General features: G+C 42.4%; 3 protein-coding genes across 19 annotated transcripts in view; 1 reads left to right on the top strand and 2 right to left on the bottom strand.

The window, feature by feature from the left end:
* The window catches only part of ankrd26 (ankyrin repeat domain containing 26), a 162850-nt gene extending 133350 nt beyond the window's left edge, over nt 1–29500 (bottom strand). For 14 of the 17 annotated variants that reach the window (XM_045688039.1, XM_045688040.1, XM_045688036.1 and 11 more), the window contains exons 1-5: nt 29403–29500; nt 27784–28098; nt 24822–24936; nt 5792–5965; nt 5093–5199 (exon numbers count right to left, since the gene is read on the bottom strand). In XM_045688039.1, coding sequence (XP_045543995.1) covers nt 5093–5199; nt 5792–5965; nt 24822–24936; nt 27784–27986 — 599 coding nt within the window. In that variant the 5' untranslated portion in view covers nt 27987–28098; nt 29403–29500. The other 3 variants (XM_045688029.1, XM_045688030.1, XM_014123892.2) reach the window with 3 other exon arrangements.
* A 33379-nt stretch (nt 29501–62879) lies between these two features.
* Nucleotides 62880–91779, top strand: tsg101a (tumor susceptibility 101a). The gene is made up of 10 exons (XM_014123883.2): nt 62880–63233; nt 63571–63658; nt 63752–63817; nt 64081–64244; nt 68353–68479; nt 70290–70347; nt 70629–70723; nt 88196–88398; nt 88719–88958; nt 89153–91779. The coding sequence occupies exons 1-10, from the start codon at nt 63192–63194 to the stop codon at nt 89240–89242; spliced, it is 1173 nt and encodes a 390-aa protein (XP_013979358.1). The 5' UTR covers nt 62880–63191; the 3' UTR covers nt 89243–91779.
* A 337-nt stretch (nt 91780–92116) lies between these two features.
* ldha (lactate dehydrogenase A4) lies at nt 92117–113497 on the bottom strand. Its single transcript, NM_001139642.1, is given in 8 exon segments — nt 92117–92602; nt 93205–93328; nt 95006–95123; nt 95257–95430; nt 95787–95960; nt 96249–96366; nt 98243–98368; nt 113403–113497. Coding segments are annotated over 7 exon segments (999 nt in total). The 5' UTR covers nt 113403–113497; the 3' UTR covers nt 92117–92437.
* Nucleotides 113498–144179: the final 30682 nt, after the last annotated feature.

The raw sequence follows: 144179 nt of genomic DNA, 5'->3' as shown, positions 1-144179 counted from the left end.
CCCTCATTACCATCCTCATGGAGTCTGTTTCTGACCAAAACATCAGCCAGGAAGCATAGGAACTGAGAAGTGGTATGTGGTCACCACCTGCAGAACCACTCCTTTATTGGGGGTGTCTTGCTAATTGCCTATAATTTCCACCTGTTGTCTATTCCATTTGCACAACAGCATGTGACAATACATTTCAATCAGTGTTGCTTCCTAAGTGGACAGTTTGATTTCACAGAAGTGTGATTGACTTGGAGTTACATTGTGTTGTTTAAGTGTTCCCTTTATTTTTTTTAGCAGTGTATATACCATTTGGGTCCTGTTTCAGGAATAATGATATCAGACCTTCTTGTTGCGTGTCTGATAATCTGCCATTTATATAGGAGTGGTTAAAACATGCTAATAATGGTCCTTTGAATATATCAAAAAACTTTTTGTATACTTCCACTGGTATGCCATCCAGCCCTGGAGTTTTCCCATCCTTAAAGGCCCAATTGCATCATGCAGCTCCTCCTCTGTAATTTGGCCTTCACATGAGTCTTTCTGTACAGATGTTAATTTTACATTATTATTAGGGAAAAAATCCATACAATTAGTTTCAGTTAGTGGAGATGGAGGAGCCTGAAACGAAAACATATTCTTAAAGTACTTTACTTCCTCTTTCAAAATATAATTTGGTGAATCATGCGTGACTCCATCATTTGTAACAAGTTTTAATATATTTGTTTGGTAGCATTTCTATATTGAAGATTGAAAAAGAATTTGGTGCATTTTTCCCCATATTCCATCCAGTTCGCTTTATTTTTATAATATATTACACTGGATCTTTCTTGAATAAGTTCCTCCATTTCTTTTTGTTTTTCCTTCAACTTATTCTGTGCCTCTATGGTACCTTTTTTATTGCTATCTAACTGTACTGTTAGTCCTTCAATTTCTTGTGTTAATATGGACTCTTTTGATCTAAATTGCTTTTGTTTTATAGATGAGTACTGAATTGCATGGCCTCTAAAGGCACACTTAAAAGTGTCCCATACAATAAGGGGACCTGCTGTACCTATGTTATGTCTGAAAATGTCAGATATTCTTCTGTAATGGTTCTAAACTATTTATTATCTAGTGGACTTTGATTAAATTTCCAATATCCTCACCCATGTGGAAATTCTGTAAGAGTAATATATATGCGAATTATGTGATGATCCGACCACATTCTGTCCCCTATCAACACTTAACTTTTGGTGCCAGAGAGAACGGCATAAGAAAGTAGTCAAGATGACTAGCTTGATTAAGCCCCTGCCATGTATATCTCACTAGGTCAGGGTATTTAAGTCTCCATATATCCACTAATTCCAATATATCCATGACATTCATGATTTCCTTAAGTGCCTGAGGGTGATAGTTTGTAGTGTGATTTCCTTTTCCGGTCCATAGAGGTATTTAAGACCGTATTAAAATCTCCCACCATAATAATAGAGTCTAGTGTTGCTTGAAAAGTTAATAAATTCTTATATATATTTTCAAAGAAGCTTGGATCATCATTATTCGGACCGTATAGGTTAATAAGCCATATCTGTTTATTGTCCAATAACATACTTAAAATAATCCATCTACCTTGATAATCTGTTTGGACAATTTGCACATTTGGATCAAAATTACTGTTAATTAAAACCATCACCCCTTTTGAATTTCTTTGCCCATGGGAGAAATATATTTCGCCACCCCAGTTCTTTTTCCACAAAACGTAATCTAAAATTGTTGAATGAGTTTCCTGTAAACAATAGATATTATATTCCTTCTCTTTTAACCAGGTAAATACTGATTGTCTTTTCTTATTATCTGCTAGGCCATTACAATTGTAACTGGCTATACTTATTTCACCACTTACCATAATGACACAACTTTAAATTCTATTTATCAAAAGATGTTTGTAAACGTACCATTAAAAAGTAACATGATGATTGAGTGTCTATATAGCTGTACCATGATATTTGCATTGCTACTAAGTAAACCTCCAATTGGTCCCTACTATTCCACCCGCTAAAAGCCTTCCTCATCCCTAGTTGGGTTGTCATCCCAATGCCCGGCAGACCACCCCCGATCCCCCGTATACCATAGCCCTGAACAGACTGGGATCCATCCTTCGAAAAGAGCACACAGTGCCATTTACCGAATTGAAGTAAATCAATTGCCAAATGCATTTCCATCGCCCTCACCTCGATTTGTATTATATATAGCTGTGGATCATCCTCTATTGTCCCTAACATCTTTTACTCCTTCGCAACAGTTGTGGGATACACACATACACCCACACTCACACACACTCAACCCTTTCCCCCCACACAACCATAAGCTCACATTCTCAACAGTTGCACCATCCCAGAGCCCAGAGCTCAAGAAAGAGCTTGATTTACAAATGCATTTACAGTTGCAGCTGCATTAAAAGGCCTGCAAGACCGTGCAAAAAATGGGCAGAAATTGAGAGATTTTATTATCCATTGTCATGTCCTAGATGATGGAGGTCAATGTACACCTTTTCCCTGAAACACCCACAACACGGTCCCCCGTATTGACCATATTTCCAAGCATCTCCATGCAGTCAGACTTTGATTTTGTGCCACCAGGGTCACAATAATATACCCCCTCTCTGAATGTCCGAGTGTGACCCCATCCCCATGGGTTACTGCAGCTGGTGTTGCCAGCACTGCCACTGCCTGGGTGGGGGCACCCCACCGGCTAGGTACAAGGTCGTCAAGGTTCTCATTAGCAGCTTTGAGAATTTCCTTGTGTAGTATGCTCTCCCTTTAGGGAGCTTTGGCTTTGCAGGACCAACCCTGCCAAGCGGGCTCAGAATCTTGAGGGGGCAGTGCTGCTCTTGGTCTCTGACCGCATTTTAGCTGCATAGAGACCGCTTACAGCAGCCACATAAAACAGTTAGGGACTTCTCCTTAGTATCTGGGTCATTCAGGTGGGTGTCTAGGGTTGCTGACCGTACCATTAAATTAGGATCATAAATAAATAGATAATTTATTAAAAAAATGTAGTTCCCCATAAGACAATAAATAAATCAAATGTATAATTTATTTTAAACTGTTCCACCATGATAGGACAATAAATAAATAAGACGTATAATTCATTATAAAAGTATATCCATCATCTGAACAACATGGAAAGCCCTCTCATACCCAGGCTCACAGCAATACATTGGTTCTGGGATATGCAACCATTTCATTACTCACTCACTCAACTTTCCCAAACATAACAAATAAAATCACACCCACCATCCACACATACTGTGCCTTCTGTTTACTTCGTTTTTATCTTCACCATGTTGAATTAGTGCTTGTGTGTTCCAATTAGTTATATGTGAAGATGTATACAAAAGCTTCTTATTTTTTTATTGTATTGCTAGAATAGTGTTTCATTATTTTCCTCATCTATGAGAACGTTGTAATTTTTTTAAATAACCATAGAGTAGTCTTTGTGTCTCTGAACAACTGTTATCAATATATACGAGCTACTCGTTTCCCTTTTAATCTATTTTCTTTGAAAATTGGATACAGAACTTTTACGCCATTCTGCAATTTCCTTCAGAAACTGATCATTCATGCCAATTTTGGTCCCAGCAATTCTTTTACCCAGGCTTTTAACCATTATTTTATCTTTAAATGATGCACCTTTGGCCTCTGTCCGAAGCGGTGTACACGTTCAAGTTGGATTTTGTCGATAGCTTCATGTGGGATTTGAAGCGCTGTAAGGAGGAACTCTAACTACAGATTCAGGAACTTCCCCTTCTTTCTCCTGGATACCTGTAAGTACCAGATTCTCTCTCATGGTTCTAGTTTGTATGTCCAGTAAGGCTTCTCTCAGAACGGTGTTCTCCTTTTTAATTTCATTCACTTCGGTTTCAATCTTGTTCACTGTCCCTTTTAGCTTGTGTGTTTCCTTCTCCAATGTCACAGATTTTTCATCACTCATCTCGAGGCTTGCATTCAACTCTTTTATATCCTTACTAAGTAATTCAAGTATACCCAGTTGGTCATTTATTGATTTTAACAGATCGGTTTCGACCTTTACCATTCCCGGTGGTGAAAATATTAAATTGTCTGTGTCTGTAGAAGAGTCACGTTTAAATTTAGAAATCGGTTCCCCTGTCTTACTCTCCGTCATGTTTGGGTGTTGCTTGTTTTCATAATATTTGTCGATAACTGTCTCAAGTCTTAAGATTTGTTTTGTGTTACTATCCAGATTGAAGGTTATCACCCACCAGATTGTCAAGTGCTAATATTTTAGTCTAACTTACTGATATTGAATATTATGTTTTTATCTTGAGGTGCTCTACATAACTTCGTTCAGTCCGCCATCTTCCTCCTGCTTTAGATTCGACAGACGAATCTTGGTTTGGCGGATGTCAGGAGAAAGCTACCTGCCCGAATGCATAATGCCAACAGTAAAGATTGGTGGAGGAGGAATAATGGTCTGGGGCTGTTTTTCATAGTGCCAGTGAAGGGGAATCTTAACGTTACAGCATACAATGACATTCTAGACAAATCTGTGCTTCCAACTTTTTGGCAACAGTTTGGGGAAGGCCCTTTCCTGTTTCACAAGCGAGGTCCATACAGAAATGGTTTGTTGAGATCAGTGACTGGCCTGCACAAAGCCCTAACATCAACCCCATCGAACCCCTTTGGGATGAATTGTAACGGCGACTGCGAGCCAGGCCTAATCGCCCAACATCAGTGCCAGACCTCACTAATGCTCCTGGCTGAATGGAAGCAAGGAACCGCAGCAATGTTCCAACATCTAGTGGAAAGCCTTCCCAGAAGAGAGGAGGCTGTTATAGCAGCAAAAGGGGGGACCAACTCCATATTAATGACCATGATTTTGGAATGAGATGTTCGACGAGCAGGTGTCCACCTACTTTTACATTTAACTTCTTTGGGTCATCCTCGACAAATGGTTAAATGCATTGTATCCACATTTGTGGTTGTGTTTTTAAAAATTGTCACATAAATTATATCAAAGAAATTAATAATTTGTTTACTATTCAACCAGATCTCTCCATCTCAGGAAAATCGATTTGATCTTTAAAAGCATCACACAAACCCACCTGTGTCCCTGGTCCTTAGTGTTGACGTCGGCCCCCTCCTTGAGGAGAAACTCGGCCATCTCGGCATGATTCTCCTTCACTGCCATAGTCAGAGGGGAGTATCCCTCCTGCAAGATCATCCAAACATGCATTGTCAAATATATTGTATATACACATAGCTTAGTCATGTTTGGATCACCACAGTAACATATCTCCTACCCTTAGCTTCATCCTCTTTCTCTATCAACCTATGGGTCAGGATTACTCTCCAGCAATCTGGAACCTTGTTAATATCTCTCTCTCGAACCAATGCCTGAGCTGTGACAGTCCTGAGTGGTGCTAGAGGATCTGTGAGCAACAAATTGACTCATCTGTAGCGCAGAGGATTGGGTTGGTGTAAGCCAGGGGTGTCAAACTCAACTTCTGCAGGGCCGTGTCCTGTGTGTTTTCTGGTTTTTGTTATTTCCTTTAAAATGTGAGTCCAATTAAGATCTAGACAACCAGATGAGGGGAATTCCTAACTAGTAAATTAAGTACAAGGGAGGCGCGAAAACCCGCAGATGCTCAGCCCTAAAATAATTGAGTTTGGCACTTCTGGTGTAACCAATAGGGAGATAATTCAACCTGGCCTATCAGAGTGCAAGATGGAGCTACCACCATATTGCTCCTACTACAAGTTGGCGCTACCACCATATTGTCACTTATGGCCCCACGGCTCACCTTGTTCTGGGCGTTGACATTGGCCTCGTGCTCCAGCAGGAGCATAGCGGTGGAGAAGGCAGGGATGCAGGAGGCCAGGTGCAGGGCCGTGTTGCCATTGACGTCCACCAGATTAGGTTCAGCATCATGCTCCAGCAGCGTGGCCACGCAGCGTTCCTGCTGGCACTGCACTGCCTGCCATGGGTACGGAGGAGAGGAACATTAAGATGTTATGCACAAAAACCATCACTCTGACATTTAGAATTAGGAATCACATCAGTTCCATTCATGACATTTCTATCTGCAACAATCCACAAAGTTTGCCATTGCAAGAATTTCGCAAAGGTTAAAGGTTCTAGATTATAGTGATACTAATTTATCAAATTGCAGCTGCCACTACCACTCTTCGAGGGAAGCAGAAATTAAAGAGAAAACTTTACAGACGTCAACTATATTGTTGACGATGCATTCACTCTATGGATACATGACATCATTCTGGTGAGCAAGGCTTTGTCAGTATTGTAGAGCATCAAGTAAGGACAGAAGAGAAGCTGCATGTATCTAATTATAGACAAGTTGACAAACAAATTGCCTACCAAATAGTGCTGCTCAGTATACCGAAACGTTGGTACTTTTTCGATACCAGGACATTAAAAACTGTTCGGTACTAGAATTTGGTACTTCAGTCAAATGTGTCTCACAGATCAAGCCTGTCTATCAGCTCAGCCGACCCCTTATTATAGTAAGCACCGTGCCTGCTCCACTTAACCATTGCTAGCTTGCAATGGGAGTCTTGGCTGCATCATGTTAACTTCTTTGTAGCGTAGAATGTAGAAACGCGTAGAGTGTAGAAACTATTACTGTTCAAAAAACAACATCCATACAGGCTAGAACACTTTACAATGGAAGAAGATACATAGCTTCCAGCTAACTTTCCTTGCTAGTTCAAATAACATTTTATTTGTCACATGCTCCGAATACAACAGGTGTAATGCAAGCCCTTAACCAACAATGCAGTTAAGAAAAATACCCCAAAAATAAGAAATAAAAAAGTAATAAATAATTAAAGAGCAGCAGTAAAATAACAAAAGCGAGGCTATATACACGGGGTACTGGTACAGAGTCAATGTGCGGGGGCACCGGTTAGTCAAGGTAATATATAGTTATTAAAGTGACTTACGCATAGATAATAACAGAGAGTAGCGGCAGCGTAAAGGGGGGAGGAGCAATGCAAATAGTCTAGGTAGCCATTTGATTAGCTGTTCAGGAGTCTTATGGCATGGGGTTAGAAGCCGTTTAGAAACCTCTTGGACCTAGACTTGGCGCTCTGGTACTGCTTGCCGTGCAGTAGCAGTGTTGAGACTTCTAGCTCACTCAGGAAAATAAAAATATATAAATAGATAAAAGAGAATTAAATGGGGAACGAGTGATTTCTTTAAGTTTCTTAGATGCTCAGATATGTTACGTTATGTGCGCATGCGCAGCTTCACTAGGACTTAAATTACAGCACCTGGTCATCACTTCACCGCAGACAATCATCAGGAGCACACAGCCCGTTGGTATGTAACTGCGAACTACTCAGTCTAGCATTAATGTTTAAGTCACTTATATGTTTGTGCACTGAACGTTTACCTCACTGTGTCGGTGTTAGTTGGCCGGGAGTAACTTGTAGCTCGCTGGGTGCGGTAGCTCAGCGACCCAGATGCTATAGAGCATTAGGCTATTATTATCATCCATTTGCATTGTGCTGATTGTTCGGAGCACTCTGCTGGTTTCTGGTGGCGGTGGTGATAGCGGTGGTTTGGTTCGGTGATCCATGGTGGAGTGCCGCATTATGTTGCGTTTGTGCGTGTGTAAATCCTTTGGACGAGGCATGGGTTCTGTGTCCTGTGACAGCATCCATAACAACCTGTGACGGCAGAGTCACTGTGCCCATGCTCCTCTGGCGCTGGGCATTCTGGGTGCTGTTTAAGCCAGATTTGCCACATCTTTGATGGTGTTGCAGGCTTATTTGATTTTCATGATTTACATTATTATTATATTACTTGAATAATATATTATTATAATATATCTGAATAATATATTGTCATTATTTGTTGTATTTCAGGTTTATGACCTGTGGTCATTTGATTTAAAATAAAATTAAGGACAAAACACGAGTCATGACATTGTGTGCTTCCTGGTGAGCATTTTCGGAGGGCTAAATAACTAAAAATCCGAACAAGCAGAGAGAACAGTCTATGACTAGGGTGGCTGGAGTCTTTGGCAATTTTTAGGGCCTTCCTCTGACACCGCTTGGTATAGAGGTCCTGGATGGCGGTTAGCTTGGCCCCAGTGATGTACTGGGCAGTACGCACTACCCTCTGTAGTGCCTTGCGGTCAGAGGCCGAGCAGGTGACATAGCAGGCAGTGATGCAACCAGTCAGGATGCTCTCGATGGTGCAGCTGTAGAACCTTTTGAGGATCTGAGGACCCATGCCAAATATTTTCAGTCTCCTGAGGGCGAATAGGAGTTGTCGTGCCCTTTTCAACTGTCTTGGTGTGTTTGGACCATGATAGTTTGTTAGTTATGCAGACGGCAAGGAACTTGAAGCTCTCGACCCGTTACACTACAGCCCCGTCGATGTGAATGGGGGCGTGCTCGGCCCCCCTTTTCCTGTAGTCCACGATAAGCTCTTTAGCCTTGCTCACGTTGTTGGAGAGGTTGTAGTCCTGGCACCACACTGAAATCTCTGACCACCTCCCTGTAGACCGTTTCATTATTGTTGGTGATTAGGCCTACCACCATTGTGTTGTCGTCAAACTTAATGATGGTGTTGGAGTCGTGCCTGGCCATGCAGTCATGGGTGAAAGGGGAGTACAAGAGGGGACAAAGCACTCTTATTTCAGCTCACGAAACATGTGGCCAACACTTTACATGTTGCGTTTACATTTTTGTTAAGTACATTTATTTGCTATGTCGTAGCTAGGTACTAAAGATAAATATTACTTTACTGAACAAAAATATAAACTTGGTCCCAAGTTTCGTGAGCTGAAATAAAAGATCCAAGAAAATGTTCAAAAAGCACAAAAGCTTATTTCATCCCTGTCAGAAAGTGAGTCTTTCTTCTTTGCCAAGATAATGCATCCACCTAGCAGGTGTGAGATATCAAGAAGCTGATTAAACAGCATAATTTCACAGGTGCACCTTGTGCTGAGGACAATTAAAGGCCACTCTAAAATGTGCAGTTTTGCCACACAACGCCGCCACAGATGTCTCAAGTTCATGGAGCGTGCAATTGGCATACTGACTTCAGTTATGTCCACCAAAACTGTTGCCATAGAATTGAATGTTAATTTCTTTACCAATAAGATGCCTCCAACGTCCAGACATATCACCCATTGAGCATGTCGGGGATGCTTTGGATCGATGGGTACGAGAGCGTGTTCCAGTTCCCGTCAATATCCAGCAACTTCACACAGCCATTGAAGAGGAGTGGGACACCATTCCACAATCAACAGCCTGATCAACTCTATGCGAAGGAGATTTCACGCTGCATGAGGCAAAATGGTGGTCGCACCAGATCCTAACTGGTTTTCTGTTCCACGCCCCTACATTTTTTTAAGGTATCTGTGACCAACAGATGCATATCTGTATTCCCATTCATGTAAAATCCATATAGTCGATCCTAATGAATTTATTTCAACTGACTGATTTCCTTATATGAACCATAACACAGTAAAACCTTTGAAATTGTTACATGTTGCGTTTATATTCTTGCTCAGTATAAAAGTATTGTTCCTGTATAGTATCGGAGCCCATGTACAGCGCCTTTTCTCTCACCCATCTACACACAATACCCCATAATGACAAAGTGAAAACAGATTTTTTGAAATATGTCAGCTCTGCTTCTAGCTCCTAAGCAACTTTGCAGTATTAGTTTTTTGTGCATCATTTCTTACATTATTAGCCCAGAACGTTTTTTCTGTTATTACATACAGTCGGAAATAACTTGTGGACAACAGAGCGGCGAAAACTCACCAGCATTACAAATTTCCCCGAATTGGATTCTTTGTTCTTACCCGCCAGGGAAATTGCACTTATCCCAGAGGCTGCTCCAAGTCGCCACCGGCGGAGAAAAGGTATTCGGAGTGGACTTCTAGTCTGACTCAGGAGGCGTGCACACCATCCACCACTTCCGAGTATATTACTCGTTAATGTTCAGTTTCCGGACAATAAAGAAGATGAGCTCATACTATCCCCGTCTATACAGCCAGCTGGGTTCTCAGTTCATCACGCAGACAGGAATAAAGAACTCTCCGGGAAGAAGAAATGCGGGGGTGTATGCTTCATGATTAACTACTCATGATGTTGATGGGTTCTGACTTCTAAACTTGAAAATATTAAATATCCTTATTCATGTCACTGCGGGAGAGAGTGAGGAACGTTTACATTCTATCAGAACATATTGTTGTTCGACATTGGTCTATGGAAAGGAAAAGGGCCACAGTCTGGTACAAGTCAACAGCACAGCCGTAAGTTGGGGAGGAGTGAGGAATTCGGGCTGAGGTCAGGTCAGATGAAGAACAGATAACACTAAAGTCCTGTATAGCAACAGAGGTGTATTGGCTGTTCAGATGTGTAAGGAGGAGACTTCACAAAGGAGGAAGGGTTAAATACCAGAGCTTCTGTGAATATGTCTTTGTTTCTTCAGCTGTTTGACCCATTGGGTGAATAAACTTGGTTTGAGCGTTTCATAGTTGTCTGTGAATTTTTACTCCATTTACTTTAGAACCAAACAGTGTGATTGTGATAACATACAGAAACTCAAGTCATTTTGTTCACCCGACCTAGAATACCTCACAATCAAAATGCCGAACGTATTACCTCCAAAGAGAATTCTCTTTCGTTTTAGTCACAGCCGTGTATATTTCCCCTCAAGCTGATACCACGACGTACCTCAAAAAACTACACTGGACTGTGCGCAAATTGGCAACTATATATCCTGAGGACGCATTTATTGCAAATGGGGATTTTAACCTCTCTAGGGTATGTGGGACGAAATCGTCCCACCTACTCAACAGCCAGTGGATTCCCGTGGCGCGATACTCAAATACCTTAGAAATGCTATTACTTCAATTTCTCAAACATATGACTATTTTACACCATTTTAAAGACAAGACTCTCGTTAATCTAACCACACTGTCCAATTTCAAAAAGGCTTTACAACGAAAGCAAAACATTAGATTATGTCAGCAGAGTACCCAGCCAGAAATAATCAGACACCAATTTTTCAAGCTAGCATATAATGTCTCATAAACCCAAACCACAGCTAAATGCAGCACTAACCTTTGATGATCTTCATCAGATGACACTTCTAGGACATTATGTTATACAATACATGCATGTTTTATTCAATCAAGTTCATATTTATATCAAAAACCAGCTTTTTACGCAAACTTCCGGTGAATTTACTAAATTACTCACGATAAACGTTCACAAAAAACATAATTATTTTAAGAATTATAGATACAGGACTCCTTTATGCAATCGCTATGTCAGATTTTAAAATAGCTTTTCGGCAAAAGCACATTTTGCATTATTCTGAGTAGATAGCTCGCCATTACGGGCTAGCTATTTTGACACCCACCAAGTTTAGCCCTCACCAAACTCAAATTTACTATAAGAAAAATTGGATTACCTTTGCTGTTCTTCGTCAGAATGCACTCCCAGGACTTCTACTTAAATAACAAATGTTGGTTTGGTTCAAAATAATTCATAGTTATGTTCAAATATCCTCTGTTTGTTCATGCGTTCAAGACACTATCCGAAGGGTGACGCACCCGACGCGTTTCGTGACAAAAAAAATCTAAATATTCCATTACCGTACTTCGAAGCATGTCAACCGCTGTTTAAAATCAATTTTTATGCGATTTTTCTCGTAAAAAAGCGATAATATTCCGACCGGGAAACCTTGTTTTCGTTCAAAGACGAAAAAATAAAAACATGGTGTCGGCTCGTGCACGCGCCCCCAGTCTCATTGTTCTCTGATCGACCACTATCCAAATGCGCTACTGTTTTTCAGCCTGGGCCTGCAAAGGCATCATTCCCCGTTCTGCCGCCTTCTGAGAGCCTATGGGAGCCATAGGAAGTGTCACGTTACAGCAGAGATCCTCAGTTTTCAATAAAGAGAGTGTAGAAGGCCAAGAAATGGTCAGAGAGGGCTCTTCCTGTAAGGAATCTTCTCAGGTTTTTGCCTGCCATATGAGTTCTGTTATACTCACAGATACCATTCAAACAGTTCTAGAAACTTTAGGGTGTTTTCTATCCAAATCAAACAATTCTATGCATATTCTAGTTTCTGGGCAGTAGTAATAACCAGATTAAATCGTACGTTTCTTACCCGGCCGTGCAAATACTGCCCCCTACCCTAGAGAGGTTAACAAAGCAAATGTGTAAAACGCTACCGAAGTTCTTTCAAAAAATGTAAAGAAAGCAATCCAATGTCATTTGTTGCCCAGACTTTTCTGCAAAGGACACTCAAGTCTTGAGAAAACAATACACTAATATTGCAGTTAGCCATGACAGCCTTTATAATAGAACGCTTGTGACCACATACATCTACAGTTGAAGTAGGAAGTTTACATACACCTTAGCCAAATACATTTCAACTCAGTTTTTCACAATTCTTCACATTTAATCCCAGTAAAAATGCCCCGTCTTAGGTCATTTAGGATCACCACTTTATTTTAAGAATGTGAAATGTCAGAATAATAGTAGAGAGAATGATCTATTTCAGCTTTTATTTCTTTCATCACATTCCCAGTGGGTGAGAAGTTTACATACACTCAATTAGTATTTGGTAGCATTGCCTTTAAATGGTTTAACTTGGGTCAAACGTTTCAGGTAGCCTTCCACAAACTTCCCACACTAAGTTGGGTGAATTTTGGCCCATTCCTCCTGACAGAGCTGGTGTAACGGAGTCAGGTGTGTAGGCCTCCTTGCTCACACACACTTTTTCAGTTCTGCCCACAAATGTTCTATGGGATTGAGGTCAGGGCTTTGTGATGGCCACTCCAATACCTTGGCTTTGTTGTTCTTAACCTCTATGGGCTAGCGTCCCACCCGTGGTGCACTCCATCAACAGCAGGTGCATTTCAAGAGCGGCAAATTTGAATCCAAATAAATGTCAAAATTCAAATTTTTCAAACATACAACTATTTTACACCCTTTGAAAGAAACATCTCCTTAATCTAACCACGTTTTACGATTTCAAAAAGGTTTTACGGCGAAAGCATACATTTAGAGTATGTTAGGACAGTACATTTACAAGAGTTGTGTGTAATGTTTTGTCAATTCAAAGACAGGGTCACCAAAACCATAAAACCAGCTAAAATGATGCACTAACCTTTTACAATCTCCATCAGATGACACTCCTAGGACATTATGTTAGACAATGCATGCATTTTTAGTTCTATCAAGTTCATATTTATATCCAAAAACAGCGTTTTACTATGGCATTGATTTTGAGGAAATCGTTTCCCTCCAATAACCGGCAGTCAAGTCAGCGCCACAAATTAAATAATTAAAATTAGAAAACATTGGTAAAATATTATATTGTCATTTAAAGAATTATAGATTTACATCTCTTGAACGCAATCAACTTGCCAGATTTAAAAATAACCTTACTGGGAAATCACACTTTGCAATAATCTGAGCACTGCGCCCAGAAAAATACGCGTTGTGATACAGACTAGACGTCATGTTGGGGAGATCTAAAATCGAAAATACTATGTAAATAATCCATTACCTTTGATTCTCTTCATCAGATGTCACTTCCAGGTATCACAGGTCCATAACGAATGTAGTTTTGTTCAAAAAAGCTCATCATTTATGTCCAAAAATCTCCGTCTTGTTAGCACATGATCTAAGCCCGCCGGACTTCACTTCATGAACGAGGGGAAAAAATATATTTACGTTCGTTCAAACATGTCAAACGTTGTATAGCATAAATCATTAGGGCCTTTTTTAACCAGAACATGAATAATATTCAAGGTGGACGAATGCATTCTCTTTTATAACGTATTGGAACGAGGGTACCCAACATGAACTCGCGCGCCAGGTGTCTAATGGGCCATCATCGTTCCATGGCTCTTGTTCGGTCAGATCTCCCTCCAGAAGACTCAAAACACTTTGTAAAGGCTGGTGACATCTAGTGGAAGCAATAGGAAGTGCCAAAATATTCCTCAGCCCCTGTGTTTTTCAATGGCATAGGTTTAAAGGTAATACAACACATCAGGTATCCACTTCCTGTCAGAAAATGTCTCAGGGTTTTGCCTGCCAAATGAGTTCTGTTATACTCACAGACACCATTCAAACAGTTTTAGAAACTTTATAGAGTGTTTTCTATCCATATATAATAAGTATATGCATATTCTAGTTACTGGGTAGGATTAGTAACCAGATTAAATCGGGTCCATTTTTTTATCCAGCCGTGCAAATACTGCCCCCTAGCCCCAACAGGTTATAGCCATTTTGACACAACTTTGGAAGTATGCTTGGGGTCGTTGTCCATTTGGAAGACCCATTTACGACCAAGCTTTAACTTCCTGACTGATGTCTTGAGATGTTACTTCAATATATCCACGTAATTTTCCTGCCTCATGATGCCATCTATTTTGTGAAGTGCACCAGTCCCTCCTGCAGAAAAGCACCCCCATCACATGATGCTGCCACCCCCAAATCAAATCAAAGTTAATTTGTCACGTGCACTGAATACAACAGGTGTAGACCTTACAGTGAAATGCTTACTTACAGGCCCTAACCAATAGTGCAAAAAGGGTATTAGGTGAACAATAGGTAAATAAAGAAATAAAAAACAGTAAAAAGACCAGTAGTGAGGCTATATACAGTAGAGAGCCTACATACAGGCACCGGTTAGCCGGGCTGATTGAGGTAGTATGTACATATGGTTAAAGTGACTATGCATATATGATAAATAGAGAGTAGCAGCAGCATAAAAGAGGGGTTGGGGGGGACCCATGCCAAATCATGTCAGTCTCCTGAAGTGGAATAGGAGTTGTAGTGCCCTTTTCAACTGTCTTGGTGTGTTTGGACCATGATAGTTTGTTAATGAAAATAGCCCGGGAAGCCATTTGACTACCTGTTCAGGAGTCTTATGGCTTGGGGGTAAAAACTGTTGAGAAGCCTTTTTGTCCAAGACTTGTCACTCCGGTACCGCTTGCCATGTGGTAGTAGAGAGAACAGTCTATGACTGGGATGGCTGAGGTCTTTGACAATTTTTTAGGGCCTTCCACTGACACCTCCTGGTGTAGAGGTCCTGGGTGGCAGGCAGCTTAGCCCCAGTGACTGGGCCGTACACACTACCCTCAGCAGTGCCTTGCGGTCGGAGGTTGTTATTCTGGCACCACCCGGCCAGGTCTCTGACCTCCTCCCTGTAGGCCTCTGACCTCCTCCCTGTAGGCGGTCTCGTCATTGTCGGTGATCAGGCCTACCACTGTTGTGTCGTCTGCAAACTTGATGATGTTGGAGTCGTGCCTGGCCATGCAGTCATGGGTGAACAGGGAGTACAGGAGGGGACTGAGCACGCACCCCTGGGGGCTCCAGTGTTGAGGATCAGTGTGGCAGATGTGTTGTTGCCTACCCTTACCACCTGGGGGCAGCCCATCAGGAAGTCCAGGATCCAGTTGCAGAGGGAGGTGTTAAGTCCCAGGATCCTTAGCTAGGTGATGAGCTATGAGGGTACTATGGTGTTGAACGCTGAGCTGTAGTCAATGAATACCACTCTCACATAGGTGTTCCTTTTGTCCAGGTGGGAAAGGGCAGTGTGGAGTGCAATAGAGATTGCATCATCTGTGGATCTGTTTGGGCGGTATGCAAATTGGAGTGGGTCTAGGGTTTCTGGGAAAATGTGTTACCAGCCTTTCAAAACACTTAATGTCTACGGACGTGAGTGCTACGGGTCTGTAGTCATTTAGGCAGGTTGCCTTTGTGTTCTTGGGCACAGGGACTATGGTGGTCTGCTTGAAACATGTTGGTAGGGACAGGTTGAAAATGTCAATGAAGACAACTGCCAGTTGGTCAGCACATGCCCGGAGCACACGTCATGGTAATCTGTCTGGCTCCGCAGCCTTGTGTATGTTGACCTGTTTATAGGTCTTACACACGTCGGCTACGAAGAGCGTGATCACACAGTCATCCGGAACAGCTGATGCTCTCATGCACACCTCAATATTGCTTGCCTTGAAGAGAGCATAGAAGTGATTTAGCTCATCTGGGAGGCTCGTGTCACTGGGCAGCTTCCGGCTGTGCTTCCCTTTGTAGTCTGTAATAGTTAGCAAGCCCTGCCCTATAAGACGAGTGTCGGAGCTGGTGTAATACGATTCAATTGAAGCCCTGTATTGATGCTTTGCCTGTTTGATGGTTCGTCGAAGGGCATAGCAGGATTTCTTATAAGCTTCCGGGTCAGAGTCCCAAACCTTGAAAGTGGCAGCTCTACCCTTCAACACAATGCGAATGTTGCCTGTAATCCATGGCTTCTGGTTGGGGTATGTACCTACAGTCGCTGTGGGGACGACGTCCTCAATACACTTATTGATAAAGCCAGTGACTGATGTGGCGTACTCCTCAATGCCATCGGAAGAATCCCGGAACATGTTCCAGTCTGTGCTAGCAAAACAGTCCTGCAGTTTAGCATCCACTTCACCTGACCACTTTTTTTATAGACTAGTGCTTCTCACAAATCACTGGTGCTTCCATACATGAAGGGAACATTTCGGCATTTGCTGTATGGTTAGTGAGAAAGTCCATATTGCAAATGTACGGTCCCTTACTAGACGTCCACGAACGTTTGTAAAATTCGCGGACGGCGTCGGGCCGTGCACCGGGGCCGGATCTTCCGGAAAGTCATCGAACGGAGTCTCTTGGACATCTGCTTTCCGTTTTATAAAACTTTCAAATGTTGGTCATTTCTCACCTGTCCCGGATTATACCACAGGAGGGCGAATGGAATCATATTGCAAATGTAACAAACATCACCAATCACGACGTGGCCTTTGCTCCTAAACGGAAAAGACTTCGAAGACGAAACTTGGTGAGCATTAGTTTGGCATAATGGGCAGTTGGCCCCGAACAAGATGGAGTCGAGGCCTCAACGCTTTTTGAGTTAAGGCCATTTTTCTGGGATTAAAGGTCAAAAATTAAAATAGAGCGCTAATTTGACCGCTTCACGTCAAAGTACATGAGCCTACGGTGTCAGGAAAAAAAGAACCAGACATTTATCATTTAAGAGAAATCGTACAATGTACAATTGGTGATATTCAAAAAAATGATTTTTTTTTTTTTTAACGATACAGATCCAGTTGCAGCGTGTTCAGATGAATCCGTTAAGGCAGGTTTCGGAGCTCTGTGAGATTTCTGTGATTTTCTGAAACAACACGCACTCGTTCAACCCTCTGTAAATAAGTCAGAGGGTTTAACGTAAAGACTTAAAACTCAATATTCTATAAGAGCCTAACCCAAGGAGGATATGTGTTCACTTTCATCTTCCTGTGTCAACCAGAAGTGCCTTAAAATGGTGTCATAGGGACTGTTTCGAAGGGTTAAAAAAAGTCAGATCTTTCCACAACTTCATGTGTGTGATCAGGCAACCCTCATGAACTGTAAATCAGTCATTTATCCCATCAGATGTCAAAGAAAGGCTCTCACACACACACACAGCAAGGATGGAGTGACACAGTGCGGTGCTTAAAGACACACAGAGCCTGCAATGGCATTACCATTATCTCTAGGCTGTGCCGAGTTCAACGAGATGCCCCGCTTGACCGTAGCTCGCTCGGTCTGAGCGCAGCGACCGTGAGAAAAAGTAGGCCCAAAAATGAAGCCTGGCCCTAAATTTCAAGTGCTTTTGGGTGACAGCGAGAGAACCGATAGGGTTAGAAGCACAATTCGACCTCAGGAATGTTCCTGAGGTCCTCCCGGGCTGTGCAAGCCTAACCTTGACCATGTGGCATTAACCATTAACAGTTAAAAGAAGGTGTTTACATCAAAAGGTTTGCAATGACTTCTCTCCCCATAGGAATACATTGCCTATTCCCCTTAATTCAACCTGAAGCCTATGTGAGTTATGAATGCCTTATGAACCTGTCTTCCATGACATACCATCAGGCCACTATGAGGTCTACCTGTGTCGATTCTAAGCTTCCTGGAGCACCCGGAAGTGGTTAAAAACACCCTAAAAGTGTTTTTCTATAACCAGCCTGCAGTTTGTGAAAATCACTGCATTCAACCCTATGTAGATCAGTCAATTCTTAACGTAAAGACTTTAAACTCAGGATTCTGTAATAGCATACCCCAATCAGGATATGTGTTTACTTTCAGCTTCCTGTGCCAACCGGAAGTGCCTTCAATATGGGTCACAGGGGCTGTTTCGAAGGGTTAACCTCTCTGGGCTAGGCGGGACGAATTCGTCCCACCTACTCAACAGCCAGTTGAATCCCGTGGCGCGTTATTCAAATACCTTAGAAATGTTACTACTTCAATTTCTCAAACATATGACTATTTTACAGCATTTTAAAGACAAGACTCTCGTTAATCTAACCACACTGTCCGATTTCAAAAAGGCTTTACAACGAAAGCAAAACATTAGATTATGTCAGCAGAGTACCCAGCCAGAAATAATCAGACACCCATTTTTCAAGCTAGCATATAATGTCACATAAACCCAGAAGACAGCTAAATGCAGCACTCACCTTTGATGATCTTCATCAGATGACAACCCTCCGGTGAATTTACTAAATTACTCACGATAAACGTTCACAAAAAGCATAACAATTATTTTAAGAATTATAGATACAGAACTCCTTTGTGCAATCGAGGTGTCCGATTTTAAAATAGCTTTTCGGTGAAAGCACATTTTGCAATATTCTCAGTAGATAGCCCAGCCATCACGGCTAGCTATTTAGACACCCACCAAGTTTAGCCCTGACCAAAGTCAGATTTACTATTACAAAAGTTTGATTACCTTTGATGTTCTTCGTCAGAATGCACTCCCAGGACTTCTACTTCAATAACAAATGTTGGTTTGGTCCAAAATAATCCATCGTTATATCCAAATAGCGGCGTTTTGTTCGTGCGTTCTAGACACTATCCGAAGTGTAAATAAGGGTCACGAGCATGGCGCAATTCGTGACAAAAAAAAAAATCGAAATATTCCATTACCGTACTTCGAAGCATGTCAACCGCTGTTTAAAATCAATTTTTATGCCATTTTTCTCGTAAAAAAGCGATAATATTCCGACCGGGAATCTGCGTTTAGGTAAACAGAGGAAAGAAAACAAAGCATTCGGTCGACGCGGGCACGCGCCTGAGTCTCACAGTACTGTAACCAGCCACTACCCAAACGCGCTACTTTTTTTCAGCCAGAGCCTGCAAAGCCACGATTCAGCTTTTTGCCGCCTTCTGAGAGCCTATGGGAGCCGTAAGAAGTGTCACGTTATAGCAGAGATCCTCAGTCTTCAATAAACAGAGGCAAGAAGAACGACACCTTGTCAGACAGGCCACTTCCTGCATGAAATCTTCTCAGGTTTTTGCCTGCCATATGAGTTCTGTTATACTCACAGACACCATTCAAACAGTTTTAGAAACTTTAGGGTGTTTTCTATCCAAAGCCAATAATTATATGCATATTCTAGTTACTGGGCAGGAGTAGTAACCAGATTAAATCGGGTACGTTTTTTATCCAGCCGTGTCAATACTGCCCCCTAGCCCTAACAGGTTAAAAAAGTCAGATCATTTCAAAACTTCATATGTGTGACTAGGTAACCCTCGTGAACTGTAAATCAGTCATTTATCCCATCAGATTTGTAAAAAAAAAAAAAACACACACACAGCTAGGACATAGTGACACAGTGTGGGGCTTAGAGATATACAGTGCCTGCAATAGTTACCTTCGTTCGAACGATCAAAGAACCGTCAGACCTAGATCTCTGAAAAACTTTAGAAACCTGTTCTAGAGCTCAAGTCGATAGTGCACGGTGAGTTATGTGGCTCGAGAAAAAGCCTGGTACATTTGCAATATGTTGAATTCATTTTGACCATCACGAAAATGGCGACATTTAGAAATGTCCCAGAGTCGCAAGACTAGGTGCATTGAAACCGCCTCGGCCCATAGAGACGGACCCCAACGTTTCTGTCCGATAGCTCATTCAAGGTCCCTGTAGCAACGCCCGGAAAAAGTGGATTTTCAGCACCAATTAAGGTCGTTGCTCGGGCACCGAATGACCTATCGAGCCAAAACTTGGGATTCGGGGGTCGCCTCACATAGGCCTACACATAATGTCAGAGCTGGACCCGCAGCTAGAACGTAACTATGTGTTTTATGGTTTTTTATAGTTTAAACTGAAGGCGCTGTGAATTATGGGCCTGCTCTGACATATGTTATAGTTGGCTTCTAAACGAGTTGGAAAAAGTGGATTTGGTGTCAGATGGTATCAGTTTGGTGTCAGAATGACATCTAATTGACTGATGGACGCTGACTTGCTGGGTGACGAGCAATGGAGAGGAACCACAGTCACTGCCCGGCCATCCCGAGTTCATCGGGCCAGTCATTTTTGCATTTCTGCAGTTTTTTTGAGCATGTCAAATTCGTGATGGTAATGGTCATTTTGGACGTTTTTCAAACGGACAAACATCCTGATTTGGCACATTCAATACTTTCATACATGTATAATTGACAAAAAAATTCTTGGACATTTCATTTGGACATTTCTAATGGCATTTGGCAAAAAAAATGAAAAGTCACTGTTGACTTCCTATGAAATCATATTCCAAATGCACAAAACATATGCCTTATGTACAAGCAAAAACAAACAAAAAAATGATGTCAATAAAATATGTCAAAAGTATGTTCATACAGCTCTTATACATGTGTAATTGACAACAACAAAAAATCTAACATTTCAAAAAACGGTCCAGAAAGCACTTTAAGGGGGTGATAAGTTTTCAAATAAAAAAATACTTTTTTCAAAATTTGACTCTTGGGGGTTGACTTGTGTTATATTTGCAATAAGAAAATCCACGGTGCAGCGCGCTCGCCATCTATAGGATTTTTGGGGTGTGACACTTGGCATTTGCCATATGAAATTTGCAATATGATTTGGATGAATGTGGACCAAATTGGGTGGTATTGGCATTAGGGTGAATGATTCGTGCGGTGCCAATATGTTCCCATTCATTTTTGTCCATTTCATGGGGGTCTTCCCTTAATACTTTAATTGTTGCTTGTAAGCAGGAATCAGGAGGATAGAATTGTGGTCGGATTTACCAAATGGAGGGCGAGGGAGAGCTTTGTACACGTCTCTGTGTGTGGAGTACAGGTGATCTAGAATTTCTCTCTCTCTGGTTGCACATTTAACATGTTGAAAGAAATGAGGTAGAACTGATTTAAGTTTCCCTGCATTAAAGTCCCCGGACACTAGGAGTGCAGCCTCTGGGTGAGCGGTTTCCTGTTTTCTTATTTCCTTAACCTGTTATGGATAGGGGGCAGTATTTTCACGGCCGGATAAAAAACGTACCCGATTTAATCTGATTATTACTCCTGCCCAGAAACTAGAATATGCATATAATTATTAGCTTTGGATAGAAAACACTCCAAAGTTTCTAAAACTGTTTGAATGGTGTCTGTGAGTATAACAGAACTCATTTGGCAGGCCAAAACCTGAGAAGATTCCTTACAGGAAGTGCCCTCTCTGACCATTTCTTGGCCTTCAACACTCTCTTTATTGAAAACTGAGGATCTCTGCTCTAACGTGACACTTCCTACGGCTCCCATAGGCTCTCAGAAGGCGGCAGAACGGTGAATGATGACTCTGCTGTCTCTGGCTGAAAAACAGTAGCGCATTTGGATAGTGGTCGTTCTGAGAACAATCAGACTGGGGGCCGCATGCACGAGCCGACACCATGTTTTTATTTTCAGTCTTTGAACGAAAACAACGACTCCCGGTCGGAATATTATCGCTTTCTTACGAGAAAAATCGCATAAAAATTGATTTTAAACAGCGTTTGACATGCTTCGAAGTACGGTAATGGAATATTTTGAATTTTTTTGTCACGAAAAGTGTCGGGCCCGTCACCCTTCGGATAGTGTCTTGAACGCACAACAGAACGCCGCTATTTGGATTTAACTATGGATTATTTGGAACCAAACCAACATTTGTTATTGAAGTAGAAGTCCCGGGAGTGCATTCTGACGAAGAACAGCAAAGGTAATCCAATTTTTCTTATAGTAAATTTGAGTTTGGTGAGGGCTAAACTTGGTGGGTGTCAAAATAGCTAGCCCGTGATGGCGAGCTATCTACTCAGAATATTGCAAAATGTGCTTTCACCGAAAAGCTATTTTAAAATCGGACATAGCGATTGCATAAAGGAGTTCAGTATCTATAATTCTTAAAATAATTGTTATGTTTTTTGTGAACGTTTATCGTGAGTAATTTAGTAAATTCACCGGAAGTTTCGGTGGGAATGCTAGTTCTGAACGTCACATGCTAATGTAAAAAGCTGTTTTTTTATTATTTCTGGATGGGTACTCTGCTGACATAATCTAATGTTTTGCTTTCGCTGTAAAGCCTTTTTGAAATCGGACAGTGTGGTTAGATAAAGGAGAGTCTTGTCTTTAAAATGGTGTAAAATAGTCATATGTTTGAAAAATTTAAGTTCTCGGATTTTCGAGAACTTCGTATTTCGCGCCACGCCCATCATTGGATATTGGAGCAGGTGTTCCGCTAGCGGAACGTCTAGATGTAAGAGGTTAAACAGCTGACTGAATGCGGTCTTAGTGCCAGCATCCGTCTAACTCTCTAGGCAAGTAGTGTGGTCTGCAATTTATCACAAGATACTCTACTTCAGGCGAGCAAAATCTAGAGACTTCCTTAGATTTCGTGCACCAGCTGTGGTTTATGAATATGCACAGACTGTGTGCTGTTCTATCTTGCCGGTGCAGAGTACATCCCACTAGCTGAATATCCATGTCATAATTCAGCCACGATTCCATGAAAACTGTAATATCTTATGTTTTGATGTCCCGTTGGTAGGATATTCATGATCGTATCTCGTCTGATTTATTGTCCAATGATTGCACGTTGGCGAGTAATATTGACGTAACGGCAGCTTTCCCACTCGCTTTCTGCGGGTCCTAACGAGGCACCCCGCTCTGTGTCTTCTGTACCTGCGTCTCTTCCTCTTGCAAATAACTTGGATGTTGGCCTTGTTGGGTTTTCGGAGAATGCCCTGTGCGTCCTGCATGTTGAAGAAAAAAATCTTTGTCTAATCCGAGGTGAGTGATCGCTATCTTGATATCCAGAAGCTCTTTTTTGCCTCAAGATACGGTTGCAGAAACATTATGTACAAAATAAGTTACAAATAACACTATCACAATTCCAGTGGGTCTGTCTCCTAGAGATGAACGTACTTTGGTGCGAAAAGTGCAAATGAATCCCAGAACAACAGCAAAGGATCTTGTGAAGATGCTGGAGGAAACAGGTACAAAATAATCTATATCTACAGTAAAACGAGTCCTAGATCAACATAACCTGAAAGGCCGCTCAGCAAGGAAGAGGCCACTGCTCCAAAACTGCCATAAAAAAAGCCAGACTACGGTTTGCAACTGCACATGGGGACAAAGATCGTACTTTTTGGAGAAATGTCCTCTGGTCTGATGGGGGAAAAAAATATAACTGTCTGGCCATAATGACCATCGTTGTGTTTGGAGGAAAAAGGGGGATTCTTGCAAGCCGAAGAACACCATCCCAACCGAATTTTTACTCTGATTAAATGTCAGGAATTGTGAAAAACTGAGTTTAAATGCATTTGGCTAAGGTGTATGTAAACTTCCGACTTCAACTGTATATACTGTATTCTATTCTACAGTATTTAGTCAATGCCACTCTGACATTGCTCACCCTAATATTTATACATTTCTAAATTCCATTATTTTACATCTAAATTGTGTATTGTTGTGGGTTGTTAGATACTACTGCACTTTTGGAGCTCGGAACACAAGCATTTCATTACACCTGCAATAACATCTGCTAAATATGTGCACGTGACCAATAAAATTTGATGTATGTCAAAACTGTAACTCGGCCACTCAGGAACATTCACTGTCTTCTTGGTAAGCAACTCCAGTCTAGACTTGGCTTTTTAGGTTATTGTCCTGCTGAAAAGTGAACTCATCTCCCAATGTCTATTCAAAAGCAGACATCCAGGTTTTCCTCTTGGATTTTGCCTGTGCTTAGTTCCATTCCATTTCTTTTTTATCCTGAAAAACTCCGTAGTCCTGAACAATTACAAGAATACGCACAAAATGATGCAGCCACCACTTTGAAAATATGGAGAGCGGTACTCATTAATGTGTTGTATTGGATTTGCCCCAAACATAACACTATGTATTTAGGACAAAAAGTGAATTGCTTTGGCACATTTTTTTGCCTTGTTGCAAACAGGATGCATGTTTTGGAATATTTGTATTCTGTACAGGCTACCTTCTTTTCACTCTGTCAATTAGGTTAGCGTTGTGGAGCAACTATACTGTTGTTGATCCATCCTCAGTTCTCTCCCTTCACAGCCATTAAACTCGAACTGTTTTAAAAAGTCACCATTGGCCTCATGGTGAAATTCATGGGAGGTTTCCTTCCTCTCCGGCAACTGAGTTAGGAAGGACACCTGTATCTTTGTAGTGACTCCATTTTAAAATAAGCAAAATGTGGAACAAGTCAAGGGGTGTGAATACTTTCTGAATGCACTGTATCTAAATGCAAATCAAATTGTGCTTGAAAGGAAAGATTCACTTCCCAGTGTGACCTAATGAATACCAGGTGTAAATGTATATGGAAGACTCACAGGTAATACATAAGAATTAGGCTACACATAAGCCTATCATCTCAGCAACATGTCTGAATTGAGATGGCCAATCAACTATCATATTCTATCCTCACATCGTTTTGAAAAATGCTGGATTCTTCCATCCACTTACAAAACAAAAATAGGACACAGTACCTTCATCAACGGGGATCTGTTTTGATTGTCGCATAGGTTGAGCTTGGCTTTGCTCTCAACCAGGAACTGGACCACGTCTGTATGTCCATTGGCACAGGCAATGTGAAGTGCTGTTCTGAAATGTGAACAAGGGTGACATAAGTGGCAAACAGTCCTTTGGCCCTCCATTTCAAGTCATTGCATCACAATTTCTGGTTGCACTGGTGCGAGTTGCACATTCTACCTAGTCCCCATCAAATCAAAACAACTTATTATTAAGAGGATAAAACCTTGAATTTGTTCAACAGTAAAGTGCATTATCCTCCTGTAAAGTGCATTATGATTCCTGTAATAAAAAAAGTGTCTGTCCTGCCACTGTGCATGCCTGTTTCGTTGCCCCTCACTCTCTCTCCCCCCTCGTGTGCCCCTCGTGATTGCATAACATTTCAAAATGTTATTCCAGGAAAAAAAACACCTTTGGAAGCAACTAAAAGTCCATATTAAAGAGGAGGGTCTCAGCTTTGTGTAGGAATAAATATACTGAGCTCAAACCACATTAATTTACAATCGAGATATTTGATATGGCTTTCAAATAGGAAATTGCACATCGGCAATCGCGAGTGTACTAGGTCTCATTGCAAAGTTTTTTTTAAGGATATTACATGCCTACTAGCAGTTTATAATTGTTTTATTTAACTAAGCAAGTAAGTTAAGAACAAATTCTTATTTACAATGACAGCCTACCAGAAGGCAAAAGGCCTCCTGCGTGGATGGGGGCTGGGATTAAAAATAAAAAATGTAATAAAAATATAGGACAAAACACACATCTCGACAAGAGACACCACAACACTACATAAAGAGAGTAGTAAGAGTAAGTGTTATATTTAGAGTAAACGATCTAGCTAATGTGTTGAGTTTCCACTCCTAAGGTGGTGAATTAGCACATATTGAATTAGGCCTATAAATATTATTAGTGCACATAAAGATGAAGGCAAATAAATCTATTGAACCAAAAAATCTGAAAATTCTGGAGCCCTATTTTGAGAGTAAAATACAGCCTAATTGTCAACCCAAAATTCAAGACAATCACTGGATTAGGTTGCATATGAAACTATTTTGAATCATGCACTTCTGCTTGGACATGATATTCAATACATAAATAAATCTCAAAAGTATATTACACTTCTTAATAAAGCATTGTGAATGACTATAATGAATTTATAAGATGATTAAAATGTATTATATTGTGCGACGCTGCAGATTTTTTACTTTTTGGTGTGCCACCAAAGTATGGGCTGGTGCCACCAACTGAAAAAGTAGGGGAAAATGTTAGTCTGGAGCCCTGCAAAAGCCACGAAATGTTGTCACTCCAGCTTGATTTGTAGCTACACTTAGGCTACACCATGCACGTATAAAGTGGTTTAAAGTTAAGAACACAAAGCAACAAGAGTGAATGAAAGAGAGCATCTTTTATACAACCTCATACAAGTTATTTATATTTTCTCACACACACACACACACACACACACACACACACACACACACACACACACACACACACACACACACACACACACGTTCAAAAGTTTGGACTAACTTAGTAATGTCCTTGTTTTTTAAAGAAAAGCACATTTTTTTGTCCCTTAAAATAACATCAAATTGATCAGAAAAACAGTGTAGACATTGTTAATGTTGCAAATTACTATTGTAGCTGGAAAGAGCAGATTTTTTATGGAATATCTACAAGGGACCCATTATCAGCAAGCATCACTCCTGTATTCCAATGGCACGTTGTGTTAGTTAATTCAAGTTTATCATTTTAAAAGGCTAATCGATCATTAGAAAACCCTTTTGCAATTATGTTAGCACAGCTGAAAACTGTTGTGCTGATTAAAGCAGCAATAAAACTGGCCTTCTTTCAACTTAGTTGAGTTTCTGGAGCATCAGCATTTGTGGGTTCAATTACAGGCTCAAAATGGCCAGAAACAAAGCACTTTCTTCTGAAACTCATCAGTCTATTATTTTTCTGAGAAATGAAGGCTATTCCATGCAAGAAATTGCAAAGAAACTGAAGATCTCGTACAACGTTGTGTACTACTCCCTTCACAGAATAGCGCAAGCTGGCTCTAACCAGAATAGAAAGAGTGGGAGGCCCCGGTGCACAACTGAGCAAGAGGACCTGTACATTAGTGTCTACTTTGAGAAACAGACGCCACACAAGTCCTCAACTTGCAGCTCCATTAAATAGTACCCGCAAAACACCAGTCTCAACGTCAACAGTGAATTGGCAACTCCGGGATGCTGGCCTTCTAGGCAGAGTTCCTCTCTCCAGTGTCTGTGTTCTTTTGCCCATCTTAATCTTTTTATTGGCCAGTCTGAGATACAGCTTTATCTTTGCAACTCTGCCTAGAAGGCCAGCATCCCGGAGTCACCTCTTCACTGTTGACGTTTTTATATTTGAGATTCTTTAAAGTAGCCACCCTTTACCTTGATGACAGCTTTACACTCAATGTAAAAGCAACAGTACATTTTCATATTTTGGCCATTATACTTTGATTTGGTTTTATCCAAATATCATCCAATTTCATGAAAAACATGATTTTGACTGTTCAAAAATAGCATATAAAGGATAAACTGTTCTGCCTGCTGCAAGCACAGGGACATGGATAGAAGTATCCTAAAGCTTAAGGACAGTGACAGAACGGGTTTGCTAGAGCTAGCCTACTGAAATAGGGTGGCAGTATGAGTAAGTAGTCTAAGTAGCCTCATCTGGTATCTGTGGCACGAGGTACCTTGATCTACAAATTCACCCCCTGCCCTGGACAGAACGGTAGTCTATCGCAGGTTGGTAGAGACTGGAGAAGTCATACTCCAACACTTGTCACACATACAGTACATTACACAAGGACTGTCTAAGTACAGACCTCAGAAAGTAACAGTGGCAATACCAGCTACTAACTGGTAATAGTCTCATCTTTCATACCTGTTCTCCTTATCAAGCTGATTGATGTCATTCTTCTTGGCCAGCTGCTTCAGTTTGGCCAAGTCACCCCCATAAGCAGCCTTGTGTACCTTTCCAAGGTCCTTCTCCTTCAAGTCATAGCCCACAGACAGCACACTCCCAGTGTCCGAGGTGTTAGGTGAGAATCCTTTCTTTTTCTTGGTGAAGTTGAATATCTTCTTCATTGTATATGGTGGTTGCCCAGATGACAGTTAGCAGACTGCATTGCCTTTGGCCTTCACTACCTAACACTGAGGTGCCGCCGGGGGATCACCACAGCAGGCGTCTTTCCCATCCCTAAAAATAAAGCCCAGCAAATCGGATTAAATCATGTCAAAGTCGAGAGAAGGTTGCTGCTGCACCATCGCCGTTGCAAAGACTGAGACGAAGAACTCGCATCAAACGTACTGTATATAGCTACAGTACATTTCAGTTCAATTAGCAGCTAAAAAGCCATAGCGATTTTTGGTGCATGGGTTGTCATTAATAGGTCACCATATTGGTCTTCAGATTATGCTTATTTGTATGCTGCATACGATTTGACAGGAGATCGTAGTACACATTGGCCATGACAAATAAATGTACTGCTAAAATAATACGATAATGGCATCGTGCACAACAACACAGTTGATATATTCTATAACCAAGGCTAGCTAGCTAACGTTAGCTAACAGCTGGATATAAGATTGTGGTTACACACGCTCAAGATGTCATGTGACGTTGACAGATCAAGCATATAGATCCGTCCTTATCTTGACTAGTAACTTTAGTAGAATATCAAAACACCAATATTAACATAACATTTTTCAACCGGCATTAAGCCATATTAAAAGAGCATGGCTTGCAGGAAGATAATTCACTAGAACCGATGTTATTTTGGATGGCTCACTCGCTCACTGTCATTACAGTCAGGAAGGAACGTTGATCCAGTCTGTTACCAAGGCGGCTATCCACAAATATCAGCAACAAGTATCAGAAAAACAATGTTACGTCCATGTTCAAATTATAATATTTTTGTTCATTTCACATGAGCAAATATTACATATCTAGCAATTTCAAGTCGATTCATACAGTTTTAACACATAATAACATTCAATCAGGTAAAAACCGATTCACACTTTTTTCCTGGGGTCTAAAGAAGCAATTCAGTTGGCTAGTTAACTATGCAAACTATCATTAACGCGTTACCAAGCCGTAATCGCACCCAAAGTCGTCACCTCCCAAACGTGCAGCAACCGCGACTTTTACATTAGTAACGGAGTCAGCACAGGCAAAGCAAAAATGTTAGATGAATCCGGTAGTTGGTCCCAAGCTAAATCAATAAATTACATTATTGTTTTGTGCTACTAAGGTAGCTAAACAACCTACAATTAACAAGCTAACGTTAGCTAGTTCCGAGAGAGAAGTGATTGTAAAAAAATGTATATCTACAGTAGCTAGCTAGGTAGTTACTGGTTAGCTAATGTGTATTTAGTTAGCAGACTGCCCTGCGCGCTATCGTGGCTGTTGCATGTTAGCTGGAATTAATTTCACTACAAAATTTGCATGCAGAAAAAAGGTCTAATTTAGATAGTTAGCTAGCTTGATAGACACAAAATGACCTGTTGATCGCTCCTGCTACCAGCTGCTTCTTCTTCTTCTTTGGGATTGGGTTTGCGGACCGCAGCCAACTGAAATTTGCATACAACGCCACCTACTGTACAAAATCATGAATTTCCATGTTTCTTGACATCGTTTCTCGTCGGGTGATTGGTTGAGCTTTCGTGAGTGCGTGATGTCACAAATATGCTCTACCAAGGCGTCTGTTTACATTTTACATTTACATTTTAGTCATTTAGCAGACACTCTTATCCAGAGCGACTTGCAAATTGATGCATTCACCTTATGATATCCAGTTGAACAACCACTTTACAATAGTACATCTATATCTTTTTTTTTTTTGGGGGGGTTAGAAGGATTACTTTATCCTATCCCAGGTATTTCTTAAAGAGGTGGGGTTTCAGGTGTCTCCGGAAGGTGGTGATTGACTCCACTGTCCTGGCGTCGTGAGGGAGCTTGTTCCACCATTGGGGTGCCAGAGCAGCGAACAGTTTTGACTGGGCTGAGCGGGAACTGTGCTTCCGCAGAGGTAGGGGGGCCAGCAGGCCAGAGGTGGATGAACGCAGTGCCCTTTGGGTGTAGGGACTGATCAGAGCCTGAAGGTACGGAGGTGCCATTCCCCTCACAGCTCCGTAGGCAAGCACCATGGTCTTGTAGCAGATGCGAGCTTCAACTGGAAGTCAGTGGAGTGTGCGGAGGAGCGGGGTGACGTGAGAGAACTTGGGAAGGTTGAACACCAGACGAGCTGCGGCGTTCTGGATGAGTTGTAGGGGTTTAATGGCACAGGCAGGGAGCCCCGCCAGCAGCGAGTTGCAGTAAGCCCAGTCAAAACTGTTCGCTGCTCTGGCACCCCAATGGTGGAACAAGCTCCCTCACGACACCAGGACAGCGGAGTCAATCACCACCTTCCGGAGACACCTGAAACCCCACCTCTTTAAGGAATACCTAGGATAGGATAAAGTAATCCTTCTAACCCCCCCCCCTTAAAATATTTAGATGCACTATTGTAAAGTGGTTGTTCCACTGGATATCATAAGGTGAATGCACCATTTTGTAAGTCGCTCTGGATAAGAGCGTCTGCTAAATGACTTAAATGTAAATGTAAATGTAATCCAGACGGGAGATGTCAAGTGCCTGGATTAGGACCTGCGCCGCTTCCTGTGTAAGGCAGGGTCGTACTCTGCGAATGTTGTAGAGCATGAACCTACAGGATTGGGTAACCGCCTTGATGTTAGCGGAGAACGACAGGGTGTTGGCCAGGGTCACGCCAAGGCTCTTAGCACTCTGGGAGGAGGACACAATGGAGTTGTCAACCGTGATGGCGAGATCATGGAACGGGCAGTCCTTCCCCGGAGGGAAGAGCAGCTCCGTCTTGCCGAGGTTCAGCTTGAGGTGGTGATCCGTCATCCACACTGATATGTCTGCCAGACATGCAGAGATGCGATTCGCCACCTGGTTATCAGAAGGGGGAAAGGAGAAGATTAATTGTGTGTCGTCTGCGTAGCAATGATAGGAGAGACCATGTGAGGATATGACAGAGCCAAGTGACTTGGTGTATAGCGAGAATAGGAGAGGGAGAGGCCTAGAACAGCCCTGGGGGACACCAGTGGTGAGAGCACGTGGTGCGGAGACGGATTCTCGCCACGCCACCTGGTAGGAGCAACCTGTCAGGTAGGACGCATTCCAAGAGTGAGCCGCGCCGGAGATGCCCAACTCGGAGAGGGTAGAGAGGAGGATCTGATGGTTCACAGTATCAAAGGCAGCAGATAGGTCTAGAAGGATGAGAGCAGAGGAGAGAGAGTTAGCTTTAGCAGTGCGGAGAGCCTCCGTGACACAGAGAAGAGCAGTGTCAGTTGAATGACCAGTCTTGAAACCTGACTGATTTGGATCAAGAAGGTAATTCTGAGAGAGATGGCAAGAGAGCTGGCCAAGGACGGCACGCTCAAGAGTTTTGGAGAGAAAAGAAAGAAAGGATACTGGTCTGTAGTTGTTGACATCAGAGGGATCAAGTGTAGGTTTTTTGAGAAGGGGTGCAACTCTCGCTCTCTTGAAGACGGAAGGGACATAGCCAGCGTTCAAGGATAAGTTGATGAGCGAGGTGAGGTAGGGGAGAAGGTCTCCGGAAATGGTCTGGAGAAGAGAGGAGGGGATAGGGTCAAGCAGGCAGGTTGTTGGGCGGCCAGCCGTCACAAGTCGCAAGATTTTATACAAAATATTGTATAACATCCCTAAAATATATAAATAACAAATTATCAAAGAAGTGTAAACAGTATTTGTCAAATTGTAACTTGTCTATAACATAATATACTCTTTGGATTTAAACATTATTTGTATTAATTATTTTTTGTTATGTGTGATGTTATGTGTATATTGTTTAGTACAATGTTCGTGTAATGCAAAAAAAATATATATATACAATTTAAATAACAATAAATTATAATGGGTGTGTTGAGCGAAGTGGGAGGATGGGAAGAAAAAGTTCAGTGGCTTGACTGATTGAGGATATGGCGACTATGCGTGAATCTGAAAGTGCAGCAAGTGAAGTGTGTGGAAATTAATTGAAAATAGTGAAATCAAAGAATGGAACAAAATGAGCAAAGGTTGTAGTGGAAGACAAGGATCAGTCTGTAACGATCGTCAAAAGGGGCAGACCAAGGTGCAGCGTGGTACTTGTTCATATTTATATTTATTGCAACTCAGAACACTCAAACAAAATAACAAACAAAGAAAACACGAACGTCACGTTCTGCAGGCTTACTGAGCTGACAAAAACAAGATCCCTGAAGGAGGGAAAAAGGGCTGCCTAAGTATGATTCCCAATCAGAGACAACGATAGACAGCTGCCTCTGATTGGAAACCATACTAGGCCAATCAAAGGGGAAAAAAACATAGAAATATGACACATAGAATGCCCACCCCATGTCACACCCTGACCTAACCAAACAGAGAAAAACGGCTCTCTCAGGTCAGGGCGTGACACGGTCAAATAATTTGTTTTCCATCACTAACAATGATAACCTTGTTCTATCTTCGCCTAGCTAATTTACTAAAGTATTTACTGAAGTATAAGATGCTGATGGCCGTATATATTTTGTCCTGTGCACAAAGTGCAAGTTATATCACTGCCCCTTCAGCCAGTCCTCTAGATACAAAACAATAGACTATGCGTGTGTTTGAGCACACATGGAGTCACACATCTTGAATGCTGTGCAGCATAGAGGTAAAAAGACATACCTACATTAATTTCAACACATCAAATAATCAAATAAGACCATTAGCTACAGTGTATTCGGAAAGTATTCAGACCCCTTTACTTTTTCCACATTTAGTTACGTTACAGCCTTATTCTAAAAATTGATTCAATTGTTTTTTTGTTCCTCATCAATCTATAGCATACAGTCGTGGCCAAAAGTTTTGAGAATGACACAAATATTAATTTTCACAAAGTTTGCTGCTTCAGTGTCTTTAGATATTTTTGTCAGATGTTACTATGGAATACTTAAGTATAATTACAAGCATGTCATAACTGTCAAAGGCTTTTATTGACAATTACATGAAGTTGATGCAAAGAGTCAATATTTGCAGTGTTGACCCTTCTTTTTCAAGACCTCTGCAATCCGCCTTGGCATGCTGTCAATTAACTTCTGGGCCACATCCTGACGGATGGCAGCCCATTCTTGCATAATCGATCCTTGGAGTTTGTCAGAATTTGTGGGTTTTTGTTTGTCCACCTGCCTCTTGAGGATTGACCACAAGTTCTCAATGTGATTAAGGTCTGGGGAGTTTCCTGGAAATGGACCAAAATGTCGATGTTTTGTTCCCCGAGCCACTTAGTTATCACTATTGCCTTATAGCAAGGTGCTCCATTATGCTGGAAATGGCATTGTTCATCACCAAACTGTTCCTGGATGGTTGGGAGAAGTTGCTCTCGGAGGATGTGTTGGTACCATTCTTTATTCATGGCTGTGTTCTTAGGCAAAATTGTGAGTGAACCCACTCCCTTGGCTGAGAAGCAACCCCACACATGAATGGTCAATCCCTGTACCTTTTGCAGAATATCAGTCTGTCCCTGATGTTTTTCCTGGAGAGAAGTGGCTTCTTTGCTGCCCTTCTTGACACCAGGCCATCCTCCTAAAGTCTTCGCTTCACTGTGCGTGCAGATGCACTCACACCTGCCTGCTGCCATTCCTGAGCAAGCTCTGTACTGGTGGTGCCCCAATCCCACAGCTGAATCAACTTTAGGAGACGGTCCTGGCGCTTGCTGGACTTTCTTGGGCGCCATGAAGCCTTCTTCACAACAATTGAACCGCTCTCCTTGAAGTTCTTGATGATCCGATAAATGGTTGATTTAGGTGTAATCTTACTGGCAGCAATATCCTTGCCTGTGAAGACCTTTTTGTGCAAAGCAATGATGACGGCACATGTTTCCTTGCAGGTAACCATGGTTGACAGAGGAAGAACAATGATTCCAAGCACCACCCTCCTTTTGAAGCTTCCAGTCTGTTATTCGAACTCAATCAGCATGACAGAGTGATCTCCAGCCTTGTCCTCGTCAACACTCACACCTGTGTTAACGAGAGAATCACTGACATGATGTCAGCTGGTCCTTTTGTGGCAGGGCTGAAATGCAGTGGAAATGTTTTTTGGGGGGGGATTCAGTTCATTTGCATGGCAAAGAGGGACTTTGAAATTAATTGCAATTCATCTGATCACTCTTCATAACATTCTGGAGTATATGCAAATTGCCATCATACAAACTGAGGCAGCAGACTGAAAATGTATATTTGTGTCATTCTCAAAACTTTTGGCCACGACTGTAGAGGTAAAAAGCACAAACCAACGTTAATTTACATCAAATAATCAAATATGACCATTAGCTACAGTATGATTTCCATCAAGGGCATGGGGGTTTATTGTTGAGCAGCGACTGTGTGTGCGGTGTAAGTTTCCGAAGTCACAATTATACTAAAAACAATAAATTCCAGCACCCAGCTCCAGTCTGCACACACTAGTCGCTGCTCAACTCAATCGTAAATCAGCTACATGAAGCCTAGACTACTTTTATATTTATTAGGGATCCCCAAGGCAGCAGCTATACTTCCTGAGGTCCAAACACATTAAGTCACTTACATTACATATAAAACATAAGATAAAACAGTACATCATATAACGTTATTGCACCACTACATATCTACAATACAAAATGTATAATACCATCATAAAACAATATTACAATGTACACGTGTGTAGAATGCGCTTGCTAGCGCTTGTGTGCGTGTGCGTGTACCTGTATGTGTGTCTCTTCACAGTCACCGCTGTTCCATAAAATTTATTTATCTGTTTTTTTTTATCCGATTCTACTGCTTGCATCAGTTACCTGATGTGGAATAGAGTTCAATGTAGTCGTGGCTCTGTGGTAATGTGCGCCTTTACTAGTTCCTCAGGCATTTCTGATGCCGACCAGCTCCTATAATGCCTCGATAGGTGTTTTTTTTCATTTCAGCTAACCACATAATATTTTATAGAAATCTGTCAGTCAATGACGTGGCTCGCAACCGATTTACACTTTACACTTCCACAATTTTGACACTTGAATACATTTTTACAAAGACAACTGTTGCTTATTTGGTTCAGTTCGAAGTTGAATAATAATCTAGCCTGCTAAAATTTATGTAATTTAGCAGACACTCTTTTCAGAGCAACTTACAGCAGGGAAAGCATACATTTTTGTACTGGTCCCCCATGGGAATCAAACCCACAATCCTTGTGTTACAAGTGCAAAACTCTACCAACTGAGCCACATGGAACTCAGACTACACCATGAAGATGGCACCATCAAGTCTGTATGTCTCTCAGTTAACTTCCTCACTCTATCGGAGGTCCCACTTCGGTAACATACACATAAAACACATTTAAATGATTGAATATGGACATCGCTCGTCTTTTTTTTCTCTCTCTCTCTCACTTTTTTCCACTGTGTCTGTAAATCTCTCCCTTTCTGTGTCTGGTTGGTCTCTAGGGAAGAGGCTTTCAAGTTTGTATGTCTGGATGGCAGTATAAGAAAGAAGAGAAAGGAGTTCCAGAGAGACACACCCACCAGCCCTTTGAACAAGCAGCTTTCATTTAAAACTTGGGAAGTGGGCCTAAAGTCACCCTCACATTTGCCTCTCATCTTCCTTATGGACCCAGCCTGGAACTTAACAACAGAGGACCGCTGTAACCACTTTGGCCAGAAGAGGGACATTGTCATCATTAAGTTTATATAGCAGAGGACAACATGGTGAGGATTCAGAGGCAGAAGTAAGATTTGGTAGAGGAGGCTTTCGGCCTCCCCAGTGAGAGGGTGATGTCTCATATAAGTGATATTCAAGCCCTAAAGGCAAATGGTATTTTGATTATTGTTCCACTTCACCTTTCACCAAAGAATAGGGAATAAAACCTGATTATTTTCAACTGCAAGCACTGTTTCGGGAGTCCTGGTTATATACCACATGACCACACCATCGGAGCTGGCTAAATATTTGTGTGTTTTTGACTCCCTCTACTATTACTTTAATTTTTTTTATGTAATATCTGTGCTTCAGGATTGTTTACCTTTATTTAGCTTAACGGAATAGGTCATATTAAGTTTCGTTGGCAAGGACAATCTAAAAAAAGTAGAATGTGAGAAGTGACGCTTTGTACCAGATATGTCCTTAACATATATAGCCCACCAAATCATGATTTATATCATATATGCATGTTTATAAACTGGGTGGTTCAAGCCCTGAATGCTGATTGACTGACATAGCACGGTTATGACAAAACATTTATTTTTACTGCTCTAATTGCATTGGTAACCAGTTTATAATAGCAATACGGCACCTCGGGGGTTCGTGGTATATGGCCAATATACCACGGCTAAGGGCTGTATCCATAAGAACATACCTTAGACGTGGTATATTGGCCATATACCACACCGCCTCATGCCTTATTGCTTAAGTATATACTGCACATGTCCTTATCACATTGCACATGGTCTCTCCCTACTTATTGCTGTTTAGGAGTATTACTAACGAGATGAAGGAGTCCTATTTGTTCAGCTTACATTGAGAAACTGTTGCATCTGCCTGAGAAGAGAAGTTGAAACTTTGGATGGAGTACATAGGAAGGGTCTGAGATTATTTTATTTGGCTGTCCCATGATTGTTCGCATCCATCATATTCATTGATGTCTGGACAGTAATTTTAAAGTAACTGATAATTTCACAAACCAGGCTAAAATGCCATATAATAGAAAGCTCTCTATAACATTCTGGTAGAATAGGAGCATGACCTTGGATTTGACTCCAAAAACACTGAATCTACCTTGAGTAAAGTCCACATTATGTAGCACCACACCACAGGTCCCCAATGGATTTTAAATTAAAAAACATTTTCTTGACATGTATGAGGTGGTGGTGATCACACCACGCTCACACACGGTGCTCGTTCCATGGGTAAGGGAATGCTCCTATCACTGTCTCTCTCAAGCATCTTTGACCGGTGTTTAGGCTTACTGCCCCGCATATTGCTTGTATACACAGCACTAACTTGGGAGTTGGTAATCTCCCACTAGTTTAGTAAAATGCCGCCAGGATCCCCATACAGCGAGCAAGTTCTCCACTTTCTCTCTGTTTATCGTACTGGTGCATGTATGATCAAGTGTGTGTTGTTTGTGTATGTTAGCCATTTCACTAACGGAGCTTGTGTTCTGGAGGCGGGTGTGGGTTGTGTTTGTGAACTAATTTTAGCTCACAATAAGCATGTAGAATGGCTACTAGACAAAAAAACACTGCAAAGCTCAATGTGGAAGAAGAATACTTATCAAGCACTACACTCCATGAACTACTCAACAAATTGTTAAATAAAGATTTATTAGATCTGCAGGAAAACAACTTTAAGTCCTGCAACTCTTTATAGATTCTACCAACAGAAGGGTTGATGATCTGTTTAAGGCTGTAATGGAATTTATGTAGTCAGAGGTGGAGGAGCTAATTAGCCTGAAAGTCACCAGCCAGACCGCATTCAAAACCATGTCTGAGGATTTCGCATGGAATTGGGAAGTAAAGACTGAAACTTGTCACAGAAGTCAAGGCCAAGAAACTCCTGGCAGATCAATTCAAACTGGACCCTAAACTCATCGAGATGGAGAGGGCTCATAGGAATGGCTCATAGGAATGGAACATTCTTCCTCGATGGACGGCCCAGATCTATAGCGGTAAAACTGCATCTTTCTGATGGACGGCCCAGATCTATAGCTGTAAAACTGCATCTTTCTTTTTCCCAACCCAGTTACGCCAAACCACGCCCCGTTATTCAGAGGGGCGTTCTACTACTCTCCCATTGGCCATCTAGTGTTGTCTCACTCACAGGCGATCAGCGCAAAGACAGTGACCTTCCAAGGTAAGGATGTAAATGTTTTGTCTTAACTGCGTTGGTAAAAATAAAGACGCAAGGATGGAAAGTGTAATTTAACAATTAGCTGCCTATCGTAATGCCGGCCTATTATTATCATCATGTTTGGTAACATTTGCCGATGTATTTATTTTCAGAGTTGCAATGTGTTGTAAAAATGTCTCAGAAAACTCTGCTGAATTCCCTCAATTGAAGGTCAGCTAAGTTAACCCAGGCTACTTAACATCAGTAGCTTGGTATTTGAAGTTATATTATCATTAGTTGTCTATTATCAGGTAAAAGCATTTACTTATTATTCATAATTTCTCAAATATTTATTAGCTAATCATTCAGTTGAAAACGCTATGCTTCAGCCGTTGAATCTGTCTTTGAGCGTTAAGGGACGTTAATGGCTAGCTCGGTCCATGACATTATGTTATTATAATTTTTAATCTTGAAATACAAGGGCAAATGTTATTAATCAGTGACTGAAATTTCGTGCTACGTGATATTCACTTCCGGACTTGGAGAGCGCTCTGGTTTTTGCTTAACTGTCATAAAATAAGTTGTACTCATCCTTGAAAATGTCGTACTGGAGAGAAGAGGACCAAGGCGCAGCGAGACTGTGAATACTCATACTTTAATAGACTCCAGTAAGGCATCCACAGGAAAACAATAACACGACAATAACAGTCTGACTAGGCACACGGCTAAGCACAGAACAATTCCCCACAACCCCAAAGACAAACACACACACCTATATAGGACTTCCAATCAAAGGCAACTATACACACCTGCCTTCAATTGGAAGTCCCAATCATCCACCCAACATTTAACCAACACAAACATGCCACGTCCTGACCCCAAAACTAAAACACTAGCTCCATCTGCTGGTCAGGACGTGACAGTACCCCCCCCTCAAGGTGCAGACCCCGGAATGCACCTACCAACAAAAAACCCCAACACAAAACCCATAAACAATAACCCTAAAACAATAAGGGAGGGAAGGGAGGGTGGCTGCCGTCACCGACGGCACTGTGCTACACCCTCCCTCCCCAACCCACCTATCCTGGAGGTGGCTCAGGTGCAGGGCGTGGACCTTGCTCCACCGTCGGCGTAGCCCACTTCGGTGGCGCTGCTAGCTGCGCCGGGCAGATGGGCCACTTGGGCTGACCCTGGCAGACGGACCACTCGTGCTGGGCCGGAGGACAGGAGGGCCACTCGGGCTGGGCCGGGGGACAGGAGGGCCCCTCGGGCTGGGCTGGGGGACAGGAGGGCCCCTCGGGCTGGGCCGGGGGACAGGAGGGCCCCTCGGGCTGGGCCGGGGGACAGGAGGGCCCCTCGGGCTGGGCCGGGGGACAGGAGGGCCCCTCGGGACGGTCGTGGCAGTCTGGCCACTCCGGCAGGTCAGGGCAGTCTGGCCACTCCGGCAGGTCAGGGCAGTCTGGCCACTCCGGCAGGTCAGGGCAGTCTGGCCACTCCGGCAGGTCAGGGCAGTCTGGCCACTCCGGCAGGTCAGGGCAGTCTGGCCACTCCGGCAGGTCAGGGCAGTCTGGCCACTCCGGCAGGTCAGCGCAGTCTGGCCACTCCGGCAGTTCAGCGCAGTCTGACCTCTCTGGCGACTGTTGACTGGCGGGCAGCTCTGGTGACGACTGTTGACTGGCGGGCAGCTCTGGTGACGACTGTTGACTGGCGGGCAGCTCTGGTGACGACTGTTGACTGGCGGGCAGCTCTGGTGACGACTGTTGACTGGCGGGCAGCTCTGGTGACGACTGTTGACTGGCGGGCAGCTCTGGTGACGACTGTTGACTGGCGGGCAGCTCTTGCCCCGTCAAACAGCCCTTGTGCCCCCCCCTAAAAAATTATTGGGGGTGCCTCTCGGTCTCCCTTACCTCGCCAGCCTTCTTCCGCTGCTTGGTCCTTTGTTGGTGGGGAATTCTGTCATAAAATAAGTTGTACTCATCCTTGAAAATGTCGTACTGGAGAGAAGAGGACCAAGGCGCAGCGAGACTGTGAATACTCATACTTTAATAGACTCCAGTAAGGCATCCACAGGAAAACAATAACACGACAATAACAGTCTGACTAGGCACACGGCTAAGCACAGAACAATTCCCCACAACCCCAAAGACAAACACACACACCTATATAGGACTTCCAATCAAAGGCAACTATACACACCTGCCTTCAATTGGAAGTCCCAATCATCCACCCAACATTTAACCAACACAAACATGCCACGTCCTGACCCCAAAACTAAAACACTAGCTCCATCTGCTGGTCAGGACGTGACATTAACTGCGTTTGGAAAAAGAAAGATGCGGTAAAACTGCTCAGGTTCAAAGACAAGGAGGAGATTCTCAGGAAAGCCAAATGCCTGAAGGTAACCAACATCTTAATCAATGAAGATTTCTCCAAAAATGTACGCCTCAAAATAAAAGAACTGCTGCCACGACTAAATGAAGAACGAAAAAAAGGGAACATTGCATACCTGAAGTATGATCAGCTGGTCGTTCACCCCACTCTCATAGCCCTATGGCAAGTGACTCCGCTATAGTCAAATTATTTGAAACACAGATTTATTCTACATTGCTCATGCATTTCATATAACCTCATGACCAAAAACACACATTGCTCTAAATGTCATAACCCTCTGAAGTCTTCAGTGGTATTATGTGGACTGTGTCAATGTGCATTCAATAGGAAGTGTACCCCTATTGATAAAACAAACACAAATATATGGTTGTATTGGACATGTGAGGCCTTCACTTCTATGTTTCCGTTCCACTGTGTATCTCTCTTAGTTGAGCAGAATCAACCCTGATAACATGGTCTTTAACCCATTAGATATTAATGAAGCGAATGATAAATATAATGATTGTGTTGATCCAAATTCAAATTTACTGAGATTTACCAGATATAAGTCTATCACTTGTGATTACTATAATGTTAAGCAATTTAACAACCTGTATAGCAGTTTATCTAATTGCAAGATAAGCTTATTTTCTACCTTTCATTTGAACATTGTCTTCCAAAAAATCATTACAACCTTGTTCATTATCTGTCTTCTCTCAATCATGAATTTTCCATTGTTGCTCTTTCAGAAACATGGTTGACTGAAGAGACAAACAAGAGTGACCAGTTCATCTGCCACCCTTACTGATAATATTTTTTACAAATTATTTGAATAATGTGGCTAATACAGTTACACTTACAGTTGACCAGTTTTAAATTTTCCACCTTTCCTTGCAAGCTGGAAATGAACAGATGGGAATGATTAGTAGCATTAAGGGTAGAATATTTAACAAAAGTAATTGTGAGCGCTTTAAGATGTTGATTGATGCTATTTCATGGGAAAATGTTTATAATCAGGCTGATATGGAGTCTGCTTACCAGACTTTTCTCACATCTTTCAATTCTGTATATCACCACTGTTTTCCCTTAGTTAAATCACATTAGCAGCAGATTGGTTGTAAACCAAGGTTTCCAGAACCTGTCAACCAAAAAAAACTCAGTAAAAAAAAAACAAGTTGTATAAAAAGTCTCTCACAAACCACTCTCCCCTGAATTCTGTAAATTACAAAAAGTATAAGAACAAATTTTCTCACTTTTGATATCCCCCAAAATATATTTCACTAACAAATTCCATGAATCCTCAAACAATATAAAGTAAACTTGTAAAATCATCAATGAACTGTTGAATAAAAAAAATATTTCTACAACTATCCCATCTCAATTTATTGTTGAAAAAAAGACCTACAGTTGAAGCCGGAATTCCACATAAACTTAGGTTGGAGTCATTAAAACTCGTTTTTCAACCACTCCACAAATTTCTTGTTAACAAACTAGTTTTGGCAAGTCGGTTAGGACATCTACATTGTGCATGACACAAGTCATTTTTCTAACAATTGTTTACAGACAGACTATTTCACTTATAATTCACTGTATCTCAATTCCAGTGTGTCGTAGGGTTTAGACCAGGGGTGTCAAACGTCCGGCCCGCGGGCTGGATCAGGCCCGCAAAGGGGTTTAATCCGGCCCGTGAGATGATTTTGTAACGTATAAAAATGAGTAGCAATTTTTCAATAAAATAAACTACTGTTCCAATTGCGTCCACTGGATGGCGCAATAGCAATTGTGTTAAGCAAGCAAACTGTTTATACCGGAGCAGAGCAAGTAGGTCAAGCAAGTGCAGCCAGTCCGGATGAGCTACTTTGTTTTGCCCGGGATATTTATTACGGCTTCTACTTTTAACATTATGTGCTTTGGCAGCCTCATTGCCCCAATATGTCTCTGTCAATAAATAGAAAAGTGGACGCAGAGTGCAGAGTGTTCCAAGAAAAATGGTCATCCTCCTATTTATTCACGGAATTGAATGGGAAAGCTGTATGTTTGGTGTGTTCACAGCATGTTGCAGTGCTGAAAGAGTATAACCTTCGTCGCCACTATGTGAGTCTTCATGCCGACAAATATGACAACTTTCAAGGACAGCGGAGAAGAGAGAAGGTGAATGAACTGTTGGCGGGTCTGAAGAAACAGCAGTCTGTGTTTACTCACAGCCGAGACATCAGTGACGCTGCAGTGAAAGCTAGCTACCTCATTGCTAATGAAATCGCAGTGGCTTCAAAACCATTTAGTGAGGGTGAATTTGTAAAAACATGCATGATGAAGGCAGCGGAGCTTGTGTGCCCTGAAAAGCGCCAGGCTTTTGCAAATATCAGCCTGACAAGAAACACAGTTGCAGACAGGATTTCCGATCTTTCAGTGGATTTGGACAGCCAGTTAAAGCAAAAAGTAAAGTCATTTATTGGGTTTTCAGTTGCAATTGATGAAAGCACTGACATTACAGATGTTGCACAACTGGCCATTTTCATCCGCGGAGTTGATGACACATTGACCGCAGGGGCGAAAATCTGATATCAACTTTGGAAGGGACAATTACATTACATTTTCTCAAGAGCAATTCCTGAGGGGGACACCAAAAGTAGTGCTGTAACACATAGCCTACGTTTAATATGGTAAATGTATATTGAGGAACCAAAGAAATAAGGTGTTTGCCGTACTCCTAACCAGGGGCGGAAATCCCGGGGGGGACGGGGGGGACACGACCCCCCCATCCTATGAAAAATATGATTTGTCCCCCCCAATATATCACTGAAACATAACTATGGAATTTAAATAATATTAATAATACGCAATGAAAGCAATTGTGCTGATTATAGACACTTAATAGCGCGTTTTTAAGTTTCAAAAGATTGCGACCCCCCCACCCTTTGCATCACAATGGTTTGATCCACTGCCAGTTCCTTAGTTGGCAAGGTAACAGAGGGGTGGTATCCACTGTCTGAAAGGCACTCAATGAACGTAACTGACATGAGGTTAATCCAGTCAATCGCGCACACACACTAGCTGAATATGCAGAGCTAGCGGGCAAATATTAACTATTAAGCTAGCTAGTAATTATTCCATTTTTGTGGCCTTGTCAAAGATGGAATCTTTGCTATCGTCAATTTATTCCAAGATCAGCATGCAGATGATGTAAGTTAGTGCTTCAAAATCCCTGTGATAAGTTTAGCGATAAACTGAAGTGCAAACTGAACAGAACTACACTCTCTTCTACCATTGTCTTAAATATATTTAATGGTCTCGTTGCAAAAGCTAAATTGTCGCAAGGGAACTTTTATTTATTTATTTTATTTCACCTTTATTTAACCCGGGTAGCAAAGATTATAGCAAACACCACTGAAACGGAATTGGTGCTCGCTAGCTTTGCAAATTCAGCTATTGTTGGAAGCCAGCCAATATGAAACAAACTATTAAAATTACAAAAGGTTGTAGCATATGTTGTGTAAATGGTGAACTCATACAGCTGTCAACTCTTGTCATTTTAATCCATTTCACATTTGCTAGCTACCTTTTAGATCGAAGCCCAAATAGAATGATAAAAGATAAGATGATAGAAGCCCATCTCCTACTGTAAATAACCTACACACTGTGTGTGTGTGTGTGTAGCCAGCCAGCCAGCCAGGTAGAAAAATGGCAGAAAAATAAAAGACGGACATCAGAGTATTTTTCAGTACACCAAAACGCAAAGTAAGAACCCTAGTAGCCTAATATCTCAACGACTAGTTGATAAAATGTTCATAAGAAAGAAATTAAATTCTAATGGAAATGTTTCACAATGATGTCATTAGGCAGAGCAGGCAACAGATGGCACACAGACAGCAGAGTTGGGGACAGATATGCAGGGACAGACTGGCAGAAACAGGAAGTCTCAGGTAAGTTTGTTGAGTCTTTGTTTGGCAACATTATGAAAGGTTCAAAAAAAATTTGACTTGTAAAATAGGAACATAATTGGAAAATGCCATGGATACCCCCACTCTCAACTTAAACTGGTGACTGAACTAAGATTTGTTAAAGGCAATGGTATTGCTGTTGTGATTAGTTGTGTAGTTTTGGGTGCCGGTGGCGCAATTCGTGACAAAAAAATTCTAAATATTCCAATACCGTGCCTCGAAGCATGTCAACCGCTGTTTAAAATCAATTTTTATGCAATTTATCTCATAAAAAAGCCATAATATTCCGACCGGGAATCTCCTTTTCGGCAAACAGAGGAAAAAACACAAAGACGGGGGCGGCCAGTGCACGCGCCTAAGCCCACAGTCCCTTGATCGGCCACTTGAGAAAGGCGATAATGTGTTTCAGCCTGGGGCTAGAATGACGACATTCAGGTTTTTCCCTGGCTCTGAGAGCCTATTGGAGCTGTGGGAAGTGTCACGTTACCGCAGAGATCCTTTGTAATTGAATGAGATGTCAAAGAAAGACAATAAATGGTCAGACAGGCCACTTCCTGTAAAGGAATCTCTCAGGTTTTGACCTGCCATTTGAGTTCTGTTATACTCACAGACACCATTCAAACAGTTTTAGAAACTTTGGAGTGTTTTCTATCCAAAGCCAATAATTATATGCATATTCTAGTTACTGGGCAGGAGTAGTAACCAGATTAAATCGGGTACGTTTTTTATCCAGCCGTGTCAATACTGCCCCCTTAGCCCTAACAGGTTAATATTATTTAAATTACATAGTTATGTTTTAGTGATATATTGGGGGGGACAAATCATATTTTTCCCAGGATGGGGGGGGTCGTCCCCCCGTCCCCCCCGGGATTTCCGCCCCTGATTGACCGTCACCGAGGAGTTCGTGGAGTTGGTGCTGATGACAGATACAATGACAGCAGCTGATATTTTCACCGCACTCGTCGGCGGGCTGGACAGGGTCGGAGTGGACTGGTCCCGCGCTGTCAGCCTGGCTACAGATGGTGCGCCCTCAATGGTGGGGAAAAAAGCAGGCGTTGTGACAAAGTTCAGAGAGAAAGTGCAATCTGCAAATGGAGGACGTGATTTTTGGACTTTTCACTGTATTTTGCACCAGGAGGCTTTGTGTTGCAAGTCATTAAAGATGGATAACGTCATGAAGGTGGTCATCCAAACTGTTAATTTCATCCGATCCAGAAGCCTGAATCACCGTCAGTCACACTGAGGTAAGATGGTTAAGCCGAGGTGCTGTGCTTAGGCGTTTCTTTGATTTACGAGAAGAAATTGAACAGTTCATGGAAGAAAAGGGCAAACCAGTGTTAGAATTTCATTCCACAGAATGGATGCAGGACCTTGCATTTATGGTGGATGTTACAGAGCACCTGAATAACTTGAACAAACAGCTGCAAGGGCGTAACAAAATCGTCACGCAGTATTATGACAGCATACGTTCTTTCAAGTTGAAGCTGTCATTGTGGGAGACGCAACTCGCCGGTGGTGATGCAGCTCACTTCCCCTGTCTGAAAAATGTGTGGGTATCAGGAGATGCCAGGTATCAGGAGTCAAATAAACTATGCAACCCCACTTAAAGTGCTGCATGAGACACCCTGATATAGTTCTGTGATATACTTCTGTGAATCACTGAGGCATTGTGTGTTTGTGTGTTCTTTTTCTTTAGAATTTTCAAATAAACTTGAGGTGTTTTATGATTAATAGTGATGTTGTGCTTGTACTATTGTGCACACACTGTCCTCAGGCTCCAGCTTTATGTTTTATGTTTATCGTATTAAAACAAAGAAAACAATCTGAAGTTTTTTTTAAGTTATATATATATACCATGATTTTACCGGTCCAGCCCACTTGGGAATAGATTTTCCTCCATGTGGCCCCTGAGCTAAAATGAGTTTGACACCCCTGGTTTAGACCAAGACGCAGTGGGAAAATGTATACTCATCTTCTTTTATTAAAGGACAAAGAAGGAAAACCAAAACGTATACCAAAAACACAACAACAAAGAACATGCCGGTAAGGCACAAAGCTATACACAGCAACAATCTCCCACAAAATCCCATGACAAAAACACTCCTAAATATAGGACCTTCAATCAGAGGCAACGATAGACAGCTGCCTCCAATTGAAGGCCCCAATCCCCATTACCAAAACATAGAAATACAAACGACTAGACTGAACATAGAACTAAACTAACATAGAACAATAACCAAAACCCTGGACTAATAAATCAAATACCCCTCTACATAAACAACCACCCTGAACCATGTAAACCAAATACCCCCTCTACATGAACACATACACAAACACACCCTGAACCACATAAAACAAATACCCCCTGCCACGTCCTGACAAAACTAAAATAACAAATAACCCCTATTACCGGTCAGGACGTGAAACAGTGGGTCAGAAGATTACATACATTAAGTTGACTGTGCCTTTAAACAGCTTGAAAAATTACAGAAAATGAGGTCCTGGCTTTAGAAGCTTCTGATAGGCTAATTGACATCATTTGAGTCAATTGGAGGTGTACCTGTGGATGTATTTCAAGACTACCTTCAAACTCAGTGCCTATTTGCTTGACATCATGGGAAAATCAAAAGAAATCAGCTAAGACCTCAGAAAATAAATTGTAGACCTCCACAAGTCTGGTTCATCCTTGGGAGAAATTTCCAAACGCCTGAAGGTACCACGTTCATCTGTACAAACAATAGTACACAAGTATAAACACCATGGGACCACGTAGCCGTTATACCACTCAGGAAGGAGACGCATTCTGTCTCCTAGAGATGAACATACTTTGATGCGAAAAGTGCAAATCAATCCCAGAACAATAGCACAGGACCTTGTGAAGATGCTGGAGTAAACAGGTACAAAAGTATCTATATCCACAGTAAAACGAGTCCTATATCGACATAACCTGAAAGGCCGCTCAGCAAGGAAGAAGCCACTGCTCCAAAACCGCCATAAATAAGCCAGACTACGGTTTGCAACTGCACATGGGGACAAAGATCGTACTTTTTGGAGAAATGTTCTCTGGTCTGATGAAACAAAAATAGAACTGTTTGGCCATAATAACCATCGTTATGTTTGGAGGAAAAAGGGGGATTCTTGCAAGCCGAAGAACACCATCCCAACCATGAAGCACGGGGGTGGCAGCATCATGTTGTGGGGGTGCTTTGCTGCAGGAGGGACTGGTGCACTTCACAAAATAGATCGCTTCATGAGGGAGGAAAATTATGTGGATATATTGAATCAACATCTCAAGACATCAGTCAGGAAGTTAAAGCTTGGTCGCAAATGGGTCTTCAAATGGACAATGACCCCAAGCATACTTCCAAAGTTGTGGCAAAATGGCTTAAGGACAACAAAGTCAAGGTATTGGAGTGGCCATCACAAAGCCCTGACCTCAATCCTATAGAAATGTTGTGGAAATTACAATAAGGGACATTTCCCTTCTCTGCTTCAGTTTGATCCTCCTGATGTAATGGAGGTGATGGAGGTAATTGGTAACTTAAAGATATCACCAGCAGGTCATGAGATTGTTGCCTCTTTGGTGAAAGCAGTGTGTCTTCCTCGATTACGGAGTCTCTAACGTATATCTTCACCAAATCAATATAAACTGGTATTGTTCCTAAGATGTGAAAATTGCCAAAGTTTTCCCATCTGCAGATCTGGGGATCCCAGATCTTTTACAAATTATCACCCAATATCTGTACTACCATATTTTTCTAAAATCCTAGAATAATTGGTGTATAAGAGAATGTGGAAACGTTTAAATCAACACTGTATTCTATCTGAGCACCAATATGGTTTTTGTAAAATCTATTCCACAGATATGGCTCTTTTGCAACTTGTGGATAAAATCTTTATAGCACTGAACAACAATGCATATGCTCTTGGCATCTTTTTAGATTCATCCAAATGGTATGACACGGTTGGTCATGAAATATTAGTTTCGAAATTGCATTATTACAGTTTGATTATTCATACCATTGGCTATATAGTTATGTTTATGATAGAGAACAATTTGTTTATGCAAATGGCTGTGCATCTACCATGGCAAATTTTCTGAATGGTTTCATATAAAGAAATGATCTTTAAATGTTACAAAATCCAACTTTATTGTATTCACTAGTAAGAATAAGAAATATTGTATAAATAAAGAAGAGCAAGATGTAACGTCTGCTTCCAACTCACACCCTCAAATATGTAGATCCCCTGAACGCAGCTCACTTTCCAGACCACTTTCCAGCTCACACTCTCAAACACCTAGATCCCCTGAACACAGCTCACTCTCCAGATCCAAATCACCTGAATTCTAATCACCTGTTCACACACCTGTATGTCATTATCACACACTATTTAGTTCAGTTCTTTGCACCCCATCACTGTGAGGTATTGTTTGTGTTGTGACACACATCTTGCAGAGCGCTTGGTGTCCTGTGATTGTTCTCCTCCTGTGTATGTTTTTTCCCTGCCTCCCTAATGACGCCTATTCCCTGCCTGTACTTTAGCTTATCTACCTATTGCCTGATCTCCCGGACTACATTACTAGCCTTTTCCCTGCCTGTACTGTTGCCCTTTTGGACTCCATGTGTATGACCTTCTGCCTGCCCCTAGACCCAGCTACCTGCCTCCTCCTGTGGTCCTTTGCAATAAACACCTCCTGTGCCCTACACTTGAAACCAGTTCTCTATCGCCCCTCGTGTTCATTACACCAGAATCTCAATTGGTGGGAATTAAATTGAGCAAGTCACATCCACTAGCTTCCTCTGAGTTTTAATTGATGAAAACTTATCTTGGAAAGATCATATTCAATTTGTCTGCAGCAAAGTAATCAAATCTGTTGGTATCATCAGAAAGATTAGTGGTTTGGTTCATCAGGCTTGCTTCCTAAATCTATACTATAGCTTAATTGACCCATATCTCATTAAGTGTAATATTGTATGGGCCAGTACATACCTACACAAATTACTCATCATACAAAATGAATTTGCAAGGCTAGCCACCTGCTCAAATTTCCTAGCTCCATCTTTGTTTAAGAAACTCAATATCTTGTCTATTTACGACATTAATGTATGCCAATTATGCAGTTCTATCTGCAAATACTCATACCTCCCCGACAGTTTACCTAAACCCTTCAATATATTCTTCCAGGTTAATTCTGAAATCTGTCTATATAACACAAGACACTACGATAACCTTCACCCTCCTCACTGCCGCACCTCACATAGTCTGTCTATATTTAAACAAAACATGTTTTTTTGTGATTACTGATCAATTCATTTATACATTTATAATTAATAGGTTTTATGTTTTAACAAACCTTTTTTATTTTTGTACTTATTGTTTTTTGTGTTGTGGTTTTCAAATAAGCCCTTGGTCTTCCAACTACAGCTGCCCACTGTATTTAAAAAAATATTTTATTTTTATCTGTATTGTTGTCTATCACTTGTTTTCTTTGGTGCAAATTAATAAACACATAAACCACTGCACAAACCTCTCAATTAATCGCTTGTTATTTATAAAGCCCTTTTTACATCAGGAGTTGTCATTAAGTGCTAAAACAGATACCCAGCCTAAACCCCCCAAGAGCAAGCAAAGCATAGTGGCTAGGAAAAACTGCCTAGAACGGTTTAAGCCTAAGCCCTAGGGGAAAACCGAGAGAGGAGTGGCCATTCCTCTTCTGGCTGTGCCTGGTTGAGATTTAAGAGTACATGTGGCCAATTAAGGCCACATTTTACTTCAAGATGTTCAAACTCTCAGAGATGACTGAGAGTTTGATTTTGAGCATGCTAACACACTTTACAGTTTCAGTCAAACTTTATGTAGAATTCATTAGGTTAATCTGACAATCTTTTCATAATAGTTGGATTTACATTGGATTTCTGGTAGGGGTTATATCCATGCGTTTTATAGTGGAGATCAAGTTTACAAATTTCTTGGCTGGGCTGATGAGACAGTCAATTGCACAGTCAGATGGAACATAGTAAATAGTCATTTTAACATCATAGATTAAGACAGTGGTAATTTGTGGAATATACACCGTCTGGAATGCAGTTTTAACCAATCAGCATTCAGGATTAGACCCACCCACTGTATAAAATGACATTGCAATAAAGAGCCCAGTAGTTCCCATCCTAAGATGGTTTGCTGACAGATTCTACAAGAGTTGATTATTGCGTCAAAAACAATTTTTATTGTCATCCTATGATGATAGCCATGTTATAATAAGGAAATATAGATTTACTGGTAAATGAAAAACCTGTATAGTCTGTTGGTGACAAAATAATAAGCCTATGAAGAACCCTTTTGGGTTCCTGATAGAACCCTTTGGAGTTCCATGTAGAACCCTTTACACAGACGGTTCTACATGGCACCCAAAAGAGTTCTACCTGTAACCAAAAAGGGTTATCCTATGGGGACAGCCGAATAACCCTTTTTTCTAAGAGTGCACTATAAAGCATACAGCCTATCCACAGTTAGATCCCTGGGTTTTACTTTTACAAAAACATTTTTTTTTTTAAATAAGACTGCTCACTGTTCGCTGTGGACATTTATTTCTCTCTTTACCTTGCTTTCTGTATGCCTCTTCTGCCTTTTGTATTGTACTACATAAGCCTGGTTGAAGCAGACAGAACACTGTGCTGACCATTGTTTCACTTGTGCACAGATTTCTGTCTTGTTTTATTTCCTTTATTGTTTTCCCCTTTTCTGTGCCAGACTGAGTGTGACCTGTTTAGTCTGATCCAGGCTACCTGTAAGTATTACTCATTCACACACATTCAGCCGCTGTTTATCACACACAGGTTATCAACATAACAGAGGTACTACATTGCTCTCACTATATATTTTACACTTCAATTGAATATATCTCCATTTCTAGGGAGTTTGGGATAAAGGTTCCCTTTAAAATAATGAATAAGTGGCGAAGATCTGACTGGGGCAGAATCTGAAATCATATGCTGTAAAACTTGTACAACATAATACATAGAGAGAAAGCATGTACACAATAACACTCACTCACACACTGACCCAAGTCAGGTTATTTCTGTCTGGAAACCGATAACAAGGCCCTATGTTGTACCATTACAACTTTATTAGTGTCCCTGGTCCAGTTAGAGAGAGGGATAGATAAGGGAGATCCACGATGCTGATCATGGTCACACCCGGCCTGTCAGGGTGTGGGAGCAAGGTTCAACACACTGAGATCTGGGCCTGAAAAACAAGTAGTACTCGTAAGTAGGACCAGGAGTTTTTCCTGACTCCAACCTGACAAGGGAACACTTGTTTTTTTTTTGTGATAGGTTATAACTATCCCTATATCCATAAGACGCTATCCTATCCTCAGACCAATTTTTATTTTACATGTACTGTATGTATGGACTACTGTATTTATGTACCAAGGTATTTGTACTTTTGGTACAGTACTATGAAATGTGAAGATACATAATAGTATTTTCCTCTTTCAGGTTCACAAAGTCCCAGATACACAGAGGGACTTTTATCATCAGATGAAATATACCTGAGCAGAGAAGATGGTCAACCTTTTCAGAAAGAAAATGAAACCAACAGTTAGCTGTACAACTGCTGTGAAGAGGAAGAAATAAAATGTATTGTAAAAAATGTACAGTTTGTTTATTGGTGGCAGCCAGGTCATAAGGTATGTCAGATACTGCAACTAATCAGTTGTCCTGGCTTTGGTGCTCTACTGTTGCCATGTAGAGGGAATTGTTGTCTTTCTGATGCTATCTAACTTTTAGGCATTGACATGTTATGAATTAATAAATTATATAAACTGAAAATGATAGCCATTATCAGTGTAACTATGGCAGTGGTGGTGAACACCATTTAAAGGTTTTTTGATTATTCTTACATGTGGTGATAAAATTGACTTGTACTGTCACTGTGCTATCACAATCATTGTATTCTCTATCTACTGCATGTGTATACAGTGCATTCGGAAAGTATTCAGACCCCTTGACCTTTTCCAAATGTTGTTATGCTACAGCCTTACTTTAAAATTGATTAAATAAATACAAATCCTCATCCATCTTCCCAAATGCACTGTATAATGTGATTATTGTTAGAATCAGTTTGTTAAAGTTAAAATGTATTAAGGAGAGTCCATCCTATTCATTGTAAATGCTAACATTAAATTGATGTGTCTGAAGTCTATTTGGCCTCCAATCATTCTCACATGATAAAGTGCTGTCTTCTTATTCAACCTTTAATGTCTCATTAAGATAAAATCTATTTGACAAGAGAGACCTGCTCCAAAATAGCAGCAGGGTCAGCAATGTAACAACTATTATGATCAAATTACTAATTACAGATGTATGATCTTAATTTGACCCGTATTGTCACAGCAACGGGATTTGAACATTTTGTCCATAATCTTGTTTTATCGGTTGTTAGCTGGCCAAAATTAGGCTACATGAAAAGTGCAATTCTGTTAATATAACCATGTGTTATTGCATGTTTTTTGTGAATTTCTGTAAATCAATCAGCTCAACTGCATTTCCTGTTGTGCAGGAAAATTCTCCGCAATAAAAGAGTGATCATATTAAGATCCTATATCTGTACTACATTTGAAACAGTAAATACTATATCAAAATATTTGTAACAGGTAATCACATTTAGCAATTGCATACTCATCAACCAGCCTTTTGAATTATTTCCAGGAAAAGATCTCAGAGATGAATAATTAAAGGTGTTTAAATTAAGCAAAACTGGGAACTATGTTGGTTAGTTAAAAGAGAGTAGCAAGACAATGACAGAGATACAAGATACATCTATCAATGACCTTGGATATGATTATGTTTCAATCTGTAACACCTATTTGAAGCCACCGTGTCAGTCTGACCAATTGCATACATTTATGCAAGACGGCAATCTACGATACTTCAAAGAGGGCCAGCCTACTTGCTGATACAGAAAGCAATGATGTGTACAGAAACTGTCACCAGTAATAAAGCACAGTGTGCTATGATAAACAGTGTCCAATGGCTTCAATACTGTTCACAACTGTCCTCGTCCTCAGACGAAACAGAGAAGTCCTCGTCTGAGAAAGTAGACCAATACGCAGCAGAGTTCGTGTTCATCTTAGAATTTAATTAATCAAGAACGTGAACACTATACAAAAACAAGAAACAAAGAAACACAGCAGTACAACAGTCTTGCAGGCTATACGAAAAGCAATGCAAAAACAACTACCCACAACCCCAAAGAAAAACACACACCTGTTTATAGGACTCCCAATCAGAGGCAACTAGAAACACCTGCCTCCAATTGAGAGTCCAGCAACCCAACCTACACATAACACAAAACCTCTGCCACGTCCTGACCAAAACTAATACAATTACTCCCTCTGCTGGTCAGGACGTGACAAATACAGTGGCAGCTGCATTCATATAAACATTCACCATAATCTATAACTAGTATGAATGTCGACTGAATGATTTGTTATCTGTTTTTTATGGAAAGACATGCATTTTTCCTATAAAGGAAGCCAATTTAATGATTAAATCATCAGATACATCTTCAATCTTTTTGGAAAATAAGGTATACCACCTTTTCGCGACAATTTATTGCTCCTGCAGACAGTGAGTCACGTGGTCGTGGCTTGCTATATAAAGCAAGCAGATAGGAATCGAGGCATTCAGTTACTGTTCGATTGAACATTAAAATTGGCAAAACAAGTGACTTAAGCGACTTTGAGCATGGTATGATCGTCGGTGTTGTAACGCCCTGGCCATAGAGAGGGTTTTTTTGTTCTTTATTTTGGTTAGGCCAGGGTGTTACATTGGGTGGGCGTTCTATGTTCCTTTTTCTATGTTTTGGTATTTCTTTGTTTTGGGCCGTGTGTGTGTGGCTCCCAATCAGGCACAGCTGAAGCTCGTTGCTGCTGATTGGGAGTCACACATAAGGAGCATGTTTTTCCTTTGGGTTTTGTGGGTAATTGTTTCTGTTTTGAGTATTTTCCTAACAAGACTGTTTGCTGTCGTTTTTGTTCATTTTGTAGTGTTCTCTTGTTTATTTGAATTAAAATTCTAATGATGAACACATCCTCTGCTGCACCTTGGTTCCCTCTTCCAGACAGCCGTTACAGAATTACCCACCAACAACGGACCAAGCAGCAGAGGAAGGAGCAGCATAAGGAGAGGCACCAGGAGAAAAGCTATCTGGAGTCATGGACTTGGGAGGAAATCCTGGACGGGAAAGGACCATGGGCTCAAGCTGGGGATTATCGCCTCCCGCAGTGGGAGATCGAGGCGGCGAGAGCTGAGAGGCGCTGGTATGAGGAGAGGGAGCGCAACGGACACGGGAGGCAGCCCCACTATTTTCTTGGGGGGGGGCACACGGGGAGATTGGCGGAGTCAGGTGGTAGACCTAAGCCAACTCCCCGTGCTTACCGGAAGCAGCGTGGTACTGGTAAGACACCGTGTTATGCTGTGGAGCGCACGGTGTCCCCAGTGCGCGTTCAAAGCCCGGTGCGCTACATACCAGCCCCCCGCAAGTGCCATGCGAGTGCAGGCATCGAGCCAGGGCGGATGGTGCCAGCTCAGCGCGTCTGGTCTCCAGTGCGCCTCCTCGGTCCAGGTTATCCTGCGCCGGCGTTGCGCACTGAGTCTCCAGAGCGCTGGGAGGGTCCAGTTCGCCCAATGCCTGCTCTCCGCCCGTGCCGGGCCAAAGCGGGCATTCAGCCTGGAGTGTGGGTAAAGAGTGTCCGTACCAGAACTCCAGTGCTCTCCCACAGCCCGGTTTATCCTGTGCCTCCTCCTCGGACCAGGCCTCCAGTGGGTCTCCCCATCCTGGTCCATCCTGTGCCACCTCCCAGGACCGGGCCTCCAGTGGGTCTCCCCATCCTGGTCCATCCTGTGCCACCTCACAGGACTAGGCCTCCAGTGGGTCTCCCCATCCTGGTCCGTCCTGTGCCACCTCCCAGGACTAGGCCTCCAGTGGGTCTCACCTGTCCAGAGCTTCCCGCCAGTCAACAGTCGTCAGAGCTGCCCGCCAGTCAACAGTCGTCAGAGCTTCCCGCCAGTCAACAGTCGTCAGAGCTGCCCACCAGTCGACAGTCGTCAGAGCTGCCCACCAGTCAACAGTCGTCAGAGCTGCCCGCCAGTCAACAGTCGTCAGAGCTGCCCGCCAGTCAACAGTCGCCAGAGAGGTCAGACTGCACTGAACTGCCGGAGTGGCCAGACTGCGCTGAACTGCCGGAGTGGCCAGACTGCGCTGAACTGCCGGAGTGGCCAGACTGCGCTGAACTGCCGGAGTGGCCAGACTGCGCTGAACTGCCGGAGTGGCCAGACTGCCCTGAACTGCCAGAGTGGCCAGACTGCCCTGAACTGCCAGAGTGGCCAGGGATGCCCGCCAGGCCGGTGAGTCCTGTGCCTACGCCTAGGGCCAGGCCTCTGTCCTGTCTCCCCAGCCTGGTGAGTCCTGTGCCTGTGCCCAGGGCCAGGCATCCATCATGTCTCCCCAGCCTGGTGAATCCTGGGTCAGTGCCGTCGGAGCCGCCAGGGACGCCTGCCAGCCGGGCGCCGCCAGGGACGCCCGCCAGTCGGGCGCAGCCAGGGTCGCCCGCCAGCCGGGCGCAGCCAGGGTCGCCCGCCAGCCGGGCGCAGCCATCGCCGGTCGCCAGCCGGGCGCAACCAGGGTCGCCCGCCAGCCGGGTGCAACCATCGCCGGTCGCCAGCCGGGCGCAACCAGGGTCGCCCGCCAGCCGGGCGCAGTCAGCGTCGCCCACCAGACCTTCGGCGCGGCCAGGTGCGCCACATAAGAGGGCGACGTCAAGGGTGGAGCAGAGGCCACGTCCCGCACCTGAGCCGCCGCCGTAAGAAGGCCCACCCGGACCCTCCCCTTCAGAGTCAGGTTTTGCGGCCGGAGTCCGCACCTTTGGGGGGGGGGGGGTACTGTAACGCCCTGGCCATAGAGAGGGGTTTTTTGTTCTTTATTTTGGTTAGGCCAGGGTGTTACATTGGGTGGGCGTTCTATGTTCCTTTTTCTATGTTTTGGTATTTCTTTGTTTTGGGCCGTGTGTGTGGCTCCCAATCAGGCACAGCTGAAGCTCGTTGCTGCTGATTGGGAGTCACACATAAGGAGCATGTTTTTCCTTTGGGTTTTGTGGGTAATTGTTTTTGTTTTGAGTATTTTCCTAACAGGACTGTTTGCTGTCGTTTTTGTTCATTTTGTAGTGTTCTCTTGTTTATTTGAATTAAAATTCTAATGATGAACACATCCTCTGCTGCACCTTGGTTCCCTCTTCCAGACAGCCGTTACAGGTGTCAGACGCGCCGGATCCAGTATTTCAGAAATGGCCGCCCTCCTGGGCTTTTCACAAACGACAGTGTCTAGGGTTTACCGAGAATAACAAATAAAAAACATCCAGTCAGCGGCAATCCTGTGGGTGAAAACAGCTCGTTGATGAGACAGGTCGAAGGAGAATGGAAAGAATCGTGCAAGCTAACAGGCGGGCCACAAACAGTACATCAGTGGTGTGCAGAACGGAATCTCTTGTTTTCATCTTGCAGCCTTGCTGGCGGAGATTGAAGTGCCCCTTTCTTCCCTGATGCGTGGGTGAATGGGGTGAGAGATTGGTGCCATCTAACATCCAAAATAGCATGTCATGATACATCCCAGATTCACATGGGTGCCTGTTTGGTATATGAGCAATTTACATTTTTTACATTTTAATCATTTAGCAGACGCTCTTATCCAGAGCGACTTACAGTAGTGAATACATACATTTCATACATTTTTTTTTTTGTACTGGCCCCCCGTGGGAATCGAACCCACAACCCTGGCGCTGCACACACCATGCTGGCGTTGCAAACACCATGCTCTATCAACTGAGCCACAGGGAAGGCCATGGAAGCTCAATGGGAGCTCAATGGGACTATTGACGCAGAAATGGAGAGAGGTGTGCGTAACGCAGCAAATTTCTGGTGACAGGTGTTGGAGCGCATAGTTAATGTAACTCTCACCCTTGCATCATGTAATTTGGCGTTCAGAGGGCACCGTGAAAAGCTGGGGCAGGCCAACAGTGGGAATTTTGTCAGTGCAATTGAACTGCTGTCATTTTACAACCCAGTTCTGAAATAACTTTTCTAACACCCCACAGGATCCGTTAACTATCTCAGACCTCATATCCAAAATGAGCTGATTTATATCTTAGCCAAGCGAGTGAAGTGTGACATTCAGGGAGAGATGCAGGAAGCCCCATTTTTTCTATTATTATGGACACCACACCGGATGTATCCAAGGTAGACCAGTTAAGCCAAGTTTATCGCTATGCCAGAGTGATAAGGGATGCAAATAATTTCGCCACAGATCTGACCGTCATAGAGTCGTTATGGGGATTTCTGGAGACTGCTGACAGATCAGCAGCTGAGCTTCTACATAAAATCCTGGGCAGAATAGATGATAATGGGCTGGATATTTAAAAATGTTGTGGGCAGGTGTATGATGGAGCTGCTAACATCAGCGGCATTGCGCAGCGCACAATATTAACCTGGCTCTCAACGACTCTGTCAAAAATGTGCCATAGATTAAACAGTGGCATATTTAATTTTGCATCAGAAAAAGAAAATGTAACTCTAAAACTACTGTGTCCCACACGCTGGTCATCTACTGTAGATATGTGGACGTAATGAAGGCCCTCACCAAGAGCGTGCTTTTAAGTGACAAGAAGGACGAGAGGGAGGATGCAGCAGCACTGAAAAAGAAAAAGGAAATGTTTCTTGTTTTTGTTGTTCTGCAGACTAAGGTTTTAGAAAATGTGAACGTCATCTCCAAAATGTTACAGGCCAAAGACATAGACGTGCACAGGGCAGTCAGCCTACTCAAGGACATGATAGAGGTCCTGTCCGGATTCCGACAGGATTTTGAGAAGGCCAAAGTCACTGCGAAGACCCTTGCCGACAAATGGGGAGCTCAGAACGCATTTGAAGACAATCGAAGAAGGAAGGCGAGGCGTCATTTTGATGAGGCGATGATGAGCAACTGTCTGATGGGGAGAGAAGTTTTAGAGTCAACGTCTTTAATGCGAACCTTGACATCATTATCCACCAGCTGTCAAACTGATTTAAAAGTCTGCGGGCAACATCAAGTCTGTTTGACTCCATCCATCCCACTACCCTGGCCAACGCAGATGATGATGCACTCTATGTGACCACCAGCCGGCTGGCTGAACATTACAGAAAAGATATACCAGCAAGCTTCCCTGGCCAATTACTCTCTTTCAGGGCCTGTTTTAAGAAGGAAATAGCAAAGCACATTACAGTGAGAGACCTGCCATAGTCATTGTGGATTACAATTCAGTCACTGCTACATTTGGGGAAGTAGTTACAGCGATGCTCCTTTTTATGACTCTGCCTGCAACGGTATCCAGTGCCGAGCGTGTTACGTCCTGACCAGTGAAAAAGGTCATTTGCCATAGTAGAATGGTCAGGGCGTGGCAGGGGGGTTGTTTTGTGTGTTTTGGTTTTTTTTGTTTCTAGGGGAATTTGTTCTAGTTTTATATTTCTATGTTTCATTTCCATGTTTGGCCGAGTATGGTTTCCAATCAGAGGCAGGTGTTTTTCGTTGTCTCTGATTGGAAGCCATACTTAGGCAGCCTGTTTTCCTTTGGGTTTTGTGGGTGGTTATTTTCCGTTTAGTTGTTGTACCTGACGGAACTGTTGGTCGTTTGTGTTATTTTGTAAAGTGTTATTCATTAAAGAATTAAGAATGAGCACTATCCACGCTGCGCCTTGGTCTATTCAATACGACGCCTGTGACAGAACCACCCACCACAAGAAGACCAAGCAGCGTGGGAGGAGGTACTTGGAGTCATGGACCTGGGAGGAGATCCTAGATGGGGCAGGACCGTGGACAAGGCTGGGAGAGTATCGCCGCCCGCCGGAGGAGATAGAGGCAGCGAGGGCGGAACGGCGACACTGGGAGGAACGGCTGGGACGGCAAGAGGAGGCTAAGAGGCAGCCCCCCAAAAATTTGGGGGGGCATACGGGGAGTTTGGCTAGGTCAGGGGGAGCCCTGACTTAACTTCCCGGGCGTACAGGAGAGAGCCGTGGAGCAAACCGGAGCCAGTCAAGGAGTCAAGCGCGGAACTTGACGCAAGATTCCGGACAGAGGTACTGGCGGAAAGGGCATGACGGAGCAGGCGTGCAGAGGGGTGAGCAATGCATTACGGTGTGATGCGCACTATCTCGCCCATACGCACGCACAGTCCGGTGCGGTTGGTATGGGCTCCTCAGCATTGCCGTGCGAGAGTTGGCCGGCAGCCAGGAAGAAGTGCGCCGGCTCAACGTATCTGGTCTCCAGTGCGTCTCCTCGGCCCAGTTTATCCTGCGCCAGCTCTACGCACGGCAGACCTCGTTCCCCAGCACAGCCCAGTTCGTCCTGTACCGGCGCTCCGCCCTTGCCGGGCTAAAGTCGACATCGTGCCAGGACGGGTTGTGCTAGCCGTAAGCATCAGACCTCCAGTGAGCCTCCATGGTCCAGTACGTCCAGTGCCGGCTCCGCGCACTCGTCCCCCAGTGCGCCCTCCAGCGACGCTCCTCAGCCCGGAGCCTCCAGCGACGCTCCTCAGCCCGGAGCCGCCGGCGACGCTCCTCAGCCCGGAGCCGCCGGCGACGCTCCTCAGCCCGGAGCCCCCGGTGACGCCTCCCAGTCCGAAGCCTCCAGCGACGCCTCCCAGTCCGGAGCCTTCGGTAACGGTCTGCAGCCCAGGGCCTTCAGCAGCGGTCAGCAGCCCGGATCCTCCAGTGGTGGTCGGCAGCGCAGAACAGGGGCTAAGCCCCGGAGCCGGAGCCACCTCCGTAGCTGGAGGATTGGCGGAAGGGCCTGGGTGTAGCACAGGAGCCATCGTAGATGGTGGCCACCCTCCCTTCCCTCCCTTTATGTTTGGGGTTGTTTTTGTGGGTTTTTTGTTTTGGGTGCAGTCGGGGTCTGCACCTTCGGGGGGGGGGTACTGTCACGTCCTGACCAGTGAAAAGGGTCATTTGCCATAGTAGAATGGTCAGGGCGTGGCAGGGGGGTTGTTTTGTGTGTTTTTTGTTTCTAGCTGAATTTGTTCTAGTTTTTTATTTCTGTTTCGTTTTCCTGGTTTGGCCGAGTATGGTTTCCAATCAGAGGCAGGTGTCTTTCGTTGTCTCTGATTGGAAGCCATACTTAGGCAGCCTGTTTTCCTTTGGGTTTTGTGGGTGGTTATTTTCCGTTTAGTTGTTGTACCTGACGGAACTGTTGGTCATTTGTGTTATTTTGTAAAGTGTTATTCATTAAAGAATTAAGAATGAGCACTATCCATGCTGCGCCTTGGTCTATTCAATACGACGCCTGTGACAGAGCGCTCCTTTTCCAAATGGAAAATAATTCAATCATACCTGAGGAGCAGCATGGGACAGGAGAGACTGAATGGTTTGGCCATTCTGTCCATTGAAAACACCAGGGCCTGCACCATGGATTTGAATGCCATAGTCAATGACTTTGCAGAGTGCAAGGCCCGTCGAATGCCAATCAAATGAGTGAGTAAGCTTATATTTTTACAAGGCAGACTACCCAGACAGCCTATATAAATCAAGCTTTATTGAGATTAATTTACATTGCTTGTCAATCTACGACTATGATCGATCAGTCTTTGGAAACCATGTTCTGGTGCACGGTTGCTGAGACATTTCATTGTCATCATAGCCTACACTTTTAACTGGGTTATAAGAATAATAGTAAGCACATACGCATCATATACTGTTAAAATGCATGCTGCCATTTAAGCAATCTGTTTGAATGCTCTACTTGATTGATTTTCTGGTGTTTTTGCTATAGGCCTCTGTGGGAGGCAGATAATGTGAAATACCGATATGTCAGTTTTGCCGCTGTGCATAACTACAGCGCGCATGTACTGGGTCATTAGCTGTGTTTCGGTGTTTCTGTCAAGAGATTGATCTATATATTTATGTTTTATAATATAGGCTATTGCCTATTATTTGCAGATAAAATAGGGTGTTTTTTGACCGCTTTGTGCTTTCCGTGGTGCTGATCGACTTATACGGGTTAATTTCTGACCGCCGTCCATGGTGGTCCATGTATTGGCTATATTGCGGCTTCTCTTAGATTAGGTTCCGTTCTGCTGTTACAATGCTTAGTGATATTAATACACAGCCTTATCCAACTAAAATATTTAAATTTGAAGGGAAATAATGGTGGTGATAGGGGCCCGTCATTTTTTTGGGCACCTGGGCCCGTCATGATTAAGCTACGCTACTAGGTGGACATAAATTAAGTTACTTACATTGTGTCTGAAACACCCCTAGGATAATGTACCTTTAATGCAGCATTATTACAACTCATTGTCACAATGGTAGGGATTAGCTGAGCTGGTCTTCGGTCATTGATAAGTAATTGTTTCAACGCAGTCTTGAAATGCGTGGATAGTCCAGGAGCCAAGACGATTTGGATGGACTCCGTCATTCCTTTAGAGTTTCTTCTGTTTCCAGAAGATGTCAAATGTATCTTTTAAAGTGACTCCAGCAGAGCTATAATAATATTTTAGCCAGATGTGTATGGCCAGTAGCCTGCTGAATCTTTCACACCAGCGGCCCAACGATGGTACTGGACCTGAAATGATTGGCTGTTTTTTTTAGTCTTTTAATGTTAAATCAGTTCTTTAAAATCAATTTTCAGATGTTCCGAGCTAGTTCTCCTGATGTCGTTTGACCCCACATGGACTACGACAGTGTCAGCTCCTGGCATATGTAGTAGAACAGTCAGAAGCAGCCTTGTTATGTCCTGTACTCATGCTCCTTGGTAATCACAGAGTTTTTGCCTTGGGAACCGAGATGTTTCTCACCATAGAGCTGCCTATGATGACAGCTGGCGATGTTGAATGGGCCGGTCTCTCAGGCAGCCTCACGTTCTGATGATGGTGGGAGCTCCGAGGATCTGAACCCGAGGTCAAAGCCACCAGAGAGGGAGACAGAACAGAGGACAAAGACACAGGTACCTCTGGATCCGATCGTGAATGGGAAGCCCCCAAGGAATAAGGCGCTTGAACCTCTGGATCCAGGGCGGCAAAGCTGTTTCTGGTCTGTGTCAGGTCTGGGCTCAGCATCTCCAAGGAGACCCTCATTGCCAGAGGACGCTGTCTTCGACTTCCACGGCGAGTGACGTATCTCTATGGCTAGATGGTTGGGTCGAGAACAGCTCTGTTCTCCAGGGATGTGGGAGACCCCTTTGGGGATGGAACCCTGCTGAGCACCGGCAAGTCGGCTGTAGAGAGCCGACACGGTGGTGACACTTCCACCAGACCAGAGCGGCGTCCGGCTACTGGGATGGAAGAAAAATAAAAAGTAGGCGGGTGTGGATTCCCCAGTAGCTTCTGTAGGTTTGCTACTTGCTTGCTAAGAGTAGCCACTTTGCCCAGGTAGTCCTCCGCAAGCAAGCAGTTGCTACATTTGTTTAACACTTTTTTGGTTACTACATGATTGTGTTATTTCATAATTTTGATGTATTCACTGTTATTCGACAATGTAGAAAATAGTAAAAATAAAGAAAACCCTTGAATGAGTAGGTGTGTCCAAACTTTTGACTGGTACTGTATGTTTTAAAGAACAGTTGTTTTCTTTAGTATTTCCCAGACAAGAATATGTAACAATGGCCCAGTCTCGTTGGTGGCGGTAATGCAACATTTGTTGGATGCCAACCGCCGTTAACCTCATCGAAGAAGAAGACCCGGAAGTACTTTCTTTTAATTGTTGCTGACGAGACGCTGTTGCGCACAGAGGTGATCCTTGAATCTCATCGGTATTTCTGATTATTGCATTACCTTTGTGTCTTCAGAAATATATTTTTAAACAGTTAACGTTTAGCTAAACTGAACAATTATACACTACTCTTCGTGTCGAAATTAGTATTTTCTTTGACCGGAATCATACGCCGAGGGCCAGCTAACGCTAGCAAGTTGTTGTTTTCAAATATATAACGTTAACGTTACAGTAACTAGCTAAACCTAGTTAGTTCATCTGAAGTACATCATATTACACCATCAATCATGGCAGTTGTCAACGAAGGCGCATTGAAGAAAATGCTCAAGGTAAGCAACGATTTTACCCAACGTTAGCTAAACAATTGTTTTTTATTAACATGGTTAGCCTTTCAGCTAGCTAAGCGCGCTAACTAGCTAATGTTGGCTAGCTCTTCAAATATTTGTCTAACGATAACTATCTCGGTTACCAAATAACTAGTGTTAGGCTTAGACAGTAAGACCTGATTTATAACGTATGTTTGATAACGTATGCTTATAGTTAGATAACGTTAACTAGTTAGTGTTTTCTAGACAGAAAACTAACTAACCTTAAGTACCTGGCTGAACCAATCAGTGTTAAGACATTGACATTCAGCAATATTAAATCACTATGTCCACTGTTCAGCAATACAAATACAGGGACCTGACTGTTCGTGAGATAACCAACGTCATCTCCCAGTACAAGGACCTGAAGCCTGTTATGGATTCATATGGTAAGAACGTGTACAATACATCACAAAACATGATCTATGTGTTATTGTATGCTTGTCTGATTTGTTTTATTGAGTGATGTTTTCTGTCCTCAGTTTTCAATGATGGCTCCACTAGAACTCTGGTGAGCCTAACAGGAACAGTGCCAGTCAGCTACAGAGGTAGGCTAAGTTTGGGTGTATGTCACTATCATCTGACAAAAAAGTAATGACGAGGGTTGTGTTCATAGGCACCAAACAGAGAGGGACTACCTGGACTTGTCCAATAAGAAACACACATTTCCATTGTCTGTTGCAAAACATTTTCTGTTGTGTTCTATGATTTTGTCTATTAAAGTATTTGTTATTTGAGCAATTGTCTTCTCAAGTGAACTGTCTGTTTCACAAGGCCTTATATATATATATATTATACTCTTGTCCACTAGGAAACATATATAACATCCCAGTGTGTCTATGGCTGCTGGACACCTACCCATACAACCCTCCCATCTGTTTTGTGAAGCCCACCAGTGCTATGATGATCAAGACAGGCAAACACATTGACGCCAACGGCAAGATCTACCTGCCCTATCTGCACGAGTGGAAACATGTCAGTAACAGCGTTGTCTCCAGTGTTTTAGCATTGGCTATATTATACCTCTATTTTTTTTCCGTGTGAATTTTTTTGGGATGCACACTGTATTACTCTTCATTTATTACTGAACCAATGTCTCTGTACCTAGTTTCTGATGGATTTCACACAGATAATATGGATTAAGGAAACAATGAATGTTGCACTGCTTTAAAGGGGCAATATACAGTTGAAACAATAATAGTCCACCCCACCACTGTTTTGGGCAAAAGCTGAGGGATGGGGCTTGAGTATTCGTTTATTTAACTAGGCAAGTCAGTTAAGAACAAATTCTTATTTACAATGATGGACCCGGACGACGCTGGGCAAATTGTGCGCCGTCCTATGGGACTCCCAAGCACGCCCGGATGTGATACAGCCTGGATTCGAATCAGGGACTGTAGTGATGCCTCTTGCACTGAGATGCCGTGCCTTATACCGCTGCGCCACTTGGGAGCATAACTCATGAGTTATATACGTTATGTTCTTCAAGAATCGAAGGGTATATCATTCATTTAAATGCCTAACATTTTATGTAGCAATCGCAGATTGCCCCTTTAACAGGGCTCCAGACTGTGGCCATTTAGTCACATTTTGCAACCCTTTAACTTGGCTGTGCGAGTTACTTTTAGTTAGGGCTGGGACTTTCCAGTGACCTCCCGTTACGATATCACGATACTTGGGTGCCGATGTGTATTGCGATTCTCACAATTCTATATGTATTGCAATTCGATATTGGGATTTGATGTTCCAAACATACTGCTCTCTATACGTGTTTTGATCAGTCAGAGAAATAAAAGTGCTGAAAACATGTTGGCTCACTATTTAAAAAGATTGAGCAGGTATAGCCGACTACCGCTAGCTAACGCTACCTACAGTAGCAAATTGATACTTTGAATAAATATCGATACAACGTTGTCCCAAAATAATATTGCGATATGTAACTATTTCTCCCCCCCATTACTATTTTAAATTGGTTGCACTGGTGTGAGCTGCACATTCTACCTGGTTACCTCAAAACTTACCATTTTCTTGGGGTGGATAAAACCAAACCGAATTTGTTAAACAGTAAAAGTGCATTATCCTCATGGTTCCTGTAATAAGTTTCTGACCTGCCGCTGTGTGCCTACATGTTTCGCTGGGGCCGGCTGCTATAATGAGTGAGCCCCTCGCACTCTCTCGCCCCCCCTTGTGTACCCCTCGTGATTGTATAACATTTTGGGTTTGAAGTACGGAGCTCACAAATTTGCGCATCGACCATCATGAGTGCACTAGGCCTCATTGCAAAGTTTTTTGGGAGTTGTTACATTTACTCTTAGATTAGTACATGGTCACTAGCATATTTAGAGTTTAGCGATCTAGCTAATGTGTTTTGCGTTTCCACTTCCTTGGGTGCTGAACTAGTACCAATTGAATTTGGCCTATACATAATATTAGTGCAGGTAAAGATTTTACGTGCCCTTTTTGACAGTAACAAAACAAAAATAGCCTAATTGTCAACTGAAAGTTCATGACAATCACTGGATTAGGTTTACATATAAAAGTATTTGATATCTTGCATTCCTGCTTGGACTTTTTAGATGAAGGGTGTCAAACTCATTCAATGGAGGGCCTAGTAATCTGCAGACGCTCGGCCATCCGTGGAATGAGTTTGACACGTGTGTTATTGTAATGTTTTTCTTGAATATCATGTCCGTAGTCTATTACACTTCTTAATAGGATGTACATTTTGCTGCCGACTAATTGACCCTCATTAACCCGTCAACAAACGGCTACATTTTTTCCAGACAGTAAAATTATGTGACCAACAGAAAGTACTCTGAGATCTGTATGTAATGACAAGATGCTTATGTTTCCGCCCTAACAATGCGAGTCATCCCAAGGCGGGAAGGCAGGCCCAAAATAAGCCCATAGAAACACATTGGACTTATTTTGGACAGATTTCGGCGAGAGTGAAACCTCTCACTTTGCCTCTTCCTCTATGATAGTATGCATACAAGGGCTGGACATTTTTCATTAATAGCTTAATGGAAACATGCAACAATAGCAAGCCTATCGTATTACAGTCAAAAGGCTATAGCCTATTATACAACGGGTGGGTCTAATCCTGGATGCTGATTGGTTAAAACCCCATTCCAGCCAGTGTTTATTCCAGAAGTTACCACAGGATAAATCTGTCTTTGAAAAGCCTATTTTTCTCTGTTCCCTCTCACTGCGCAATCCACTGTCTCGTCAGCCCAGCCAGGCAATTTATAAACTTGATCTCCACTATAAAAAGCATCTAGACATTACCTCACATTTCTTTTAGACTAACATTTAGTTTTCAACAGCGAAAATGTCTATATACCTTGCAGTCTCTCAGCAACATTTGCAACATTGTTTCAATATTGCAATTCGATCTCCAGCTGTCCATAGTAATGAATGTGGTGGGAGTCGGGAATAGGCAGACAGGCAGGAAGCATTTCTCATCCAATTGAAATAATTAATCAGCTTGCATAATTTTTCTGGATGTATATAAAGAAATGTCAATAGAAAACAACAGGAAAATCAAAATGAAATGCAGCAAGTTTGCTGTCTTTCCAGCTTTAGTTTGAAGTGATCGTGTTAGCTGTGTCTTTGGGTAGCTCCTGACGAGAGCACAGTTTCTGTGCCTGGCGAAATCGCATCATTAGTTCATTGTTATGGATGCATCCAAATAAATGTCACTTCAAATCTGCTTGAACAAATGCAGCCACTTCGCTGTTATTCTGGCTGCACTGTTTGTCGTGACTATAAGAACGTTGCCAGCCAGTATGGCAATGGAACATTTTAGACTGGGTTGTGTTCATAGATACAGAACTGAAAGACTGAGTCATGTCTTTGGCAACCGAACCGATAGACAGAACTACCAGGCTTGGGTAGCAACCTTAGATTTGTGTCGGGACTATAGTTCATGGAAGGATGAAATAGTATGAATAAATTGTTGTATGAAAGTGATAATGCCCTCGACGCATTATCACTTTTTAACACGCAATTGTGTTTAGCATTGTTATTTGTTGCGCAATGACTGGGCTAACAAAAGCAGGTTTCACTCCAGTGGCCTAAAGGCTTTTTGAGGAGATACACTTGTGCTGTCTGACATGTGTTAGGCTATTCTGGTCCTCAAACTAGGCTCTGTATGCTGTGTGTGTGAAATAAAATGCATGAGGACTAACAGAAATACACATGCGGCAATTAAATTCCCCCAAATCATGCAAATTAACCTATAGATTGATTAGCATGACAGGTCAAATGTATTTTCGCCTGCTAACCGATGTAACGGTTAACATCCTTCTTACTAAAGCATTGTGAATGACTTTCTAAGATGAGTCAAATGTATTTTATTGTGTGACACAGAAAAATATGTTTTGGGGTGTCACAATCTAGGGCCCTATAAAATCTGTGATGCAGAGAACACGGATGGAATCCAGACATTTTAAAACGGAATTCAACAATATCAAACGTATTGAACTAAGTAGGGAATCAACTAAATGTATTGAACATTTTATTAATTTGCTCAAGTTCATAAGAAATGAACAGAATGCATCCAGTTATTTGTATACTTTCTACAGAGGCAACAAGAATTTCCCCTGTCTATGTGCGGTGCGCACGTCTACCACTTTGTGTAGATGAAAAGGCTTTCCCAAAAACCTCAATTAAATGTTGACTACAAAGTAGGATATGCTTACCTGGCAGAATGATATCACAAAAACTCTGCTAGACAGCAGCCTCTTGCGAAGTGCACACTGGAATTAAACTAAGTCCAAAAATCGACATTTCTAAATAATTTCCCAGACCTCAAAAGTTGTCTCCCAATGTGGTTTAATATTGTTGTGGATGTAGAACATCCAATTTTAGTTTGTGATTTAAAAAAAAAAAACGATTTTATAGTGCCCTACAAATCATGGGCTGGTGCCATCAGTGCCACTAGGGGGAATGTTAGCCCTACTTTAACAGCGTGATGAAATGAGCTCATGTTATCTGTATGAGGTGAAGCCTGTCACAGTTGTCCATCTCCATGTGGACAATAAAGTTATGTTGTACTTCTGTTGATTTCTCTTCCTCCCAGCCCCAGTCGGACCTGTATGGTCTGATCCAGGTGATGATTGTGGTGTTTGGGGAGGAGCCCCCTGTGTTCTCCCGCCCCACCACACAGGCCCCCTACCAGGCCTTCCAGGCTGCAGGACCCCCCAACCGTAAGTTACCCGTTCAGTCTGACATTGTTTGTATTCCAGACCAAGCATTCCTGTTTCAATTTGTCAACTAATCATCAAGCCCTCGACTAGTTGTATCAGGTGTGCTAGTTCAGGCCTACAACATAATTGTGAAACGTCTGGGTGTCTAAAAGGAATGATTTTTGGAACACTGCAGTATGTATATTAGTCAGTTATTTTCACTGTATTGATAGGTTGGTCATTGTAATAATGGGAATTTTGTCTCTGCATAAACAAACTCTGTTTCTCCATATAATACGTGAGACTTTGGATGCCATTTTCATAGTGCAAAAACACTTAACGTCATCTTGCATTGTAATTGAAATTCAAACGTTTCTTTAACCTCTCTGGGGTATGTGGGATGCTAGCGACCCACCCGCGGGACACACTATTTAATTGCCAGTGAAATAGCAGGGCGCCAAATTCAAAACAACAAAAATCTCATAATTCAAATTTCTCAAACATACAACTATTATATCCCATTTTAAAGATACACTTCTTGTTAATCCAACCACATTGTCCGATTTCAAAAAGGCTTTACGGCGAAAGCATAACATTAGATTATGTTATTCAAAGAATTATAGATAAACTTCTCCTTAATACAACCGCTGTGTCAGATTTCAAAAAAGCTTTACAGCGAAAGCACACTTTGCACTAATCTGAGTATGGCGCTCAGTCACAAAACCAAACCCGCCATTTTGTGGAGTAAACAAAACTCAGAAGTAGCATTATAAATATTCACTTACCTTTGATCTTCATCGGAATGCACTCCCAGGAATCCCAGTTCCAGAATAAATGTTTTCTTCGATAAAGTCCATCCTTTATGTCCAAATACCTCTATTTTGTTTGTGCGTTCAGTCGAGTAATCCAAATCCACTGTGCTCGCGCAGTGAGTTCAGACAGAGTCAAAACAGTTATATTACAGTTCGAAGAAACATGTCAAACGATGTATAGAATCAATCTTTAAGATGTTTTTATCATATAACTTCCATAATATTCCAACCAGATGATTCCTTTGTCTTCAAAAAAGAAAAGGAACACAGCTAACACTCACGTGAGTGTGCGCCACTAAGCTCATGTCATTTTCTCAGTCATCTGACTCCATATGCTCTTATTCTCTCCCCATTCACAGTAGAAGCCTGAAACAACGTTCTAAAGACTTTTGACATCTTGTGGAAGCGTTAGGAAGTGCAAAATGACTCCACAGACACTGTATATTAGATAGGCAATCACTTGAAAAACTACAAACCTCGGATTTCCACACTTCCTGGTTGGATTTTTTTCTCAGGTTTTTGCCTGCCATATGAGTTCTGTTATACTCACAGACATCATTCAAACAGTTTTAGAAACTTGAGTGTTTTCTATCCACATCTACTAATAATATGCATATCTTAGCTTCTGGGACTGAGTAGCAGGCAGTTTACTCTGGGCACCTTCTTCATCCGGACGTCAAAATACTGCCCCCTACCCAAGAGAGGTTAACTGCATTATAAGCAAACGACTAACTGAGCAATACATCATTGGCTCAAACATTGTTAAAGGTTTCAAATTTAATCATGCCTCCTCTTATAATGAGTTTTATGGTAATTTTTGCACTTTGTAATTCTTCTGCACTTTGTAATTCTTCTGCACTACTAAAATGTTGCCCTGAATCATTCTTGCAAACACGTGCAGTACCTCCTATTGGACTCCAGATGGTATCCATGCACATTGTGAAAGATGGATAACTGAGATTACATGTTCAATGTGTAATCTGACCCTCACACTGTCAATCCCTCACTCCCATCCACAGCATCCTACATGCCAGGTATGCCAGCGCTCTCCCCGTACGGACCAAACCCCACCCCTGGGTAAGATGTCTGTCTTCAAGGCCACAATTTCCTCTAACACTGCCTCTCACAGCCAGTCCCTCTCACTCTCATCAAACCAGTTCTGACATGTTTGTCTTTGGGTTTACATAAGCAACACAGCCACAAAAGCATGTCTGTCTGGTGGAATTATCACACTCAATAAACAAATGAATGAAGCAGTTCCTTCTCCTTACAGTGCCCCATATAGTTCAAAAGATTTACAGCTTTGATTAACAGATGGCTGTTGGTTGATGATGCATGGTTTGTTGTTTTCTCTCCAGTGGCTATCCGGGGTACCAGTACCCTAGTGCAAACTCGTATCCTGCCACAGCTGGTACTACACACTACACTTCCCAGATTCCTGCCTCCACTGTGGGTATGTATCACACGGCATTGCCTTCTGGATATTGTAATCTTAACCTGTCTGGGCTAGGGGGCAGTATTTTCACGGCCGGATAAAAAACGTACCCGATTTAATCTGGTTACTACTCCTGCCCAGAAACTAGAATATGCATATAATTAGTAGATTTGGATATAAAACACTCTAAAGTTTCTAAAACTGTTTGAATGGTGTCTGTGAGTAACAGAACTCATATGGCAGGCCAAAACCTGAGAATATTCCATGCAGGAAGTGCCCTGTCTGACAATTTGTTGTCCTTCTGTTGCATCTCTATCGAAATTACAGGATCTGTGCTGTTACGTGACACTTTCTAAGGCTTCCATTGGCTCTCTAAAGCTGCCAGAAAGTGGAATGGGGTGTCTGCTGTCTCTGGGCAAAGTACAGCAGCAGAGTTTGTAAGTGGTCAGCCTGGGGACAGTGAGACTGAGATGCGCTTTCACGAGAATTCTCCATTTTTTTCTTTGTCTTTGAATGAATACAACGTAGTCCGGTTGGAATATTATCGCTATTTTACGAGAAAAATAGCATAAAAATTGATTTTAAACAGCGTTTGACATGCTTTTAAGTACGGTAATGTAATATTTTGAATTTTTTTGTCAGAAAATGCGCTCGCGTGTTACACTTCGGATAGTGACCTGAACGCACGAACAAAACGGAGGTATTTGGATATAACTATGGATTATTTGGAACAAAAACAACATTTGTTGTTGAAGTAGCAGTCCTGGGAGTGCATTCTGATGAAGAACAGCAAAGGTAATCCAATCATTCTAATAGTAATTCTGAGTTTAGGTTGCCCCAAACTTCGTGGGTGTCAAATTAGCTAGCCTGTGATGGCCGAGCTATGTACTCAGAATATTGCAAAATGTGCTTTTGCCGAAAAGCTATTTTAAAATCTGACATAGCGTTTGCATAAAGGAGTTCTGTATCTATAATTCTTAAAATAATTGTTATGTATTTTGTGAACGTTTATCATGAGTAATTTAGTAAATTCACCGGAAGTTTTCGGTGGGTATGCTAGTTCTGAACATCACATGCTAATGTAAAAAGCTGTTTTTTGATTATGTTAGGACAGCGCGTGGCGCGAAATACAAATACCTCATCAATGCTATAACTTCAATTTCTCAAACATATTACTATTTTACACCATTTTAAAGACAAGACTCTCGTTAATCTAACCACACTAAACGATTTCAAAAAGGCTTTACAGCGAAAGCAAAACATTAGATTAGAGTACCCTGCCAAAAATAATCACACAGCCATTTTCAAAGCAAGCATATAAGTCACAAAAACCAAAACCACAGCTAAATGCAGCACTAACCTTTGATGATCTTCATCAGATGACACTCCTAGGACATTATGTTATACAATACATGCATGTTTTGTTCAATCAAGTTCATATTTATATCAAAAACCAGCTTTTTACGTTAGCATGTGATGTTCAGAACTAGCATACCCACCTCAAACTTCCGGTGAATTTACTTAATTACTCACGATTTAATGTTCACAAAATACATAATTATTTTAAGAATTATAGATACAGAACTCCTTTATGCAATCGCGGTGTCAGATTTTAAAATAGCTTTTCGGCGAAAGCACATTTTGCAATATTCTGAGTAGATAGCCCGGCCATCACGGCTAGCTATTTTGACACCCACCAAGTTTGGCCCTCACCAAACTCAGATTTACTATAAGAAAAATTGGATTACCTTTGCTGTTCTTCGTCAGAATGCACTCGCAGGACTTCTACTTCAACAACAAATGTTGTTTTGGTTCCAAATAATCCATAGTTATATTCAAATAGCTCCATTTTGTTCGTGCGTTCAGGTCAGTATCCGAAGGGTGACGCGCGAGCGCATTTCGTGACAAAAAAATTCTAAATACTCCATTACCGTACTTCGAAGCATGTCAAACGCTGTTTAAAATAAATGTTTATTCTATTTTTCTCGTAAAATAGCGATAATATTCCAACCGGGCGACGTTGTATTCATTCAAAGAGAGAAAGAAAAACATGGAAAATTCACCTGAATGCGCATCTCCAGTGTCACTGTTCTCAGCCTGACCACTCACAAAATCTCCTGCTGTTTTTTGCCCAGAGACTGGAGAGATGTCATTCCACTTTCTGGCGCCTTCTGAGAGCCAATGGAAGCCTTAGAAAATGTCACGTTACAGCAGAGATGCTGTATTTTCGAGAGAGATGCCACAGAAGGAGAACAAATTGTCAGACAGGGCCCTTCCTTTATGGAATCTTCTCAGGTTTTGGCCTGCCATATGAGTTCTGTTATACTCACAGACACCATTCAAACAGTTTTAGAAACTTTAGGGTGTTTTCTATCCAAATCTACTAATTATATGCATATTCTCGTTTCTGGGCAAGAGTAGTAACCAGTTTAAATTGGGTACGTTTTTTATCCGGCCGTACAAATACTGCCCCCTAGCCCCAACAGGTTAAACGGTCTTTGAAAAGCCATTCAGGTAAAAAGCGTATGTCTTAATTAAAGGGGCAGTGTTATATTTTGAGACAGGCTATCCTACTTATGGTAGCCTACTTTGTCTTATTCTCTGTATAGTAGTAATACATTTTATTTTGTAAAGTGGTTTCTTGCATCATACATTGCAATTTACAGTCACCTATTTGGCACATGGTGTTACAGACCAAGTAAAAAATCATTAATTAATGTCAAGCCCTTCATAATGTAAAAAAGTTCAGTCTCATGCAATGTAGGCCTGCATTGAACACCACATATAGGCTACTGTTAGACATGGCTGTATCATAGTTTTGATTTCTAGGTGAAAATGTTATGGGATTTGCTCTATTGGCTTTGTTGGTAGACCTACATTCTGCGCAAATAGCCATAATTGTAAGGTTCACTGTAAACCTGTGCTGGAAGTTGCACAAAATTCTCACAATGTTCAAGTTTCAGCTTACAATTTGTTCAGTGGGCCAAAAAATTTGGGAACATTTGGCTGGAAACCTATTATAATTGTAAGCATTATTATTGTTTTCCAATTTTTGGTGCGCTATAGTTCTTAAATGGTAAGACCTACAGAGACAACTTGGTGGGATTGCTTAAGTTGGTGCACGAATACATCTGGTTACACATGGCAGCCAAACAGTGGTGCAATAAACAACATTTAATTAAAAAAAAAATAGTCAGCCCTACCTTCTCATTTGACCTAGTCTCTGAATTTGATAGAGGTTCCTCTCTACCCAATGAACACATTTGCATTTAGGACTGATGACATCACCATGATGGATCATCTGGCATTTTGAAAAGGTTGTCATTTTATTTATAACATCTCCTCAAACACCTAAAGCAAATTCTCAAACTTGTTATACAGCATTTATAGACCAAGATCTTTAAATTCATTATACATTAAGTTAATATCTTAAAAGGCATGACCGCTGTGAGCCAATGAAATTGAGTTAGGTTGGGCTTGACATTTCAAGTCGCTCTTGAAGGGAATAGAGCCCCCTGCTGGCCATGCATCTCAATACTCTATAATGTTTCCTGAAGTGTGCGGTTGTCCACTACCCAGATGGATTCAAAAGTATAAAATTGGTGTGAGTACCAGAGATGGAGTCAACCCTTTAGATTCAGCCCCAGACAGACTTTCTGATACTCAGACCAAGGACCAGTTTAAATGTGCAAACAAGAAGTAAACTCTAGTAGAGTGCAGTAAGTATAGTTCAGTGAAGTACAATACAGTAGAGTATAGTTCAGCCCATTAAGGTAGAGTATACCTTTTGAGTGCTCCAACTCCTTTCTGCCTCAATTTAGTCCTTTTGAAAGTTTTTCTTGATAAGGCCTCCTTGTGATTTTTGTCATTGTTGAGCACCCCTCCTTTCCTTTGTTTGCTGAAGCAAGAAGGCCCACCTGAACTCTTACCTATAGTGTCGTGGAAATTACCACCAGAGACCCCTGAAGTCAATATTAAATGTATCCTTTTTTTATCAGCAAGCCGAAGAGGTTCCAACAAACTTTAAGCATCAAGAAGGAACACGTCTGTCAGGAGCTCTCCCAGGGCAGTTCCGTTCTCTTATATACGGCTATACAAAAAAAGCTACATAGGCATAGTTCATAGGGTTGGTTCCTACATGTGACCGGCACCGTCTCCCTTCTTAACTTATATAACATATTCTGGGCGTTCTTCCAAAAGATCTGAGGAGGGGGTCATGACCGTCTCCCCCTCATATCTCTACCCAGCACCTACAGGATCCAATGATTGCATGAGACAAGATATACAATTCAAGGCTATCTCAACAGACAACAATAGTTTAGTATAGTAATGTAGAGAACAGTACATTATTTATATGTTTGGGCTCTTGGAGGGTTGGAACACCCTTCTGGCTATGCATCTCAATTTTCTATAGTTTTTCCTGGAGTTTGCACTTGTCAACTACCCATATGGTGATCCTCTGTAGTTCATTTGGTAGAGCATGGCGCTTGCAATGCCAGGATAGTGGGTTCGATTCCCGGGACTTGTTTTTATTTAACATTTTTTTATGTTATCTTTAACTAGACAAGTCAATTATTAACAAATTATTATTATATACAATTACTGCCTACCAAGAGGCAAAATGCCTGCAGGGACGGGGGCTGGGATAAAACATTTAGGACAAAACACACATTATGATAGACACCTCAACAGACCTAAGACAACACCACATGGCAGCAATACAACATGACCACATAACATGGTGGCAACAACATGACAACACTGTAGTAACACATGGCAGCAGCACAACATGGTAGCAGCACAAACATGCTACAAACAATGTTAGGCACAGACAACAGCACAAAGGGAAAAAAGGTACACAACAATCACACGAAGCAGCCTCAAGTGTCAGGAAGAGTGTCCATGATTGGATCGTTGAATGTAGAGATGTAGCTAAAACACTCAAATTGGACCTTTTAATTTATTTTATTTTTTTCTTATTAAAAAATAAAAAATGTGCAGGTCGTCCAGTCAGTAGCTGCAGCAAACTGAAAAGAAGGATGTGTGTACTTTGGGTACCTTCAACAGAATATGACTGGCAGAACGGGTGTTGTATGTGGAAGTTGAGGTTTGTTGTAGGTATCTCAGATGGGGGGGAGTGAGGCCTAAGATCGTTTTATATATATCAACCAGTGGGTCTTCCGCCGGGTATACAGAGATGGCCAGTTGACAGAGGGGTATTTTGTGCATTGATGTGTCCTATAAGGCAGTGTTTCCCAGACCCCCCCCGAGCACATTTTGTTTTTTTCTGTAGCACTACACAGCTGATTCAAATAATCAAAGCTTGATGATGAGTTGATTATTTGAATCAGCTGTGTAATCATCTGTAACTTCCCTCAGCCGAGCAGTGAATTTCAAACACAGATTCAAGCACAAAGACCAGGGAGGTTTTTCAATGCTTTGCAAAGGGCACCTATTGCTAAATGGCTGAAAAAACAACAGACATTGAATATCCCTTTGAGCATTTTGAAGTTATTAATTACACTTTGGACGGTGTATCAATACACCCAGTCATTACAAGCTTCAGGCGTCATTCCTAATTTATTTTTTATTAAATGTTTTTAGCTAGACAAGTCGGTTAAAAACAAATTCTTATTTACAATGACAGCCTACCCCGGCCAAACCCTCCCCTAACTCAAACGACTCTGGGCCAATTGTGTGCTGCCCTATGGTCTGTAGTGACGCGTCTAGCACTGCGATGCAGTGCCTTAGACCGCTGCGCCACTTGGGAATACTAGTTGCCGGAGAGGAAGTAAACCTCTCAGGGATTTCAACATGAGGCCAATGGTGCCTTTAAAACAGTTACAGAGTTGAATGGCTGTGAAAGGAGAGAACTGAGGATTGATCAATAACATTGTAGTTACTCCACCATACTAACCTAAATGACAGTGAAAAGGTCGCCTGTACAGCATAACAATATTTCAAACATGCATCCTGTTTGCAATAAGGCACTAATGAGTACCACTCTTCATATTTTCAAGCAAGGTGGTGGCTGCATCATGTTATGGGTGTGCTTGTCATCGGCAATGACAAAGTTTTTATTTTGGGATGAAAATACATGTAATGGAGCTAAGCACTGGCAAAATCCTAGAGGAAAACCTGGTTGACTGCTTTCCAACAGACACTGGGAGACCAATTCAGAAAATAACTTAAAACTCAAGGCCAAATATACATTGGATTGCTTACCAAGTTCACATTGAATGTTCCTGAGTGGCCTAGTTACAGTTTTGACTTAAATCGTCTTAAATCTATGGCGAGACGTGAAAATGGCTGTCTAGCAAGAATCAACAACCCACTTGACAGAGCTTGAATTATTTTAAAAAGGATAATATGCTGTTAGACTGACCCAGAAAGAATCACAGCTATAATCACTGCCAAAGGTAAGCCTAACATGTATTGGCTCAGTGGGTTGAATACTTAACCTGTTGAGGACAGACGTTCCGCCTGCGGAACCCTTAGCCAACAGCCAATGGCATCGCACGGCGCGAAATACAAAACCAACTAAAATACCACAATTCAATTTTCTCAAACAATCAACTATTTTACACCATTTTAAAGACAAGACTCTCGTTAATCTAACCACTTTGTCCGATTTCAAAAAGGCTTTACAGCAAAAGAAAAACATTAGATTATGTCAGGAGAGTACCCAGCCAAAGAATAATCACACAGCCATTTTCAAAGCAAGCATATATGTCACAAAAACCCAAACCACAGTTAATGCAGCACTAACCTTTGATGATCTTCATCAGATGACACTCCTAGGACATTATGTTATACAATACATGCATGTTTTGTTCAATCAAGTTCATATTTATATCAAAAAACAGCTTTTTACATTAGCATGTGATGTTCAGAACTAGCATACCCACCAAAAACTTCCGGTGAATTTACTAAATTACTCATGATAAACGTTGACAAAATACATAACAATTATTTTAAGAATTATAGATACAGAACTCCTTTATGCAATTGCGGTGTCAGATTTTAAAATAGCTTTTCGGCGAAAGCACATTTTGCAATATTCTGAGTACATAGCTCGGCCATCACAGGCTAGCTAATTTGACACCCACCAAGTTTGGGGCTCACCAAACTCAGAATTACTATTAGAAAAATTGGATAACCTTTGCTGTTCTTTGTCAGAATGCACTCCCAGGACTTCTACTTCAACAACAAATGTTGTTTTGGTTCCAAATAATCCAAGTTATATTCAAATAGCTCCGTTGTGTTCATGCGTTCAGGTCACTATCCGAAGGGTGACGTGCGAGCGCATTTCGTGCCCAAAAAAATGGTAAATATTACATTACCGTACTTGGAAGCATGTCAAACGCTGTTGAAAAACAATTTTTATGCTATTTTTCTCATAAAATAGCGATAATATTCCAACCGGGCTACGTTGTATTCATTCAAAGGCTGAAAGAAAAAATGGAGTAGTCTCGTGAATGCGCATCTCCAGTGTCACTGTCCCCAGGCTGACCACTCACAAACTCTGCTGCTGTTCTTCGCCCAGAGACAGCAGACACCGCATTCCACTTTCTCGCGCCTTCTGAGAGCCAATGGAAGCCTTAGAAAATGTCACGTTACAGCAGAGATGCTGTATTTTCGATAGAGATGCAACAGAAGGAAAACAAATTGTCAGACAGGGCACTTCCTGTATGGAATCTTGTCAGGTTTTGGCCTGCCATATGAGTTCTGTTATACTCAGACACCATTCAAACAGTTTTAGAAACTTTAGAGTGTTTTCTATCCAAATCTACTAATTATATGCATATTCTAGTTTCTGGGCAGGAGTAGTAACCAGATTAAATCGGGTATGTTTTTTTTATCCGGCCGTGCAAATACTGCCCCCTATCCCAAATAAGGTAACTTCTATTGGCTACGTGGGACGCTAGCGTCCCACCTGCGGGACACAGCCAGTGAAATATCAGGGCGGCAAATTCAAAACAACAAAATGTCATAATTCAAATTTCTCAAACATACAACTATTTTACACCATTTTAAAGATGCACCTCTCCTTAATCCAACCACATTGTCCAATTTCAAAAAGGCTTTATGGCGAAAGCATAAAGTTAGATTATGTTAGGACAGTGCCAACACAAGAAAAACCACACAGCCATTTTCCAAGCAGGAGAGGGTCACAAAAACCAGCTAAAATTAAGCGCTAACCTTTGACGATCTTCATCAGATGACACTCCTAAGACTCAATGTTACACAATACATGTATGTTTTGTTAGATAAAGTTCATATTTATATCCAATAACAGCTCTTTGGTCTTGGCCATAGTGGAGTTTGGAGTGTGACTGTTTGAGGTTGTGGACAGGTGTCTTTTATACTGATAAGTTCAAACAGGTGCCATTAATACAGATAACGAGTGGAGGACAGAGGAGCCTCTTAAAGAAGAAGTTACAGGTCTGTGAGAGCCAGAAATCTTGCTTGTTTGTAGGTGACCAAATACTTATTTTCCACCATAATTTTCAAATAAATTCATTAAAAATCCTACAATGTGATTTTCTGTATTTTTTTTTGTTGCTCATTTTGTCTGTCATAGCTGAAGTGTACCTATGATGAAAATTACAGGCCTCTCTCATCTTTTTAAGTGGGAGAACTTGCACAATTGGTGGCTGACTAAATACTTTTTTGCCCCACTGTACCTCATCACGTGAATGTGCGCCAATGAACTCATGTCATTTTCTGAGTCACCAACTTACCGGCCTTCTTGTTCGCTCTCTGTTCACTGCAAAAGCCTGGAACAAGGTTCTAAAGACAGTTGACATCTAGTGGAAGCCTTAGGAAGTGCAAAATGAACCCTAAGTCACTGTGTGTTAGTCTTTTCAAGTCATTGCCTACAAGCATCAGATTTCCCAATTCCTGGTTGGATTTTTCTCAGGTTTTTGCCTGCCATATGAGTTCTGTCATACTCACAGACATCCTTCAAACTGTTTTAGAAACTTCAGTGTTTTCTATCCAAATCTACTAATAATATGCAAATATTTAACTCTGGGCCCGAGTATTAGGCAGTTTACTCTGGGCACGCTTTTCATCCCAAATTGAAAATACTGCCCCCTATACCTTAAGTTTTAAGTAATCACGATATACAGTGCATTCAAAAGACTCCTTGACCTTTTCCACATTTTGTTACGTTACAGCCTTATTTTCCTCATTCATCTAAACACAATACTCCATAATGACGAAACGAAAACAGTTTTTACTTTTTTTTTTTGCAAATGTATTAAAAGTAAAAAACACCTTATGGACACAAGTATTCAGACCCTTTGCTATAGCTGGCCGCCCAGCCAATCTGCGCAATCAGGGGATAAGGGCCTTGGCTAGGTGACCAAGAACCCGATGGTCACTCTGACAGAACTCCAGAGTTCCTCTGGAGATGGTAGGTTCTGGAAGTTTCTCCCATCTCTGCAGCACTCCACCAATCAGGACTTTATTGTAGAGTGGCCAGACGAAAGCCACTCCTCAGTAAAAGGCACACGACAGCCCGCTTGGAGTTTGCCAAAAGACACCTAAAGGACCCTGACCATGAGAAACAAGATTCTCTGGTCTCTTCAAGCCTGAATGCCAAGCATCACGTCTGGGGGCAACCTGGCACCATCCCTATGGTGAAGCATGGTGGTGGCAGCATCATGCTGTGGGGATGTTTTTCAGCAGCAGGGACTGGGAGACTAGTCAGCATCGAGGAAAAGATGAACGGAGCAAAGTACAGAGAGATCCATGAGCACCTGAGCACTCGGGACCTCAGTCTGGGGCGAAGGTTCACCTTCCGACAGTACAATGATCGTAAGCACACAGCCAAGACAATGACAGTGGCTAAGGGACAATTCTCTGAATGTCCTTGAGTGGCCCAGCCAGAGACCAGACTTGAACCCGATCGACCATCTCTGGAGAGACCTGAAAATAGCTGTGCAGCGACGCTCCCCATCCAACTTGACCGAGTTAGAGAGGATCTGCAGAGAAAAATGGAAGAAACTCCCCAAATATAGTTGTGCCAAGCTTGTAGCGTCATACCCAAGAAGACTCAAAGCTGTAATCGCCGCTAAAGGTGCTTCAACATAGGTATTCTGACCCTTTACCTCAGTACTATGTAAATGTGATAGTTTTTTTTATTTTTGATATTTGCAAAATGTTCTACACCTGTTTTTGCTTTGTCATTATGGGATGTTGTGTATAGATTGAGAAAAAAACTACATTTAATCAATTTTAATGTAACAAACTGTGAATAAGTCAAGGGGTGTGAGTACTTTCTGAAGGCACTGTATAAATTACGTCTCTGTAATCTAGCATGCGTAGGATGGTCGTCTGAATTGGGGTTAGTTTCATAGCTGGGGTGAAAGAGGAGCGATTACAATAGAGGAAACCAAGTATAGATTTAGCCTGCAGCTTGGATATGTGCTGAGAGGACCGTGTACTGTCTAGCCATAGTCCTAAATACTTGTACGAGATGACTACCTTAAGCTCTAAACCCTCAGCGATGCTAATCACACTGGTGGGGGGTGGATTATCTTGGCAAAGGACAAATGCTCACTAAGCTTTTAGCGCTCATGAAATTTTCAGTGGGATCTTTTATTTCAGCTCATGAAACATGGGACCAACACTTTACATGTTGCGTTTTATATTTTGCTTCAATGTATTATCCCCACCACTACTCCTATAGCTTTTACTCAACCTACCCATACAACTTTATAACATGCAGAGGTCTAACTTGAGTTGCTTACATTTTTGTTTTTGATACTCATAATAATATTTGGAAATATAAGCATGCTAAACTATTTTTACATGGAGGTCTATGGTGACCAAAATATGCAATTTTTGAAACACTGCTGTTCGTACATCTACTTTTTAAGATACACACTCCAAACCAACTTTAAAATGTGCAGAACACTCCAAATTACGAACTACTGAACCACCACACGACTACAGACCTCAACGATTTACCACAACCGCTGACAGCAGTAGTCAGCAGTTGTGTTGTACATTCAGAACTACAGTATATTTTCTTAATTTATAGACTTATCAACGTTGATAAATAGGCTATGGACATGTGTATTTTGTATGCATTTGAATGATTGTCAATTTCACCTTCAAATATTGCATAGCTGTCTCTCCCCTTCATACTTTCCTTGTCAATTCATTCTTATAGCCTACTTTCGGAAAGCCTAAGGTAGGTCTAGGTTTTTTAATACGTTTTAAGGGAGGAATAAATATTAGCTCTTGTGTCCGACACACTGAATGACGAGTCATTTTACGGGGTGTTCGTGTGAAAGTAGCATGTCTGGACTCCATCACTATAATAAGAATCAAACCCTCCTGTCATGATTTCATCTTGTAAAAGGCCGGCTTTCAGTAGCTTAGGCTACATTATTTAATTAGTGCATCCTCTCTTTGAAGAACATACGCTAATGCCACTGCCATCGAATGACCGCAGTAGAAGGGTTTGACTTTATGCGACTATTTCAGGAAAAGTTGGAGAACACCATTGGTCTTAGTGGTTTTGATCTTCGAAATGGGATCCGTATTGAATTTTTGATTTAGCAGAAAAGCGAACAGACAAAGACAGGCATATCTTTATTTATTTATTAAATAATAATGTTGTCATGCGTTATTGTTGTCAATATGTAAATGCAACAGAGCCTCTCCAACCTGGCATTTCTTAATTTGTAGATTGATATGTATAAGTTAATAACCTGAATAATAATGAAATGCCATGATTATAAACAAAGTGTAATGGCTTATTTCAAATAGGTTTTTATTAAGAAGCATATACTGCCTGCCATTCTGTTGACCTTTAATTGACCCTGACCTCTAGCATTCTGGCTGGGGTCTGTTCCCCTCTGACCTCACTGCCTGGTCGCCTCTGAAATGTCGCCCCTGTAACCAGACTCGGGTGACGAAAGGTCAAGGTGTGTGGTGGTCCCAACCCCCTCAGGACAGAGACAGCTATTTTTAACCTCCGGGTTGACATTTACCCTTATGTGCTAATCTATGACCAGTTTACTCATACACTTCACTATAAATATCAGTGTCTTATGGAAATGTTGTCCTACTACTTTATTTAGACCAGGGGTAGAGGGGAAAAGAGGAGGGGTGAAAGGGGATAGGCTATATGGACACGCCTGGTGCCCAAATTGATGTGTGTCAAGTATAGACCAATGGATTCGGTTTAGTCAGTTGTCCTGATGAGCCCTAGCTAGTTAGGTTATTCTGGCTAGCTGGCAACAACAGCAGCATGGTGCTACTTAAACGCCCACACCAACAAAAATCCACATTTTCCAGCTGAAAGACGCTTCCCTGAGCCTACCCGTGATGTTGCACAACGATTTAAGTCAACAAGTCATTGATTAATACAAAGTATGATATGTTTGGGTTTGAACAGGGAAATCCGAAGTTATTAACTTGGTATTTTTCCGCATCTATGCTGTGTGTTTCATGATAAAATGACGTACATTTATATCTGACTATACAAGTCTTGTGAGGGATGGCTTTAGCAGTTTATAAACCCAGAGCTGCAACATCGCAAGACTTTAAGGAATGCTTGCGAAACAGACCAAGCAGACCATGTTTGAGAAATGAGAAATTCTAACTTAATTTTCACAATCTTAAGCACAATGTAAATTAGAGCCAATGTCTTTAGTTTTACTATTGTCACTTTCTCAAGGTTAGGGTAAACTGACATGTTTTCATTTTCTTCAAACGCTATCGGAGTGCCTTGACGGCTTGCACATGCGCGAAATGACCATTAGTACTGATGACTGAAAACATGTACATGTGCGGGCTCCTTACATCCTGTTTACAACCTGGTGCAACGGGTTACTGCTCTCCGTATTGCACTTTGTTCGATCTGGAGCTGTTGGATGGGCTGACGATGAAACAGTGGGTGAGAAAAGAGCTAATATTATTTGGATGAGCTACTGCCATTCACTTGGCGAGGCACGTTAGCCGAACAACTTATCAGGGGCTAGCTTCATGGCTTATGTCACCTAGCGAACATTAGCTGGATAGCAATTTTTTTCCCACCTTTATTTAACCAGGTAGGCCAGTTGAACAAGTTCTCATTTACAACTGCGACCTGGCCAAGATGAAGCATGCAGTGCGACAAAAACAACAACAGAGTTACACATAAACAAACGTACAGTCAATAACACAATAGAAACATCTATATACAGTGTGTGCAAATGTAGTAAGATTAGGGCGGTAAGGCCATAGTGTTGAAATAATTACAATTTAACATTAACACTGGAGTGATAGATGTGCAGATGATGATGTGCAAGTAGAGATACTGGGGTGCAAAAAATAAATAACAATATGGGGATGAGGATGTGCTATTTACAGATGGGCTGTGTACAGGTACAGTGATCGGTAAGCTGCTTTGACAGCTGATGCTTAAGGTTAGTGAGGGCGATATGTCTCCAGCTTCAGAGATTTTTGCTATTCGTTCCAGTCATTGGCAGCAGAGAACTGGAAGGAAAGGCGGCCAAAGCAGGTGTTGGCTTTGGGGATGACCAGTGAAATATACCTGCTGGAGCGCGTGCTACGGTTGGGTGTAGCTATGGTGACCAGTGAGCTGAGATAAGGCGGGGCTTTACCTAGCAAAGACTTATAGATGACCTGGAGCCAGTGGGTTTGCCGACAAATATGTAGCGAGGACCAGCCATCGAGAGCATACAGGTCGCAGTGGTGGGTAGTATATGGGGCTTTGGTGACAACGGATGGCACTGATAGACTACATCCAATTTGCTGAGTAAAGTGTTGGAGGCTATTTTGTAAATGACATCGCCAAAGTCAAGGATCGGCAGCATAGTCAGTTTTACGAGGGTATGTTTGGCAGCATGAGTGAAGGAGGCTTTGCTGCGAAATAGGAAGCCGATTCTAGATTTAATTTTGGATTGGAGATGTTTGATGTGAGTCTGGAAGGAGAGTTTACAGTCTAACCAGACACCTAGGTATTTGTAGTTATCCACATATTCTAAGTCAGAACCGTCCAGAGTAGTGATGCTAGTCGGGCAGGCGGGTGCGGGCAGCAGTTAGTTGAAGAGCATGCATTTAGTTTTACTAGCATTTCAAGAGCAGTTGGAGGCCACGGAAGGAGTGTTGTATGGCATTGAAGCTCATTTGGAGGTTTGTTAAGTGTCCAAAGAAGGGCCCGATGTATACAGAATGGTGTCGTCTGCGTAGAGGTGGATCAGAGAATCACCAGCAGCAAGAGCGACATTATTGATATATACAGAGAGAAGAGTCGGCCGAGAATTGAACCCTGTGGCACCCCCATAGACACTGCCAGAGGTCCGGACAACAGGCCCTCCGATTTGACACACAGAACTCTATATGAGAAGTAGTTGGTGAACCAGGTGATGCAGTCATTTGAGAAACCAAGGCTGTTGAGTCTGCCCGTAAGAATGTGGTGATTGACAGAGTCGAAAGCCTTGGCCAGGTCAATGAAGACGGCTGCACAGTACTGTCTTTTATCAATGGCAGTTATGATATCGTTTAGGACGTGGCTGAGGTGCACCCATGACAAGCTCGGGAGCCAGATTGCATAGTGGAGAAGGTACGGTGGTCCTCGAAGTGGTCGGTGATCTGTTTGTTCACTTGGCTTTCGAAGACTTGAGAAAGGCAGGGCAGGATTGATATTGGTCTAACAGTTTGGGTCTAGATTGTCTCCCCCTTTGAAGAGGGGGATGACCGCGGCAGCTTTCCTATCTTTTGGGATCTCAGATGATACGAGAGGTTTGACAGGCTAGTAATAGGGGTTGCAACAATGGCGGCGGATAATTTTAGAGAGGGTCCAGATTGTCTAGCCCAGCTGATTTATGGGATCCAGATTTTGCAGCTCTTTCAGAACATCAGCTCTCTGGATTTGGGTGAAGGAGAAGCGGGGGGGGGCTTGGTCAACTTGCTGTGGGGCGTGCAGAGCTGTTGGTTGGGGTAGCCAGGTGGAAAGCGTGGCCAGCCGTTATCGAAATGCTTATTGAAATTCTCGATTATCGTAGATTTATCAGTGGTGAGTGTTTCCTAGCCTCAGTGCAGTGGGCAGCTGGGAGGAGGTGCTCTTATTCTCCATGGACTTTACGGTGTCCCAAAACTTTTTGGATTTAGTGCTACAGGATGGAAATTTCTGTTTGAAAATGCTATCCTTAGCTTTCCTAACTGACTGTGTATTACCAGTGCAACAGTGTTGAATCGAGGTGCTTCCCACAGTTGCTTCCCACCGGGCAGCTGTGTTGCATGTCGCTGGCAGTAGCTAAGGTGGCCAATTTGTTCCATCCCACTTCATGTTATTTTGAGTAGGATAGCAGCCCACACACTAAATATCTTGTAATGTTTGTAGTAAACATGTCAATATCACCGTGATATAGTCTACTGCTCAATGGGAAGCGTTTGCTCTGCATGTTGTGTTGCCGGCTTGGTGTCCATCGCTCCCACTTGCAGAGCACTAACAATTACTCTGATAAAAACTGAACTTTGGCAGACAAGTTTAAAATTCTCACTGAAGTTTCTAGCCACAAGCATAATCTAGCTAGCTGGGGAGGGCTCATTAGGATGACTGACTGACTGAACTGACCAGTTTTGCCAAGTCTAGCAAAAATGTACAGCCCAATGACCACTCAACCTGGCCACAAGGCCTGAAAACTAGCCCCCGCCCCCCCAAAATGGGGAAACAAATGGAAAAAAAATTATATACACACACATTTCCTAGACACGCAAAAATGCTTTTTTTTTAGTTGAATGTTTCGCAACAAGAGGACTTTTTACGAGGGAGAAAGATGTAGCTAGCTTGTGCTATTAGTTTATTGATATCACATCACTTGTCATGAAGTGTGTGCATGCTGGTGCTGCTCTCCACTCACTCAGCTGCCTATAGCGCTCTCTCAACACAAAAACGCACATCCTTCTGGCCCTCCCTCCCCACCACTCACTGGCTCCGCAACAGCCTGCCTCACTGCTTAATAGTTAGCAGCAGGTCACAGTGAAATTAATCTACCTTTCTTTTTAAGAAAAATGCCAATGGCGGCCGTGGTGTAATTTAGAAGTAGACCAAATGTCTGGAACCGTCATTTTCACCCGCAAGAGTTTTCAAACTAGCCCAATTTTGTGGGAAACCGCCAACATGGCAACCCTGGAACTGACTGAACTGAATCCGTTCACCCCCACTCAACTCTCGCTGCGCAACATACTTCATCAATTTTGAGGTTAACTATGAGATTAATCATAACATTCACATTGCTGACTCCAGCCTGCTAGTTCTGATATTGTACAGAGCAATGGTATCTAGGCATCTCTCTTTTCAGCAGATTTCTACTACTTCCTCAAATGCTAGACTAAAGGTCGGAACACGGCAAACAGTTTGTTTACACGAAAGAAAATACCATGGAAAATTTCACAACTACACTCAGTTTTCATATTATGCTATATAGTGAGTATAAGACTGCTAGGTGGAATACTTTGACACTGTGGTTTGTTTTATGAGGAAAATAACCTCCATACACTTTAATGGCTGACCATTACCTGTATCAAATCAAGCTTTATTTATACAGCACATTTCAGACATGGAATGCAACGCAATGCGCTTTACAGAAAATAAAAAATGAAAATAAAAGCTGAAATATTTACTACACAACAACCTTAAGATACAAGAATGACAACTGAATGACTTAAAAGCACCCTAAGGAAAAGCGAAGCTAAAAAGATGTTTCAAGATCTCTTTTAAATATGTCCTCAGTTTCGGCCCCCCTCAGGTTCTCTGGCAGGCTATTCCAGAGGCTGGGGGCATAATAACTAAAGGCTGTCTCTCCATGCCTCTTGGTCCTAGGCTTTAGTAGTCCTAGTCCGGGTGATCGTGAGCGGTGGCTCTTTTCTGATTCATCATGTTAAGTCTTCGTCAGCCATCGGAGATGGCTTTCACCTTAAAATCAGAGAGTGTGGGCCCTTTTCCCAGGCAAAAACGAAAGTGAAACTTTAGAAAAAGCTTTCGTCTGTAGCTTGGGCACTGTCTTTCAGCTTTTTTTAGGGTAGTAGCAACACAATAACATGAACTCATTAGCATTGAAACATGTTTTTTATAACTTTCTGTCACTTTAACTCCATCTAAAATGTTGCTAGTGTCATTCCATATACATTTCAGAATTGAACATCCTGAAGATAATGCATCCCAACTTCCTCCGCCATTGTTTGTCTGAAATCCTAAGGGTCATATATGATCACAAACAAGGACACTGTGATGCAAGGATTGTAAATGTTGTGTAAAAGCAAATGTCTTTCTGCTTAAATTATCAAATATAGTGTGTGGAACAGATTTTAGTGTAGAGTCTTGCTAGTTTACTCTTCTTCTCTCCTCCCTGTCCATCCCTCTCCTCCTTTTATTTGCATTTGAACTTGCTATGTAAATACGTTTAATTGTGCCAATACAGGCTGTTAAAATAAAAAATAAAACGAATCATTCTCCTCCAGGCCCCAGTAGGGATGGTACCATTGGCGAGGACACTATCCGTGCGTCGCTGATCTCGGCGGTGAGCGACAAGCTTCGTTGGAGGATGAAGGAGGAGATGGACCGTGCGCAGGCCGAGTTGGACGCATTAAAGAGGACCGAGGAGGACCTGAAGAAAGGACACCAGAAACTGGAGGAGATGGTCTCACGGCTAGACCAGGAAGTGGTGAGGGGGGATATTGGGATATATTACTCTTCTATTCTGTCTCTTTCCTCTTTGACTCTAGGTCCTTTTCTATTCCTCTCTTTCGCTCTCTTTTTCATTCCCACTTAGCTCATTCTCTCTTTCTAACTAATATTCCGCCCATAGAAATGGAATCATTCTAATAAGTCATTCTAATTTCATAATTCTGCCTCTCCCCTCTCTTCACCCCAGTTCTATCAAGTATTTCCTGGCTTCAGAGCTTAATTAATTATTTGGTGGAATGGAACATGGGGGAGGGGGTGTACTGTTGATGTTTATTGCTCTTATGTGTTTTTTTGAAGGCGGAGGTGGACAGGAACATTGACCTACTGAAGCGTAAGGACGAGGAGCTGAGCGAGGCGCTGGAGAAGATGGAGAACCAGTCGGAGAACAACGACATCGATGATGTAATCGTGCCCACGGCGCCGCTCTACAAGCAGATCCTCAACCTGTATGCTGAGGAGAATGCCATTGAGGACACCATCTTCTACCTGGGAGAGGCGCTGCGCCGCGGGGTCATAGACCTAGAGGTGTTCCTCAAGGTGAGGGTTGGAAAACACGCATGCAGACATGCACGAACACACGCATACAAACACACACAGGTGAACCATATACACACTCACTCACATAAACTACACGCTCACCTTTTCATAAAGATCATGGGGAGCCACTAAATATTGTGCCCTCCTATGTCTTCTCTAACGCGCTGTCTCCCTATCTTTCTCTCCTGTTACAGCATGTGCGTCTGCTCTCCCGAAAGCAGTTCCAGCTGCGAGCCCTCATGCAGAAAGCCCGCAAGACCGCCGGCCTTAGTGACCTCTACTGACCCCGCGGACACCCACACCCATACACACTCCCTTTCTCCCAGTCTCTCCCTCTGTACAGCTCCTCTTTATATCTGTCTTTTTGTCTCTCTCGGTCTGTCCTCCTCTTCTCTCTAAAAGACGTGCCCTAAAATTGTATGAAAAGAGCTAACATATTTGTTTTGTTTCGAACATCTCCTAAACATGCATCTAGTTGGATAACCAATGTGGTGAATATGCAGTTTGATATGGAGCAAATGTCTGCCAACATTAATTCTTGCATTTATTTTTAATGTTTTGTGTTAATATTGGCAGCCATATGCTTCCATAGTCACAATGTTGGAGTGGTATCAAACGTCAGGTGTGAGAGTATGTGCTCTGATGTTGTGTGACAGTTGCTGGTGTGAGTTTGTGCTACTTGTCCCGCTGTAAAGGAAAGCTTACACTCTGATATAAATATACGTCTCAACTAGGGATGTGCATCTCTCCTTTAATGAAAGATTCTAGATACATGGGCTCTGATACGATACAGGAATGATGCCTTTTTGTTTTAAAAGATTCAGTTTGATTAGGTGAGCGAATTAATGCGATTTGGTTAGATACGATACGCTTCGATGCACTAAAATGTTTTGCGTGAACACATTTAATTTTCCATTTTAAAGATATATCTGCTGCTGTTGGGATGACTTCTCTAAGCTGAGTGGCTGTGTGTGTGTGTGTGTGTGTGTGTGTGTGTGTGTGTGTGGGGGGGGGGGGGGGCACCTGAGCTGACAATAGGGAAGACTGAGCATCAACTACCCCACTATCAGATTAGGGGTGGAAGGCAATTTCTGCTTTTTGTCCCCCCCACTTTATCAGAAATCACCATCACCCACTGATTAACTCATTATTTTTTAAGAAAATGTTTGAGCTAGTACTATGTCAATATGTGTCTTTAGAAATTAACATGGCATTTAGCCAATTAATATAATGCAGTTTTGGATTTTACCCTGTCTCAAAAGCAAATGGTTTGGACCGTTGATTGCAAAATGATTGCTGTCCATTATGAAGTTACCTTGTTCATTTAAAAATGACCAAATACACTGACTGTTAAAAGCAAAATTACCTGAACAATCGAAATACAATCTGAATGAAAACCCCAATCAGCAGTTGGATGTGAGTTGTCCACTCCGGTAGGCTACACAACTCCGGTAAAGCACAATGTTCTTGTAACAATGACCCAGCAAATTACATTGGTTGTCACTCAACTAATAAAGCCAATGATTTGACATTGTAAAAGCCGTTGTGCAAGCATCTGAGTGCTGAAGGTGTGTGCAGATGTATCCTATTAGAACAGGGATAGGCCTGCCTTTTGTTGGCGTGATCAGTTGTCTCTCACACTATGCCACAGTTATAAGACAGCACATACACAGTTACATGCATAAAGGTTTGATAGGCTACTGAACTGAAGGAGAGGCAGCATCAATTGTCACAACAGATAAGAGGTATTTTTGGTATAAAACAATATGGAGTAAAAAAATATTAGTGAACTTGCGATTTGAATCGGTTTTCTGACCATTGTATGACGCATCCTTAATTTGGATTGCTTTGGGATCCCGCAGACCGATGCACAAGTATCTTAAACATTTGAACCAAGGACCGATGCGCGTCAGTGAATCGTTACATCCCTAGACTCAAACTTTTAGGAAATGACAAGGGTTCATCTAGTCGGAGGATACTTTCTCAAAGCAGGGTCAGGTTCATGTTGGCACAAAACAGTTTGGAAAACTTTAGAGGTACAACTTGAATTATATTTTTTGTATTAAAAAAATGAATAATGGCAGCCATTTGTTCCATATCCAACTGCATCAATGCTGAATGAAGTGAGCAGGTGACCCTTGCTTGTGCTCCTAGTCCCCCTACTCTTTATCTCGACTATTCTGTCAATATTGCTCCCATTGGCATCTGGAACAATTGAGAAACGGCTTTCCACGTTAGCTGTTCAGGATGATCCTTCAGTCTTCCTTGAGCTGTGTCAAAGTTTCACAACGGAGAAGGAAAATTATAGTCGGTTCTTCTGTTTGGTGCCTAATGAGCAGAACCATGATGGTCACTCGATCATGTCCATTGTTTCTCAAGATTCCCCTAAGCCCCCTGTACAGTGTCTGTATGTTCATGTTTGAATGTGTCACTATACTACGTGTTTCTATTCAAAGGCTTCAAAAGGAAAATGTTAATGTTTTTCTCTTGCTTCGCTTAGTTGTTTGTTTTCTGTTTTTATTTCAAGTTTTCAGCTGTTCTAAGAGATCAATGTCTTTACCCTTTCGATTTATATAGAGGTTGTGAATTAGAAACAAGTGATTATTATTTTTATTTTTTTTACTAATCAGAAATGTACTTATCAAGTATGTAGACAGGTCTCTTTTTAAATGAACTTTTACTAAATGCACTTTGAATTGTATGATATGCTGTAGTTTTTTTTCAGATTACTTTCATTTTCAACAATAGACCATCTGTTCTTTTATCTGTAGAATTTTACGTAAATCAGCACAATAAAAATAGTCTGGTTTACCAAAAATTACTCCTGTGGGGGTTCACTTTGGTGATGGTGTAGATCTAAAACATATGTACCCTTTTCACGCTGTCGTGCTGACACAATACAATTTTTTGTATTTATTTGCCTGATAAGGCTGACCATTGATAAGTCAAACATTGGTCTAACCTAGCATTGATAGCCCACCCACTGACCTCGGTTGAGAGGAAAGACCAGGGACCTCCATTTCACCTCATTGAATGAGATCCCTAATCTGCGAATGTGTAAAACCCTGCCTCAAACAGCTGAATCGGCTGCAATTCTAACATGTAAACACAACTACCATACAGGCATAGCACGTGCACACACGGAGAGAGAAAACAGATTGGTTGTTTCATCATCCTGGTAATTTTATTTGGTTGGTGGCGTAAATTGTATCGTAAGTATATCCAGATGGCACAGGGGGCTCTTTACAAGGGTTCTTTTTTTGGTAATTTCATCCTTCGTTACTTTTAGTTATCAGTTGACCATGAATGTCCATTATAGCCTCACGTGGAATTCTTGTCACATTTTCATAGACTAAAATGAAAAATAATTTGTATTTGTCATAGTTTTTCAGGGCATCTCGTTATCATTAGTTTTAGTCTGGGGAAAAATAGGTGATTTGAGTATTTTGTCTCATTGCTGATAAAATTAACACTCTGCTTTACAATGTAAGCTCTTTCTGCACGCCCCACAGGGTCTCGGCGCTGTTGATTAGCTGCTTCTCTTCCTCGGGCTTCAGGGTCATGTGGATGACGTCGGTCAGACCACTGTTGCCCAGCACGCATGGCACACTGAGGAACACCTCGTCTTTCACACCGTGCATCCCCTGAGAGGGAGGGAAGAAGAGAGTCTGATTAGGGATGGATCACAGGTGGAGTGGCGGTGGGTGTAATATTAGTGTGTGTCTCAAGTCCATACATCTGTGACCTTGACCTGTTTGACTATGGTTGGTCCAAATAAAGCAATATATATCAGATATGTCTGTATTTATGTATAAAGAGCCAACTTAATCCTTACATCTTCAGTCATAACACACATTAGGTATACAGTGTAGCAAATAGTTTTCTTGAAAAACATTCATATAAATACTTTATTTGTGAGTGCTGACTGTCTTCATTCAAGTTGAGTTCTCCTACTGCTATGCTACAACAACCAAAGATCCATCGATTTTCTTTAAACCCTCTTAGACCTAAAGGTTTTTGGCCCGTTTGGTAATACATTATACCATCTACTCTACTGTATTCTTCCCCTGATTGGAACCATCAGGAGTGTTATGGATTCAGCACACTCTTAGCTACGAGTAGTATGGTAGTATCAAAATTAATGCACTCCCTGTAAGTCACCATGGATAAGACTGTCTGCTATAAAATGAAAAATGTAAATGTTTGGCATCAAGGCACATGTAGAGCATGGCAGATGGATTCTTACCTTGACCAGGGTGGACACGGGGTGAACTTTGTGGAGGTTCTTCAGGATGCTCTCAACCAGGTCAGCGACAGACATGCCGATAGCCCAGGAGGTGTAACCCTTCAGCTTGATGACCTCATAGGCACTATATGACAGAGAGAGACACGAGGAGAGGAGTTTATAACACATTTAAACTGTAATTTCGTAGGAAAAGTGTATAGTTTTTCCTATTGTGAATGAACTAATACAGGAAAATACATTTAGAAAACAGCAGGGACAAATGCCCTTAACTAGTTATAAAGTGGGTTGTGAATTACTTGTAATTAATAGTTATACCTTCACAGTCTGCAGCGTTGCATATCAACAACTTAACTGCTTTAGACCTAGATGCCAGGTGCAGTAAACACGTAACACAATGGCGTAGCACAGTAAGTACTGACTAGTTCCAGCATGTTTCTGGCTCTTAGCTTAGGGCCAAATTCCATCCTTATTCCTCCAAGCTCTATTGGATTTGACTGGGAGTGAAGTCATTTATTCTCTACTTCCATTATTGTTATTTATGGATTCATTTGGAGTAAAACTCTAAGGACCACTTTCCAATTAGGCCTAATCCTGGACTAAGAATCTATTTTTCGGTGGGAAAGGGGCGGTATCTATCGGAACTTGTCCAAGAAGAAATGGTCATTTTCCTTTTTAAAACGACCCTCGACAGATGTACACTATATATGCACAAGTATGTGGACACCCCTTCAAATTAGTGGATTTGGCTATTTCAGTGACACCTGTTGATGACAAAAATCGAGCACACAGCCAGCAATGCAATCTCCATAGGAGATTCTGCCCTGCTAAAGCTGCCCTGGTCAACTGTAAGTGCTGTTATTGTGAAGTGAAAACATCTAGGAGCAACAACGGCTCAGCCGCGAAGTGGTAGGCCACAAAAGCTCACAGAATGGGACCGATGAGTGCTGAAGCATGTAGCGTGTAAAAATTGTGTGTCCTCGGTTGCAACACTGACTACCCAGTTCCAAACTGCTTCTGGAAGCAACGTCAACACAAGAACTGTTTGTCGGGAGCTTCATGAAATGGCTATCCATGGCCGAGCAGCCACACAACCCTAAGATCACCATGCGCAATGTCAAGCGTCGGCTGGAGTGGTGTAAAGCTCACTGCCATTGGACTCTGGAGTAGTGGAATCGCATTCTCTGGAGTGATGAATCACACTTCACCATCTAGCAGTCTGACGGGTTTGGCGGATGCCAGGAGAACGCTACCTGCCCCAATGCATAGTGCCAACTGTACAGTTTGGTGGAGGAATAATGGTCTGGAGCTGTTTTTCATGACTCGGGCTAGGCCCCATAGTTCCAGTGAAGGGAAATCTTAACGCTACAGCATACAATGACATTCTAGACGATTCTGTGCTTCCAACTTTCTGGCAATAGTTTGAGGAAGGCCCTTTCCTATTTCACCATGACAATGCCCCTGTGCACAAAGCAAGGTCCGTACAGAAATGGTTTGTCGAGATCGGTGTAGAAGGACTTGACTGGGCGGCACAGAGCCCTGACTTAGACTGCGACCCTGGGCTAATCGTCCAACATCTGCTGCCCGACCTCACTAATGCTCTTGTGGCTGAATGGAAGCAAGTCCCCGCAGCAATGTTCCGACATCTTGTGGAAAGCCTTCCCAGAAGAGTGGAAGCTGTCATAGCAGCAAACGGGGCATCAACTTCATATTAATGCCCATGATTTTGGATTGAGATGTTTGATGAGCAGGTGTCCACGTACGTTTGGTAATGTAGTGTAGTTGAACAGTTTATAAGACTCACCCATCGACCACCATCTTGTGGAGATGCTTCCAGTCCTCCTTGTCTGCGTCTGTGCCCATGTGTGGGTTTAGGCCCTTCAGGGAAACACCAGCAACGTTCACGCCACTCCATACCGGCACTTTGAGTAAGGGAAGAGACAGGTATCCAGTCAGTTACCTTTCTGTCATAGACCAATGTCCATGAAGGTTTTCCACAATATGGTATGGACAGAGAGACGGTTCCAGAGTGGATTTAAAGCCATAGCCACATACCACTGGAGTCTCCGTGCTCTCCAATGATCCAGCCGTGGCAACTGGAGGGGTGAAGGTGCAGCTTCTCGCCCATAAGGTGGCGGAAACGACCGGAGTCCAGGTTGGTGCCGGAACCGATGACGCGGTGACGGGGGAAACCGCTCAGCTTCCAGGCCACGTAGGTCAGGATGTCAACTGGGATAGGCAGAGGAGAGAAAGGAGAAGGGGGGGTTACAAATGTTATCACAATTTGAGTTAAGAAAACAAACCCTAACCTTAACCATACCCCTTAAATTACATTTTCATATGTATAAATGTTCACTATATAGCCAGCGTTGACTTTGCTGATTGGAGTATGGACCGTAGTTGTCAGCAAAAAGACCATGCCGTTTTTCCTGATAACATAACATGGGCCTGGAGAGCTACGGAGTGAGCAGGCCAGCACTAACATCTTATTCAAACCTGTCAATGACTTTGCACAATGCTAGAGTAATGATCAAGTCACTGGATCATGTTTAACCTATTTACTCCCTCCCGCCCTCCTCTTGTACCGGGGTTGGAGACGACCAGCAGGATAGCGTTGGGGCTGTACTTGACGATCTGGGGGATGATGAACTTGAAGATGTTGACGTTGCGCTGCACCAGGTTCAGACGACTCTCGCCCTCCTGCTGACGAGCACCGGCGGTGACCACCACCACCTTGGAGTGGGCGGTTGTACTGTAGTCTGGAGTGGGGGAGGACACACACACACACACTGTAACCAGGGTTCGATTATATAACAGTGGGCAACTCAAGGTACAACTCAAGGTAAGATGCACATTAAACACACACAAATACAACCTAGGGTTCCGAGCACCCCCACAACAAATCAGTGTGTGTGTGCACAACTTGTTTGTGTCTTTGTGTGTGCACAACTCGTTTGTGCGTCTGTCTTTGTGTGAGTGCACACAATTTGTTTGTGCGTGTGTGTGTGTGTTAGTGTGTGCGCATAACTGTATGACTCCTCACTCACCCTTATCGCCCACGATCTTGTGGGTCTTGCAGAAGAGGCTGCCATGCTGTAGGTCCATGACCTCACCCTTCAGCTTTTCCTCCATCACATCAATTAGGCACAGCTCATCGCACAGGTCCTGGTCAACACAAGGCTTGTTAGGGTTGAGGAATATAATCCATATAGAAAAGGATATGGATATAATTAAGAGGCCGGTTTCCCGGACACAAGATGAAGGCTAAATCTTAGCCTAAAAGCAATTTCACCATAGAAACTGCTTGTTAGTCCCAGACAAGGCTTAATCTGTGTCCAGGGAAACTGGCCCTACAAATCCACTCCATTTTACCACAACATAAAATAAAATATACAGTACATTTCAGACATGGAGTGCACCACTATATGCTAACCCCATGTCATGAATGATCCTTATAGGTAAAATGACGTGGGTAAAATGAAGCGCAAATTAAAAGTAAGAATCTCGGAGCATCGTAGCACCATTAGGTGCAAAAACTCGACGTATCCAGTTGCAGCCTACTTTTTGGAAGCGAACCACTCCATTTCGTCCCTACGTTATATCGGCATCGAACACGTCACCCTTTCTAGGGGGTGACCTTGACAATTTATTGTTAAAACGAGAGGCTGCCTGGATCTTTAATTTAAAGACCCTTGCTCTTTTCGGTCTCAACGTAGACTTTGATCTGAACCCAATCTTGACCTTATTGTGATTTTACTATCCATTGTACATTTTTGTAGGCCTATGTAGCCAAATTGTATCTATGATTGTATGCTATCCATTCATGTTTTTTACATGTTCTATTTACATCTGTAAATTAACCAATCAAGCCACACCCGGCCATGATTACAGACACCTGTGTGTCCTTTGAAACTATATAAACTAGTGACCTGCAGGGTTTGTTGTTATACCCTGATGAAGACAGCTTGTCTGTGGAAAACGTGGGTTATTAGGTTATTAAATTATTGCATCAGAGCTCCTAGTGTGTGTGGCTATCCTTTTCAAGTTATCTAGCTGTGACCATCTGGCTAGTATCAACAAGGGTTTTCTACAAAATAGCAACAACAGCGCAGATAGCTTGGAATCTAGACCATGAGCAATATGAACCGAAATGCATTGCCAAACAATGCTGCCACATTCTGGTTTGAAGTATTTTAGCAAGTCTGAGTGGCTGATGACTTCCAAGGACTTTGCTGTGAGAAAACAAAAGAGATTGACTGCTGACACTCTGTCCAGAGGTGCGTAAGTACTGTTGGCATGCAAACGTTTAACAGTCCCAAGGGTGTGTCTGACCTTATTATCTAGATATCAAAGTGTCACCAACAAAAATGTAAACAATAGGCCTATAGCAAATGCAGCATATGACATCAATACATTTCTATGTGCAAATTGCACTTTTCGGTAGTTCTTAAAGCATGCCATTCCATGAGAGCAGCATTTATTTTTCAACTTTAAGCAATGAGCCCAATCAGTCCTCCATGACAAAAAAATTAACAGAGTAGGCTAATAAGTCCTTAGCTGACAAAACTCCACTCTATGGAAGTCAGATCTTAGTTCTTAATTGTTGGCTTATGGCAAATCTATATTTCAATATTTCCAAGACCTATTCTTAAAGATCAAGTGATATCAAAGTCATTGGAATGACTGGAAATCTGACAATGTTTTTTATGTAAAAATATAGTATCTGTAGTAGAAAGCAATGGGTTAAAATAAGCCTACATAAGCAACCCATAAATTCATATGTAACATCCATTTATGGCCAGCTATGTAAACTCTGCAATAGATGTCGTTCAATTGGTAATATTCATTTTTGTATTCTAATGCCTCGTAAGGGAAAGTAATCTAAAAGTAATCAGATTACGTTACTGAGTTTGTAATCCAAAAGGTACGTTACTGATCAAAATTTGGGACACTAGTAACTGTAACGGATTACATTTAGAAAGTAACATACCCAACCCTGATCACACCTTACCACCTCCATCCATCCCTCCATCGGTCTTACCTTGAGCAGGACGCTGACTGCGGAGGCCATGCCAACCATGCCGACGCCAACCACTGTCACCTTGCTTCGGGAGCCAACGGGCTCACCAACCAAGACATGGGTGATCAGCTTCTCCTTGGTGGTCATCTGAGAGACATAAAGAGGAAGAGAGAGGGTCAGTCTGATCCCCTCAGCTTTCTTTCAGTACATCCTCTCAGAGCAAGAAACAGCACTGTGCTCTGGTACCTACTTTTCTCTACTGCTAATACAAATAACTGCTAATACAACTCAAAAAATAAATTCATTGGTATAATGTACATCACTCCACGCCTCTCCACCATGCTAGCTAATGTGTGGTGAGCATTCTGGCACAAAATGGTTGCGTGCATCATCATGGTGGTGGATAAGGTGAGTTTCCCCCTTACTATGTAAAGCAGTTTGAGTACCTCAGTTCGTAGAAAGACACTATATAAATCCAATATATTATTATTATTAGATGATCACAAAGCTGTGAAACCTATTGTTATTCTTAGGTTGTTTTCTTTTTCTTGACATGGTCAAATAACTCAAGCATAGATTGTTAACCTTTTTCAAAACATTTTCTAAGCTGAAGCATTATAGATTCCGCAACATCAATTTAAAGTTAATTTCCGATTGAGCTGACATGCAGCTTTTACCGTGAATGCAGGTTGGTTTGCCCTTTGCCCTTATTCCCAGTCACCTTGCTATGGATGGTTTGCCCTTACAGTTTTGTGCAAATGCTGCCATCTATCCAGGGTTTCTGGTTAGGGTAGGTTTCAATAGTCCCAGTGTGTACAACATCTCCTATACACTTCCTGATAAACTCAGTCACCATATCAGTATATACGTCAATGTCATTCTCGGAGGCTACCCAGAACATATCCCAGTCCGCATGATCAAAACAATCTTGAAACGTGGATTCCGATTGGTCAGACCAGCGTTGAATAGTGCTCAGCACGGGTACTTCCTGCTAGAGTTTCTGCCTAGAGGAAGGGAGGAGCAAAATGGAGTCCTGATCAGATTTGCCGAAGTAAGGTCGGGGGAGGGCCTTGTAGGCATCCCGGAAGTTGGAGTAGCAGTGGTCGAGTGTTTTAACAGCGCGAGTACTACAGTCAATTTGTTGATAGAACTTCTGTAGTGTTTTTCTCAAATTTCCTTTGTTAAAATCCCCAGCTACAATAAATGCGGCCTCAGGATATGTGGTTTCCAGTTTGCGTGAAGTCCTTTGAGGGCCGTTGTGGTATCAGCTTGAGGGGGAATATACACGGCTGTGACTATAACCAAAATAATTAATTTGGGAGGTAATATGGTCGGCATTTGATAGTGAGGTATTCTAAGTTGGGTGAAAAATGACTTGAGTTCCTGTATGTTATCACAATCACACCATGAGTAGTTAATCATGAAACATACACCCCCTTCTTCTTCTTCCCGGAGAGATATTTATTCCTGTCTGCGCAATGAACTGAGAACTCAACTGGCTGTACTCAACTGTTTCCGTGAAACAGAGTATGTTACAATCCCTGATGTCCCTCTGCAAGGAAATCCTCCGCCAGGTCATCAACAATTTTTATTGATCGTTATGAATTCATTTATTACAATTTCAAATTGATCACAAAAGGTAGGATTTAGTAATAGTGAAACGATGAAAAGCCATCTTGTGGCTTTTTTTAGGAGATTGACATTTTAAGTTTGCATTAGCAAGCATGGTGGTCAGACAAGCTCATATGTCAAATTCAGTGACGTTTTAGATGAGGAAGGGCAATTTCTTTCATGAGCATGGCCTCTTTTTAAATGTTTTATTACAGCATATTGAATTCCATTCATCCAGCTCAATGTAACATCGATGGACTTAGGCTACTTCATGATACTCACATTTTCCATCATGAGGTTGCTACAACCTAGCCTATGAATGAAAGTTTACAACACAGGTTTTTCAACACAATCGACAGAATAAATACACCCCTGATCACACGCAAACACAGTTCACTTTCATAGCAGCCACATACAAACATCATGATCATTTTGCTCATTGTAGAATTCCTCCTTGCATCTATGCGTTCTCCACTTCTCACCTTTCCCCTTTGCTTGTGGACTTCAGTGCACAACACATCAGCTGTCTGTGACCAGGCGAAAAAACCTTTCCAAGCCAAACCTTCATAATATCTAACCGCTACGTACAGCCTACATCATATTAGCTAATGTCATAACTAGTCAACAAAGCTACTAAAACTCACGCATTAGTAAACCTGCTACAATCTGTTCTTCTGCCCCTGACCAAGGCAGTTAACCCACTGTTCCCTGGGCGCCGAAGACGTGGATGTCGATTATGGCAGCCTCCCATTACTTCTGATTCAGAGGGGTTGGGTAAAATGCGGAAGACACATTTCAGTTGAAGGCATTCAGTTGTACAACTGACTAGGTATCCCCCTTTCCTTTCTTTACAATCATGCAGTACAGTGTACAGTCAGCAAGCAGTTTAGCAGTTACACCGGTGGGCCCCAGTGGCAATAAATTAATTACACCAAAAGCTTACCTTGACTTAGAAGAGCTACAGTGTTGGATAGGCATAGCCAGCTAGTTAAAATACCATCCCTTTCTGTTTTAGCCGGGTGTTTGAATACACTAAACTAGCTAGCTGTATTAGCTAGCTTCTCCTTAATTTTTAAAGAAATTTGTTCAAAACTGTTCAACTATTATCTTTCTCTCGCTTTGATTGAACTACTCACCTCATTTTATACACTGCAGTGCTAGATAGCTGTAGCTTATGCTTTTAGTACTAGAGTCATCCTTTGATTGGATGGACAACATGTCAACTCATGCTGCAAGATCTCTGATAGGTTGGAGGACCTCCTCCGGAAGATGTCATAATTACTGTGTAAGTCTATGGAAGTGGGTGAGAACCATGAGCCTCCTAGGTTTTGTATTGAAGTCAATGTACACAGAGGAGGACGGAAACTAGCTCTCCTCCAGCTACACCATGGTGCTGCCCTTTCCATTATGGATACGTTTAAGGAAAGTGATTCTGCTTTCGTGGTTTTCACTTTCACCCAAGATGGTGCTTTTGAGTAACTTATATATCATTATGATTACAGCTTTAGTTTTGTTTGTGGCTGATGAAAAAGAAGCTAGTTTGTACAAATGGTTTCTTCTATGTGTGTCCTTTTGGAACAGATGTGTTCCTTGGAGCATTGCTATGTTAATATGGTTTCTATATATAATATATATTTAGCCTAGGATATCAAGACTGCTGGAATATTTGATCGGACTAGTAAGGCCTTTCAAATTCCAAGAGATAATAGCTGGCGTTGCCATTTTTTTTATATGTTTAATGTATTATTAATGATGTAATTGTTATCTTTAGTGTTAATAAGCCCATGGATGTGAAACAAAAAACAGGACCCACAGGAAAACTCACCCATTGGTCGTGTTCCTTTTACCCAGTTGATGGGGTGTCCTCATAATTGTCTTATGCTGAGGGCAGCATCACATCCATAGGCTAGGCTGTGTGATTGTGCATAGATAGCATACCTGAATATTGACCCAGTCAAACTGGGGTTAACCTAGATCTGTCGGCTCGTCCTCTTGTGTGTTGGGCTTGATGTAATTCTCAAAGAAGTCTTGAGCCTCATTGGCAGTTGAAAGTGTGTGTGTTGTATTCTGAAAGATGAAAATACATTTTGCAGAGTGGATGAAGCGGCATCTCAGGTTTAGCTTGTGTAGCTTGTGTAGCTGGGATCTCAACTCGTTGTAGGTCGCCCTCTATTTCTTCTCCACATAGGTCAGAGCTGCCGATTCAGCTGCAAGGCGAACACTTTGCCACTTGACTTAAAAACTGTGGACAAGTACAATCAAACACCGGGATACGTTATAGAGAGGACCCGTGCGTTGCGCAATGTTTATCAGTGGCATTGGACCCAACTTCTACTGCCCAAACAGTTCATAGAAAAGATTCCCGCCTCCACACCAGTTTCAAGTCCTGTGACGGGGACACTGAATTTACAGGAATGATTTGAGTTATTCTGTTGAAGTTTTTAGGAGAATAATTTCCAAGTCATGGAGTCACCACTCGGTCACATTTGCCGCTGTCTCCAAACTTTCCACCTTTGTTGAGTAGGTGTCCACTATAGAAGTGAGCAGTGCAAGCGATTTAATTTACTGGCTTAATTGCAAGTTTAGGGCAGAGGCACTTTCCTCACGAACAATCTCTCGTATAGTAGTGGGCAACTCTTTCTGTTGTCGGGTGTTGATAGCCGCCATGTTCCCACAGGTTAATTGTTAACGGACATAATATGCCAGCTGCTGGAGCAAAATAGACTTGCTTTTGTTCATTTAATACAGCGAACGTCCCACACCTTAATATGGTGTTATACACTGAGAATATCTTTCCATGAATTAGACTGACCAGGTCAATGAAGGTGAAAGCGATGATCCCTTATTGATGTCACCTGTTAAATCCATTTCAATCCGTGTAGATGAAGGGGAGGAGACAGGTTAAAGGATTTTTAAGCCTCAGTGGGTGAATGGGCAAGACAAAAGATTTAAGTGCCTTTGAACAGGTTATGGCAGTATTTGTATTAGGGATCCCCATTAGCTACTGCCATGCAGCAGCTACTCTTCCTGGGGTCCAAACGCACTTTCATTACACATAAAATAAAAGATAAATCAGTACATAATATAACATTATTACGCCACTACATATATACAATACAAAATGTATAATAACACCATACAACAATTTTATATGTGTAGAGTCTGCGTGTGTGTGTGTGTGTGTGTGTGTGTGTGTGTATGTGTGTGTGTCTCTCTTCACAGTCCCTGCTGTGCCATAAGATGTTTTTTCTACTGCTTGCATCAGTTACCTGATGTGGAATAGAGTTCCATGTAGTCATGGCTCTATGTAGTACTGTGTGCTTTCCATAGTCTGTTCCAGTGGTGGAAAAAGTACCCAATTGTCATATTTTAGTAAAAGTAAAGATACCTTCATAGAAAATGACTCAAGTAAAAGTGAAAGTCACTGACTAAAATACTACTTGAGTAAACGTCTAAAAGTATTTGTTTAAAATGTACTTAAGTATCAAAAGTAAATGTAATCACTCAAATATACTTAAGTATCAAAAGTAAAAGTACAAGTATAAATAATTTAAAATTCCTTATATTAAGCAGTGACTTTCTTGTTTTTTAAATTTACGGATAGACGGGCTTCAACACTCGGACATCAGTTACAAACTAAGCGTTTGTGTTTAGTGAGTCTGCCAAATCGGAGGCATTAGGGATGACCGGGGATGTTCTCTTGATAAGTGTGTGAATTTGACAATTTTCCTGTCCTGCTAAGCATTCAAAATGTAACTAGTACTTTCGGGTGGCAGGGAAACTGTAAAGAGTAAAAAGTATAATATTCTCTTTACTAATGTAGTGAAGTAAAAGTTGTCAAGAATATAAGTAGTATAGATACCCCAACAAACTACTTAAGTAGTACTTTAAAGTATTTTTACTTAACCTCTCTGGGCTAGGCGGGACGAATTCGTCCCACCTACGTAACAGCCACTTGAAGCCTGTGGCGCGATTTTCAAAACCTTAAAAATCCTATTACTTCAATTTCTCAAACATATGACTATTTTACAGCTATTTAAAGACAAGACTCTCGTTAATCTAACCACACTGTCCGATTTCAAAAAGGCTTTACAACGAAAACAAAACATTAGATTATGTCAGCAGAGTACCAAGCCAGAAATAATCAGACACCCATTTTTCAAGCTAGCATATAATGTCACAAAAACCCAGAAGACAGCTAAATGCAGCACTAACCTTTGATGATCTTCATCAGATGACAACCCTAGGACATTATGTTATACAATACATGCATGTTTTGTTCAATCAAGTTCATATTTATATCAAAAACCAGCTTTTGACATTAGCATGTGACGTTCAGAACTAGCATACCCCCCGCAAACTTCCGGGGAATTCGCTAACATTTTACTAAATTACTCACGATAAACGTTCACAAAAAGCATAACAATTATTTTAAGAATTATAGATACAGACCTCCTCTATGCACTCGATATGTCCGATTTTAAAATAGCTTTTGGTGAAAGCACATTTTGCAATATTCTAAGTACATAGCCCAGGCATCACGGGCTAGCTATTTAGACACCCGGCAAGTTTAGCACTCACCATAATCATATTTACTATTATAAAAGTTTGATTACCTTTTGTTGTCTTCGTCAGAATGCACTCCCAGGACTGCTACTTTAATAACAAATGTTGGTTTGGTCCAAAATAATCCATCGTTATATCCGAATAGCGGCGTTTTGTTAGTGCGTTCCAGACACTATCCGAAATGGTAAAGAAGGGTCACGCGCATGGCGCAATTCGTGACAAAAAAATTCTAAATATTCCATTACCGTACTTCGAAGCATGTCAACCGCTGTTTAAAATCAATTTTTATGCCATTATTCTCGTAGAAAAGCGATAATATTCCGACCGGGAATCTCCTTTTCGGCAAACAGAGGAAAAAATCACAAAGACGGGGGCGGCCAGGTCACGCGCCTAAGCCCAAAGTCCCTTGATCGGCCACTTGAGAAAGGCGATAATGTGTTTCAGCCTGGGGCTGGGATGACGACATTCAGGTTTTTCCCGGGCTCTGGGCGCCTATGGACGACGTAGGAAGTGTCACGTTAGAGCAGAGATCCTTAGTAAAAGATAGAGATGGCAAAGAAGTTCCAGAAATGGTCAGACAGGCCACTTCCTGTAAAGGAATCTCTCAGGTTTTGACCTGCCATTTGAGTTCTGTTATACTCACAGACACCATTCAAACAGTTTTAGAAACTTTCCACCACTGGTCTGTTCTGGACTTGGGAATTGTGAAGAGACCTCTGGTGGCATGTCTTGTGGGGTATGCATGGGTGTCTGAGCTGTTTGCTAGTAGTTTAAACTGACAGCTTGGTGCATTCAGCTTGTCAACACTTTTTACAAAAATAAGTAGTGATGAAGTCAATCTCTCCTCCACTTTGAGTCATGAGAGATTGACTTGCATATCATTAATGTTAGCTCCCTGTGTACATTTACTGGCCAGCTGTGCTGCCCTGTTCTGAGCCAATTGTAATTTTCATTAGTCTCTCTTTGTGGCAGTTGACTCAACGATTGAACAGTAGTCTAGGTGTGACAAAACTAGGGCCTTTAGGACCTGCCTTGTTGATAGTGTTGTTAAAAGGCAGAGCAACGCTTTATTATGGATAGACTTCTCCCCATCTTAGCTACTGTTGTATCAATATGTTTTGACCATGACAGTTTACAATCCAGGGTTACTCCAAGCAGTTTAGTCACCTCAACTTACTCAATTTCCACCTTATTCATTACAAGTTTTAGTTGAGGTTTAGTGAATGATTTGTCCCAAATAATATCAAAAGCACTCTATCAAAACAGCCCCCACAATATTTTTGTCAATTTCTCTCAGCCAATCATCAGTCATTTGTGTAAGTGATGTGCTTGTTGCATGTACTTCCCTATAAGCATGCTGAAAGTCTGATATCTGTTTACTGTAAAATAGCATTGTATCTGGTAAAACACAATTTTTTCCAAACGTTTACTAAGGGTAACAGGCTGATTGGTCGGCTGTTTGAGCTGGTAAGGTGTACTTTACTATTATTAGGTAGGGGAATGACTTTTGCTTCCCTCCAGGCCTGAGGGCACACGCTCTCTAGTAGGCTTAAATTGAAGATGTGGCAGGCGATCTTGTTTGTGTCAAGAACTGCAACGCTGCTAGGTTTTTCACACTCAACAGTTTCCCGTGTGTATCAAGAATGGTCCACCACCTAAAGGATATCCAGCCAACTTGACACAACAGTGGGAAGCATTGGCCAACATCCCTGTGGAACGCTTTCGACACCTTGTATAGTCCATGCCCCTACAGCATGTTTGAGGTGTTGGCAGCTGCTTAGGCTATTCTCGTTGAGCAGTGGGAACACTCTCCAACGCTGTTGTAATCTTCTGGGAGGCCAAAATGTTCGCAAACTGTAGATTTAAATGATGATGGGGAATCCTCTTGGTTTATCGACCCCACCACTCGCCATCTTACAGAACTAGTTCCCGGCTGCACCTCACAAAAGGACAGTGAATTTTGATTTCAATGTGCACGTAGAATCTAGTTGTTTTAACGGAATAGCCTGATGTTTTTTCATCTCAGATTTACTCAAGAGGCATACAATGGAGTGTAGGCATAGCCTATAGGCCTAGTGTTGGCTGCTTTTCCTTCACTCTGCGGTCCGACTCATCCCAAACCATCCCAAATTGGTTGAGGTCGGGGGATTGTGGAGGCCAGGTCATCTGATGCAACACTTCATCACTCTCCTTCTTGGTCAAATAGCCCTTGCACACCCTGGAGGTGTGTTGGGTCATTGTCCTGTTGAAAAACAAATGATTGTCCGTCTAAGCCCAAACCAGATGGGATGGCGTATCACTGTAGAATGCTGTAGTAGCCATGCTGGTTAAGTGTGCCTTGAATTCTAAATCAATCACAGACAGTGTAACCAGCCAAGCACCCCCACACCATAACACCACCTCCTCCATGCTTAACGGTGGGAAATACACATGTGGAGATCATCCCTTAACCCACACCGTGTCTCACAAAGACATGGTGGTTGGAACCAAAAATCTCCAATTTGGACTCCAGACCAAAGGACACATTTCCACCAGTCTGAGTTCCATTGCATGTGTTTCTTGGCCCAAGCAAGTCTCTTCTTCTTATTGGTGTCCTTTAGTAGTGGTTTCTATGCAGCAATTTGACCATGAAGGCCTGATTCATGCAGTCTCCTCTGAACAGTTGATGTTGAGATGTGTCTGTTACTTGAACTCTGTGAAGCATTTATTTGGGCTGCAATTGCTGAGGCTGATAACTCTAATGAACTTATCCTCTGCAGCAGAGGTAACTCTAGGTCTTTCTTTCCTGTGGCAGTCCTCATGAGAACCAGTTTCATCAAAGCGCTTGATGGATTTTACAACTGCACTTGAAGAAACATTCAAGTTTCTCTTTGCTTATTTGAGCTCTTCTTGCCATAATATGGTCACCTTGGTCTTTTGCCAATTATGGCTATCCTCTGTATACCACACCTACCTTGTCACAGACAACTGATTGATTGGCTCAAACACATTAAGAAGGAAAGACATTCCACAAATGTACTTTTAAGAAGGCACACCTGTTAATTGAAATGCATTCTAGGTGACTACCTCATGAAACTGGTTAAGAGAATGCCAAGAGTGTGCAAAGCTGTCATCAAGGCAAAGGGAGGCTATTTGAAGAATCTCAAATATAAAATATATTTGTTTAACACTTTTTTTGGTTACTACATGATTCCATATATGTTATTTCATAGTTTTTATGTCTTCACTATTATTCTACAATGTAGAAAATAGTAAAAATAAAAACAACCATTGAATGAGGTGTTAAAAAATGTTTGACTGGTAGTGTATATATTTATTTTGTATTATTAATACTATAACATTATTAGTTTCTGTCAGTTCAGAGGCTACTATGAACTGGATATTGTCAGCTTTAAAAAAATATAAAAGCATGAGGTTTATTATCTTTTCTATGGCGTTATCATCCCCACATTGTTTAGTAACAAGGCATTTTCAACTCAATTACTTTCCTTTTATCATATTCAAATCATATTAATAATGTCTTTGTTGCTAACAGTAAGTTATTTTGCCCAACTCTGCAGGCCATTATCCAATCCTTATCTTCCGTTCGACCGACAGCGATGCTGGGTCTCCATAGCAATGCTTATCTATCTCCCACCATCTGCCTGGACCTGTTTCTGGTTGCTATGGCTCACTATTATGGGGTGGCGATTGCATCAAGGGCGTTATTTATTCTTCCTCGTTCGGGGAGAATAAGGGTAAGTGCTAGTAGGGGCCTGTTTACATCACCACATCACCTTGATGACTTAGCTACTCCAGCATTGTGTGAATATGGACACAGGCATGTACAGATCTTAATTATGACAGAAAATATTCCTGCGCAAAAGGAATTTCAAATTTCGATACATTCAATAAAAAACACAGTTCTCTTTCTCTCCATGCGGGGGCAGTCGAGTCATTCAGACCAGTGCCAGCTATCAAAATCATATTCCCTCTCTCAAAGGCTTAGCACACAGCTTACGTGTATAGTGTTGAGTCATCCGCATACATATACACACTGGCTTTACTCAAAGCCAGTGGCATGTCGTTAGTAAATATTGAAAAAAGGAAGGGACCGAGACAGCTTCCATGGGGAATTCCTGATTCTACCTAGATTATGTTGGAGATCTGAGGACTGAGCTCACACACTGGAGGGGCTGGTTGTTCCTTTGTCAGCATGGAGCACAAGATTAGGCCTATACCAGAGACTACAGAGTGTATAAAGAAAGGGAGAGAGTCTAATACCGAAACACAGTAGATTCTGTGGCTGTGAAATCAATGAGCAATATAGGTAGCCATGTTGTGTCCTGCTTCTTTATAACATGAAAATGCCCACTACAATAGAAGCTTTATAAAAGAGTAACTACAGGGTGCCATTTAGTTATTAATTGGTGCAATTTGGAAAAACAATACTTTCAAAAGGATGGGCATTAAGATAAGTTCCTGTTTTGTACATTGCTCAGTGTTGCACAAAGTGATGTCGACATAACATTGCCCATTGCAGAAGAGGTGTATCCAGTAGTAAAAAGAATACTTAGAGCTTTAATAACTGAAAGTGGTACTGTACGAGAGAGAAAGAAAGTGGACAAGAGAGTGAGAGATACGGAGAGAGGGAGAGGAAAGAGAGAAGAGAGGGTATGGTGTATCCATGTGGTGGCACCAAACACCTGTTACCATGCTATTAATTCACTACTCGTCGAATGAGCCGGTGGTATTCACGTTTGATCTTCCTCTGGTGAAGGACTGTTGCACGATGACATTATCATATACCACGGTACAGTATACTGTGACATTCACTTTACTTGAAAACGAGAGTGTGTCCCAAATGGCACCCTATTTCCCATATAGTGCACTACTTTTGACGAGGGCCCATATGGCTCTTGTCAAAAGTAGTTCACTATGTAGAAAATAGGGTACCATTTGGGACATGCTCATAGCCACTGTTGCCAACGCACGTGGCTGGTAACAAGAGCACTTGAAAACGCAACCGACATGCCAGCGAGCACTCAGCAAGCTCCAATTGGTGTCAAGTGTCACAGCAGATGTTCACAGTAGGTCATTAATGTGTTCTGACCCTCAAGGCCCATGGGTTTTAATACTCATGTTATAGGTCATATGTCACCCATATGGTAAGAAGGCCAAGAAGATTATTAAGGACCTTAGCCACCCGAGTCACAGCCTGTTCACCCCACTACCATCTAGAAGGCGGAGACAGTACAGGTGCATCAAAGCTGGGACCAAGAGACTAATAAACAGCTTCTATCCCCAGGCCATCAGACTGTTAAACAGCCACCACTAGACGGACTCCGCTCAGTACCCTGCCCTCTGCCTAGTACCCTACAGTTGTGGCCAAATGTTTTGAGAATGACACATCTTTGACACTTATGAAACACTTGTAATTATACTTCAGTATTCCATAGTAACATCTGACAAAAATATCTAAAGACACTGAAGCAGCAAACTTTGTGGAAATTAATATTTGTGTCATTCTCAAAACTTTTGGCCACGACTGTACTCTGCCACTTAGTCACTGTCACTAGCCGGCTACCACCGGGTACTCTACCCTGCACCTTAGGGACTTAACACTGGTCACTTTAATAAGGTTGACATATTATTTATCCACATCAAGTAACTCTACTACTGTACTAAATGTTTGATTTTATTAAAATTGTTATTATTGTGTGCTTATTTGACATTTACTGCATTGATTGATAGGAACATAAGATTGTCGCTGCACCTGCGATAACACCTGCTAAGTGTGTATGCGACAAATAAAATGTGATTTACGAACTCGTCTTCAAGCAGTGCCAGTCTTTAAGGAGTGGGGTAGTCCCACTCCCTTTGTATTTTTCTTTGTTTATTGGATAGAGAACAAGGTAGATGGGAGACAAAAAGTGCTAGAGTAGTGTGTCAGATTCAAACTCATGCTCACAATGGTAGTACACTGCACAGTACATGTTATCCAGAGGCAGTGGCTTAGACCACTGAACCACCCCAGGCCACAGTGTGCCAGTTCTGACTGTCAATCTATCTGACTGTCAATCTATCTGTTGCTCAAAACATCTGGGTCAAAGTCTTGCCAATCTGCCAGCCTCTAATTTGTATTTCTGCTGTGTCATAAAAGACACCTAACAAGACTATATAACACCGCTTGTTGTTGACATGAAAGCGATGAGAGACTGGCCCAGTTCAAATAGTCTTCATATCATTCCTATAAAATCATGTTTGATCAGTTACTTTTGTAAGGATTGGGAGGAAAGAAGGAAGAATACATTTTAGCATATTCGAACAGGGCCAACGTTTTTAGCCTGGTCCCAAATCTGTTTGTGCTCTTGCTAAATCCATTGCTCATTTTTCAAGCCAAATGTGACAATGAATGAGTAACAAGGAGGTGGCATGATAGCACTCAGGCTACTGAGTCTTCAACTCTGTACATATTTCCTGTGTAATCATAATGTTGCCATATAAATGCACAGTCAGTAATGTCAAGTGATCACAGGTCTTAAACTTGTCTTCCAAGAAGGAAAAAAGCATTGTGTATGCCATCAATGTAAATATGGTTCAGTCCCCCCCCCCCCATAGAGGTGACAATTAGGATTAGGGTGCAGGATAATCAATGGCACGAGACACTTGGGCGTGGATGCTAGAGTTCTTTAAAAGAATACATTCCACAGCTACTATTATTTAATTACCAGAGTAAAGTTATAAAACAATGTCTGTTGGCATAAACTCAGTGCAGAACTATGATTTAAGCATACGCACTTCAAACCAAGTGGTCTTATGCAGGAAAGCTAATGAACTAACATTACCAAGATGCATTGCAACTCAGATGAGCATGGCTCTTGGCACAAACTAGTCCTTTTTTTTATTGTCTGAAAACATATAGCAAGCTCTTCATATCTGTCAGTTTGTTGCAGTCCCAGATGAAATAAAACAATTTAGCAAATTAGTAATTTAACCTGTTGGGGCTAGGGGGCAGTATTTGCACGGCTGGATAATTTTTTTTACCCGATTGAATCTGGTTACTAATCCTACCCAGTAACTAGAATATGCATATACTTATTATATATGGATAGAAAACACCCTAAAGTTTCTAAAACTGTTTGAATGGTGTCTGTGAGTATAACAGAACTCATTTGGCAGGCAAAACCCTGAGACATTTTCTGACAGGAAGTGGATACCTGATGTGTTGTATTACCTTTAAACCTATGCCATTGAAAAACACAGGGGCTGAGGAATATTTTGGCACTTCCTATTGCTTCCACTAGATGTCACCAGCCTTTACAAAGTGTTTTGAGTCTTCTGGAGGGAGATCTGACCGAACAAGAGCCATGGAACGATGATGGCCCATTAGACACCTGGCGCGCGAGTTCATGTTGGGTACCCTCGTTCCAATACGTTATAAAAGAGAATGCATTCGTCCACCTTGAATATTATTCATGTTCTGGTTAAAAAGGCCCTAATGATTTATGCTATACAACGTTTGACATGTTTGAACGAACGTAAATATATTTTTTCCCCCTCGTTCATGAAGTGAAGTCCGGCGGGCTTAGATCATGTGCTAACAAGACGGAGATATTTGGACATAAATGATGAGCTTTTTTGAACAAAACTACATTCGTTATGGACCTGTGATACCTGGAAGTGACATCTGATGAAGAGAATCAAAGGTAATGGATTATTTACATAGTATTTTCGATTTTAGATCTCCCCAACATGGCGGCTAGTCTGTATCGCAACGCGTATTTTTCTGGGCGCAGTGCTCAGATTATTGCAAAGTGTGATTTCCCAGTAAGGTTATTTTTAAATCTGGCAAGTTGATTGCGTTCAAGAGATGTAAATCTATAATTCTTTAAATGACAATATAATATTTTACCAATGTTTTCTAATTTTAATTATTTAATTTGTGGTGCTGACTTGAAACCTTTTTGAAATCGTAAAACGTGGTTAGATTAAGGAGATGTTTATCTTTCAAAGGGTGTAAAATAGTTGTATGTTTGAAAAATTTGAATTTTGACATTTATTTGGATTCAAATTTGCCGCTCTTGAAATGCACCTGCTGTTGATGGAGTGCACCACGGGTGGGACGCTTGCGTCCCACCTAGCCCATAGAGGATATACTATATTTGTCAACTTTAGTGGATAAGTGGAAATGTACAGAGCTTAGAAATATTGGCAAAATAAGCTGGATAATAATTAAGACCTTCCATAACAAGGACATGTTGTACTATTGGACAGTAGCCTAGTTGGCCATTTCACAAATGTATCCTTTGATCAATAACCAGCCTATTTACTATTAGGTCTAGGGCCTATTACTAGTCTTATTCAAAATGTTTAGCATAAACAATTAAAATGCTTAATACAGCAACAGGCTGCATACAAATTGAGGTGGAGCGGTAGACTATTCAGAGCGAGATACATTTCCTCTAGGTTACCATAATTACCACTATTGCTGTACATCTAACCTTTTCGCTGGTTTTGATCAGACTGAAGTTGCCCAAATGAACCACTGTAAAGAAAAATCACAAAAGTCTGGCAAACACGCAATGCTCTGTATCAAGAGCCTCATATTCTCACACTTTTTCCACATTCAAAGACTTGCGCAACTGGAGGAAATGTGTATGTCTACTTTTACAACAATTTGTGATAATCTAGTTTTCGATCATCTGCTTCCTAGAAACTAATCACTGAATAAACTTAAGAAACTTCTAGCTAATTGATAAATGTGACACACCCCTCTTTGTGAGCGCAAGCCATCTCCAGAGTATACTTCTCAAGTTCAAGTCCACCTAGTCAACCTCAAGTCACCGTAAACCTATCAGCTGTAAAACATGACCATTGATCATGCCCTTATAAAACTTTTATATTTCACTTCATAAACCCAACTACTGCAGGACATTATTCCCAAAATTTCACCAAAACACAACATCTTGTCCGACGTTTCCCCATTAGGCCTACTTGATCACAAAATCCAATGTTGTCTCACCTTGAAGGTTTTAGTTTCGTGAAAGTGATGTGGAAACAACACTGAAATGTGAGTTGGAATGTCTTTGGCTGGCCTCTTCCCTGGCTGGATGCAGCTTTTCTGTGGCACTGGCGTGTGTGGGGGAGGTTCCTGGTATTTAAGCAGCAGAGCGATGCACGGTAGACGCTGCGTGATTACATGACACACTGGGAGGGTCCCCGGTGTCTCATGTTAAATGTCATGTCCATGCTGAGCAAATGTGCTATGGGATGGAGAAGCCACTCACTGTGGCACAAGGAACGGGGCGGGGTCAGCTGTGGGCAGGCTCACCAACGACTAGCACACAGCTCAGACACCAATGCATAACATACATACCACTAAGGGTCTCTTCACAGTCCCCAAGTCCAGAACGGACTCTGGAAAATGCACAGTACTACACGGCGACATGACTACATGGAACTCTATTCCACATCAACTAACTCATGCAAGCAGTAAAATCGTATAAAAAAACTGGTAAAACTACACCTTATAGAACAATGCAGACTGTGAGGAGACACACACACACACACACACAAACATCCATATGCACACACAAACACACACATCAGGACACAGTCCACACACATATATGTAAGTTGGTATTACAAATGTTGTATTTTACATATGTGGTGGTGTAATGTTATATCAACCGTTTTATTTAATTGTAATTTTTACCTTAATTTGTTTGGACCCCAAGAAGAGCATATACTGGAAAAAAGGCAGCAGCTAATGAGGATCCTTAATAAATAAATGAAAATTGTAGGCACTAACTCCGCCATACTTAGTTGGACAAAGCCTATGTGGAAATGAATGATGTTTTTGGATAAACACAGACCACACAACTACTTACCAAAACCACAAAACTGTTGACAACTCAACTACTGACCATAAAACTACTGACCACAGCTGCTGACTACAACTACTGACCACAACCACACAATTAGGTAGAACAAAAGATAAGATCTCCTAATCCTGTGTTTACCACGGACCTTATTTTTAATTAAAAAACGGATAAAACTACACCTTATAGAACAATGCGGACTGTGAGGAGACACACACACACACACACACACACACACACACAAACATCCATATGCACACACATCAGGACACACACTCTACACACGTATGCAAGTTGGTATTACAGATGTTGTATTTTACATATGTGGTGGTGTAATAATGTAATATCTAACGTTTTATTTAATTGTAATTTTTATTTTAATTTGTTTGGACCCCAAGAAGAGTATATGCTGCCTTGGCAGCAACTAATGGGGATCCTTAATAAATAAAAAATAAATAAATTATAGGCACTAACTCCGCAATACTTAGTTGGACAAAGCCTATGTGGAAATTAATGGCATTTCTGTAGCGTTTTTGGACAAACTCTGGAAAAAAGGTCTAGTCAACACAGGATTAGGAGAATTTATCTTTTGTTCTACCTAATTGTGCGGTTGTGGTCAGCAGTTGTAGTCAGCAGCTGTGGTCAGTAATTCTGTAGTTGTGATCACTAGTTGTTTGGTCAGTAGTTGTCAACAGTTTCGTGGTTGTGGTAAGTAGTTGTGGTGTTCAGTAGTTGTGGTCAGTGATTGTGGTTAGTAGTTGTGGTCGGTAGTTGTGGTATTTAGTTGTGTGGTCAGTAGTTCTGGCCAGTAGTTGTGGTGTTCAGTAGTTGTGGTCAGTGATTGTGGTTAGTAGTTGTGTGGTTGTGGTCAGTAGTTGTGGTAATAATTAGTTGTGTGGTCAGTAGTTATGTGGTTGTGGTCAGTATTTGCAATCAGTAGTTGTGGGTAGTAGTTGTGGTCAGTAGTTGTAGTCAGTATATGTGTGGTCTGTTGTTGTGTTGTCAATAGTTGTGGTCAGTAATGTTTAGTATTTGGGGTAAGTAGTTGGATGGCCTGCTCGCCTCCCTGTGGTTGTGTGGTTGTGGTCAGTAGTTGTGTGGTCATTAGTTGTGGTTAGTAGTTGTGCAGTCTGTAATTGTGTGATTTTGGTCAGAAGTTTGGTCAGTAGTTGTGTGGTTGTGCTCAGTAGTTGTGTGGTTATAGTCACTATTTATAGTCAGCAGCTCTTTTGTTGGGGTTTAGAAGATGTGTGGTTGTACTGGGCTGTAGTTGTGTGGTCTGTATTTGTGTTATTCTGCTCAGTAGTTGTGTGGTTGTGGTCAATAGTTATGTGGTCATTAGTTGTGTGGTTCAGAAGTTGTGTGGTCAGTGGTTGTGGTCAGCAGTTGTGTGTTAATTAATTGGGTGGTTGTGGTCAGTTGTTGTGGTCAGTAGTTGTGTGGGATGGAGTTGTGTGATTTTGGTCAGTCGTTTTGATCAGTAGTTGTTTGGTTGTGGTCAGTTGTTGTGGGGTCAGTAGTTGTGGTGGTTGTGCTCAGTAGTTGTGTGGTTGTTGTCACTATTTGTGGTCATCAGTTGTTGGGTTCAGAATATGTGTGGTTGTGGTCAGAAGTTGTGTGATCTTGGTCAATCGTTTCTATCAGTAGTTTTGTGGTTGAGGTCTGTGGATGCGGTCTGTAATTGTGTGATTTTGGTCAGTAGTTGTGTGGTCAGTAGTTCTGTGGTTGTGATCAGTAGTTGTGTGTTTGTGGTCAGAAGTTGTGTGGTCAATAGTTCTGTGGTCAGAAGTTGTGTGGTTGTTCTCAGCAGTTGTGTGCTTTTGGTCAGTAGTTGTGTGTTAATTAATTGGGTGGTTGTGGTCCGTTGTGGGCTGTAGTTGTGTGATTTTGATCAGTCGTTGTGATCAGTAGTTGTGTGGTTGTGGTCAATGGTTGTGTGGTCAGAAGTTGTGTGATTGTTCTCATTAGTTGTGCGGTTGTAATCAGTGGTTGTGTGGTCATTAATTGTGTGGTTATGGTCATTAGTTGACGGTAGTAGTTGTGCAGTCTGTAATTGTGTGGTTTCGGTCAGTAGTTGTGTTATCAGACGTTGTGTGGTTGTTCTCAGTAGTTGTGTGGTTATGGTCAGTAGTTGTGTGGTCAGAAGTTGTAGTTCTGTGGTCAGTAGTTCTGTGGTCAGAAGTTGTGTGGTTGTGCTCAGTAGTTGTGTGGTTCTGGTCACTTTTTGTGGTCAGCAGCTGTTTGGTTGTGGTCAGAACTAGTGTGGTTGTGGCCAGAGGTGGTGTTGCTGTTTTGGTCAGTAGTACTGGGCTGTAGTTGTGGTCAGTATTTGTTCTTTTGGCCAGTAGTTGTGTGGTTGTGGTCAGAAGTTGTGGTGTGGTCAGAAGTTGTGGTGTGTTCAGTAGCAATGGTCAGTTGATGTGGTCTGTAGTTTTGTGGCCAATATCTGTGTGGTTGTAAGTTGTTGTGGTCAGTAGTTGTGTAGTTGTGTTGTTGTCAGTAATTGGGATCAGTAGTAGTTGTGGTCAGTAGTGGTGGTGTGGTCAGTAGTTGTGTTATTCAGTAGCTGTGGTCTGTAGTTATTGGTAGTTGTGGTCAGTAGTTTTGTGGCCAATATATGTGTGGTCAGTAGTAGTGTGGTCAGTAGTAGTGTGGTCAGTAGTAGTGTGGTCAGTAATGTAGTTGTGGCCAGTAGTTGTGGCCAGTAGTTGTGGCCTGTAGTGATTATTAGTTATGTTGTCAATAGTTTAGTGGCCAGTAGTTAAGTGGTTGTTGGCGTGTCATTAGTTGTGTGGTTCAGTAGTTGTGGTCTGTAGTTGTCCGATTTTGGTCAGTAGCTTTGGTCAGTAGTAGTGTTGTTGTGATCAGTAGTTGTGTGGTCAGTAGCTGTGTGGGTGTGTTCAGTAGTTTTGTGGTCTGCAGTCTGATTTTGGTCAGTGGTTTTGCTCGGTAGTTGTGTTTTCAGTAGTTGTGTGGTTCTCATCGGTAGTTTGTGATGGTCAATAGTGTGGTCACTAATTGTGTGGTCGGAAGTTGTGAGGTTATGGTCAGTAGTTATTTGGTTGTGGTCAGTAGTTGTGGTCAGTCGTTTAGGTTGTGGTCAGAAGTTCTGTTATTTCATAGTTGTGTGGTTAAAAGTTGTGGTTGTGCTCAGTGGTTGTGGTCTGTTTTGATCAGTAGTTTTGGTCAGTAATTTTGATCATTAGTAGTGTGGTCAGTATTTCTGTGGCTGTGATCTGTAGTTGTGTGCTCAGAAGTTGTGGTGGTTAGCGGTTTCAGTCAATATTTGTGTGGTCATTAGTTGTGGTTAGTAGTTGTGCAGTCTGTAATTGTGTGATTTTGGTCAGAAGTTTGGTCAGTAGTTGTGTGGTTGTGGTCACTATTTGTGGTCAGCAGCTGTTTGGTTGGGGTCAGAAGTTGTGTGATTTTTGGTCAGTCGTTTTTATCGGTAGTAATGTGACTGTGCTCAGTATTTTTGGTCAGAAATTGTGGTTAGTAGTTGTCAGTATTTTTGTGGTTGAGGTCTGAAGATGTGGTCTATAATTGTGTGATTTTGGTCAATAGTTGTGTTTGTGGTCAGTAGTTCTGTGGTCAGTAGTTGTGTGGCTGTTCTCAGTAGTTTTGTGGTTGTGTGGTCATTAATTGTGTGGGTATGGTCATTAGTTGACGTTAGTAGTTGTTCAGTCTGTAATTGTGTGGTTTCGGTCAGTGGTCAGTAGTTGTGTGGTCAGATGTTGTGTGGTTGTTCTCAGTGGTTGTGGTCAGAAGTAATAGTTCTGTGGTCAGAAGCTATTTGGTTGTGGTCAGAAGTGGTGTTGCTGTTTTGGTCAGTAGTACTGGGCTTTAGTTGTGGTTACTCTAACCTGGTGCCACTCTAACATGGTGGTCCCAGCGCGCACGACCCACGTGGAGTTCCAGGTCTCCGGCAGCCTCTAGAACTGCCGGTCTGCGGCCAACAAGGCAGAGTTCATCTCAGCCTATGCTACCCTCCAGTCCCTCGACTTCTTGGCGCTGACGGAAACATGGATTACCACAGATAACACTGCTACTCCTACTGCTCTCTCCTCGTCTGCCCACGTGTTCTCGCACACCCCGAGAGCTTCTGGTCAGCGGGGTGGTGGCACTGGGATCCTCATCTCTCCCAAGTGGACATTCTCTCTTTCTCCCCTGACCCATCTGTCTATCGCCTCCTTTGAATTCCATGCTGTCAGTTACCAGCCCTTTCAAGCTTAACATCCTTATCATTTATCGCCCTCCAGGTTCCCTTGGAGAGTTCATCAATGAGCTTGACGCCTTGATAAGTTCCTTTCCTGAGGATGGCTCACCTCTCACAGTTCTGGAAGACTTTAACCACCCCACGTCTACCTTTGACTCATTCCTCTCTGCCTCCTTCTTTCCACTCCTCTCCTCTTTTGACCTCACCCTCTTACCTTCCCCCCCTACTCACAAGGCAGGCAATACGCTTGACCTCATCTTTACTAGATGCTGTTCTTCCACTAATCTCATTGCAACTCCCCTCCAAGTCTCCGACCACTACCGTGTATCCTTTTCCCTCTCGCTCTCATCCAACACTTCTCACTCTGCCCCTACTCGGATGGTATTGCGCCGTCCCAACCTTCGCTCTCTCCCCCGCTACTCTCTCCTCTTCCATCCTATCATCTCTTCCCTCTGCTCAAACCTTCTCCAACCTATCTCCTGATTCTGCCTCCTCAACCCTCCTCTCCTCCCTTTCTGCATCCTTTGACTCTCTATGTCCCCTATCCTCCATGCCGGCTCGGTCCTCCCCTCCTGCTCCGTGGCTTGACGACTCATTGCGAGCTCACAGAACAGGGCTCCGGGCAGCCGAGCGGAAATGGAGGAAAACTCGCCTCCCTGCGGACCTGGCATCCTTTCACTCCCTCCTCTCTATATTTTCCTCTTCTGTCTCTGCTGCTAAAGCCACTTTCTACCACTCTAAATTCCAAGCATCTGCCTCTAACCCTAGGAAGCTCTTTGCCACCTTATCCTCCCTCCTGAATCCTCCTTCCCCCCCCCCCCTCCCTCTCTGCAGATTACTTCGTCAACCATTTTGAAAAGAAGGTCGACTACATGAGATCCTCGTTTGCTAAGTCAAACGACACCGCTGGTCCTGCTCACACTGCCCTACCCTGTGCTTTGACCTCTTTCTCCCCTCTCTCTCCAGATGAAATCTCGCGTCTTGTGACGGCCGGCCGCTCAACAACCTGCCCGCTTGACCCTATCCCCTCCTCTCTTCTCCAGACCATTTCCGGAGACCTTCTCCCTTACCTCACCTCGCTCATCAACTCATCCTTGACCGCTGGCTACGTCCCTTCCGTCTTCAAGAGAGCGAGAGTTGCACCCCTTCTCAAAAAACCTACACTCGATCCCTCCGATGTCAACAACTACAGACCAGTATCCCTTCTTTCTTTTCTCTCCAAAACTCTTGAACGTGCCGTCCTTGGCCAGCTCTCCTGCTATCTCTCTCAGAATGACCTTCTTGATCCAAATCAGTCAGGTTTCAAGACTGGTCATTCAACTGAGACTGCTCTTCTGTGTCACGGAGGCGCTCCGCACTGCTAAAGCTAACTCTCTCTCATCTGCTCTCATCCTTCTAGACCTATCGGCTGCCTTTGATACTGTGAACCATCAGATCCTCCTCTCCACCCTCTCCGAGTTGGGAATCTCCGGTGCGGCCCACGCTTGGATTGCGTCCTACCTGATAGGTCGCTCCTACCAGGTGGCGTGGCGAGAATCTGTCTCCGCACCACGTGCTCTCACCACTGGTGTCCCCCAGGGCTCTGTTCTAGGCCCTCTCCTATTCTCGCTATACACCAAGTCACTTGGCTCTGTCATATCCTCACATGGTCTCTCCTATCATTGCTATGCAGACGACACACAATTAATATTCTCCTTTCCCCCTTCTGATAACCAGGAGGCGAATCGCATCTCTGCATGTCTGGCAGACATATCAGTATTGATGACGGATCACCACCTCAAGCTGAACCTTGGCAAGACGGAGCTGCTCTTCCTCCCGGGGAAGGACTGCCCGTTCCATGATCTCGCCATCACGGTTAACAACTCCATTGTGTCCTCCTCCCAGAGTGCTAAGAACCTTGGCGTGACCCTGGACAACACCCTGTCATTATCCACTAACATCAAGGCGGTGACCCGATCCTGTAGATTCATGCTCTACAACATTCGCAGAGTACGACCCTGCCTCACACAGGAAGCGGCGCAGGTCCTAACCCAGGCACTTGTCATCTCCCGTCTGGATTACTGCAATTCGCTGTTGGCTGGGCTCCCTGCCTGTGCCATTAAACCCCTACAACTCATCCAGAACGCCGCAGCCCGTCTGGTGTTCAACCTTCCCAAGTTCTCTCACGTCACCCCGCTCCTCCGCTCTCTCCACTGGCTTCCAGTTGAAGCTCGCATCTGCTACAAGACCATGGTGCTTGCCTACGGAGCTGTGAGGGGAACGGCACCTCCGTACCTTCAGGCTCTGATCAGGCCCTACACCCAAACAAGGGCACTGCGTTCATCCACCTCTGGCCTGCTCGCCTCCCTACCTCTGAGGAAGCACAGTTCCCGCTCAGCCCAGTCAAAACTGTTCGCTGCTCTGGCACCCCAATGGTGGAACAAGCTCCCTCACGACGACAGGACAGCGGAGTCAATCACCACCTTCCGGAGACACCTGAAACCCCATCTCTTTAAGGAATACCTAGGATAGGATAAAGTAATCCTTCTAACCCCCCCCCCCCCCCCCCTTAAAAGATTTAGATGCACTATTGTAAAGTGGTTGTTCCACTGGATATCATAAGGTGAATGCACCAATTTGTAAGTCACTCTGGATAAGAGCGTCTGCTAAATGACTGAAATGTAATGTAAATGTTAGTATTAGTGTTCTTTTGGTCAGTAGTTGTGGTGTGGTCAGTAGCTGTGGTCAGTTGATGTGGTCTGTAGTTTTGTGGCCAATAGATGTGTGGTTGTAAGTTGTGTAGTTGTTTCTGTAGTTGGGATCAGTAGTAGTGGTGGTGTGGTCAGTAGCTGTGTTATTCAGTACCTGTGGTCTGTAGTTATCAGTAGTTGTGTGGCCAGTAGTTGTGTGGTCAGTTGTTTTGTGGTCAGTAGTTGTGTGGCCAGTAGTGATTATTAGTTATGTTGTCAATAGGTTAGTTGCCAGTAGTTAAGTGGCTGTTGTCGTGTCGTTGTGGTCATCAGTTGTGTGGTTCAGTAACTGTGTGGTTGTGGTCTGTAGTTTTCTGATTTTGGTCAGTAACTTTGGTCGGTAGTAGTGTTGTTGTGATCACTAGTTGTTTGGTACAGTAGTTGTGTGGTCAGTAGCTGTATGGTCATTAATTGTGTAGTTGTGGTCAGTAGTTTTCTGGTCTGCAGTTGTCTGATTTTGGTCAGTGGTTTTCGTCAATAGTTGTGTGGTTATGATCAGTAGTTGTAGTTTCAGTAGTTGTGTGGTTCTCATCAGTAGTTTGGCCATTAATTGTGTGGTCAGAAGTTGTGTGGTTATGGTCCCGTGTGGCTCAGTTGGTAGAGCATGGTCTTTGCAATGCCAGGGTTGTGGGTTCGATTCCCACGGGGGGGCAAGATGAAAAAAAATGTATGAAATGTATGCATAAGTCGCTCTGGATAAGAGTGTCTGCTAAATTAATGATTAATGATGTGGTCGTTAGTTGTGTGGGTATGGTCATTATTTATGGTTAGTAGTTGTGTGGTCTGTAATTGTGTGTTTTTGGTCAGAGTTTTTGTCAATAGTTCTGGGGTTGTTATCAGAAGTTGTGTGGTCAGTAGTGGTCAACAGTTTGTCAGATGTCGTTATTAGTTTTGGTCAGTAGTTGTGATCAGTAGTTGTTTGGTTGTGATCAGTAGTTTTGTTTTTGTCAGTAGTTGTGGTCAGTAGTTTTTGCCAGTAGTTGTAGTCCATAGACAGCAGTTGTTTGGTAGTGGTCAGAAATTGTGTGGTTGTGGTGAGTAGAAGTTTGGTCAGTAGTTGTCATTCAGGCCAAAGAGCTGAATCATCAGACCACAGAGTCTTGTATCTCATGGTCTGAGAGTCTTTTGGCAAACTCCAAGTTGGCTGTCATGTTCCTTTTACTGAGGAGTATCTAACGTCTTGCCACTCTACCATAAAGACCTGATTGGTGGAGTGCTGCAGAGATGGTTGTCCTTCATGAAGGTTCACCCATCTCCACAGAGGAACTCTATAGCTCTGTCAGAGTGACTAACGAGTTCTTGGTCACCTCCCTGAACAAGGCTCTTCTCCCCCGATTGTTCAGTTTGGCCAAGCGGACAGCTCTTGGAAGAGTCTTGGTGGAGTCGTGGAAATTCTAATCAATAACGAGGAGAGACAAGGTCAATCACAAATCAGGATATTACTTTATTCAAAACGTGTTAATAACATCGATTAATTATTGCAATAATGAAACTTGTCGACGACCCACCCGTAGGTGATTCGTTGAGAAGCCCAACGAGCAGATTTGAACCACAGCATTTTATAGCAAAGTCCATCCTCTTGGATGTTCATGACAAACAAGATGTATGGAATGGGTCCCAAGGTTAAGATTCGTATGAAAGATACTAATAATTCACATTAAACAGCATCTGCTGTAAAGACTTCTCATTGTGTAGAAACCAGGGTATGGCCCCGAGCCAGTCAGGCACACAGACACTAATCATGGAATGGAATGTTGTCTTTATCACCAATCCATTGTAAATCCTCTGTCAGTGTTAAATCTCCCAGAGGCCCACTTTCAGTTCACACAGACACAATATAATTATAAGAACCCTCTATTCTGTTCCATAAAACAACCATTTGATGCAATAACAGTATTATAACAATCTTATTTCTGTTTTGACATTGGTTCAAAAGTTCTTAAATGTAAGAATGATGGAGACCACTGTATTCTTGAGGACTTTCAATGCTGCAGAAATGTTTTGGTGCCCTTCCCCAGATCGGTACCTCGACACAATCCTGTCTCAGTCTACGGACAAGTCCTTCGATCTCATGGTTTGGTTTTCGCTCTGACGTCAACTGTGGGACCTTATAAAAACAGGTGTGCCTTCCCAAATCATGTCCAATCAATTGAATTTACCACAGGTGGACTCCAAGCAAGTTGCAGAAACATCTCAAGGATGATCAATGGGAAAAGGATTCACCGGCGCTCAGTTTCAAGTCTCACAGCAAAGGATCTGAATACTTATTTAAATAAGATATCTGTTTTTATTTTTAATAAATTTGCACCAAAAATAATTTAATCAGTTTTCGCTTTGTCATTATAGGGTATTGTGTGTAGATTGCTGAGGATTTTAATTTAATTTAATTCATTTTAGATTAAGGCTGCAACATACCAAAATGTGGAAAAGGTCAAGGTGTCTGAATACTTTCCAAAGGCACTGTATAAATATATATACAGCATCTGTCAAAGGTTTGGACACACCTACTCATTCTCGAGTGGCTCCCGGGTGGCAAAGCTGTCTAAGGCATAGCATCTCAGTACTAGAGTCATCACTACAGACCCTGGTTCGATCCGGGCTGTATCACAACCGGCCGTGATCAGGAGTCCCATAGGGCGGCGCACAATTGGCCCAGCGTTGTCTGGGTTAGGGGAAGGTTTGGCCGGGGTAGGCGGTCATTGTAAAAAAAATAATTAAATAACCGTTAAATAAATATAAATAAATTCAAGGGTTTTTATTTTTACTATTTTCTACATTGTAGAATAATAGTGAAGACATAACTATGAAACAACACATATGGAATCATGTAGTAACCAAAAACGTGTTAAATAAATATATTTTATATTTGAGATTCTTCAAAGTAGCCACCGTTTGACTTGATGACAGCTTTGCACACTCTTGGCATTCTCTCAACCAGCTTCATGAGGTAGTCACCTGGAATGCATTTCAATTAACAGGTGTGCCTTGTTAAGTTAATTTGTGGAATTTCTTTCCTTAATGTGTTTGAGCCAATCAGTTGTGTTGTGACAAAGTAGCGGTTGTGTAAAATACCAAGTCCATATTATGTCAAGAACAGCTCAAATAAGCACAGAGAAATGACAGTCCATCATTACTTTAAGACAAGAAGGTCAGTCAATCTGGAAAATTTCAAGAACTTTGAAAGTTTCTTCAAGTGCAGTCAGAAAAACCAAGCGCTATGATGAAACTGGCTCTAATGAGCACCTCCACAGGAAGGAAGACCCAGAGTTACCTCTGCTGCAGCCCAAATAAATGCTTCACAGAGTTCAAGTAACAGACACATCTCAACGTCAACTGTTCAGAGGAGACTGCGTGAATCAGGCCTTCATAGTCGAATTGCTGGATGATCTCCGCATATGTGATTCCCACAGTGAAGCATGGAGGAGGAGGTGTGGGGGTGCTTTGTTGGTGACACTGTTGGTGATTTATTAGAATTCAAGGCACCCTTAACCAGCATGGCTACCACAGCAATCTGCAACGACACGCCATCCCATCTGGTTTGTGCTTATTGTGACTTTCACTTGTTTTTCAACAGGACAATAACCCAAAACACACCTTCAGGCTGTGTAAGAGCTATTTGACCAAAGAGAGTGATGGATGCTGCATCAGATGACCTGGCCTCCACAAGCACCCGACCTCAACCCAATTGCGATTGTTTGGGATGAGTTGGACCACAAAGTGAAGGAAAAACAGCCATCAAGTGCTCAGAATGTGGGAACTCCTTCAAGACTGTTGGAAAAGCTTTTCTCATGAAGCTGATTGAGATAATGCCAAGAGTGTGAAAAGCTGTTATCAAGGCAAACGTTGGCTACTCTGAAGAAACTAAAATCTAAAATAAATGTTGATTTGTTTAACCCTTTTTTGGTTACTACATGATTCCATATGTGTTATTTCATAGTTTTGATGTCTTCACTATTATTCTACAATGTAAAACATTTTTTCAAATAAAGAAAAACCCTTGAATGAGTAGGTGTGTCCAAACTTTTGACTGGTACTGTTTTTCCTGAGTTTTCGTATATCTCCTAGATATAGGACAGACAGTTAAATCTTATTTTTCATTATGTGTTTTTTGACTTTCTTTTTTGCCATTTATTAATGTGCTTATTAATGATTATTTATTTTTTTTATACCCAAAGGGGTACTACAATTCAAAGTCAAATAGCTAAAGGATCTATAGTATGACCATCTTAAAATAAATAATTTTTTTCAGCTTATAAAGTGAAAGAAGATTTATAATTTTAAGTTCAATTTTTTGGGGGGTCCTTTTTATCAAAGATATGAAAAGGTTTAATACAAGAAGACCAGTCTAATTTTAAAGTTTGAACTGCGATTTTAGCTTAAAGTTGAGTGCTTAATAATAATAACAAGATGGTTAAGTTTACAAGCAAAGGTGTGGGGCTTGCTAAAGCTCTTTAAAATTATTGTTGTAGTAGTGGAAGAAGTTTAAAAAGTTGTACTTTAATTATATTATTTGAATAATGTTATAATGTAAAATGCCCATCCCTAGTTAGTAGTGGTCACTAGTTTTGGTCGGTAGTATTGGTCAGTAGTTGTGTGGTTCAATAGTTGTGGTCAGTAGTTTTCAGTATCTGTGTGGTCAATAGTTGTGGTTTTGTCTTTGTGGTCAGTAGTTGTGGTCAGTAGTTTTAGTAAGTCAGTGTGTGTGGTTAAGTAGTTGTTGTCAGTAGTTCTGTGGTTGTGGTCAGTAGGTTAGGTTAAAAGTTATAATATGTTTATTTTTTTCACATTTGCAATCATTACATTTATATTTTCCAATCGGGGCTATACATTTGGGTAAGGTTTTTTCTCGCCTGAGTAGCCTCGTTTCATTGTCCAAAAATAGAAATACGTATTATAACACAATGTCAAATACAGGTAGCCTAGTCAAATAATTAACATCCAATCACATTAACCGTTACTCTCTCGTGGGAAACCTTCACTCTTGCGCAGACATTTCGAAAACGAAACATAATAATTAAAAAAATAAGCAACAGGTGATTTTTGAGCGAGAATAAAGACGACTTTCGAGTAGTAAGACGTATAAAAGCAACAGATACCTTTAATAAGAAGGGGCGTCTTATATGGTGAGCTACTGAGTGGCTAGGACAGGCAAGCCCCATACTATTGTGGAGGACTTAATTCTTCCTGCTGCCGCGGATGTGGCTGGGATAATGCTGGGGTTGATTCATCAATCAACACTGTTTCATGACGCATCTGTGACATGGTAGGTGATGTTTTGAAACAATTACTGCTTCGCATACAAGCAAGTGAATTCTATGCGTTACAGCTGGATGAGTCAACAGACGCGACAGGCCTGGCACAGCTCCTGGTATATGTCCATTAAGTTTATGGGGGTCAATTAAGAAAGACATCCTCTTCTGCAAACCACAGGCCAACAGGAGAGGATATTTTTTAAGTCCTGAACAGCTTTGTGACATCAAATGGACTTTGGTGGTATCTGTACTGATGGCGCAAAAGTCATGACAAGGAGACATAGTTGAGTGGTAACCCGCATGCAAGCAGTTGCTCCCGACGCCACTTGGGTACACTGCAGCATCCACCGAGAGGCTCTTGGTGCCAAGGGAATGCCTGACAGCTTGAAAGACGTTTTGGACACTACAGTGAAAATGGTTGACTTTGTTAAAGCAAGGCCCCTGAACTCTCGTGTATTTTCTGCATTATGCAATGATATGGGCAGCGACCATGTAATACTTTTACAACATACAGAAGTGCGCTGGTTATCAAGGGGCAAAGTATTGACACGTTTTTGTTGAATTGAGAGACAAGCTTAAAGTTTTCTTTACTGACCATTTTCTACATTTTAGCAGATGCTCTTATCCAGAGCAACTTACAGTAGTGAATGCATACATTTCATAATTTTTTTCTCCGTACTGGTCTCCCGTGGGAATTGAACCCACAACCCTGGCGTTGCAAACACCATGCTCTACCAACTGAGCCACACGGGACCATAATTTTTACTTGTCTGACCACTTGCATGATGACGAGATTCTCACATGACTGGTCTATCTGGGTGATGTTTTTTCTCACCTGAATGATTTGAATCTAGGATTACAGTGACTCTCCGGAACTATATTCAATGTGCGGGACAAAATTGAGGCTATGATTAAGAAGTTGGAGCTCTTCTCTGGCTGCATTAACAAGGACAACAAACAGGTCTTTCCATCATTGTATGATTTTTTGTGTGCAATTGAACTCAAGCTTACGGACAATGTCAAATGTGATATAGCGACGCACCTGAGTAATCTGTGTGCACAATTACGCAGGTACTTTCCCGAAATGGACGGCACAAACAACTGGATTCGTTATCCCTTTCATGCCCTGCCTCCAGTCCACTTACAGATATCTGAACAAGAGAGCCTCATCGAAATTGAAGCAAGTGGTTCTGTGAAAATTGAATCTAATCAGAAGCTACTGACAGATTTCTGTATAGAGCTGCACTCAGTTTCTTGCCTTGGCAAATCGCGTTGTTAAGACACTGTTGCCCTTTGCAACCACGTACCTATGTGAGAGTGGATTCTCGGCCCTCACCTGCATAAAAACTAAATACAGGCAAAGACTATGTGTGGAAAATGATTTAAGACTGTGACTCTCGCCAAAACAACCCAACATTGCAGTGTTATGTGTATCCTTTCAATCACTCCCTTCTCATTAACCTGTGTTGAGTTATTCACAATTTTTGGTGAACAAATAAGGTTTTATATATAAGATGGCTAAATAAAGAGCAAAGTTATTGATTATTATTATTTGTGCCCTGGTCCTATAAGAGCTCTTTGTCACTTCCCATGAGCCGGGTTGTCACAAAAACTCACACTCATTCTTATGTTTAATAAATGTATCATATAATGTTTGTGGCAGGCTTACAATGATGGCAAAAAACAACATTTGAAAGTGCGCTGACCCTGGTGCTAGAGGGGGTATGCAGCTGGAGGATGAATGTTTGAAGGGGTACGGGACTATAAAATGTTTGGGAACCACTGCTCTAAAACAATAGAGGCGGCTTATGGTAGAGAAATTAACATTCAAGCTTTGGTGGACATTCCTGCAGTCAGCATGGCAATTGCACGCTCTTTCAAAACTTATGACATCTGTCGCATTGTGATGTGTGACAAAACTGCACATTTTAGAGGGTCCTTTTATTGTCCCCAGCACAAGGTGCACCTGTGTAATGATAATGCTGTTTAATCAGCTTCTTGATATGCCACAGCTGTCAAGATGGCAAAGGAGAAATGCTCACTAGCAATATTTTTGTTCAGTGTAAAAGTGTTCAGAAACATTATTTTCTTACTTACAATAAAAGTGACTGCAAAATGCCACAATTAATTTCTATTGAGCACAAAATAATCTGAAGTATAACCAAAACAAACAGCAAATGCAGCCAACAAGTTTGATGTAATCATTGAGTTTTTGGAATATGGGACCAAATACTGAACTTTTGACTACTTTAATACATACTGTATATGTCCCAATACTTTCAGTTCTCCTGATATGGATGAACATACCCTCAAATTAAAGCTTGTGGGTACTGCTTGAATATTTCCATCTGAGCCACAGCCCATTTTATTTTACCAGGCAATTCAGTTAAGAACAAATTCTTATTTTCAATGATGGCCTAGGAACAGTGGGTTAACTGCCTTGTTCAAGGGCAGAACGACAGATTTTTTTACCTAGTTAGCTCAGGGATTTGATTTTGCAACCTTTCGGTTATTAGTCCAACGCTCTAACCCCTAGGCTACCTGCCACCCCATTCTTTAACTTTTGGCTGAGTTGGAGACTTGAATCCAATAAATAATTTGTTAACTTGTTGAAAGGTTAATATGCTATTTATTGTATTTCAAAAGTGATATTGAATTGTGTTTGGTTGTCAACGCAAAAAAATTACATTTTAAGGGGATTATCTTCTGCTTGTAGCCGTTGACTTGGGTCTGGCTTTAATTCCAGTTTCTCTACAAATTAATTAATGAGGGGTAATGATATGAGAGCTGAGATGTTTAGGATAACAGACTGTGGGGAGGGAAAGCTCATCAATGCATCCTCTGCCACCTGTATGATTCATAGTTTACCTCCTCCTCCTTCCAGGGATGTGAGGGAGTCTAATCTAATTCAATATCTCCCCCTTGTGACATTTGCTTGCAAATGCAGTTGACATCATGTCTGCTTTTTCTGAAATACACTTTTGGTATTAAAAAAAACCCTAATAGTACCAAGGCACTCCTCATATAATTAAAATGCCCTTATCAAGAAATTGCTTGTTGTCAAGACATTTGTTCAACCACCAGACAACTCCTCATGTAACCTCTCCATTGAGCAATGTAACAGTTTTCTTGAATTTTTCCAATCCAAAATCAAAGGGGATCTACTGCACTGTACAATCGACCTCTTAATTTGGACCTGCGCCTCTGCTTCATACTGAGCCTCCTTGCTGCAGTTTCACCAAATTCTCATTGACAACCTCAACATCTGTCTCTGAAATTGTAAAACATATTAGGTCAACTACCTGCACCTTGGACGATATTCCCACAGGACTCCAGCCTCATTCTTCTCAACTATTACCAAAATCATAAATTACTCATTTAGTTTCAGCACTGTGCCTTATTCCCTCCCACCTGCACTTTCTATCAAAGGTCCTTGAACGTGTGGTCTCAACACAGCTACAGAACACAGCAACTCCACCAACAATCTAGATTAACCCTTCCAGTCTGTCTTCCAAGCACGGCACATAACAGATGACTTGTTAATGGCACTTGAAGGAGACATTAGCACCCATTTACTTCTGGACATGACAGCAGCCTTGACACATTGTACGTTTACATGAACAGGAACAATTTGATATTAAACTCATTATGGCAGTAGGCAGATTATGCAATAGTCACGTAAACTTACTCTGCTTATCTTAACCTGTTGGGTCTAGGGGGCAGCATTTGCACGTCTGGATAAAAAAAATGTACCCGATTTAATCTGGTTACTAATCCTACCCAGTAACTAGAATATGCATATACTTATTATATATGGATAGAAAACACTCTAAAGTTTCCAAAACTGTTTGAATGGTGTCTGTGAGTATAACAGAACTCATTTGGCAGGCAAAACCCTGAGACATTTTCTGACAGGAAGTGGATACCTGATGTGTTGTATTGACTTTAAACCTATCCCATTGAAAAACACAGGGGTTTAGGAATATTTTGGCACTTCCTATTGCTTCCACTAGATGTCACCAGCCTTTACAAAGTGTTTTGAGTCTTCTGGAGGGAGATCTGACCGAACAAGAGCCATGGAACGGTGATGTCCCATTAGACACCTGGCGCGCTACTTCATGTTGGGTACCCTCGTTCCAATACGTTATAAAAGAGTATGCATTCGTCCACCTTGAATATTATTCATGTTCTGGTTAAAAAGGCCCTAATGATTTATGCTATACAACGTTTGACATGTTTGAACGAACGGAAATATATTTTTTCCCCTCGTTCATGACGAGAAGTCCGGCTGGCTTACATCATGTGCTAACGAGACGGAGATTTTTGGACATAAATGATGAGCTTTTTTGAACAAAACTACATTCGTTATGGACCTGTGATACCTGGAAGTGACATCTGATGAAGAGAATCAAAGGTAATGGATTATTTACATAGTATTTTCGATTTTAGATCTCCCCAACATGACGTCTAGTCTGTATCGCAACGCGTATTTTTCTGGGCGCAGTGCTCAGATTATTGCAAAGTGTGATTTCCCAGTAAGGTTATTTTTAAATCTGGCAAGTTGATTGCGTTCAAGAGATGTAAATCTATAATTCTTTAAATGACAATATAATATTTTAACAATGTTTTCTAATTTTAATTATTTAATTTCTGACGCTGACTTGACTGCCGGTTATTGGAGGGAAACGATTTCCTCAACATCAATGCCATAGTAAAACGCTGTTTTTGGATATAAAAATGAACTTGATAGAACTAAAAATGCATGCATTGTCTAACATAATGTCCTAGGAGTGTCATCTGATGGAGATTGTAAAAGGTTAGTGCATCATTTTAGCTGGTTTTATGGTTTTGGTGACCCTGTCTTTGACTTGACAAAACATTACACACAACTCTTGTAAATGTACTGTCCTAACATACTCTAAATTTATGCTTTCGCCGTAAAACCTTTTTGAAATCGTAAAACGTGGTTAGATTAAGGAGATGTTTATCTTTCAAATGGTGTAACATAGTTGTATTTTTGAAAAATTTGAATTTTGACATTTATTTGGATTCAAATTTGCCGCTCTTGAAATGCACCTGCTGTTGATGGAGTGCACCACGGGTGGCACGCTAGCGTCCCACCTAGCCCCAAGAGGTTAACTTCCTGAACATTCGAGACGTGTAGTCCACTTGTCACTCCAATCTCATTTGCATTAGCGTAGCCTCTTCTGTAGCTTGTCTACTATGTGTCTGCCTATCCCTGTTCTCTCTCCTCTGCACAGGCCATACAAACGCTCCACACCGCGTGGCCGCTGCCACTCTAACCTGGTGGTCCCAGCGCGCACGACCCACGTGGAGTTCCAGGTCTCCGGCAGCCTCTGGAACTGCCGGTCTGCGGCCAACAAGGCTGAGTTCATCTCAGCCTATGCTACCCTCCAGTCCCTAGACTTCCTGGCGCTGACGGAAACATGGATCACCACAGATAACACTGCTACTCCTACTGCTCTCTCCTCGTCTGACTACGTGTTCTCGCATACCCCTAGAGCATCGAGCCAGCGGGGTGGTGGCACTGGAATCCTCATCTCTCCCAAGTGGACATTCTCTCTTTCTCCCCTGACCCATCTGTCTATCTCCTCATTTGAATTCCATGCTGTCACAGTTACCAGCCCTTTCAAGCTTAACATCCTTATCATTTATCGCCCTCCAGGTTCCCTTGGAGAGTTCATCAATGAGCTTGACGCCTTGATAAGTTCCTTTCCTGAGGATGGCTCACCTCTCACAGTTCTGGGTGACTTTAACCTCCCCACGTCTACCTTCGACTCATTCCTCTCTGCCTCCTTCTTTCCACTCCTCTCCTCTTTCGACCTCACCCTCTCACCTTCCCCCCCTACTATCAAGGCAGGCAATACGCTTGACCTCATCTTTACTAGATGCTGTTCTTCCACTAATCTCATTGCAACTCCCCTCCAAGTCTCCGACCACTACCTTGTATCCTTTTCCCTCTCGCTCTCATCCAACACTTCTCACTCTCCCCCTACTCGGATGGTATTGCGCCGTCCCAACCTTCGCTCTCTCTCTCCCGCTACTCTCTCCTCTTCCATCCTATCATCTCTTCCCTCTGCTCAAACCTTCTCCAACCTATCTCCTGATTCTGCCTCCTCAACCCTCCTCTCCTCCCTCTCTGCATCCTTTGATTTCCTCTGTCCCCTATCCTCCAGGCCGGCTCGGTCCTCCCCTCCTGCTCCGTGGCTCGACGACTCACTGCGAGCTCACAGAACAGGGCTCCGGGCAGCCGAGCGGAAATGGAGGAAAACTCGCCTCCCCTGCGGACCTGGCATCCTTTCACTCCCTCCTCTCTACATTTTCCTCTTCTGTCTCTGCTGCTAAAGCCACTTTCTACCACTCTAAACTCCAAGCATCTGCCTCTAACCCTAGGAAGCTCTTTGCTACCTTCTCCTCCCTCCTGAATCCTCCTCCCCCTCCCCCCCTCCTCCCTCTCTGCGGATGACTTCGTCAACCATTTTGAAAAGAAGGTTGACGACATCCGATCCTCGTTTGCTAAGTCAAACGACACTGCTGGTCCTGCTCACACTGCCCTACCCTGTGCTTTGACCTCTTTCTCCCCTCTCTCTCCAGATGAAATCTCGCGTCTTGTGACGGCCGGCCGCCCAAAGACCTGCCCACTTGACCCTATCCCCTCCTCTCTTCTCCAGACCATTTCCGGAGACCTTCTCCCCTACCTCACCTCGCTCATCAACGCATCCTTGACCGCTGGCTACGTCCCTTCCGTCTTCAAGAGAGCGAGAGTTGCACCCCTTCTGAAAAAACCTACACTCGATCCCTCCGATGTCAACAACTACAGGCCAGTATCCCTTCTTTCCTTTCTCTCCAAAACTCTTGAACGCGCCGTGCTTGGCCAGCTCTCTTGCTATCTCTCTCAGAATGACCTTCTTGATCCTAATCAGTCAGGTTTCAAGACTGGGCATTCAACTGAGACTGCTCTTCTCTGTGTCACGGAGGCTCTCCGCACTGCTAAAGCTAACTCTCTCTCCTCTGCTCTCATCCTTCTAGACCTATCTGCTGCCTTTGATACCGTGAACCATCAGATCCTCCTCTCCACCCTCTCCGAGCTGGGCATCTCCGGCACCGCGCACGCTTGGATTGCGTCCTACCTGACAGGTCGCTCCTACCAGGTGGCGTGGCGAGAATCTGTCTCCGCACCACGTGCTCTCACCACTGGTGTCCCCCAGGGCTCTGTTCTTGGCCCACTCCTATTCTCGCTATACACCAAGTCACTTGGCTCTGTCATATCCTCACATGGTCTCTCATATCATTGCTATGCAGATGACACACAATTAACCTCTATGGGCTAGGTGGGACGCTAGCGTGCCACCCGTGGTGCACTCCATCAACAGCAGGTGCATTTCAAGAGCGGCAAATTTGAATCCAAATAAATGTCAAAATTCAAATTTTTCAAACATACAACTATTTTACACCCTTTGAAAGATAAACATCTCCTTAATCTAACCACGTTTTACGATTTCAAAAAGGTTTTACGGCGAAAGCATAAATTTAGAGTATGTTAGGACAGTACATTTACAAGAGTTGTGTGTAATGTTTTGTCAAGTCAAAGACAGGGTCACCAAAACCATAAAACCAGCTAAAATGATGCACTAACCTTTTACAATCTCCATCAGATGACACTCCTAGGACATTATGTTAGACAATGCATGCATTTTTAGTTCTATCAAGTTCATATTTATATCCAAAAACAGCGTTTTACTATGGCATTGATGTTGAGGAAATCGTTTCCCTCCAATAACCGGCAGTCAAGTCAGCGTCACAAATTAAATAATTAAAATTAGAAAACATTGGTAAAATATTATATTGTCATTTAAAGAATTATAGATTTACATCTCTTGAACGCAATCAACTTGCCAGATTTAAAAATAACCTTACTGGGAAATCACACTTTGCAATAATCTGAGCACTGCGCCCAGAAAAATACGCGTTGCGATACAGACTAGACGTCATGTTGGGGAGATCTAAAATCGAAAATACTATGTAAATAATCCATTACCTTTGATTCTCTTCATCAGATGTCACTTCCAGGTATCACAGGTCCATAACGAATGTAGTTTTGTTCAAAAAAGCTCATCATTTATGTCCAAAAATCTCCGTCTTGTTAGCACATGATCTAAGCCAGCCGGACTTCTCGTCATGAACGAGGGGAAAAAATATATTTACGTTCGTTCAAACATGTCAAACGTTGTATAGCATAAATCATTAGGGCCTTTTTTAACCAGAACATGAATAATATTCAAGGTGGACGAATGCATACTCTTTTATAACGTATTGGAACGAGGGTACCCAACATGAACTCGCGCGCCAGGTGTCTAATGGGACATCATCGTTCCATGGCTCTTGTTCGGTCAGATCTCCCTCCAGAAGACTCAAAACACTTTGTAAAGGCTGGTGACATCTAGTGGAAGCAATAGGAAGTGCCAAAATATTCCTCAGCCCCTGTGTTTTTCAATGGGATAGGTTTAAAGGTAATACAACACATCAGGTATCCACTTCCTGTCAGAAAATGTCTCAGGGTTTTGCCTGCCAAATGAGTTCTGTTATACTCACAGACACCATTCAAACAGTTTTAGAAACTTTAGAGTGTTTTCTATCCATATATAATAAGTATATGCATATTCTAGTTACTGGGTAGGATTAGTAACCAGATTAAATCGGGTAAATTTTTTTTATCCAGACGTGCAAATGCTGCCCCCTAGCCGTAACAGGTTAATCTTCTCCTTCCCCCTTCTGACAACCAGGTGGCGAATCGCATCTCTGCATGTCTGGCAGACATATCAGTGTGGATGACGGATCACCACCTCAAGCTGAACCTCGGCAAGACGGAGCTGCTCTTCCTCCCGGGGAAGGACTGCCCGTTCCATGATCTCGCCATCACGGTTGACAACTCCCTTGTGTCCTCCTCCCAGAGTGCTAAGAGCCTTGGCGTGACCCTGGACAACACCCTGTCGTTCTCCACCAACATCAAGGCGGTGACCCGATCCTGTAGGTTCATGCTCTACAACATTCGCAGAGTACGACCCTGCCTCACACAGGAAGCGGCGCAGGTCCTAATCCAGGCACTTGTCATCTCCCGTCTGGATTACTGCAACTCGCTGTTGGCTGGGCTCCCTGCCTGTGCCATTAAACCCCTACAACTCATCCAGAACGCCGCAGCCCGTCTGGTGTTCAACCTTCCCAAGTTCTCTCACGTCACCCCGCTCCTCCGCTCTCTCCACTGGCTTCCAGTCGAAGCTCGCATCCGCTACAAGACCATGGTGCTTGCCTACGGAGCTGTGAGGGGAACGGCACCTCCGTACCTTCAGGCTCTGATCAGGCCCTACACCCAAACAAGGGCACTCCGTTCATCCACCTCTGGCCTGCTCGCCTCCCTACCTCTGAGGAAGCACAGTTCCCGCTCAGCCCAGTCAAAACTGTTCGCTGCTCTGGCACCCCAATGGTGGAACAAGCTCCCTCACGACGCCAGGACAGCGGAGTCAATCACCACCTTCCGGAGACACCTGAAACCCCACCTCTTCAAGGAATACCTGGGATAGGATAAAGTAATCCTTCTAACCCCCCCCTTAAAAGATTTAGATGCACTATTGTAAAGTGGTTGTTCCACTGGATATTATAGGTGAATGCACCAATTTGTAAGTCACTCTGGATAAGAGCGTCTGCTAAATGACTAAAATGTAAATGTAAATGTAAGATGAAATGTGGCTGGGTCTTTCAGCATGACAATGATCCCAAACACACCGCCCGGGCAACGAAGGAGTGGCTTCGTAAGAAGCATTTCAAGGTCCTGGAGTGGCCTAGCCAGTCTCCAGATCTCAACCCCATAGAAAATCTTTGGAGGGTGTTGAAAGTCCGTGTTGCCCAGCGACAGCCCCAAAACATCACTGCTCTAGAGGAGATCTGCATTTAGGAATGGGCCAAAATACCAGCAACAGTGTGTGAAAACCTTGTGAAGACTTACAGAAAACGTTTGACCTGTGTCATTGCCAACAAAGGGTATATAACAAAGTATTGAGATAAACTTTTGTTATTGACCAAATACTTATTTTCCACCATAATTTGCAAATAAATTCATAAAAAATCCTACAATGTGATTTCCTGGAATTTCTTTTCTAATTTTGTCTGTCATAGTTGAAGTGTACCTATGATGAAAATTACAGGCCTCTCTCATCTTTTTAAGTGGGACAACTTGCACAATTGGTGGCTGACTAAATACTTTTTTGCCCCACTGTATATGCTTGCTTTGAAAATGCCTGTGTGATTATTTTTGGCAGGGTACTCTCCTGACATAATCTAATGTTTTGCTTTCGCTGTAAAGCCTTTTTGAAATCGGACAATGTGGTTAGATTAACGAGAGTCTTGTCTTTAAAATGGTGTAAAATAGTCATATGTTTGAGAAATTGAAGTTATAGCATTTTTGAGGTACTTGTATTTCACCCCACGCTCTACCATTGGATATTGGTGAAGCGTTCCGCTTGCGGAACGTCTGTCCTTATGATTAAACATAAGTACAAAACTTATTTTGCATAGATTCCGCAACGCGGTTAGCTTTTAACAGCTAGGACCGCTATTTCTTGTCATGGAATCCTGTTTGACTGACTGGTTAAAGTCTGCTTGTAAGAAACGCTAACCTAGCTCAGCTGCTAATGTTAGCCATCTAACTAATAAAGTTAGTCCCAGATGAGTTTTCCAAAGGAGCCCTCTTTGTCTGGAGAGGTAAAGGAATGGTTCCAGTGCTGTAGGAGCTGTATCTACTATGCTTTGTTTTGGAACAAACTGGATCACTCAGAGTTCCATTATAAGGCTGCATTGAGTCAATTACTTTTAAATGACCCCAGCTCAGCTAATCCCTACCGTTGTGTTGCTGAGTCATCATAATGCTTTACCAAATGTACATTATACCAGGGGCATTGGTAAACACAATGTATGTAACCTAATGTTCCGTGGCTTGTGAAAGTATTCACCCCATTGGCATTTTTCCTATTTTGTTGCCTAACAACCTGGAATTAAAATACATTTTTGGGGGGTTTGTATCAATTGATTTACACAACATGCCTACCACACTATTTTTCATTGTGAAACAGACAAGAAATAAGACAAAAAAACTGAAAACTTGAGCATGCATAACTATTCACCCCCCCAAAGTCAATACTTTGTAGAGGCACCTTTTGCAGCAATTACAGCTGCAAGTCTATTGGGGTATGTTTCTATAAGTTTGACACATCTAGCCACTGGGATTATTGCCCATTCTTCAAGGCAAAACTGCTCCAATTCCTTCAAGTTGAATGGGTTCCGCTGGTCTACAGCATTCTTTAAGTCACACCAAAGATTCTCAATTGGATTGAGGTCTGGGCTTTGACTAGGGCATTCCAAAACATTTAAAGGTTTCCCCTAAACCACTCAAGTGTTGCTTTAGCCGTATGCTTAAGGTTGTTGTCCTGCTGGAAGGTGAACCTCCATCCAGTCTCAAATCTCTGGAAGACTGAAACAGGTTTCCCTCAAGAATGTCCCTGTATTTAGCGCCATCAATCATTCCTTCAATTCTGACCAGTTTCCCAGTCCCTGCTGATGAAAACACCCACACAGCATGATGCTGCCACCACCATCCTTCACTGTGGGGATGGTGTTCTCGGGGTGATGAGAGGTGTTGGGTTTGCGCCAGACATAGCGTTTTCCTTGATGGCCAAAAAGCTCAATTTTAGTCTCATCTGACCAGAGTACCTTCTTCTATATGTTTGGGGAGTCTCCCACGTGCCTTTTGGTGAACACCAAACACGTTTGCTTATTTTTTTCTTTAAGCAATGGCTTTTTTTCTGGCCACTCTTCCGTAAAGCCCAGCTCTGTGGTGTTTACGGCATAAAGTGGTTCTATAGAGAAGTACTCCAATCTGCGCGGTGGAGCTTTGCAGTTCCTTCAGGGTTATCTTTGGTCTCTTTGTTGCCTCTCTGATTAATGCCCTCCTTGCCTGGTCCGTCAGTTTTGGTGGGCGGCCCTCTCTTGGCAGGTTTGTTGTGGTGCCATATTCTTTCCATTTTTTAATAATGGATTTAATGTTGCTCAGTGGGATGTTCAAAGTTTTGGATATTTTTTTATAACCCAACTCTGTTCTGTACTTCTCCACAACTTTGTCCCTGACCTGTTTGGAGAGCTCCTTGGTCTTCATTGTGCCGCTTGCTTGGTGGTGCCCCTTGTTTAGTGGAGCTGCAGACTCTGGAGCCTTTCAGAACAGATGTGTGTATATATACTGAAATCATGTGACAGATCATGTGACACTTAGATTGCACACAGGTGGACTTTATTTAAACTCTTGACGGTCGCCTAGGATAGGCTACAGTGAGTTTTGAAAAAAAATCGTGCCCATTTTAAACGGCCTCCTACTCAAACTCAGAAGCTAGGATATGCATATAATTAAGCTGTCACGGTCGTCGTTGGTTAACCTCTCTAGGCTAGGCGGGACGAATTCGTCCCACCTACGTAACAGCCACTTGCAGCCTGTGGCGCGATTTTCAAAACCTTAAAAATCCTATTACTTCAATTTCTCAAACATATGACTATTTTACAGCTATTTAAAGACAAGACTCTCGTTAATCTAACCACACTGTCTAAATATTCCTCAGCCCCTGTGTTTTTATATGGGATAGGTTTAAAGGTAATACAACACATCAGGTATCCACTTCCTGTCAGAAAATGTCTCAGGGTTTTGCCTGCCAAATGAGTTCTGTTATACTCACAGACACCATTCAAACAGTTTTAGAAACTTTAGGGTGTTTTCTATCCATATGTAATAAGTATATGCATATTCTATTTACTGGGTAGGAGTGGTAACCAGATTAAATCGGGCACGTTTTTTATCCAGCCGTGAAAATACTGCCCCCTAGCCATAACAGGAGACGTTTGGTTAGGGGCGAGGTAGCTTGAGTGAAACCTCGAAGATTCGTATCGCAATGTTCCGTTTTCAACCAACGTTTTGCTGGGTCCGCTGCCCTTTTTAGTTCATCCAGCAAGGTTTCGGATATGAGGGAAATTGTCGAACCTGAATCTATCAGAGCGTGACAGGTCAAACAGTCCTCTAGGACTGTTCTAAGGTATGGCCTGTTCGAGTTGGTTTTTCTCGTCATATCCCCAACAAAATGGAGTGGGTTGGGAGAACGGAGCGGTTTGTAATCTGTGTCGATTTCCAAGACAGATAAGTCACCTACGTGACCCAGTGGTCCTCTATCGGAATGGGAGAGGAATCATCTGTTGCAAAGCTGCTGATCTTGTGCATCTCCACCTCCGTGTCCAAGTCTGTAGACAAAACCTGCAGGCTTGTGTCTAGAACGAGCGGTTCCTGGACAGGGATTTGAGTGAGGATGGAGGTAATGGAAATGTTTGCGTCCTCTTGAATTGCATGAATTTCGGTGGACTTGGTTTCCAATGATTTTACGCCTAGTCATGAGGACTTATCCTTGTCCTCTTTCTCAAATTTCTTACGATGCAGTACATCTTTTATCAGAGCTTCTATATCATTTTGGTTTGTGTTTAGATCATTGTTGAACACTTTGTTGCCCTTGTTACGCTTGTTACCCTTGTGTCCTGACCCTTTGAGAGTTAGGCGCAGGGGAATGTCGGCTAGGTTGATCTCTACGGGACCTGTTAGATTGGGGATGTTCATCGTAGCTATTGTTACGGCGGTGGTTGTCGGGGCGGTGGTTACTTGGTAGCCACCCCTTTTGATCATCTTTTACCGCACATGTCCCTGATGCAGCACCTTCTAATTTGAGTGATGGTTCCCGCCTAAGCTCGAAAGTCGAGGTGTCCGGGCTCTTAGCCCGGCTTGCTTTTGATGCTTCAAAAGCGGTGCTTGCAAGTTCTCGGAGGGTCGAGATTGGCAACCCAACGTGGGCAGTAGGGCCCAAGTAGTTAATGAAGTTGGGAGACATGTTTGACAAAAACAGTTTGAATGGTAATAGGTCTTCCATTCCTGTTTCAGTGAGCATGCCAAAGTAAGCTGAACGAAGCCGGTGATAGTAGGCTTGTGGGTGTTCATTTCGAGCTTGTCTGATATTGTTAGCCAACGAGCTATTGTGTTTGCGAGTCGCAGAACCACTGAATTCTATTTTCAAAACCGTGGCAAGTTTAGCATAGTCGTTTTGCACGTGTTACTCTTGTAGACGGATGAACCTTGTCACGTGTCTGTTGGACGTTCGCTTCAAAAGGTAGAGCCTGTCTACATTCGTAGCATTTGGGTAGCCATCCAAGGCGTCCTCTATGTCTGCTAAGAATGTCTCAGTGTCGTTTGGCTTTCCTGGAACGGGGTCGAAGAGGCAGAAGTTTTTGACGATTTTGTCAAGACGATCCCCGCCAAGTGTGCGGGGAGCATCTGCACTCTCCCGTGGGGAATTGTGGGCCGAGAGGCCAAGAGGAAAAGTCAAGCTGGGGTTTTGTTGGAGGGGAGGCCCCAATTCACTGTGGGCCGAATGGCCAAGAGAAAGCGGCTGAAATCTCCTGTCATCTACATTCCCTCGTTCTCTGAGCTCCGGATGTGAGCTAGGTTGCTTGGTTTGGTTGTCCCGCAATAGCGCGTGAATGTTCTGGAGTTCCTCCAGATGATACCTAAGGGTGGTGTTCTGCTGCATCGCAGAGTCCACCTGGGAGTTGAGGGTGTTTATTTTAGACACGTAGGTGTCGCCCTTGCTCCGCTCGGCCTCAAACTTATCTGTCATGGTTTGCAGGGAGAGGTCTCGAGTGTGGAGTGAGAGATCCAGTGATGCGATGTCCTCCTTTTGTTTAGAGGTCACATTTTCCAACTTTCTCACCTGGTCTTTCTCATCCTTCATTAAATCAGCGACTTCAATGACTTCTGCTGTTTTATCCCCCAACTTGGTCATTGTGTTCATTAACTGATCGTCTTTGGTCTGCAGCTTTTGGAATAGAGCATTATTGCTTTGAGTGGTTTCATTCACAACCGTTTGCAGGGCATCAATTTGCTCGCCCCGTTTTCTAGCTAGCTCGTCCGATTCATCTAGTTTTGCGTGGACTTCATTGTATTTAGTTTTGGCTAAAACGAGTTGTTACTTTAGAATACGGACTTGGTCAAGAGTTTGTTTGCGTTCTTTGTTATAACTGTTAGACAGATCTTCCAATTTATCTGTTCTCACACAGTTCCTCGGCTAGCAGTGGCTTATCTTTTTCGGCTTTCGATGCCAGCTCCCTGGTTCTCTCCACCTGTGCCTTGAACTCCCCAGCTTCCTGCTCGTGCCTCTGCTGGGCACTGAGGTACTGGTGCACTGTCTATCTCTGCTGGTGGGCATAGTTGAGGGCTAAACTGGAGAGAACCTTCACAAGGCCTCCGCCTGATGGTCTATTTTGAAGAGCGTCTGTCGCAATGTCTGCATTTTTCTCGCTTATGGCATCGAAATCTAACATTTTCAGCCCCTCGGCATAGTTAGGATTTGCATCGTTGCTGAGGTCAGCGATCAATCTTTCCGTGGGTGAAGGTCCACTGATTAGAGGGGAAATGGGTGGAAACCCATTTGATGGATTGCTCATTATTATGATTGTCAGTTATTTCAATTTACGTAATATTTGGGTTTTTGAGTTGGAGGGTGCAAACACGATTTAACTCAGTTTGTAAACATCAATGAATCCTCAAGACTGGGTCAGTAATGTGAGTTGGTTATTACTGAACTTGCCAAAACAGGTTTAATTGATTAAATCGATTTTAATGATAAATCTAACCTGTATAGGCTATTTGGGAATTTAACTTTAATTCACCAGAAAGAGTTGCTATCTCTAAGTTATCGTTAAACTTTTCAAATGTTGTCTCATTGGTTAGAACACAGTTTGCATATTAAAGGTTATGTCGCAATTTAATGTATGTATTAAATTGAATGAGACAATGATATCCAATCAGTTGAGACTGGTTAGATATCGTACAGCATAACCTGAATTATTTAAAAATAATTACTGGTGATTCTTCACCACCGGAGGTCACTGTTAACACAAGCTAAATCGAACAGGTACCAGTGAAATTAGAACTTCACAATACTGTTCAAAAGGTCTCCCTAAACACCTTTAAGCTGGTAAAACAGATTTAATCTATTAATCAATTTTAATGATAAATCTAACCTATGATACATCTAAACTATTTGGGAATTAGCTTTAATTAACCTGAAATAGTTGCTATATCTAAGTTAACGTGGAACAGTTTATCCATGTCTCATTGGTTATGACACATTCGTGTGTGTATAATTCCCATAACCAACCTAGAAAGGTAGTGTATCAATTTAAAATTGACTGAGACAATGATATCCAATCAGTTAAGACTGGTTTGATATCCTACAGCGTAACCTGAATTATTTCACGAAAAATGACTGGCGATTCTTCGCCAGAGGTTACGGATAGCGCAAGCTGAGATCTCGCAGGATTCCCGCCTGGCGCGAGAATTCACTATGAACAAAGGGGAAAACAAAAATGGCTGCTCCCCTTTGTTAGCTTAGCATCTGGCGCAATGCTTAGCTTTCCTTGCGCGGGGTTTCCACCTCGCCGCACAAGGGAAGTTCCCTCCAAAAAGGGAACAGGTTTACTTGGTGACGTCGGAACTTTCCCCATCTCTAAGGTCCTTAGCCCTTCTGCTGTTCACCTTCTTTTGCCCCACACTCTCCGTTTATATCCCACTTTTCATGTGTCTAGGATTAAACCTTTGTCTCATGTTTCCAGGCCCACCCCTCTCCCCCGTCTCATTGATGGCCAACCGGCATTCACGGTGAGGCACCTCCTGAAGGTTAGACCGCGGGGCAGGGGATTCCAGTACATGGTTGACTGGGAGGGTTATGGACTGGAAGAGAGGTGCTAGGTCCCCGCTAGGGACATCCTGGACCTAGCCCTCATCTCTGAGTTCCACCGCCGGCACCCCGGTCAACCAAGTATGCGCCCAGTTAGGATGCCAGGTGGCGTCCTGTCACACCCTGATCTGTTTCGCCTGTCTTTGTGCTTGTCTCCACCACCCACCAGGTGTCTCCCATCTCCCCTCATTATCCCCTGTGTATTTATACCTGCGCTTTCTGTTTGTATGTTACCAGTTTGTCTTGTCCTTCAAGCCCTACCAGTGTGTTTCTGGTGCTCTAGTTTTTTTCTTAGTCTTCCCAGTTCTGACCTTTTTGCCTGTCTTGACCCTGATCCTGCCCGCTGTCCTATGACTGACTGACTCTGATTTGGATTACAACCCATTGCCTGTCTTGACTTACCTTTTGCCTGCCCCTTGAACAATAATAAACTCTGAGGCTCGTACGATCTGCCTTCTGTGTCTGCATCTGGGTCTTAGCCCGAGACCTAATCGCTAATAGTGTGCAAAGCTGTCATCAAGACAAAGGTTGACTACTTTGAAGAATCTCACATATATTTTCATTTGTTTAATACTTTTTTGCTTAGTACATGATTCCATATGTGTTATTTCATAGTTTTGATATCTTCACTATTATTCTATAATGTAGAAAATAGTACAAATACAGAAAAACCCTTGAATGAATAGGTGTATCCAAACTTTTGACTGGTACTGTATATATTTTAATAAGTGCAACATGACTGCAAGTGTCACAGATGTCGTAGTGGAGAGAAGACCAAGGCGCAGCGGGTATGTGGATACTCATATTTTAATTCAAAAGAAGAGTAAAGCATCCA

This window comes from Salmo salar, chromosome ssa10, assembly GCF_905237065.1.
Source record: "Salmo salar chromosome ssa10, Ssal_v3.1, whole genome shotgun sequence".
Classification (NCBI taxonomy): Eukaryota; Metazoa; Chordata; class Actinopteri; order Salmoniformes; family Salmonidae; genus Salmo; species Salmo salar.
This window is presented reverse-complemented; position numbering and strand designations above follow the sequence as displayed.

What these genes read in the sequence shown, in the direction of transcription:
- tsg101a (XM_014123883.2), top strand. Translation starts at nt 63,192, where the DNA reads ATGGCAGTTGTCAACGAAGGCGCATTGAAGAAAATGCTCAAG. An exon ending in GGACCAAACCCCACCCCTGG is followed by an intron (nt 70,348 to 70,628) that starts GTAAGATGTCTG and finishes TTTTCTCTCCAG; the next exon opens with TGGCTATCCGGGGTACCAGT. An exon ending in CACGGCTAGACCAGGAAGTG is followed by an intron (nt 88,399 to 88,718) that starts GTGAGGGGGGAT and finishes GTTTTTTTGAAG; the next exon opens with GCGGAGGTGGACAGGAACAT.